Source organism: Ochotona curzoniae, unplaced genomic scaffold, assembly GCF_017591425.1.
Source record: "Ochotona curzoniae isolate NIBS_2020 unplaced genomic scaffold, NIBS_Ocur_1.0 contig_4792, whole genome shotgun sequence".
NCBI classification, from domain to species: Eukaryota; Metazoa; Chordata; class Mammalia; order Lagomorpha; family Ochotonidae; genus Ochotona; species Ochotona curzoniae.
The window spans coordinates 11,425,324-11,558,633 of record NW_024466389.1 but is presented as its reverse complement, the minus strand read 5'-3'; the positions used below and the strand labels follow the sequence as shown (position 1 = coordinate 11,558,633).

At 50.6% G+C, this 133,310-nt stretch overlaps 7 protein-coding genes and 1 pseudogene across 7 annotated transcripts; 6 read left to right on the top strand and 2 right to left on the bottom strand.

The window, feature by feature from the left end:
• Window positions 1-8,508: 8,508 nt before the first annotated feature.
• LOC121161551 (aflatoxin B1 aldehyde reductase member 4-like) lies at window positions 8,509-14,860 on the top strand. The gene is made up of 7 exons (XM_040988000.1): window positions 8,509-8,799; window positions 10,522-10,709; window positions 10,894-10,998; window positions 11,586-11,682; window positions 11,878-11,977; window positions 12,435-12,564; window positions 14,473-14,860. The coding sequence occupies exons 1-7, from the start codon at window positions 8,583-8,585 to the stop codon at window positions 14,632-14,634; spliced, it is 999 nt and encodes a 332-aa protein (XP_040843934.1). The 5' UTR covers window positions 8,509-8,582; the 3' UTR covers window positions 14,635-14,860.
• An 11,520-nt stretch (window positions 14,861-26,380) lies between these two features.
• Window positions 26,381-31,600, top strand: LOC121161549 (aflatoxin B1 aldehyde reductase member 2-like). The gene is made up of 7 exons (XM_040987998.1): window positions 26,381-26,667; window positions 27,126-27,313; window positions 27,464-27,568; window positions 28,163-28,259; window positions 28,389-28,488; window positions 28,931-29,060; window positions 31,312-31,600. The coding sequence occupies exons 1-7, from the start codon at window positions 26,451-26,453 to the stop codon at window positions 31,471-31,473; spliced, it is 999 nt and encodes a 332-aa protein (XP_040843932.1). The 5' UTR covers window positions 26,381-26,450; the 3' UTR covers window positions 31,474-31,600.
• Window positions 31,601-48,698: 17,098 nt separating this feature from the next.
• LOC121161555 (aflatoxin B1 aldehyde reductase member 2-like) lies at window positions 48,699-54,519 on the top strand. Its single transcript, XM_040988003.1, has 7 exons — window positions 48,699-49,000; window positions 50,078-50,265; window positions 50,451-50,555; window positions 51,169-51,265; window positions 51,487-51,586; window positions 51,738-51,867; window positions 54,129-54,519. The coding sequence occupies exons 1-7, from the start codon at window positions 48,784-48,786 to the stop codon at window positions 54,288-54,290; spliced, it is 999 nt and encodes a 332-aa protein (XP_040843937.1). The 5' UTR covers window positions 48,699-48,783; the 3' UTR covers window positions 54,291-54,519.
• A 4,026-nt stretch (window positions 54,520-58,545) lies between these two features.
• Window positions 58,546-65,017, top strand: LOC121161554 (aflatoxin B1 aldehyde reductase member 3-like). Its single transcript, XM_040988002.1, has 7 exons — window positions 58,546-58,762; window positions 60,749-60,936; window positions 61,109-61,213; window positions 61,811-61,907; window positions 62,119-62,218; window positions 62,663-62,792; window positions 64,627-65,017. Exons 1-7 carry the CDS (start codon window positions 58,546-58,548, stop codon window positions 64,786-64,788), a joined length of 999 nt encoding a protein of 332 aa, XP_040843936.1. The 3' UTR covers window positions 64,789-65,017.
• Window positions 65,018-69,469: 4,452 nt separating this feature from the next.
• On the top strand, window positions 69,470-75,832 carry LOC121161320 (aflatoxin B1 aldehyde reductase member 3-like). Its single transcript, XM_040987622.1, has 7 exons — window positions 69,470-69,686; window positions 71,618-71,805; window positions 71,987-72,091; window positions 73,508-73,604; window positions 73,825-73,924; window positions 74,382-74,511; window positions 75,671-75,832. The coding sequence occupies exons 1-7, from the start codon at window positions 69,470-69,472 to the stop codon at window positions 75,830-75,832; spliced, it is 999 nt and encodes a 332-aa protein (XP_040843556.1).
• Window positions 75,833-83,154: 7,322 nt separating this feature from the next.
• On the bottom strand, window positions 83,155-89,145 carry LOC121161548 (aflatoxin B1 aldehyde reductase member 3-like). The gene is made up of 7 exons (XM_040987997.1): window positions 88,826-89,145; window positions 86,980-87,167; window positions 86,691-86,795; window positions 85,982-86,078; window positions 85,680-85,779; window positions 85,092-85,221; window positions 83,155-83,542 (listed from the first exon to the last, which is right to left on the bottom strand). The coding sequence occupies exons 1-7, from the start codon at window positions 89,040-89,042 to the stop codon at window positions 83,381-83,383; spliced, it is 999 nt and encodes a 332-aa protein (XP_040843931.1). The 5' UTR covers window positions 89,043-89,145; the 3' UTR covers window positions 83,155-83,380.
• A 15,827-nt stretch (window positions 89,146-104,972) lies between these two features.
• Window positions 104,973-110,606, bottom strand: LOC121161547 (aflatoxin B1 aldehyde reductase member 3-like). The gene is made up of 7 exons (XM_040987996.1): window positions 110,280-110,606; window positions 108,429-108,616; window positions 108,140-108,244; window positions 107,471-107,567; window positions 107,155-107,254; window positions 106,613-106,742; window positions 104,973-105,373 (listed from the first exon to the last, which is right to left on the bottom strand). Exons 1-7 carry the CDS (start codon window positions 110,494-110,496, stop codon window positions 105,212-105,214), a joined length of 999 nt encoding a protein of 332 aa, XP_040843930.1. The 5' UTR covers window positions 110,497-110,606; the 3' UTR covers window positions 104,973-105,211.
• Window positions 110,607-120,933: 10,327 nt separating this feature from the next.
• On the top strand, window positions 120,934-123,727 carry LOC121161319 (annotated as a pseudogene).
• The last annotated feature ends 9,583 nt before the right edge of the window (window positions 123,728-133,310 follow it).

Here is a 133,310-nt window from a genome sequence, read left to right as displayed (position 1 = left end):
GAAGCCGTTTCTGCACAGTCCGCCAGGGCCATGGCAGTGAGTCAGCCCTGTATGAGGCTCCTTCCCAGTGTGGCTGCTAAAGGAGCACCCAGTCTCCCGGTGAAGGTTACCCTGTGTCCCCTGCGAGGACTGGGTTCCATTCCCTGCTCTGGGCCCTGACTTCAGCCTCCTGCTGGTGGAGACCCCGGGAAGCTCTGAGATGGTTGAAGCAGTTGACTCCTGCCTCCCACATAGGATGTCTTTATTGTTTTTTGTGCTTTGACGTGACACAGTTCCACAGGCTCAGATATTTTCCCTTCCACATTTCCCCTTCCTTCACTTCCTTGATGTCTTAATGCGTCCCCCCAATCCTGGCTCTCACACTGTCCAGCCTTGGCTGTTGTGCGGTGTGAAGCAGCAAATGGGAGCCCTCTTTGCCTCTTTCTTACCTTCCGTCTCCTGACTTCTCATGTAATAATAATAAAAGCAAACTTGGGTAGGGGGCAACATGGTGACATGGTAGGCTAAGCCTCTACCTGCACGTCGGCATTCCACGTGTGCGGTGGTCCGTGTGCCGGCTGATAAACTTCCAATCCAGCTCCATGCTTATAACTTGGGAATGCTCCATAGGCTGGGGCAAGTTCTCTGGCCCCTGCACCACGTGGAAGCTTCTGGTTTCAGATCTGTTCAGCTGCTGCCGATGTGGCCATTTGGGAATGGACATTGAACGGAAACTCTCTCTGTAATGGGCCTGTCAGATGAAAATGCATAAATCTCCTTTTTATTAAAAAAAAAAAGAGCACATTTTGGAAAAGTGGTTAAAAGATACATTCTTGTAGCCTCAGGATGGAAGGTCACCATGCTTCCCATTGTTATACCTTTAAAGCTGATTAAAAAGCAGTTAAAGAAATAAAAACAATTTTGAGGAGCCACCATTGAGGCTCAGCGCGCTGAACCAAGGACTGCAATAACAGCTTCCCCCACGATCGGCAGTTCGAGTCTTGGCTGCTCCACTTCTGATCAGCGGCCTGGAAAACCAGCAGGAGATGGTCCACAGCACGTGCCAGAGTGTCCACACAGGAGACCGGATGCAGTGACGGGTTCTGCCTGTGGCCTGGTTTAGTCCTGGCTGTAACTGGTTGGTGTGGTGCAAAACAGTATGTGAAAAATTGCTCTCAATTTTTGTCTCTGTAACTTTGCCTTTCAAATTAAAAAAAAAAAATTTTTTTAAAGATTTATTTATTTTTAATGCAAAGTCAGATATACAGAAAGGAGAGACAGAAAGGAAGATCACTCCCTAAGCGACTGCAATGGCTGAAGCTGAGCCAATCTGAAGCCAGGAGCCAGGAGCTTCTTCCGGGTCTCCCACATGGGTGCAGTGTCCCAAGGCTTTGGCCTGTATTTGACTGCTTTCTCAGGCCACAAGCAGGGAGCTGGATAGGGAAGTAGGGCTGCTGGGATTAGAACCGGAATCTATATGAGATCCTGGTGCGTTCAAGGCCAGGGTTTTAGCCATGAGGCCACTGCGCTGGACCCCAAATTTTAAAAATGTAAATTTTTACTTATGAAGACAATAAACAAATTTTCATGGCAAAAAGGACATGACGTGATACCAAAAACAAACAAACAAACAAAATCTAAATTTTTACACAGGCTTAGAATTCCACACATATCAGGAATCTACAAATGTTCATGGACAATGAATATTATGAAATATAAAGCGTTTTAGAATCTCGTGACCCTAATAACCTCAGCTTCTGCTTCCTGTGTCCATGACCTCTGTGATTCCCCCTCATGTGTCATCAAGGCTCACGAGGGCACACTGAGGGCTGTGTTTGGAGGTGGCCATTGTGGAGCCATTTAAAAAAATATAATTATTTTTATTTTTGTTGGTTTTTTACATAATTGATTAGGGTGCAAAGGCCTACAGGAATGTGGGTGAGACCATTATTTCCATGCTTTTTCTCCCCCGTGTATCTGGGGGAAGGGGAAGATAAGGGGAGAAGCCACACCCAGCTTCCCAACTGCCTCATCATGGGGGCTTTTGAACAAGCCTGGAACGTGAGTTTTCCTTAAGAGTGACAACCACTATTTCTAGGTCCCTGGTGGTTCAAGGTGCCTGGCCCGTCTGTCACCCCCTTTGTTCTCCATCCTGACCCTCTCTGCCTTCTTCTTCTTTTTTTTTTTTTTAATTGGAAAGGCAGATATACAGAGAGGAGGAGAGACACAGAGGAAAATCTTCTGTCCAATGATTCACTCCCCAAATGGCCGAAATGGCTGGAGCTGAGCCAATCCGAAGCCAGGAGCCAGGAGTGTCTTGGGCCGTCCTTGACTGCTTTCCCAGGCCACAAGCAGGGAGCTGTATTGGATGTGGGGCCACCGGGATTAGAAGCGGTTAGCTATACGGGATCCTGGCGCATCAAGGGGAGGACCTTAACCACTACGCTATCGTGCCGGGCCCACCTCTCTGCCATCTGTTGCCCAAGTGTGGTCTCTGCAGATTATCTGGGTCCCAGCCTGCTCCTCTGGACTCCTGCCTTGTGCCTTTACAGTGTGGAGTGCTGAGGCTGGCCCTGCACTGTCAGGTCCTATATTCAATAAAACGCCCTGCCCTGGCTGTGGATGGGCACGGGTTAACCCATCAATGTGTCTGCTCTGCTACTTGGCACTTGTTCCCTACCTGCCCACGGGTGCCCAGAGTGGGGCTGAGTGGAGGCCTGGGTCTTCAAGGGCAGTAGTCATTGCTAGGCTTTCTCAGTCCTGGTCCTTGAGTTCAGCCCAGTTCTTCTCTCGGATTCCTCGATCACCTGGGGACTCGCTGTCTGCAGGAGCTCCCCAAACCTCCACTTTCCACAGACTCAGGTCACTGGAGTCTCTGAATTTTGGACAATGAATATGCAAGTGGAAATGAACCTTGTGCTTTCATCAGGAGCTTCTTCCGGCTTTTGTAGATCAAGTAATGAGAGGATGACACATTCAACCACCAGGATAGAATAGGAAAAAAATATTTACCAACCACATATCAGCCAAGCAGCATATGTCTAGGTTATGGAAAGGGCTCTTATCACTTGACAAAACAGACACACACCTGAACAATGGACTGGGCAGAGGACAGGAACAGACCTTTCTCCAACAAGATATACGAATGGCAAAGAGCACAGGAAATCACTCCACAGCACTGCTCAGAGGGGAATCGCTAAATCACAGTGACTCAGCAGATAAGAGCCAATCAAACCACACATCCTAGGATGGCTGGGAAGGGGAAAGTATTAGAAAACTTGTAACCTTCACTGCCTGCTGCTTGAAAGGAAACTGGAAGAGCCACATGGAGAGCAGGCTGGCAGCCCCCAAGAGAGCCAACACTGAGGCATGGGCCCAGCCAGGCACTGCATGTGTGTGCTACGGTCAGAGAAATGAAGCCTGTGTCCTCATCAAAGCTTGTCCATGGATCTTCAGAGCAGTGACACTCATGATAGCTAGAAAGTGGGAACAGGAGAATCAAGATGGCAGAATAGAGTAAGTAAACATTTAAATAGATGGAGAAATATTAGCCAGTGAGAACCAGAGAGGGCACATTCCAGAAAATAGGAGAGGACAGAACAATAGCAGAGGGGCACCTGGAGACTGACAGACACAGGGAAGCAATCAACACAGTGGTGTGTTGTTGCAGTGACTGATACCCCAGCGGAATTCAGTGAGTGGCAATCTGAATTGCACCAGCAGCCGGAACTCCAGCAGCAACCTAGGGGGAAAGGGGCTTTCACCGAGAGCTCAGGAGATGAACCCAGACAAAGAACTGTCTGTCCTGATGGTGTGTCTGATTTGACCAGGAGCAGAGACAGAGCAACAGGTCCCAGCTGGGCAGTGTGGGAACAGGGTAGATTTCATAGCCCAGTCCTCCTCCCAGAGCTGTATTGGGCGCCATTTTGTGTAAGGAGGCAAAGGCTATGGACAGTACTATGCATGCACTGAGCTGGGAGTGAACTCATTTCTGACTCAGTGAACTGCAACAACACGGCATCCTACAGGTTCCACCCAAGACAGGCCCTGATAGGTAACCCTCAGACCTGATGGCCAACAGCAGATCAAGAACTCTGGTAGTGGCACATCAGGCCCAACTGTGTACCGTGTGGTAAAGAATTTAAGACTGCAGGGACAACAGTGAATTGTGCATGCTCTGAGCTCAGCAAAAACTCACAGGAAAATACATTGCACTGGTCCCACTGGTCAAAATAGGTCCGTGTGTCCCTCAGACCTAACGGCCAACAGGTTCTGGCAAGACCACCACCAACCAAAACCTAGCCATGCAGGACACCTGGTGTCGCCCTAATCCTGGGATCTACTCCAACCCGAAGTGGGAGGAAAGTACAGACAGTGGTGCAGCCTCAGCACAGGATCACAGGAGGTGGAAAGTAGTGAGCCAGGAGCTGGGGCTACAGAGTCCATAGTGGAAATCTAACACAAGGACCCAGACCTGGAACTCACTGGAGGGAACAGCACAAGTGACTGCAGACAAAGAGCTGGATACCAACCAAAAGATGTAAAATGGAACTGTAGACCTATGATTTGCTTTGTGGCTTTTCATTTAGGGGGATGTATAGTAACTGTGTAATGGAAACTATCATACCTAAAGGCTGGACTCTCTGCCATTGTCCATGCCACAATGATGGACATAGGACTGTGTATGGGGAAGTGTACTATGGTAATGATATAGGGGAATTCAGTGATGTGGAAGGGAATAGGAGAGGGGATAAGGGAAATCCCAGGAGCCTATATAGAACTGTATCATAAAATGGTAATAATAAAAAGAAATTTAAAAAATACGAAAATAAAAAAAAAAAGAAAATAGAAACAGCCTCCAGTGTCAACCAAGTCAGCAATGGATAAACCACATGGAGCACAGAGTCACACGCGATGACACTCTGCAGCCACAGGAGGATGCAGGATGGGACATCTGCAGGGTGCAGGGGCCTCAAGGAACCCCAAATGTGTGAGGCAAGTCTTTCAGACTGTAGGATTCCATTTCTATGAATTGTCTGCAAAGTAAGCCCATGGCACACAGATGGTCAGTTAATGATTGACTGGACAGGACGGGAGATTGACTGCTACAGAGTACAGGGTTCCTTTAGGGATGATAAGGATGCTCTCCAGTTGACTGCAGTGGTTGCACAACTCTGCACACCCTAAAGCCCTTTGACTTACATCAAACCAGCAAATGGGGGCTGGTGTTGTACAAGAGCAGGTTGAAAGCTGCTGCCTACAATGCCGACATCCCATTGGGCCGCCAGTCTGTCTCCTGGCTGTTCCACCTTTGATGTAGCTCCTTGCTAATGGCATGGGAAGGTAGAGGCTCCCCCAGGTGCTGGAATCCCAGCTGAGGAGGACCTGGGAGAAGCTCTTGTCTTCTGGCTTTGAGTTGGTGTAGTGCTGGTTATTGCCACCATCTGGGGAGTGACCCAGTATATGCAAGGTCTCTCTCTGTCTCTCTTTTCTATAGCTGAATGTCTTTCTTTTCTTATATATATTTTTATTGCAGTGTCAGATATACAGGAGAGACAGAGAGAAAGATCCTCTGTCCGAAGATTCACTCACCAATTGACTGCAACAGCCAGTGCTGCACCAAATTAAAGCCAGGAGCCAGGAGCCTCCTCCAGGTCTCCCACACAGGTGCAGGGTCCCAAAGGTTTGGGCTGTCCTTGACTGCTTTCCATGGCCACAAGCAGGGCCCTGGATGGGAAGTAGAGCTGCTGGGATGAGAACCGGCGCCCTTATGGGATCCTGGCACGTTCAAGGTGAGGACTTCAGCCGCGCGGCCACTTCGCTGGGTCCTGAATGTTTCTTTTAAAAGTATTTACTAATTTTTATTGCAAAGACAGAGGGAAAGTCTTCAGTCCACTGATTCACACCCCTAGTAATCACAGACTTCGTGGCTGAACTGATCCAAAGCCAGGAGCCAGGAGCCTCTTCCAGGTCTCCCGTGAGGGTGCAGCGTCCCAAGGTTTGGGGCCATCCTCTCTACCAGGCCACAAGCAGGAATCTCTATATCTGAGGAACAGTCATGACATGAACTGGTGTCCATATGGACCCCAGTGCTTGTAAGGTTGGGATTTCGACATTGAGGCATCCCACCAGCCTCCTGTGCACCCTCTCAAAGTGGCTTCATCACCTCCTGGCTAGTCTCGCAGGGAGACTGGAAACCCAGAGGAGGTGGGTTGGCATTCACAGCCAGAGGCGGCTGCTGGGAGAAGCACCTTGGACACCTGCAAAGGAACTCCCCTTATCCCAGCAGAGACCTGTCCCTGTCCATGGCTCATTTGGTAATGATGACTGACAACATGGAAGCAGACCCAGGGTTCTACTTGCTGCAGCTGAGCAGTGCTAACAACACAGGAGTCACTTCTGTGTAGGTGGGGTCTTCTCCAACAGCAGCCTGAGTCCCAGAGTAGCCTCACACGAGTAGTTGGGGTCCCCATCTGCGTTAGGCACTGGCCATCTTCTGGAATTGAGTTTCCAGGGGTCCAGAGTATGATGCAGATATGACCAATCCAGGCGAGGTGGTTGGCACTTAGATATCGTGTGTATTTATATTCCCCTACCCTTTGAACTTGGCCATCCTGTTACAGATAGTGCGTGCCCTTTGAGCTCCTTTGCCAGAGATGTTGCTCCATTGAAGGTTGCGTTGTAAGTCTCCGATCCCATATTCCCATTGTATAACATTCCTTCTGAATCAAAATCACATTTCTACTATGCCCAGAAATGAACAATTGAGAGGTGGGCTTTTACTTACTCATTCATTAAATATTCTCTTAATGATTGTAGAGAGACAGGGAGGGAGAGAGCAAGAACAAGAGAGAGTGACATGAAGAGAGAGGGAGCTCCCACCTGCTAGTTCACTCTTCAAATCACTCCAATGACCAGGGCTGGCTCAGGACCGTCGCCACACCTGGGTCATCACGGAGGTGTCCAGCATGTGCGGCAGGAGCTGCTGGGCCGTTACTGCTGCCTCTCCAGGTGTGCGCTGGGCAGGAGCAGACAGTGACCCGCGCCTAGAACCCAGACTTCTCCCTAGGAAGGCAGACATCAGCCACCAGACTAAGCACTTTCTCCTGTCACCTCTGGAGTGTGTGGTTTTCAAGGAATTCTTCCACTTTGCCTTGCTTACAAAATTTGTTCATGAGCCTGAATTATGGCACAGTGGGTGACCTGTTGCACAGGTTCAAGTCCTGGAGGCTCCACTTTCCCACCCAGCTCTGTGTTTCTGTGTCTGGGGAAAGCAGCAGAACATGGAAAGTCCTTGGGTCCCTGCCACTGCGTGGGAGGCCGAGATGGAGTTCCTGGCTCCTGGTTGTGTTTGATGTCACTAGGGACTTGACCCAGCAGCTGAAAGATGCCTCTCTTTCCATCTCTAACTCTGTCTTTCAAATACATGTTATTGAAAGAAATACAATTTTCTTGCCGTGGAGGACAGTGTGGCACATGTGGAGAAGTTACAGCTTGCAATGCCTGAATCTCCTGTGTGAGTAACAGGCTTTGGATCACAGTGCGCTTTCATGATGCGGCTCCCTGGTAACGCATCAGGGAAAGTAGCAGAAGATGGCCCAAGGGTTTCAGTGCTTGCCACCCACGTGGCAGAACAACCTGGAGCTCCTGGCCTCTGGCTTGGCCTGCCTAAGCCCTGTGGGTTGAGGCCATTTGCAGAGAGCACCAGCAGATGGGAGCTCTGTGTCCCTGTGGCTCAAGCAAACCAAGGAGTGGGTGCTCAAGAACAGAAGAAAGGTGTTGTCCCTTGGGTGGGCAACACGAGTCTATCACTTCTTCCTTGGAGCAGTGAGGCTGTCCCTGCAACGGGACAGAGAACTCAGCCTGCATTTCAGGGTCTCGTGGTGATGTGAGCACAACACACTCAGGGTCACCCTGTCCTGCATGGGCTCAGGTAGGATGTAGGGGGTTGGGTGAGGGCAACAGGGACCTGGCAGAGTTCAAGCAGAAGTGGAGGAGGTGTGGCGCTGTGGCAGGAAGGACTGACCTTGGGCTGACTGCCAACCCCAACACCCAGCTCAGTCCTGCAACGTATGGGCCACAACATTCCAGTCATCTGTGGAAGCCACAGCCACGGAGCCAATTCGGACGGTATCGGTGCCCTGGCGGGTCCACGCATGGCTGCTCCTCCGCCTTTTGCAACACCTCCCCCTCAGCAGAGCCTAGCCTGGCTTAGGACCGCCCCCCGACATGGCTGCTCGCCACCATGCCAGGCCTGTGTCTCTTGGCCCCTCTGCTCTCCAGCACCCTCCCGCCCCTCCCTATGTCCCTTCGCCTACAAGGTCCCGTCTGCCATCTCCTTTGCTCATCAAGTCTTCAGCCCTCAGTGTCCCTGGGCACACTCTATTTCCCGACCACGCCCACGTCCCCAAACACAGCTAATCGCCTGGGTCCACACCCCTTCCCAAGGTCCACTATCAAGTTACTCTGCTCCGCCCCTGGCAACCGCCTACTAAAGTCTGTCGGGGATCTTTAAAAGCAGCGGTGATCCCACTTTGGGTGCTGGGCACAAAGACTAACAGGCACACTGGTTTTCTAAAACCTCCATCGCTGCCACCGCCACCATGTCCTGTCCGATGCCACAACGCCGGGCCATTACCACGGTGCTGGGTGCCATGGAGTTTGGACACCGCATGGACCAAGCCTCTAGTGCTGCTTCGATGCGCGCCTTCCTGGATCACGGTTACAACGAGATAGACACCGCCTTCATCTATTCCGACGGCCAGTCGGAGACCATCCTGGGCGGCCTTGGACTCGGGCTAGGACGCAGCGACTGCAAAGGTAACTGTGGTCCCTGAAGTCCCCTGTGCCATGCACTGCTGATTCCGCCCCACAGGACAGGCCCAGCCCTGCACCTACCACTACCTGCACTGGCCACTCCAGGCCCATGCTGCAGCTCTGGGAGTCCCGAGCCCCCAGGGAAGCAGTGTCCTGGACACCTGGATGTGCCTTGTCCTGCCTGCCTGCCTGCTTGTATTTACCCCTCTGGAATGGATTCCTAGAACCCACCCCTCTGGTTTAGCCTGACAAAGCATAGCTGAACTCTGAGTATGAAAATGTAGGACCCGGGAAATGGGCTGCCCCTTGCTCCAGGCACAGCAGGTTGTGCTAAAGGCCAGACCTGCTGGACCCTTCACACCTGGTAGTGTTGGCACAGCTCCAGATCAGGTACATAGTACAGATCTGAATCCTCTCTGGCTTAGACTGCCACCTAAACAGGCTTTGTCTTTGCTCATGGTACCTTATTGGTTTGGCAGTCCCATGGATGCTTGAGAGTCGTGGTGGCCCAGCACAGCATGGAAGATGGGGAGCAGCATCTGGTGCCTCTCATGCCAGCATCTGTTTGAGGCCATGTAGGGATGCAAGTTCATCCTCCAGCTCAGCACTGGGCATGCCCAGCAGGGAGCCTTTCCAGGGAGGCAGGAAAAAGGCTGCTCAGAGAGGAAGCACTGTCCTCCAAGGGGGCAGAAGGTGGCTGCCGGAGTGCGAGGAAAGAGGGGTTGCATGCAGGACTGGGGTGTGCCACAGCTCAAGAATGATATTTGTGGGTGACTTACAGGATTGAGGGTGAAGACTTGGGACCCCACCAGGAGGATGCGAGGACGTGGGAGTGGCTAGAGTACAGGAGGTAGATGACATAGAGGGCTCAAAAGTGAAAAAGCCACTTGGTGACCATAAGCCCTGGGAGTGGCTTTAGCCCGGAATGGCAGGTACAGTGAGAACTCAGCAGTGTCAGCAATGGCAGTGTTGTGTGTTGGCACCTTAACCTCCTTCCCTGGAGAGGCATGGCTGGGTAGAGTCTTACCCCTGATCCCACTGCTCTGAGGCACCTGCATCTCAGGGGACCCTCCCTCTACACACCCTGCCTGCCTCCCAGGACAACTCACATCTGGTCCCTATTGTTGATGCTGGTTCTATTCCTGAATGCTGGTGTTCTGATCAAATCCTTCTGCTCCCTCCTTGAGGCTGGGTCACTGGGTCACAGTCGTCTTGGTTAGATCCAGAGAGGGTGGAGGATGATGGAGGAATGGAAATGTCCCCAGTGAGTGTCACCAAACCTCATCTCTTCTAAGATGGATGGTCTCCAATGCCCAGTGTTCCTGCCTCTGGCATCTGCCTGGAGAAGCAGGCTTCCTCTACCTCCCAGGCAGCAGCCTTTGCCTTCCCTGTGGACTCTGGGAGTCAGACCCCAAGGAAGCTCCTGAGGCCCCGTGTGGCCTTGTCCCCTGTGCCCTGGGTTCCCCAAGCATCTTGTGCCCTGTCCTGCTTCCTAAACTCTCAGCAGGTGCTCATACCTCAGCACCTCGTGACAGGTGCAGCCAGTTCCCCAGCCATGGTGCTGGTGGGAGGAATGAGGCTCAGAGAGGCCTGGGAACATTATATAGGTCCCAGAGCTGTGAGGGCAGAGCTGGGATGGGAAGTCAGTTGTGTCTCCGCACTGTTGCACTGGACCCAGAGCAGTGTGTGATGGTTTACCTGACCTCCATGTCTGTTGCCTCCTAGTGAAAATTGCCACCAAGGCCAACCCAATTGGTGAGCAGACACTGAAGCCTGAGAGTGTGCGGCATCAGCTGGAGACTTCACTGAAGCGGCTGCAGTGTCCGCGGGTGGACATCTTCTACCTGCACTTGCCAGACCGCAGCAACCCCATAGAAGAGACGCTGCGTGCCTGCCATGAGCTACACAAGGAGGTGAGGGCAGCCCCCAGGGACAGACTGTTCCCCCCTTCAATCTGACAGTAGTGGGCAAGACTATCAGGGCAGCCCCTGAGTGGGACTCTGTGCACATCTACCCACCCCATAACCGCCCCCCCCCCATGCTTCTCTTGCTGACATCCTGTTCTACACTAGTGCTGAGCACAGCCTCTCCCCACAGGGCAAGTTTGTGGAGCTGGGCCTTTCCAACTATGCTGCCTGGGAGGTGGCTGAGATCTGCATGCTCTGCAAGAAGAACGGCTGGATCCAGCCCACTGTGTACCAGGTGAGGGTCAGCGCTCCACAGCTCTGCTTAACTAGGGTCTCCATCCCCACAGAGGGCTCCTAGCACTCTGAACCATCTTAGACCCTCTGAGTGGCTACTGGCTGAGATCTGGCAGACATCCCAGCTCCTCAGCCTGACCCAGGCAGCTCCTCCCTCTGTGCTGGCTGTGCACTGGCTCCTCCCTCCTGGCTGGCTTTGCTGTCAGCCTGGGACAGTGCTGAGTCCCTGGCTCGTGGCTGTTACCCAGGAAGCCTTTCCCTGTGGTTCCCAGGAGCCCCAGTACACAGGCCCTCCCACATCTCCTCCTCCTCTAGTCAGCCACAATGTGTTCTCCTTGGGGTGCATGCTGGGCACTGGGCACAGCTCTCTGTGGCACACAGATGCCCTTTGTCCTCAATGATAATGAATTTTTACACCTTGCTGTAAACCTCAAGAAGCGTGCTGTGGGAAGAGTGACTTGTCCTCCTGGCCCATTTGAGGTCAAGGTCAAAACCAGCCCAAGGACTGACCATCACTGTGGCATGGTTTGGTATTCCTTAGTTAGTAGTACTTGGAGATGTCCTTGCAGCTGGCATTTATCCCCACAGGGAATGTACAGCGCCATCACCCGGCAGGCAGAGAAGGAGCTGTTCCCCTGTCTCAGGCACTTTGGATTGAGGTTCTATGCTTACAGCCCTTTGGCTGGTACGTGGTGGCCTGGGCACAGGTCCCCTGGGTGAGAGGGCAGGCCTGACCCCATATCTGCCTATACTACCCAAGGGATGCCCATCAGGGTCTGGGAAGGAGTGGGGCTGCTCTCTCCCTTGCTTCTGGGATCCTCCCACCTGACAGCCTCTGGGGGAGTCCTGGACCTGAGCTGTCATGGCGGCCTTCCTGTAGGTGGACTGCTGACTGGCAAGTACCAGTATGAGGACAAAGATGAAAAGAAGCCCAAGAGCCGCTACTTTGGGGATCGATGGTCCGAATTCCTCAGGAACATGTGAGTTTTCCTTGTCTGGTGGTGGGATATGTCTACTTGCTTGTTGAGTGTGGGTTCCTTCCTGCCTGTATCAACCGTAATACCCACAGTTTTGGTTCTTCTGCTTTCTTGGGGCTCCCGTAAGAAATGGGCATCCCAGGATCACGTGGTCTTCCAGGTCCTAGCTCTGTCCTGAGCAGTCACCTAGCGGGCAGGAAGGAGAATTGTGGCTAGGGATGCAAGAACCCTGGCTCTGTCCTGTCTCAGCTCATTTGGCTGCACTCAGTCACAGGAGGGCGGATGTGTGACTCTCAGGACCAAAGATGTCATCGGGGCCTCTGGAGAGGGAGCCAGCAGCCTGGGGTGGGCCTTTCATTCAGCAGGTGTGGAGTGGGTCAGCTGCCTTGATGGCTATTTGCTTTACCATCTGGTATCTTCCCATGGGTGTGACCCTGTGCCTCTTTTCCTCTCTGCCCAGCTACTGGAAGGAGGAACACTTCAAGGGCATCACCCTGGTGCAGAAGGCCCTGCAGGCTGCGTATGGCTCCAGCGCCCCCAGCTTGACCGCGGCTGCCATTCGCTGGGTATACCACCACTCCCAGCTGAAGGTAACCCCATGGTCCCGGTCATGTGGCTTCTGCTGTTTTAGGGGAATTTATCTACAATTCTCATGAAACTTTTTCTTTTAGATCTATTTTCATGGGTCTGTTCTAACTTAAGTGCTAAATAGGGACTCAAAAACATGAACTTGATCTTTACTTAGTCATTATAACTTGCTATACCAGCAATACTAACGAGGAATGGCAAGTGCATTATGGAGGTTGCAATGCAAACGCATCAGTCTCTCTGCTGTGCTGGGCGCTGGGCCTCTGTCTCTGAGTCACTCCCCAGAGTGACTCCTTCCCAGTGTGGCTGGTAAAGGAGCACTCAGTCTGCAGTTAAGGCATCCATGTGTCCCGTGTAAGGACTGGGTTCCATTCCTGGATCAGGGCCCCGATTCCAGCCTCCTGCTGGTGGAGACCCCGGGAGGCTCTGACATGTTTGAAGCAGTTGACCCCTGCCACCCACACGGGAATCTTTTTTATGCCTCTCCCAAATCTTGGCTTCCACACTTGCCCAGCTCTGGCTGTTACGGGCAGTGAAACAGCAAATGCGAGCCCTCTCTCTTCCTGACTTGTCTTGTCTGTCTCCTGGTCTTTCAAGTTAACAATCCTAAAAGCAAATGTCGGGGTCCTAAGGATGAGGTAGCATAGTTAGGTAAGACTCTGCCTGCATTGTTGGTATCACATAAGGGCCCTTGTTTGTTTGGCTCAGGTTCTGGCCACTCCACTTCCAACCCGCTCCCTCCTTATAACCTGGGGAAATTGGAGAGGATGGGGCAAGACTTGGGCCCCTGCCCCTGTGTACGAGACTGGGAGAAACTCAAGGCTCCCACCTTGGGATGAGCTATGACCATTGAACCCATTTGGAGGTGAACCAGCAGATGGAAAATCTTACAGTCTCTGCTCCATTCTCTGTAAATCTGCCCTTCAAAAAAAAAAATCTTTTTTTTTTTTAAAGGAGCACACTGTTGAAGAACAGAGTTAAAAAATACCTTTATTTGGTTTCCAGAGATCCATTTGAATGGAAGATCTTAATGAGTTTCAGTTGCTAGGCCTTTCAAGTTGATTGAAAATAGTATGGAAAGATGAAAAAAGATTTTGAGGAGTCATCATAGGGGTTCAGGGGGCTGAGCCAAGGACTGTAATTAGAGCCTCCCCATGATCAGCAGTCTTGAGTCTTGGCTGCTCCACTTCTGAGCGTGCTCCCTGCTGATCCTCCTGGGAAATGGACAACAGATGATCCAGTACATGTGCCCATGTACCCACATGGAGACCCAGCTGTAGTGGCAGGCTCTGCCTCTGTCCTGGGTGAGCCAGTCAGTGTCTGCCTGTGGGTCAGTGTCTGCCTGTGGGCTAATGAACCAGCAGGTGGAAATGTTCTCTCTCTCTGACTCTCTGCGACTCTCTCTTTCAAATAAATAATAAATCTTTAGAAAAGATTTGAATTCCATACATACCAGAGGTCTATATGCAGTTCATGGACAATGTATATTATGAAATATGTTGAAAGCATTTCCAAATCTCATCACCCTAACAACCTCAGCTTCTGCTTCCTGTGTCCATGACCTCTGTGATTCCCCCTCATGTGTCATCAAGGCTCACTAGAGCACGCTGAGGGCTGTGTGTGATCTCTCACTCCCTTGACCACACTGAGAGTGGAGGACACGCAGGCTCAGAGAGGGTAACTAGCTAAGCCATGTTTGCTCAGCAGCTGGGTGGCAGGACCGGGCTCTGGATGAAGGTCTGTGTGGGTGAGCAGGTGGCCCCAGAGACAAGGACACAGGCAGGGAGTGACAAAGCCAGAACTGTCCAGGCCCCTTGAGTCCTCTCTGGCCCAGGGACCCAGAGCTGGGCAGGCAGCAGGGCTGGGAAATGAGTGTGGCTGCATGAGCTGACGTGTGCTGTTCCCTGCAGGGAGCCCACGGGGACGCAGTCATCCTGGGCATAACCAGCCTGCAGCAGCTGGAGACGAACCTGGCAGCCGTGAAGGAGGGACCCCTGAAGTCGGAAGTTGTGGAGGCCTTTGAGCAAGCCTGGAACCTGGCAGTGCCCAAAGCTGCCAACTACTACTTCTAGGCCCTGGGTGACTCAGGCTGCCCTGGCCCTTGTACCACCCCCTTTGTCTCTCCCCTGATTCACTCTGCCTTGCTAACCAAGTATAGTGTCTACAGACTGTCTGGTCCCTCCCTCCCCTTCTAGATTCCTGCCTTGTGCTTTACAGTGTGGGATGCTGAGGTTGGCTCTGCAATGGCAGGTTCTGTGTTCAATAAAACTGCCCTGCCCTGGCTGCAGCCGGGCTCAGGTGAACCCACCAATATGGCTCCTCTATTCCCTGCCTGCCCTGCAGTGCCCCAAGGGGGCACTGTGCAGAGTGTTGGGTCTTCAAGGGCAGACTTCAGGGGAGAGGGTCCCACCAGTGTGTCTCTCAGAGCGGGTCACGGATCCTGCCTGTACTCACGGGTGACCAAGGGCCCTCTGTCTCCCTCAGACTGAGGAAATGGGTGCCTGCTGCTGCAGGACGGTCTCTCTCAGGACACCCTTCAGGGCTTGGCAAGGGGACACTTGCCACATGTGCTGCCATGAGCGTCAACAGCAAGAACGGGTCCCAGAGCCAAAATGACACTGAAAAAAACAAGTGGGGGCCCAGCGCGATGGCGCAGTGGTAAAGGTCCTCGCCTTGCACACCCGGGATCCCATATGGGCACTGGTTCTAATCCTGGCAGCCCCGCTTCCCATCCAGCTCCCTGCCTGTGGCCTGGGAAAACAGTGGAGGATGGCCCAAGGCTTTGGGACCCTGCGCCCGCGTGGCAGACCAGGAAGAGGCTCCTGGTTTCGGATTGGCTCAGCTCCAGCCATTGTGGCTGCCTGGGGAGTGAATCATTGGACGGAAGATCTTCCTCTCTGTCTCTCCTCTCTGTATATCTGCCTTTCCAATAAAAATAAAATAAATCTTTCAAAAAAAAAAAAAAACCAAGCTGGAGGACTCATCTTTCCTGACTTGAGACTGACTGCAGAGCTACAGCAGGAGACAGTGTGGAATGCCTGCAGGATAGACACGAGTCAGAGAACTAGAGCTGTGAGTTCTGAAATGCCCGTGCCCGGGGACTGTGAGTGGGTTTGAGAGAAGTGGGGAGGGAATCGTCCTCAGCCTGGGGTTCTGGGAGACCAGTGTCCTCAGGCAGATGTCTGAGCTTGCACACCTGGCTCACGCGATCCCCCCTGATCAACTGCACATGGAAGAACCCCAAGTGTCAAGGCTATTTCCTAAAACTCTTAGGGGGAAACCCAGAAGTAAATCTTCACAACTTTGAGCTAGGCAGGGATTTCTTTTTTTTTTTAAAGATTTATTTTTTATTATTTTCTCATTGGAAAGGCGGATATACAGAGAGGAGAGACAGAGAGGAAGACCTTCCATCCAATGATTCACTCCCCAAGTGAGCGCAACGGTCGATGCTATGCCGATCCGAAGCCAGGAGCCTCTTCCAGGTCTGCCACGCGGGTGCAGGGTCCCAAAGCCTTGGGCTGTCCTCTGCTGCTTTCCTGGGCCACAGGCAGGGAGCTGGAAGGGAAGCAGGGCTGCTGGGATTAGAACCGGCGCCCATGTGGGATCCCGGGCGTGAAGGTGAGGACCTTAACCACTTGCGCCACCGCGCCGGGCCCTAGGCAGGGATTTCTTAGGTAAGTCACAAGATGTCAAGGAAAATAAACTAATGAATTGGACAATAAGCAGACAGTTAATCCCCAAATTTTATACTAACAATTAAGGGATTGAGGGTAGTGATATATGGATGAAAATTTGAAGCTTGAATTGGACTGGACTTCCTCCGTTGGCATCAGCGTCCTGTACAGGTGCCAGTTTGTGTCATGAGTGCTCCACTTCTGATTCAGCTCCCTGCTATGGCCTAGAAAAGCAGCAAAGCATGGGTCAAGTTCTTGGGACCCTGCACCCATGTGGAAGGTGCAGAAGAAGCTCCTGGCCCCTGGCTTCGTGTTGATTCAGCTTGGATTGTTGCGGCCATTTGGAGCATGAACCACTGGATGGAAGAGATCTTTGAGTGTGTGTGTGTTTCTCTTTTTTCTACCATGTCTTTTAAATAAAAACAAATGTATCAGTTTTTAATTGCAGTTTGACTCAATTGTGATATTGGGATGGCAGAGCTACTGTGAGTGTGTCCTCACACTGGAACAGTTCCCCATGAGGCAGTTTTCTTGGAGGCTTAGATACGTATGCAGAGTTCAGCCCAACTCTTCTCTCTGCTCCCTGGGTTGCCAAAGGACCCTCAGTTGGCAGGTGTTCGCCCATACTCCACTCTCCATGCACATGACATCATCAAGGTTACTTGACTTTGGACAACCATGTGTAAACCGTAAGTGGAAATGAGCCTTGTCCTTTCATCAGAAGCTTCTCTCGACTTGTGTAGGTCAAGTAAAGAGAGATTGACACATACAACCATAAGGTAACAATGGGAAAAAATATTTGCCAACCTCATATCAGCCAAGGAGCATATGTCCAGTATATGGCAAGAGCTCTTATCATTTAATGATCATAGACACAACTGAACAATGGACTGGGCAGAGGACAGGAATAGACCTTTCCCCAAGAAAATATGCATACAGCAAGGAACACATGGAAAGCTTTCCATAGCGTAGATCAGAGAAGAATTGCAAAATCACAGTGATTCAGCAGATGAAAGCTGATCAAACCACACATCCTAGGATGGCTGGGGAGGGGAAAGTATTGGAAAACTTGTAACCTTCACTGCCTGCTGCTTGAAAGGAAACTGGAAGAGCCACATGGAGAGCAGGCTGGCAGCCCCCAGAGAGCCAACACTGAGACATAGGCCCAGCCAGGCATGCATGTGTGTACTACGGTCAGAGAAATGAAGCCTGTGTCCTCATCAAAGTTTGTCCATGGATCTTCAGAGCAGCATCACACAAGATAACTAGAAAGTGGAAACAGCCTCCAGTGTCAACCAAGTGAGCATAGAGTCACACGTGATGACACTCTGCAGCCACAGGAGGATGCAGGATGGGACATCTGCAGGGTGCAGGGGCCTCAAGGAACCCCAAATGGAGAGGCAAGTCTTTCAGATTGTAGGAGTCCATTTCTTAGAATTGCCTGCATGGCAAGCCCATGGCACACAGATGGTCAATTAATGATTAACTGGAGAGGACGGGAGATTGACTGCTACAGAGTACAGGGTTCCTTTAGGGATGATAAGGATGCTCTCCAGTTGACTGCAGTGGTTGCACAACTCTGCACCCCCTAAAGCCCTTTGACTTACATCAAACCAGCAAATGGGGGCTGGTGTTGTAGAAGAGCAGGTCGAAAGCTGCTGCCTACAATGCCGACATCCCATTGGGCTGCCAGTCTTTCTCCTGGCTGTTCCACCTTTGATGTAGCTCCTTGCTAATGGCATGGGAAGGTAGAGGCTCCCCCAGGTGCTGGAATCCCAGCTGAGCAGGACCTGGGAGAGGCTCTTGTCTTCTGGCTTTGAGTTGGTGTAGTGCTGGTTGTTGCCACCATCTGGGGAGTGAACCAGTATATGCAAGGTCCCTCTCTCTGTGTATCTCCTTTTCTTTATACAAAGCTGAATTTCTTTCTTTTTTTTTTTTTTTAAAGATTTATTTATTTTAATTGGAATGTCAGATTTGTAAAGAGAAGAGAAACACAGTAAGATCTTCCATCTGCTGGTTCACTCTTCAAATAGCTGCAACAGCTGGAGCTAAGCTGATCCAAAGCCAGGAGCCAGGAGCCTCTTTCAGGTTTCCCATGAGGGTGCAGCGTCCCAAGGTTTGGGGCCATCCTCTCTACCAGGCCACAAGCAGGAATCTCTATATCTGAGGAACAGTCATGACATGAACTAGTGCCTGTATGGACCCCAGTGCTTGTAATGTGAGGATTTCGACATTGAGGCATCCCACCAGCCTCCTGTGCACCCTCTCAAAGTGGCTTCACCACCTCCTGGCTAGTCTCGCAGGGAGACTGGGATCCCAGAGGAGGGTTGATGTTCACAGCCAGAGGAGGCTGCTGGGAGAAGCACCTTGGACACCTGCAAAGGAACTCCCCTTATCCCAGCAGAGACCTGTCCCTGTCCATGGCTCATTTGGTAATGATGACTGACAACATGGAAGCAGACCCAGGGTTCTACCTGCTGCAGCTGAGCAGTGCTAACAACACAGGAGTCACTTCTGTGTAGGTGGGGTCTTCTCCAACAGCAGCCTGAGTCCCTGAGTGGCCTCACATGAGTAGTTGGGGTCCTCAATCTACATTAGGCCCCAGGTTCTTCTGGAGTCGTTTCTCCTGGTATCCTGAGTATGACGTGGGTATGACTGATCCAGGCATCATAGCCTGAGACCTTCACTGCAGAATGAGTGGGCAGAGAAACAGTGAAAGGCCCCCCAGGGCTTAAAGAGGGAGGGGACAGACTGTGGAGGGCTTTAAGGTCTGGCCAGGCATGTGTTAGGCCCAGATCATAGTAAAGATGCTACAAAAAGAAAAGGAAACGTGGCTGAGGTTTAATCTAACTCAGTCAAAGGGGTTTGAGGTTTAAACCTTTATATCAACTTTCCGTCCAGGGAAACACATGCCTGTCCTTGGCTGAATTGGCTTGCTGCCCAGCACAAGGTAAGAGTCTTCATTTCCCACCTTCTATTTTTGGGGTGCAGGCATTGTGTTGCTCTAAGTACCAGAGCTGAGTATTTTCAGACGCTAGTCAGATCCAGGCTCATGCTAATCTGGGACATACAAATACAAGCTGTTTTCAGCCAAGAAAGATGTATAAGATGTAGCAATAATGTAAAAAACTTTCCTCTAGAATCAAGATGGCAGAATAGTGTAAGTCAACATTTGAATAGACGGAGAAATATTAGCCAGTGTGAACCAGAAAGGGAACTTTCCAGAAAATAGGAGAGGACAGAACAATAGCAGCGGGGTACCTGGAGACTGACAGACACAGGGAAGCAATCAACACAGTGGTGTGTTGTTGCAGTGACTGATACCCCAGCGGAATTCAGTGAGTGGCAATCTGAATTGCACCAGCAGCCGGAACTCCAGCAGCAACCTAGGGGGAAAAGGGCTTTCACTGAGAGCTCAGGGGATGAACCCAGACAAAGAACTGTCTGTTCTGATGGTGTGTCTGATTTGACCAGGAGCAGAGACAGAGCAGCAGGTCCCAGCTGGGCAGTGTGGGAACAGGGTGGATTTCATAGCCCAGTCCTCCTTCTAGAGCTGTATTGGGCGCCATTTTGTTTAAGGTGGCAAAGGCTATGGATAGTACTAAGCATGCACTGAGCTGGGAGTGAACTCATTTCTGACTCAGTGAACTGCAACAACACGGCATCCTACAGGTTCCACCCAAGACAGGCCCTGATAGGTAACCCTCAGACCTGATGGCCAGCAGATCAAGAACTCTGGTAGTGGCACATCAGGCCTCATTGTGTACCGTGTGGTAAAGAATTTAAGACTGCAGAGACAACAGTGAACTGCACATGCTCTGAGCTTAGCAAAAACTCACTGAGCACAGTGCATTGCACTGGTCTCACAGGAAAATAATACCAACTATGACATTACATGTGTCAAAATAGGTCCACGTGGCCCTCAGACCTAACAGCCAACAGGTTCCAGAAAGACCACCACCAACCAAAACCTAGCCATACAGGACACCTGGTGTCTCCCTAATCCTGGGATCTACTCCAACCTGAAGTGTGGGAGACTGAGATGGAGGTCCTTGTTCCTGGCTGTGTTTGATGTCACTAGGGAATGGAAGATCCTTCTGTCTCCATCTCTAACTCTGTCTTTAAAATAACCACCCATTTATACTAACATTGAATTTAAATGACTTAAACTCATCAACCAAACATCATTGATTGGTAGACTGGATTAAAAAACAAAACCCATCTATTTGTTGCCTACAGGAGACACATTTCACCAACAAAGATCAGCAAAAACTGTATCTCATGAATTTTGAATTTCTTTTATTTTCTTCCTGTTGTTGATTTTGTTTTGTGGCCTTTCATTTAAGGAGATGTATAGTAACTGTGTAATGGAGACCACCATATCCAGATGTGAGGATACAAAGCAGTATGCATCTCTACTTCCAGATCAAAGATGCACTCCCAATAAAACTGTTTACTATATCTTGACAATAGGATGCTGGACTCTCTGTCATTGTCCATGCCTGCAATGATGGACATATGACTATGTATGAAGAACTATACTGTAGTAACGATATAGGGGAACTCAGTGAGAGAGGAAGGAATTGGAGAGAGGATAAGGGAAAGGATAAGGATAAGGATAAGGGCCTATGGAGCTGTATCATAAAGTGATACTAATTTAAAAAAAAAAAAAAGAAGCGTTCCTCTGTTATGAGCGAGCAGGTTCAAGCTCCTGTCCCCAGGACTGACTGCTTGTCTGTGTCATCCTGGGTGGTGTGCTCATGTTTGTATGGCTACACTTTATTTATTTGCACTAATAAACTCCTTTTACTATCAGCCTGGTGTAGAATCCTTCACTTTCCGCAGACCGAACGATAATTAGAGTCCTGTGCAGAGCGTAAATAATTTCCTTGTGAATACACAGACCTACCCATCACTTCACATGGGGTGCCGCAAGACACAGTACAAAGTACAAAGGAGGAGTGAAATTCAAAATTCATGAGATACAGTTCCTGCTGGTAAGCATGCGATCCAGACCTGAGGGTATACCAGGCTGGTCAAGGCAACAAAACATACATCTAGTACAAGAGAGAGCCAAACTTCTCATTTAAGGAAATATATAGTGATGGCATAGTAGAGATTACCATATTCAGATGTGAAGATGCAAGGCAATATGAGTCCCTACTTCCAAATCAAAGATGCACTCCCAAAGACACTGTTGGACATATCTAGGCAATGGGATGTTGGGTTGTCTGACATTATAACAGCAATATCAGGGCACACTCAAATAACTGGCTGATGGAATTATGACTCCTTATGAAGGACTATAATACTATTGTACCAATATGGGAAAAATCAATCGGGGGGGGGGGGTGGCTGGGAATTTGGTGGGGGAATCCCAGACCTTATGGAATTGTACCATAAATTTCAAAATTAAAACAAAATTATAGAGAGCGAGCCACAGTGTGGGAAGGCCAGCCAGGTTAGGCTGTAGCAACAGTTGGCAAGTGTTGGGACTTGATACAAGTCTTGTCAGGCAGGATGCAATACCCCTAGGCAGGTGTAAGTTCCGGGGCTGAGAATAGGCCTGGCAGAGAAATTGTAGACACTCTCCTGCTGGGCCACAGCTCGTGATGAGGAACATGAGAGCTGAGGCCAGAGGCGGGCCAAGCTGGGTAAGGGAGCAGCACCCACTGGCATATGTGTGGGCTGGGATTAAGGCAGGTCAATATGAGCTAAACTGTATTGAGTGTACACAGCTGCCAGTTGGGATGCGGGATGGACTGGGCTGTGGCACATGCTGGCATATACAAAAACCAGGCCTAGGGGTGGCTTGTTGAGGGTTATTGTGGGTTACCTTTACCAGCTGTTGGCACCCTCTGGGGTCCATGAAGAGTGGGTCTGTAGAGGGCTGTATTGGGCTAGGCCACAGCATCCATCAGTGCATATGAGAACTGGGGCTGGGGACAGAATTGGGAAGGCAGCTACATCCACCAGTATGTGTACTAGCTGGTGCAGGTGACAGACCAAACCTGACCCTGCATTGGCTGGTACATAAAAGAGTTGGCTGGTACATACTTACTCTTTTATGTACCAGCCAATTGCATTCACCCCAGATGAGGTTTCTAGGGGGATTCCCTAAATAAATGACTAGATTCAAAACCCGGCCACAGGTAAAATCAAAACAGATGTCATCAAACCTTGGAGTGTATCGGGCTTGGCCTACTCAGTAGCTGATGGCCGTGCAATGAATGACATGCCCAGAGCACATGGGCACACGGTGGTCAGTCAGTCCATCTAGGTCAGCAGAGGACATGGAGTGCCTTGTCAGATGGTGGCAAGTAGAACAGGTTGGACCACTGTCCTGGCCCAGCTCTGCAATATGTTCCTGGGCTTGTGGCTGCACTAAGGGACTTGGTCAGCCCACAGACCTTGGAAAGATTTTCTCAACCTTGGAACAATGAAGTCCAGAACATCCCAGAACTATCAAAGTCACTCAAGTAACATTCTTCCCGACATCAGGGTTTCTAAATTGTCACCAATTGGCCACCCGCATCCCCAGGTGCTGATGTAGTTTGACAGTAACCAGTGCCCCGCTCCCCAAGCCCTCCCCAAGCCCTCCCCTTCACCCTCTGTGGACACAGGAGAAAAGAAACGAATGTTTGTCCCACCCACCTTCCTTCTCCTCGCCCTAATCAGAAACCCACATGGCCATGCATCAATCTCAACCGTGTAAATAATATTAAAAATAAAATAAAATGAATATTTGGTTGAAACAGATCCCTTAATATCATGATGCAATACAGAACTAATCTAATCACTGTTATAAGGTAATTAAAATGTGGTAAAATAAGCACCTGTTTAAACCATAACTCCGTTGAGAGTCAGCTGCTTATAAACAGTCAGAGCTTAAGGACACACTTTGTGCGTTTCATTGCTCAGTCGTAAAAATCAGAAAGGAGAAAAACCCACAAATACGAGTTAGCACATGATATCACCTTGTAACCTGGAATGATTTAACAGTCAGGAAAGAGCATACGGGGAGCTTTGGTAGAGATTACCTAATTAAACAGAAAGTGTTTAAAATAAGAGGTTTTTTGTTTTTTTTTTTAAAGAACAATTCTGAAATTTAAGATCAAGACTATTTTGATGTTTATTAGCATATTAATCTACATGTTTCAAATTCCTCTTTGATGTAACAGATGATCAGACTTCAACCTTAGGTTAGTTTAACTTTGTAATTCATATTCGATTAGAAGAAAATCCTAAAACAATATTTTAAAATTATAATTGATTTTTTGTCACGTACACATTTTCTCTAGGGTCCTTTGCAACATAAACCTTTAGCTACTTTCAAGCAGTCTTGAATTGTGGTGCCTACGTGGTCAGCTGATGACAGCGGTTGTTGCCCAATGCAGGTAGTCTTCTCTAAGAACTTAACGCACTAGGAGTATACACTCCATGCAATTATTGACCTTTTCCCAGGTTTTACTTAGCAATTATACCCAGATGAACTAAGACACTGAGCTATCAATGAATACTACACGACTGTCTGAATTGTTCATATGGTCAAATTGAATTTCCATGGTTTTAAATCACTAATATGGGCAGATATAACACCTGACCAGCCAGCACAGGCACTACTGCATGGTACCAACTTTGAAAATATCCTTATCCCCTTAAAAAAGTTTAAAGTCTATCCTCTAAGACCCACGTAAGCATGTGAACCCATCGCCCTCTGGGTTAACATGATTCTGTGACACAATCTGTACTGGTTCGTACTAGTATAACATAAAAGTTACGAATTTTAAAATTTATTCCCTTTTTTTATAGAACAACTCTAGGTGGAAAAAAGTGACATAAGCGTTATATCAATTTGACTTCATTTTTAAAAAGATTTATTATTATTATTTTTTTTATTGTGAGGGCAGATATACACAGAGAAGGAGAGACAGAGAAAGATCTTCCATCTGCTGGTTCACTGCCCAAGTGGCTGCAACTGCCAGAGCTGAGCTGATCTGAAACCAGGAGCCAGGAGCTTCTACCGGGTCTGCCATGTGAGTATAGGGTTCCAAGACCTTGGACCATCCTGTACTACTTTCCCAGGCCCCAAGCAGGGAACTGGATGGGAAGTGGAGCACCCAGGACACGAACTGGCACCCATCTGGGATCCTGGCAGATGCAAGGTGAGGATTTAGCCACCAGACTATTGTGCCGGGTCCTCATTTTATAGCCATACATGTAAGTGCATTTTGCTCGATCCAAATAAACTCAAAGGGCCATTGTTCCGCCAAGTTGAGCTGATCCTTTGAGACTTCAGGGATCTGACTAAAAGTCCCCAAACCAAATCAATCAATTTGCAACTTTGAAGAATCATCAGACATTCAAACTGCTTGGCTAGAATAAAATAAAATAATCAATGAAAGCTGTGGGGCAGATCTGATCAGATTGAAGATAACCATTAAAAATCGACAGAAAACCTGAACTCCAGTAGGACTCAATCCTGCCAAACCATCAAGACCAACAGCAGTAGCAGCAGCAGAAAAATGCACAAAGCCTCCTGAGTCACAGGGGAGCTCTCGCTGCCTCGGTCAGCTACGGTAGCACAGCAGAACCTCGATTCAACCGTGAGAGCATCACTTACGACGGTAGCAGCCGCGGTAAAACGCAGAGGCCGGGAGTCGTACACCATCCTACAGTGAGGGGATCAAGGGGAAAGTGAGCGTGACCCGCAGAGGATGAAGAAAACACCCACCAGGCTAAAAGGGTTTTTAAAAAATCAACAAATCTTGGAGTGTATGAGTCACACCCCTATAAACTTGTTTCATTATTCATGAAAAAAATCTTTTTTAATCACCTTGTACATTTAACAAAATTCCTTCTTTTCTAAAGATGGAGAGAGAGAGAGAGATGGAGAGGTTCCCATCCACTGTTTTACTTTCCAAATTGCCACAATGGCCGACATGGACCAGGTCAAAGCCAGGAGGCCAGGGCTCCATCAGAGGGCCCACGTGGGGTGGGTGTGGGGTCCAGCCCCTGGTCCATCTTCCTCAGCTATCCTAGACTCCTCAGCATTGAAGGCAGAGCGGTGTTCTTTCGGGATCCTGACTTGCAGGCTGGGGCTTCACTCACCGTGCCACAATGCTGGTCCCTAAGTAGTGCACTGTGCCTCACATGGGGACCACTCCCGTTGTTTGCAAGGACACCAGGACGGAGTGGGCAGGTGCTGAGTGACAGCAAACCTGCAAGAGGCCTTTAAGTGGGGCTCTTCTGACAGGTCCCAGGAACAAGCAACGCATCCTGAAGAGGAATGTACATTGACTCATAGCCTCCAACTACAGCTGGAAGTTCTAGAAAAGATTCCATACCAAGTTATCGGAGAGACATCGCATTTCCAAAGGAGCCTCCTGCAGCAACGTGCTTTGCAAAGTGGCCCAAGCACTACTGCTATAGAAGGATTACAGCTGTCTGGCTGCCAATGTTGGCACTTAGACACTGTGGGTATTTACATTCCGCTAGACCTTGAACTTGACCAGCCTGATACCGATAGTGCACGCCCTTTGAGCCCTTTTATCAACGAGCTGTTGCTCCATTTAAGATTGAGTTACAAGACTCCCACCCCCTTTCCCCATTCTTCCAGATTCCTTCAGAATCACAATCAGATAATCATAATGTTGCCAAAAATGAACTTTTGTGAGTGTACATATGCTTATTTGTTTATTAATGGTTTAGTTCATGGTTGTATAGGAAGAGAGACAGGGAGGGTGGTGAAAGAGAAGGAAAGAGAGAGAGACTAAGACACAGAGAGAGATTCCAGCTATAAATTCACTTTCCAAATTACGGCTTCAATGAGCAGGGTTTGGTCAGGGTCAGGGTCAAAATCTGGATGCCAACAGAGGTGCTCAACATGGGCAGCCTGAGCTCAGCCATGGAACGCTGCCGAAACCTGGGACATCCATGCAAGTGCAGAGTAATTCACAAGGTATCCCCTCGCAGCTGCTCCTCGCACCCCACATCTCCAGTCACCCCCTACCGCCCCGCCGCTCGCCACGCCCCTGTCCCTGACCTCTCAATTCACCGCTCCGCCCCACCCCTCGGCCCGGAACCGCCGGCTTCCTGTGAGGCACGGCCGCGTCTTTGCTTAAAAGCTCACGGAAGCTTTCACTTTGGGTCCTGTCTGAAAGGCTGTAATACGCACCTTCGTTGGTGAGTCCACGATCGCTGCCTCCGCCACCATGTCCTGTCCCATGCCACAACGCCGGGCCGTCACCACGGTGCTGGGCGCCATGGAGTTTGGGGGCCGCATGGACCAAGCCGCGAGTGCTGCGTCCATGCGCACCTTCTTGGATCTGGGCCACAATGAGATCGACACAGCCTTCTACTACACTGACGGCCAGTCAGAGACCATCCTGGGTGGCCTGGGACTCGGGCTGGGCCGCAGCGACTGCAAAGGTATAGAGGTTCCCTTATGCCCCTTATACATTGCACTGCTGATGGTGATCCGTAGCATGGGGACACAGCCAGGCACCTGCAGCTCTAGGAACCCCAAGGCCAAAGGAAAACATCACCAAGAATGTTTGGACCTTGCCTTGTCTTGCCTCCCTTCCTCCATTTTCCCCTCCAGAAAGATTGCCCACGACCCATCCCTCTGGTCTAGTTGGCAATTCCCCAGTTTAGCCCAGCTCTGGGCACTGAACACAAAAGACCCTGGCACAATGGGCCTCTCACTCCAGCACTCCAGACTTGCTGAACCCTGCCTTCCTGTCACTGGCACAGGTTGGCAAAGCTCCAGGTCCCAGAGCTGCGAGGCAGAGCTGGGATGGGCAGTCCACTGTGTCTCTTCAGTGTTCCACTGGACACAATGCAGTGTGTGACCAGTTGGCCTGAACTCCATGTCTGTTGCCTCCTAGTGAAAATTGCCACCAAGGCCAACCCATTGGACGGGAAGACACTGAAGCCTGAAAGTGTGCGGAACCAGCTGGAGACTTCACTGAAGCGGCTGCAGTGTCCACGGGTGGACATCTTCTACCTGCACTTGCCTGACCGCAGCACCCCCATAGAGGAGACGCTGCGTGCCTGCAATGAGCTGCACAAGGAGGTGAGGGCGGCCCAGGCCTCAGGACTCTGCTCCTTGTCATCTTGATACCAAGGGGTAAAAGGGCAAGTAGGACAGTTCCCGTGAGGACTGGGGCTCACCTCACCTGACTTCTTGTTCTACACTGGTGCTGAGCACAGCCTCTCCCCACAGGGCAAGTTCGTGGAGCTGGGAATCTCCAACTATGCTGCCTGGGAGGTGGCTGAGATCTGCACCCTGTGCAAGAAGAACGGCTGGATCCAGCCCACTGTGTACCAGGTGAGGGCCAGCGCTCCACAGCTCTGCTTAACTAGGGTCTCCATCCCCACAGAGGGCTCCTAGCACTCTGAACCATCTTAGACCCTCTGGGTGGCTACTGGCTGAGATCTGGCAGACATCCCAGCTCCTCAGCCTGACCCAGGCAGCTCCTCCCTCTGTGCTGGCTGTGCACTGGCTCCTCCCTCCTGGCTGGCTTTACTGTCAGCCTGGGACAGAGCTGAGTCCCTGGGAGAAGTGTTTAGGGCTCCCCCAAGTGGCAGTTCCCCAGGAAGCCTTTCCCTGTGGTTCCCAGGAGCCCCAGTGCACAGGCCCTCCCTCACTTCCACCTCCTCCAGTAAGATGTGTCCCACCGGGGGTGTGGGTTGTGCACTGGGCACAGCTCCCTGGGGCACACTGATGGTCTCTTTCCTTGATGATCCTGTTTCTTGCACCTTGCTCTAAATTCCAACATGGGAGGGTCTTTTTCTCTGCTTCCCATTTCTTCTGGGAGTCTTAGTGTGACACCCAGCCCAGGCATCACTGTGGCATGTTTGGGGTACGCTTCAGTAAATAGTGGCTTAGAGTCTTCCCTGCAGCTGTCATCTGTCCCCACAGGGTGTGTATAACGCCATAGCCCGGATGGTGGAGAAGGAGCTGTTCCCCTGTCTCAGGCACTTTGGATTGAGGTTCTATGCTTACAGCCCTTTGGCCGGTAGGTGGTGCCCTGGGTTCCCTGGACAGTAGGGTCTGGAAAGGGGTGGGACCCTCTCTCTTGGGGGTCTCCTCATCTGAGGGATTCTGGGAGGTTCCTGAGCAGGGCTCTGATGGCATCTTTCTGCAGGGGGGATGCTGACTGGCAAATACAAATATGAGGACAAGGATGAAAAAAAGCCCGAGGGCCGCTTCTTTGGGAATAAATGGTCTGAATTCAACAGAAACATGTGAGTTATGCGGTCTCTAGCTGGCGAGAGAGATGTCTACTTGCTTGTGGAGGACGATCCACTTCTTGTGAATGCCTTCCATAACGCCTGCAGTGGGTTCCTTCTGCTTTTCTTGGGGCTCCTGTAAGATATGGGCATCCCAGGACCACGCGACTTTCCAGGTCCTAGCTCTGCCCTGAGCAGTCACCTGCAGGACTGGAAGGCTACGGAGGCCTAGGCTCTGCCTTGTCTCACTCCCTTGGCTGCACTTAATCACATGAGGGTGGGTGTGGGACTCCCAGGACCAGAGATGTCATCGGGGCCTCCGGGGAGAGTCAGCAGCCTGGGGAGGCTCCTCCATGCAGCAGGTGTGGAGTGGGTTGGCTGCCTGGTCAGCCCTTTGGCCTTTGCCTCAGGTGTCCCCCATGGGTGTGACCCTGAGTCACTTTTCCCTTCTGCCCAGCTACTGGAAGGAGGAACACTTCAAGGGCATCGCCCTGGTGCAGAAGGCCCTGCAGGCTGCGTATGGCTCCAGTGCCCCCAGCATGACTTCGGCTGCCATCCGCTGGATGTACCACCACTCCCAGCTGAAGGTAACCCCGCCTGGCATGCGGCTTCCACTGCTTGATGGAGCCAGAGAGTTTGTCTTCTCTTTTCATGAAGCTTCTTTTCCTGTTTCTCGTATTCTTGGTTCTCATATAAGTACTGAGATCTGGAATAAGGTCTCACCAGCATGAGTTTGTTCATGACTTAGGCCTTATGCACCTGCTATCCCAGTGATGCTGATGAGGAACGGCAAGTGCATATGGCTGTTATGGGGGTCGCAATGCTAGCACAGCCATAACCACACACCCTTCCATCTCTCTCCTGTGCTGGGAGCTGAGTCTCCGTCTCTGTCCCCGTCCCCGGTCTCCCTGGTGAAGCCGTTTCTGCACAGTCCGCCAGGGCCATGGCAGTGAGTCAGCCCTGTATGAGGCTCCTTCCCAGTGTGGCTGCTAAAGGAGCACCCAGTCTCCCGGTGAAGGTTACCCTGTGTCCTCTGCGAGGACTGGGTTCCATTCCCTGCTCTGGGCCCTGACTTCAGCCTCCTGCTGGTGGAGACCCCGGGAGGCTCTGAGATGGTTAAGCAGTTGACTCCTGTCACTCACATGGGAATTTCATTTATGCGTCCCCCCAATCCTAGCTCCCAGGACTGGCTGTTATGGCTATTATGGGCTATGAAACAGCCCATATGATCTGTCTCTCTCTAGCCTTCTCTGACTCCTGGTCTCTCAAGTAACACTCATAAAAGCAAATGTTTGGGTCTGTATGTGGTGGTATGCCAGGCTAAGACTCTGCTTGCAGCATTGGCATCCCGTATGAGCACTGGTTTCTGTTCTGGCTATCCTTCTTTGAATCAGAGAGACAGATTAAAAAGAGACAGAAGGCTCTTCCGTCTGCTGGTTCACTGTTCAAGTGGCAGCAATGCCCAGAGCTCAGTCCATCTAAAGTTAGGAGGCAGAAGCTTCTTCCAGGTCTCCCATGCGGGCTCAGGGTCCCAAGGTTTTGGGCGTCCTCAACTGCTTTCCCAGGCCCCAGGAAGGGAGCTAGATGGGAAGTGGAGCAGCCAGGACATGAACTGGCACTCATATGTGATTCCAGCCTCTGCAAGGCAAGGATTTCACCACTGTGTCTTCCTGCTGGGCCCAGCTACTCTACTTCCAATCCAGCTTCCTCCTTATAAGCTAGGAGAGCATCAGAGGCTGGGCCTATTCCTTGGGCCTCTGTACCATGTCCTACTCTGAGGAAGCTCCTGGCTTCAGATCAGCTCAATTCCAGCTCTTGTGGGTGTTTGGGAGTTGCTAGTGGATAAAAAAATATGAGTCTCTTTCCATTTCTTTTTGTGAATCTGCCCACTAATTAAGAGAACCAAATCTAAAAAACTCTCATATTTTAAGGAAACAGAATTAAACAACACATTTATTTGGTTCCCAGAGATCCTTTTGGATGGAAGGTCTCAATGCATTTCACTTACTATGCCTTTCAAATTGATGAAAAGCAATTAAATAATATTTACAATTTTTTGAGGAGGCTCAGTGGATTGAGCCAAGGACTGTGATAATGACGTCCCCTATCATTGGCAGACTGAATGTTGGCTGCTCCGCTTCTGATCAGGATTTCTGCTAATGCTCTTGGGCAATTGGCAGAAGATGGTCCAGCAACATGTTCCCCAGGGCCCACACGGGAGACCCGGATACAGTGACAGGTGCCTGGCGTCAGCCTGGCCTTCCCTGACCATAGCAGCTGCCTGTGCGGTAATTAGCCAGAAGATGGAAGGCACTCTATGGCGCTCTGTAATTCTGCCTTTCAAATAAATAGATACATCTATAGAAAAGATTTTAATTCCACATATACCAGGGGTCTACAAAAAGCTCAAAGACAATGTGTATTATGAAATAAGTTGAAAGCATTTTCAAATCTCATCACCCTAACAACCTCAGCTTCTGCTTCCTGTGTCCATGACCTCTGTGATTCCCCCTCATGTGTCATCAAGGCTCACTAGGGCACGCTGAGGGCTGTGTGTGATCTCTCACTCCCTTGACCACACTGAGAGTGGAGGACACGCAGGCTCAGGGAGGGTAACTAGCTAAGCCACGTTTGCTCAGCAGCTGGGTGGCAGGACCGGGCTCTGGACAAAGGTCTGTGTGGGTGAGCAGGTGGTCCCAGGGACAAGGACACAGGCAGGGAGTGACAAAGGCAGAGCTGCCCTGGGGTCCTCTCTGGCCCAGGGACCCAGAGCTAGGTGGGAAGCAGGGCTGGGAAATGAGTGTGGCTTTGTGAGCTGACGTGTGCTATTCCCTGCAGGGCACCCACGGGGACGCAGTCATCCTGGGCATGTCCAGCCTGCAGCAGCTGGAGACGAACTTGGCAGCCGTGAAGGAGGGGCCCTTGAAGTCGGAAGTTGTGGAGGCCTTTGACCAAGCCTGGAAACTTGCTGTCCCTAAAGCTGCCAACTACTACTTCTAGGCCCTGGGTGACTCAGGCTGCCCTGGTCTACGTGTTTGTTCTCTCTCCTAACCCCTCTGCAGTCTGCTGACCGGATGTGGTCTCTGTAGGTTGTCTAGTCTCACTGTTTCTGGGCCATGCTAAGAGCCTGAACCTGAAAATCTAACCTGGTCACTCTCGTGAAGAGCACTGACCAGTAGCTTCCGGCCAGTGTGACTCACTGCAGGCAGTGGCGATGGCTCCAGTATTTAGGTTCCTGCCACTTAAAGGGGAGACCTGGATTGAATTCCAGCTAATTTCTGACTCATTTCGTTTCACTTTCTTGGGCATTTGTGGCATAACTCATAGATGGGAGCTTTCTGCTTGCTGCTACTCACTCCAACCTCTACAATCAATAAACATTAAAAAAAAAAAAAATAGAAAACTCAATTCATCTCAGCCAGATTCTCATGACCTGTTAGCTCTAGTGGTGGTCACTGTCAGCAACAGGATATTCAAGTTCAACGTTGAATGGAACAGAAATACCACAGAAGACAAGTGCCAAAGTCTCCGGCTTGGTATGGGTAGAGAACCGTTGTTCTTTGCAGTAGGAGGCTGGGAAACCAGTCCAGGTTTCTCAGGTGAATGTTGGGGGTCCAGTTACTTCAGTGAGCACCTGTTACCACTCAGGTAGAAGAGGGAAGGTAGAATCTGGAGTCAAGCCAGGAGTTGAGCCCAGTCCCTGGGGGATGGGATGTAGGCCCCCCAGGAGAACTGTGAACAGCCTAGCACCTGTCCCTTCTGGTCTAGACCATCACTGACACAGTCCAGGGGAATTGGAATGGACTCTGTGAGAGGGTGACAAGGGGGCATGGTATTCCTGGCCATGAGAGGTCTTTGGAATCTCCTCTTTTTCCTACACAGATGTGAAAAGCAGACAGTAGACACTGCCCTGGCCCTGAACACCCAGGGTGGCACCATGCAGCATGGACAGGGGAGAGGAGCACCTGGCTAGAACACGACGCCTCACAGCAATGGAGGTGAGGGGGTGCAGATTGCCTGGGCAATGGGTTCTGTGAACATATTGGAATAGGAGACACTGAGGGGATTTTGACAGGTGCTAAATTCTTATAGGAACTTCCACAGACCAGGCCACTACACTCTCAGATAAGCAAGGGAGCTGAGACAGGATGGTTCAGGAAGGGAAACTGTAGGGCATGTCTGAGTCAGGAGAGGTACCCACCCATGTGGGAGATCTGCGCTGGGCTAGGTAGCATTGTCCCCTAGCACATGGGACAGCTGGCCCTGGGGGCGGGGAGGCATGTCTGGCAGGGCCAAGTTGCAGTATGCACCTGGCAGTGTTGGGGCAAGAGTTAGTTGCCACATTAGGCTGTGCAATAATACCCACCAGAATGTGAAAGATCCAGATCCTAGAGGGGATTTGTGGGCTGCTCTTTGGGGGACTGCAGCACCTGCTGGTTTGCAAAGGCCTTGATAGCTGAGGTTGGTGAAGGTTTCAGCCAGGCACGACCACAGAACTCACTAACACTCACAGAAACCAGAGCTAGCAGCAGGCTGGGCTGGGCCGGGCTGCAGCATCCTCAGGCACACATGAGAACTGGGCCTGATGATGGGCCAGACTCTGCCATGCCAAGGCTAATACTTGGGGAAGACCATACCAGGCTGGACCACAGTGCCTACCAGCACATGTGAGATCTAGGACTGGGAGCAGGTCTGAAATGGGAACTTGGAGAACTCTGTTGTTAGGCTGCAGTTCCTCCTGGTGAGCACAAGAGTCAAAGCTGGAGGCGGGCCCGGCCAGAGAAAGCTATAGCACATGTGTGTACAGGTCTGGGGGCGACAACACTCATGGGTTTGCACAAGAGCCAGACAGGATGTGGGACAGGTCAGGTCTGCCCGCAGCACCTGACAGCATGTGCAAAAACCATTACTGTGGGGAGTTAGTGTGGGTCACACTGACTAGACTGCAGCCCACCAAGATGTGTATTGGCTGCTGCAAGTGACAGACCCAACCTGACCCTGCACTAGCCAGCACACACAAGACTCAAGTCTGAGGTCACCCCAGGCGAGTTTTCTTGACAGACTCCCCAGCTAGACTGCTTGACTCAAGTCCTCCGTTAGGAAAATCACATGACATGTGATTTGACCTTGGAGTGCACGTATCAGGACTGGACCTCCAACATGTCAAGGCCTATCAAATAGAGAATGTACCCAGCTATATGCGAAAGACCCGACAGCCAGTTCATCTAAGCCAACAAGGACATTGAGGACCTCATCAAAATCTAAAGTGGACAGGTTAAACAATTTTCTTGGCCAGCCTTTGCAGCAAATGTCTAAGTCTGTGAATATGCCGAAGGAGACCTGGTCACACAGTAGACCCTAATGCAGCGAAGATTTTCTCAACCCGGATGCAACGAAGCTGACACCGTCTCAGAACTATCAAGACCACTCAAGCAGTATCTTCAGAACATTCTTGCCGACATCGGGGTCTCTAAGGTGACAACAATCACCGTTTCCATCCCTAGGCACTGACCTAGTTAGACAGCAAGGAGTGGTCTCCTCTTTCTGCTTCCTCCCACAGACACAGGAGGAAGAAGAATTAAAAAAAAGAGAGAGGAACATTTATCTCACCCACCTTCCCTTCTGTATCTGGACCCTCCCATTCCTAATCGAGGGCCACATTGGCAAGTATCTCCCTCAACTATATAAACAATATTCAACATAAGATGAAACATGTCTTAAAAGCAGACAATAACGGCCTGTACCTCAAGTGGCAGCTGTTCCAAGCTGGACTTCCATGTCCACAGAGCGAGTATGGCTGCCTGCTGCTGAACTCCACAGTATATGGTGATATGCCAGTCCATGCCGATAGCAATCAAGGAGCCTGACAATGCCACACTCACCCCCTCCACTGAGGACCACGTTTCTGCTCTGGTGCCTGTGCCCCTGTTGCCATTGGTGACCTGGCCTTGGGGCTTGGGTGGGTGGCCTGAGTGTCTCCATGGAACTTCCAGAGGCAACTCTATGCAGGAACTGGGGCTCGTTGCTGAGCAACATAGTGCAGCCTTTGCACCTTCTCAAAATTCATTCTTTCTCCCTCCCATCCTTCCTTCCTATATATAAACGATAGTCTTAAAATATATACATATATTTAAAATAAAAGAACATTCATCAATGAGCATGCACGATATTGCAAAAGCACAGGATCTTGTTGCAAGAATACTAAAGATCTGTGTGGTTGTTACAAATTTGCTCCCAGCACCTGATGGAGCCTGACCCTCTGGCCTTCCTGTTGCTGCTGAAAGATATTCAGAACGTGACTCTGCAACACTGGGCATGTCAACCAGCACCTTCCCCAGGGGCAGCAGGCCAGAGTGCAGCTGAGCCAGTGGATCGGCCCAAGCCCCACCCTCCAGCCTTCAGTGCCACTCCTGCCCCGCTCATGAGTTCCTGCTCTGCTTTGTCCCAGGCAGAATCCTGTGGAAATCAGATTACATCACCTATGCTGTGCAGGGGCCTTTAGGAGGGCCTGGGTCACGGATGCTGCTCCTCAGGGAGTGAGGGGCGGGACTCCTGCAACAGAGTCAGTGACCATGAGAACAGGTTGATTCAGTGTGGGATGGTCCCCATGGGAGGTCTGGTGCACACTGGCCTCCTGCCCTTTCCCCTCCCACATGGCTTGGAGCAGTACAAGGTTTCTGATGGAAGCTGAGCAGGTGTTGGTGCTGTGTGTTTGAACTGCTCAGCCTCTAGGATGTGAGACAGAATAAACTTCATTTCTTTATAAATCACCGGACTTGGGTGTCACGTTACAGTAACAGAAAATCCCAATTAAGTTCCTATATCAAAGTGACACAAGTGAACAAAAGCATTTTTGTGTGATTCAAGGCTGCAGGTTTAAGGTCATATTTCTTTGTGAGAGCTAGAACTGGGTACAGACAGGTTGGGCAGCAGGCCCTGGGCACATGGGCCTCTCCAGGCCAGGCTGTGACACTGACAGGTTTACCAGAGTCAGGGCTAGGTGCATGCCAGCAGGGGTGCTGAAGAGCCAGCACTCCAGGACTCCCTGGCTCAGACCACTGCACCTGCTACAGGAGCGGGGTACACTAATCACTTGTAATGTCAGAAAACAGCCTGTGCTTCCAGTTCATGTTAGCCTCAAACACATCAGGATCACACATCAGGCAGCAGAGAGGTGGGTATGTGGTCTGGCCTCAGTCCACACGGCACATCATGGGCCCACCTCAGTTACTGACCCCTGTGCCAAGGTGAAGAACATGGTCAGGTGACATGAAAGGTAAGCCAGCCTGCTCCTCTGAACCCTCCAAAGACCTCAGACACCAACAGCGTCTCAGAGCACTGAGCATGAAGTGGGGACAAAGCCATTGGCACCGAGCAGAAGTGCTTTGTCATTTCAGAGACCTGAGACAGAGACATGTCAGAAACATTTCTGAAACCAGGATGGACAAATCATATGTCCCTAATCAGCAGGAAGTAACTGCAGAGGATGTGATGGGTCTGTACCCTGAGGCAGCCCTCAAGATCAAGGATCAGAAATCTTTGAGGAGTGAATGCAGGGGCAGCTATGCAGCTAGCTTGGGATCACAAGCTGGGTAGCCACACCTCCCTAGTCTATGGAAATCCCACCTGCCTGTCTATCAATCAGGTGACCCCTACCCAAGGTGCACCTCCCTGACTGGGCACCTGGACTGGTATGGAAGCAAACCACAGTCCTTCTCGGGCTCCTGTGTGCTCTGGCAGCCTGGCGAGGCTCTCTGTCTCTTTCTGTGGACACAGGACAGAGGGCAGTCACATTTCTTTCCCATCATGTGCTTCCCTGCCCACTTCTTTCCTGAACATGCCCCACCTAAGTCTAAGATATTCTCACTTTTTTCCCAAAGAATTATTTGAAATACAGAATTACAGAGAAAAGGAGAGACAGAGAGGGAAAGGCCTTCCATCTGCTGGTTCACTCTCTGTATGAACGCAATGGCTTGAGCTGGTCATACCTGAAGCCAGGAGCCAGGAGCCAGGGACTTCCTCACAGTCGGCCACATGGATGAGGGCTTAAGCAATGAGCCATCCTCTGCTGCTTTCCTAGGACATAAATGGAAAGCTGGTTTGGAAGTAGAGCTGCCAGGACTCAAACCAGTGTCAATATGGAATGCCAGTGCTGCACTCTCCACCCTACTCTGGCACCTGCCGGCATAAGTGTGGGTTATATGGTGGGGTTGATAGGGTTGAGTTAGGCTGCAGCACCCATTGGTGCGTATGAAAGCTGAGTGGGGTGTAGGACACACTGGACCATTCACCGCACACATCATCACGTGCAGGAACCAGGGCTGGGGCAGGGCTGGTGGGAGTTGTTTGGGGTCACTTTGACCAGGCTGCAGTTGCTGCTGGTGCACATGAGGGCTGAACATGCAGTGGGCAGGGTTGTGCTGGGCTGCAGCACCCATTGGTTTGTGTGAGATGGGTCTGGAGTCAGACCTGACCAGCAAATACAAACACCAGTGTGTGTGTGGGTTGATGTGAGTGAGATTGAACTAAACTTCATACTGGCTAGTGCACAAAGGAATCAGGTCTGGGGTCACCCCAATTAAATTTTCCTGGAGTACCTTCACCACTGAACTGCTGGGCTCAGAGCACCAACTACAGGAAAAATTGCAAGATCTGTGGTCTGACTGTGAATTTTATGTGTCAGAACTGGTTCTCCCTGTTGCTGAAGATGGTGCAGTGGACACCTGATGCACCTGGGGGTGTGACAGTTCATTGGGCAGTTCATTGCAGAGAACATCTAGTATTATAGTACAGAATGGAGAGCAGAACAAACTGGACAACTCTCCCAGCCAAACAATGACAGCAAGTATCTTAACAAGTGGAGACTCTGAGCTAGACTGTGTCAACCAATGAAACTTGGAAGGATCTTATCATCCTTGGAGCAACAAAATCAACAGCATTTCAGAACTATGGAAACCACTTGAGCAGTAGCCTTGGAACACACTCCATATCGGGGACCATGGGATGGCATTGGGTGGCCTTCCCCATTCCCATGGAGATGTGCTGGGTGTGACTTCTCCCCTTCTCTTCCCTCTTTCCCCAGATACAGGAAAAAAAACATTAAAGAATAGATTCATCCACTTTCCCCTGTTCCTTCGCCTTTCCCACTCTTGTCAGTGGTCAACACAGGCATTCATCTTTTCCGGCTATGTAAACATTAAAAGTAAAATAAAATAAAATGCTCTTGAATTGACTGTGGAGGTTGCACAACTCTGCACACCCTAAAGCCTTTTGACTTATAGACATGAAATCGGCAAAGGGGGGCTGGTGTTGTGGCAGAGCAAGTCAAAAGCTGCCACCTACAATCCCATTGCCCTGCCAGTCTGTCTCCTGGCTCTACCATTGCTGACGTAGCTCGTTGCTAACGGCATGGGAAAGCAAAAGACTCCCCTGGTTGCTGGAATCCCAGCTGAGGAAGACCTGGAAGAAGCTCTTGATTTCTGGCTTTGACCTGGTCCAGTGCTGGCCACTTCTACCATATGGGGAGTGGGCCAGCAGATGCAAGATATCTTGATGTGTGTCTCTCTATATATAACTGACTGTCAAATCAATCAATTAGCCAATCAATCAGTAGAGTCTTATCAGAAATAAGATGAAAGAAAAATGTAAGGATTGGTTAGTAACACCTCCTGCAGAGAGAGCTTGAAGATGAGAGTGAGAAATGGCAGAAATCTGGGCACGTAATTCCTGAATGCTAAGGCTAGTAGGTGTGTCATTCCGTACACTGTGGAAATGAGTTTTAACAGCACTCCAAGAGACATTTGAGTCAGTATAAGGGAGAGGAGTGACACAAATCCATCTGCAAGCACTATGGCAAGTGGTACCAAATCTGGTTTTTAAATGTCAAGTTTCATTGCCAATATAAATATCTGCTTCTTCTAATGCACCAGTCTTGACCTCTAAATCTATCAACACTTTCCTATGAACATATTGCACCAGCTGTAAGAGGTTCAATAAGGGTAACAAATGCAGTGAGGCGCAAATATAAACCACAAATCATGGACAAAGTTGTTGAAAACAATTCCAAAGCATAAAGATCAGCATCATGCCATGGTTCAGTTAAATTTACAGGTAACATTACATATGAGAACCTTCTCAAGACACCAAAAGTACCAGGCACCAGGGAACAATTAAGACAATTAGTGACAACACACTTTGTACAAGTTATTGTGTATACAGAGCCATCTCAGGAAAGTCAGAGGGAGCTTAAGTCTCCATCTTGTAAGGGAGGAATGTTACTTATCAGCAGTCCTTTTGGAAGTAGCTTGAGTCCTGTGCTGGGATGTCTTCCGTGGTAGATGTTAGTTAGCAGATGTACATGTGATGTGTCCTCATGACAGATGTTGATCTTCTGCGCAGACTTGGCCTTTAAAACATTTCCGGGTGGAAGTGTCTGTTGACCTCAGCAAGGGTAGCACTGAGGCTAGTGAAACTCTTTCTGTTGTTTTGGCCAGGGGAAGGCAAGAAGGAGAGATAGCACCAGGGTTCCTCCCAATACCTAGTACACTATTCTTCCTCTGGGCCTCTGGGTAAGCAGGCTGTAGAGGCAGTCTTTGGGATGTCAGGTTTATAAGTTAGCCATACCTATATAAACTTTGGAGATCTAACTGTATATTCTGAGAGGCCTTTTGGAGTTTTTAGAGAGGGAGTAAAAGTGAAGGGAAAGTTAAAAATAATTATATAGATCACTCTCAGTAACAATATCAGGTGAAAACTGTTAAATAACAACTTATAGAAAATATTTGCCCAAAGGTCTGGTGTTTGCTGTAAATTGAAAATAAAGGTACAAGCTTAAATAGTATATTGATAAGGGCAGTGAGACTGTACCATGAGTAACTTGGTTACTAAGTGGACTTGAGCACAAGCATATGGATGACTTAAAACATTTTCAGTGATAGTCTGAGATTTACATTATGTGAGCCAAAAAACAATATTAGCTTAGGACAGCACAATAAAGTAGTTTCAGTAATGATCTAAGATCTTTAGACATTTTGAAATTATAAATTGATTAGAATAACCCGTTGTTTGTAGTAAAATAAGTTATTCAGATGGTTTACAAATATAGACAGAGGAGAATACAAAAGGGATTATGAGAAAGATTTTGCCAGCATGGCTTAGGAAACATACATCAGAGAAGTACATCTGTTCTTTAAATAGTTTTTCTGTTAAAAAAAACTTTAAGAGTCAGTTAAAAGTATAGCATTTCCCAACTAGCAAACACAAACAGTAATGTATAATAACCATTAAAAAATTTTTTTTGCAATAATTCTAGCTGGGAAAGAATGGCATAAAACTAAGATCTATCATGTGCCCATTTCTCATCTGATCTCAAGGAACACTGAAGACAAACAATGGAACACACACACACACTCCCCCCCACCACCCTTTTTAAGCTATAGAGGACTGTAAAAGTAAAATTTAAAACAATTTTAACAAAAAGGCATACAGCAAGACAGACATAGGTGGCCACCACACTCGTTCAATTTTTTTTCTTTTTAAAGATTTATTTATTTATTGGAAAGGCAGATATACAGAGAGGAGGCGAGCAGAGAGGAAGATCTTCCATCTGATGATTCACTCCCCAAGTGACCGCAACGGCCGATGCTATGCCGATCCAAAGCCAGGATCCAGTAACTTCCTCCACGTCTCCCACGAGGGTGCAGGGTCCCAAGGCTTTGGGCTGTCCTTGACTGCTTTCCCAGGCCACAAGGAGGGAGCTGGATGGGAAGTGGAGCTGCTGGGATTAGAACTGGCGCCCATATGGGATCCTGGCGGGTTCAAGGTAAGGACTTAAGCCGCTAGGCCACGCCCCCACACTCATTCAATTTTAAATAGCTAATGAGTCATGACTTCTCATATGGACTCTGACTCAAGAAGTTGTGTTGTGTCCAGCCCTCTTGAGTCCCAGATGAGTACTCAAAACAAGCACATTTGGTATTTGTATATAGGCAGAGGTCAGTGCAAATCCTGTGAGCCAGGAAGCCAGGACTGGCAGCTGGGGCCGTGTAAATCATCACGGTGGCCTCCCCAGGCTACCAAGCCAGGCTCCAGAACACAGGATGGCTACTACCCTCTGACTGAGGCCTCCAAAATGCTGCAGAGTGCAAGAGAAATCACGTTAGATACATTTAGAATTTATTAAGGCGCCTTTATAAACCAAGCTTGGTGATAGCAGTACCCATTAAAATTAGTAAGTGAAAAGTCAACAATGATAACTCAGTCTGAATTGAAACTCTGAGAGACAAAAATTGGTCATTATTGAAGACCCTGATTTTAGTTATCTTAGCAATATAAATTAACCCAAGAGGTATGCAGTCAATAGCCTAGACATATTTACAAAACTGTAAACATTTATCCCTTTCTGGCTTTTTGTTGTTAAGCATTTCCTGTCCTGGAGCTTTTGGAAATACAGAAATTTGAATTAGACTTCTGTAACAAAATTTTTTATAGCAGTAATATATTGATATGACAGAATTATGTTCCACTTAGCATCTGACAGTATCTTTAACACAATCCAAATACCTACTCAGTTGTATCTACTAAATAAAACTTTTGAATTTTTAAAATGCATATCAAGGATGTCAAGATTTATAAAATCTAGTTGAAACAGAATCTATTTATATAACACAATATATGAGATGTAATTATTGGCATTAAGTGATCACTTTAAATACCTATAAAATAAGTACATAACTTTTATCAATCTTAAGCAATGTGAACATACTGGAAGGCAGAAAACACAAAGATTGCTTCACCATAGAATCTTATCATATTCTGAGACACTTCAACCAAGTCAGGTCTGGAGTTCACTGGAGCTAACTAGAAAGATTTAATCATTAATTAGATAAAAAACAATTAACAGGAGATGTTGTAATAATATGTGCTTTTAAAATTTTGTTGTTGTAACAGAGGATCAGATTTTAATTCCATAAATCAATGATGAATATTTTAGAAAATGCTGCAAACAGTATTCTTAAAGACTATGCATCTAAATATAAAGACTAGCAGATAAAAGCACAAGGGTGTATCCCATACCTGGAAAAAACTTAGCAGTGAGTTAGATGTTACTTTTATACCAGTTTACATTTGGTGCAAATGTCACTCTTTTAAAGGAATGCCTTAAACAATACCTTACGAGTTATATTCATAAAATTCAAGAATTCAAAGATAAAAATTTAATAGAGTTAAAAGAGATGTTAATTTTGTACGAACATTTGTTTATAAAGTAAACGATGCTAGATATAAAAGGTCCCGGGGAAACTGCACTTGTTGGCTGAGTATCCTAACAGAGAGGAGGGGGAGGAGGTGAGGGAGAGATCTGCCTGTTGGAGAGAAGAGAGTTTAACCCTGAAGTTGCTGGGCAGGACGAGGAACTTCTGTAGAAGATGCTTGCTGCTGCTAAATGGCAGGCGGGTGGAAATGTAAATTGGACAAGGATGTCTAATTAGCGATCCAAGTCAGCAAGTCCATGACCTGAGGAAAAATGAAAGCATTCTCCTCCCCCAAAAAGTTAAGAGGAAATTGGGTCCTTTCCATTGGCCAGTAAGGACATTTTGAAAATCTATGATTAGAGAAGCTATTCTGTTAGAAGGCCTACTCTGTAAAGACTAAACAAGCAGGTTGGGGCACAAGAGTTAAAGAACGAATCTTTTGAAACATAACCGAATGACTTTTAATAAAATGTAAAAGGGGGTTTTTAGCTAAGTCATGAAATTGTACTCACAAGGGTTAAGAGTGCTTGCTATTTGCCATGTCTCACCCTCAAATATTAAATAAGTAAACTGTTTAGAGCTACAAGGAATACTTATTTTATTTACATCTTTACCAAAAAGCTCCTTACTCCTATAATGTCCCTTTATGATTAAGGTAGAAATCAAAGCACAATTAGGAGTAATAACCTTTCTATGCATGGAAGGAAGATGCAGCCACTCTAAAGACCCTTGTTGTCACAAACATTCAGTTGGGTATGAACAGTAGGTAGTATAACTAATTGCCAAGGAAGATACCAATTTTTAATTAGCATTTCCATAATCAATATCAGGTTTTAAGTCTATTACTCCTCTATAGGCACAGCTTGGGTAAAATATTGCTGTCTTTTAAACCTCTGATTGTTCAGGGCTCGGGACTGGCCCTGCCAGGAGTTTCTTGACCACAGGTGCTGGCCATCATAATCAATTTTAGATTTACATTTACATACTTTTGCCCAATGTACACCTCTGTGACATTTAGAACTTATCCTAGGGCATTGACCCTTAGCAGTATTAGTGCCACATTTTTGAGCTAAAAGAGATGCTGCTTGGCATTGTTTTTGAAGGTGTCTGGGCTTACCACAATTAAAACAATTAGCATGACATTTAAATCTGTTTTGCTTTAACTCACTGCTTAATGCAGCACTCAACATTTCAGTTTTGTAACTTTCAGAGACAATATCCATACATCACCCTATTACTTGGGGGGCCCACCTCCCGTTTCCCTGCATCTCACCCTGTACAGACTGATCACTCAATTTAGATCCACTTCGAGGCAATAGAACTGTTCCATTCTTGTGGAATTTAGACTGACAAGCCTTTTGCCAATGAAATCCATTCTCACACCGTGGGCAGACAGTGCGAGGAATTATTTAAATTAGGGTTAGGAGTGTCCCTATAAGTTTTTTCCTGTTTGAAATTTTGGGATGAGTTTCTGGCAGGACAGCTGTGGCTGAAATGCCCTACTCTACCACAAGAATAGCAATTGTTTCTTTTTTTATTTCTTTGATTGCTTCTAATGTTCTTTAAAATCTGAGTAGCAGTTTGACCTTGAAGAGCTGCAGCGATAGTTAACCCTTGCATGTAAGATGGAGTTACTTCAGCACAAGCTTGAACATAGTCTGACAAATCTCCTGTCCTTCTCACTGGCTGAATTAAGGTCTGGCAAGTTGGAGTAGCATTTTCAAAAGCTAACTGTTTAACTATGAGATCTGTAGCTGTATTGTTAATTACTGTCCGGCTCACCGCTTCCGTGAACCGAGCTACGAACTCTGCAAAAGGCTCTTCTGGCTTCTGTTTAACATTTACAAAACCTGAAGACTTTTGATCTGGAGAAGGCAGGCGTTTCCATGCTCCTAGTGCCAGGGAGGAGATAAGCTCTACTGTCTCCTTAGGCAGAGCAAGTTGTTCTGAAATGCCAAGATGAGTGCCCTGTCCTAAAAGCATGTCTAAGGTAAGAGACTTGCCACACGTCACAGATCTCCGAGGCTTTACTTCTGCTTTAGCTAATTCCTCATATTCCATTTTCCACAAAAGGAAGTTTCCTCCTGTGAGGCAAGCCTTGGCAATCTGAAACCAATCATAGGGAGTCATCCACTTTGCTGCTAGTCCCTCCACCATTGCCATAGTGTATGGGGAGTTTGGCCTGTAGTCAGAGACCGCATGCTTTAGTTCTTTAATAAGCTTATAAGGCAACGGTTCCCATTCAGGCTCATCCCATTCATAGACAACAGGAAAACAGAAAAAATCACCTTCCTTATGTGCCTGCTGCATTGCCCCCCTAAAGCCAATCTTTGCTGGATCTGGTCTAGCTGGAAGGGGCTCACAAGGCTTAGCAGAATACCTTGCAGGCTTATCATCAACAGCAGGAGACCTACTATCATGTAACTCAGCCATTTGCCCCTTTTCACAATCTCTAACTCCTGATCTAAATATTTCTGGTTTTAAAAAATCTTCTTTCTCATCTGCTAAACCTTCCAGATCAGTTTTATGAAATTTTACGTTATTTTCAGGATGGACACTTTCCAAAGAGCCATTATAAATGCCTAAGCCTCCCTTACCAGGATTAAGAAGGAGAGTATGTTCTCTTGGCAGGGCTGAAGGTCCAGGATAAGGCTCAGGTCTCACATCTAGTCCTGCAGTTAAACCTTCCAAATGGCATATGCAGAGGATGGCATGCCCACTCGTCCATTAGTCCGATACCACCTTCTCATATCATTCCCTACCTGATTCCATGTGTGTGGGTCTAAAGTGTCCTGCTCAATAAACCATGGGCTAACTTTTTGTACAAATTCTAAAAATTCTAATAATTGCTTCTTGCTACCTTTAATGCCCTTCCTATGTAAGGTATGTTTAATAATATCAACATATAAACTTCGTTCACTAGAATCGCTCTGGCCCATTTTTACAGTACAGAGGGTACACGACTTCTCAATATAAGTTCTGACTATTCACCCCCTCCTAACCTGACCTTCTGTCAGGGGGCCTGCAGCACGCTGGGTGAAGTCCTATCCACGCTGCAAAGAGAAAGAAAGAAAAGACCTAATTTCATCGAGCACTGACGTTGGCCGCCACTTGCCTGTGTCCAGGACCTGCTGGGTTTGGAACTTGCGAAGGGTGTGTGGATGAGGCGCAAAGAGGAAAGAAAGACAGACCACTAGGATTTCATGATCATAATGGACAATGCGGGAAAGCTGTCTGCTTTATTTATACAGGAACAGTCAAACTCTGGCTCAGACCTTTTACGTCATGGTCAAGTGGGTGTTTCTAAAGATAACTCTGCCATTTGTTTTACCTAAAAACATTAGAAGTTCCTGCTACAACTGCAATTTTTATGCTACAACTCAATCTTGTATCACAAAGAAAAGGGGGACCTAAAGAATGAGGAAAGAATGAAACCCTAACTATAGGTCCTTTGATTAGCATAAGGTCAATGGGGACAGCCAAGACAGTAGGACTAATAGAAGGCCTTTTTGCAAGACATCAGTATTGACATTAACCTCCAAGCTGGCATTGAGTGAGAGGCCAACCTCACAGTAGCAAACAACGCCTGGATGGATTAGAGTTCTTCCACAGGGTGGTCCAGTGTCCATGCAAAAGAAGGTGGAGCTGCATTCAGGTGGTTGTAGAGACAGAGACATCCGTAGGGCGGGCCCTGCCAAACAGCGGGAAGTTCCTTGTGGCCCTGCCTACAATGGAACAATACTCTTCACACCTTTGTGTCCCCCACATCTGCTGCATGGACCCCAACAGAGTGGCACAATTGGCTTCAAGCAAAGAGCTGGGTACCAACTGTAATAAGTAAAATTAAATTGTAGACCTATGGTTGACACAGCTTAGAAACCTGCCCCAGGAGAAGACTGTGCTAACTAGAAGTACAATGACCAAGAGCAAAAGAAGAAGACACACAGGCAATATGAATATTACTGAGACTCCACTGCAAAGGAGCAAAGTCTTATGCCAACCTCAGAGTTAACAGAGGAAGACATCGAGAAAAAGAGGTACACAGAATTTAGAAAAGTCATTATAAAGCTTCTGATCAACAATCAGAAGCACATGCAAGAGTTCAAAGAATTTAAGGAATATGGTAAACAGGAAAAAGCAGCAATAAAGTAAATCAAGGCTGATACATCAGAAATTAAGAACACAGTAGAACAAATTAAAAGTACAGTGGAGAGTCTCCAAAATAGAATGAAAGATGCAGAAGAAAGAATTTCAAAATTGGAAGATATTTCCTGTCACCAGGGGGAAGCAAACAAAAAACTGGAAGCAGAACTGGATCAGGCTAAAAAAAAGTATTCAAGAATTGAAAAACACTGTCAAGGGACCAAATACAAGAGTTATTGGAGTCCCAGAAGGTGCAGAAAGAGAAACTGGTTTTACAAATATATTTAATGAAATAATAACGGAAAATTTCCCTCATCTAGAGAAAGAATTAGGAAACAACATCCAGGAGGGGCACAGAACTCCCAACAGACCTGATCAAAAGTGATCTTCACCAAGACACATGATCATCAAGCTCTCTTCAATTGAACATAAGGAAAAGATCCTTAAACGTGCACGTGAAAAAAATCAACTGACATATAAAGGAAGGCCAAATAAACTCACAGCAGACCTCTCACAGGAAACTACAGGCAAGAAGAGAATGGAGTGACACATTCCAGATGCTAAAAGCAAAAAAATTGTCAGTCCAGGATAACATACCCAGTAAAGCTTTCCTTTGTCTTTCAAAGTGAAATAAAATTCTTCCACAGTAAAGAAAAGTTAAAAGAATATGCCACTTCCAAACCTGCCCTACAAATGATACTTAAAGATGTTCTGTTGACAGAGAAAAGGAATAGCGCCACCAAAACCAAAGGCAAAGGGGAAGAACATCCCAGGAAAATAACAACAGAAGACTAAATCAATGAACAACCCATTCCTAAAATGACAGGACCAAATTACCACCAATACATATTAAACCTGAATGTAAACAGCCTAAACTCATCAATCAAATGTCATAGATTAAATGACTGGATTAAAAATCAAAACCCACCTATTTTTTGCCCACAGGAGACACATTACACCAACAAAATCGACGAAACTATATCTCACAGATTTTGATTTTTTGCTTTTTCTTAGTTTCATCTCTTCAAAGCAGCTTCATCTGATTATATTCTTCAGTGACTTAAAGATTCTAACATATCCGGATGTGAAGATACAATGCAGTATGCATCTTTACTTCCAAAGATGGACTGCCAATGAAACTGTTCACTATACCTTGACAATAGAATGCTGGACTCTGCCATTGTCCATGCCCACAATGATGGACATATGACTGTGTATGAATAATTATACTTAAGTAATGATATAGGGGAACTAGTTGGGGGGGAGATTGGGGAGAGGATAAGGGAAATCCCAGGAGCCTCTTTAATTGCATCATTAAATAATAATAATAAAGAATAAAAAGTCTGAGCCAGAGTTTGACTGCATCTGTATAAATAAAGTGGACAGCTTTCTCGTATTGTCCATTATGATCTCAGAATTTTAGTGGTCTGTTTCGTTCCCCTTTGCGCCTCATCCACGTACCCTTCTTGAGTTCCGAATTCAGCTGGAGTTGGACTCTGGCAGCCTTGCTTAAAAAGTTGTTCCTGAGCCTGAGTTATAGCACAGGTTGAAGTTCCAGAGGCTCCACTTCCCACCCAGCTCTGTGTTCCTGTGTCTGGCGAAGCAACAGAATATGGGAAAGTCCTTGGGTCCCTGCCACCTGTGTGGGAGGTCGAGATGGAGTTCCTGGCTCCTGACTGTGTTTGATGTCACTAGGGACTGAAAGATCCTTCTCTCTCCATCTCTAACTCTTTCAAATACATATGTCATTGAAAGAAATACAATCTTTTTTCTTACTGTAGAGAACAGTGTGGCACAGGTGGCTGAGTTACAGCTTGCAATGCCTGAATCTCCTGTGTGAGTAACAGGCTTTGGATCACCGTGCGCTTTCATGATGCAGCTCCCTGGTAACGCATCAGGGAAAGTAGCAGAAGATGGCCCAAGGGTTTCAGTGCTTGCCACCCACGTGGCAGAACAGCCTGGAGTTCCTGGCCTCTGGCTTGGCCTGCCTAAGCCCTGTGGGTTGAGTCCTTTGCAGAGAGCACCTGTGTCCCTGTGACTCAGCCAGGCAAACCAAGGAGTGGGTGCTCAAGAACAGAAGAAAGGTGTTGTCCCTTGGGTGGGCAACACGAGTCTATCACTTCTTCCTTGGAGCAGTGAGGCTGTTCCTGCAGGAACTCAGCCTGAGGCTCAGGGTCACGTGGCAATGTGAGCACAACACACTCAGGGTCACCCTGTCCTGCATGGGCTCAGGGAGGAGGGGCTAAGGGAGAGCAACAGAGTTCAAGCAGAAGTGGAGGAGGTGTGGCGCTGTGGCAGGAAGGACTGACCTTGGGCTGCCTGCCAACCCCAACACCCAGCTCAGTCCTGGACCTACGGCCAAAACCTTCATCATCCGTGGAAGCCACAGCCCCGGAGCCAATTCAGACGGTATTGGCTCTGTGGTGAGTTCACTTACGGCTGCTCCCTCGCCTTTAGCAACCACCCCCTCTCAGCAGCGCCTCGCCTCGCCTCGCCATGGGCTGTCCCTGTTTCCCCGACCTGGCTGCTTGCCATGGCGCCAGGTCCGTGTCTCTTGGCCCCTCTGCTCTCCCTGATCCTCTTGCTCCTCTCTACATCCCTTCTGCCTCCATGGTCCAGTCTCTGCTTCCCTTAATTCGTCCAGTCCCCACCCTGCTGTTGACCACAATTCCATTTCCCAGCCACAGCCATGACCCCAATCTTGCCAGTCACTGGATCCACATCTCCTCCCCCACCCCGCGCGGTATCAACTTGTCCTGCCCCACCCTCGGTACCGCCCCCATCGCTGCCACTTGAAAAAGCTTGTGTCCCTCAGGGATCCTTTATATGGCTCAGTAACTTTCTCTTTGGGTGCCACTTGCAAAGGCTCCTAGTTACACACTCAATTTTCCAGTCCTCTGTCGCTGTTGCTGCCACCATGTCCTGTCCGATGCCACAACGCCGGGCTGTCACCACGGTGCTGGGGGCCATGGAGTTTGGGCACCGCATGGACCAAGCAGCAAGCGTTGCAACGGTGCGTGCCTTCCTGGATCAGGGTTACAACGAGATCGACACGGCTTTCTTGTACAACGACGGCCAGTCGGAGACCATCCTGGGTGGCCTCGGACTCGGGCTGGGCCGCAGCGACTGCAAAGGTAACTGTGGTCCCTGAGCCTTACACAGCTGACCCTGCCCCCCAGGAAGTGGACCTAGCCTGGCACCTGCCACCCAACACCATTCTGGACACCTGGATGGTGCCTTGTCCTGTCTCCCTTTCTCCATTTTCCCCTCCAAAATCGTTGTTTAAGACCCAGTCTTGTGGCCTGGCTTGCAATCCTCCAGGCTAGCCTAGCACTGGGCACTGATCATGCAGGACCCTGGCAAAAGGCTTCCTCTCCTACAGACATGCGGGTGCCCGGGAACCACATGAGTGCTGCAACCTGTCCTCCAATGGACCCTAATCTTCACACTGTGTTATGACTGCACAATACCATCGGATTGGTACATAGTACAAAGATGCTCCTCCACTGTCCAGACCACCCCCTCTGCAGGGAACAAACCCAACTTTGTTCCTTGTGCCCTGTTGGGTTGGCAGTGCCATGAGCACCTAGGAGCCATGGTGGCCATAGCGCAGCATGGAGGGAAGGGTACAGTGTATGCCTCTCATGCCAGCTTCTGTCTGAGTCTACAGGATGCAGTCCCCTCCTCCAACTCAGCACTGAGGATGCCCAGCAGGGATCTCATCCCAGGGAGGACAGTGGAAGGCTGGTCCGAGAGGGAGCACTGTCCTCCCAGGGGTTAGAAGGTGGCCGTGGGAGTGTGAGGGAAGAGCAGCCGCAGGCAGGACCAGGGTGTGCCACCACTCCAAGACTTTGCCTCTAGAAGTGGTGCTGCAGGGAAGAGTGTTTTGTCCCTCTGGTTTCCAGAGATGGCAAGATTGGTGGAGCCATAGTGACTTAGGGGGTCTTGGGTGAAGAACTGGTGACACCCCTCCCCCAGCAGAGTAAGAGGCCGTGGCAGGTAACACAGGGGGCTTGTTGGGGGCTCGGGGGATCATAAGACATGGCAGGGGCTAGACCATCTGGCAGGTTCAGTCAGAGCTCTGAAGGTTCAACAGGCCCTGGAGGAGCCTCGCCACTGATCCCATTACTGTGAAGCACCTGCATCTCAGGGGATCCTCAAAGTCTGGGGGTCCCCTGCCCAGTGCGACCTCCATGTCTGTTGCCTCTTAGTGAAAATTGCCACCAAGGCCAACCCATTGGACGGGAAGACACTGAAGCCTGAGAGTGTGCGGTATCAGCTGGAGACTTCACTGAAGCGGCTGCAGAGTCCACGGGTGGACATCTTCTACCTGCACATGCCTGACCACAACACCCCCATAGAGGAGACGCTGCGTGCCTGCCATGAGCTGCACCAGGAGGTGAGAGTTGGGCAGCCCCGAGGGGCAGACTCTGTTTCCTCATACTGACAGTAGTGGGCGAGTAATCATGGAAATCCTGGAGTGGGACTTGATGCACATCTACCCACCCCAAAACCGACTTCCCCATGTTCCTCTTGCTGGCTCCCTGTCCTATACTGGGTTCTTAGCACAGCCTCTCTCCACAGGGCAAGTTTGTGGAGCTAGGCCTTTCCAACTATGCTGCCTGGGAGGTGGCTGAGATCTGTATGCTCTGCAAGAAGAACGGCTGGATCCAGCCCACCGTGTACCAGGTGAGGGCCAGTGCTCCACAGCTCTGCTTAACCTGGGGCCCTCACGCCAAACAGAGGAACCCTAGCTCTCTGAACCATCTTAGACCCTCTGGGTGGCTACTGGGTGAGACCTGGCAGACATCCCAGCTCCTCAGCCTGACTCAGGCAGCTCCTCCCTCTGTGCTGGCTGTGCACTGGCTCCTCCCTCATCCTGGCTTTACTGTCAGCCTGGGGCAGAGCTGAGTCCCTGGGAGAAGTGTTTAGGGCTCCCCCAGGTGGCTGTTCCCCAGGAAGCCTTTCCCTGTGGTTCCCAGGAGCCCAGTGCACAGGCTCTCCCTCAGCCCCTCACCCCAGGGAGCTAGGATATGTCCCCCTCGGGGTGCATGCTGGGCACTGGGCACAGCTCCCTGGGGCACACTGATGGCCTCTTTCCTTGATATTTCTTTTCTTGCCCCTTGCTTTGCCTCTATAAGTGGTGTTGCAGGGAAGGGTGCTTGTTCCTCTGGTTCATAGTCCTTCGAGGGATCTTAGTGTGACACCTAGCCCATGGGTGCCCATCCCTGTGGCATGGTTGGGGTATTCCTTGGTGAGTAGTACTTAATGATGCCCCTGCAACTGGCATCTGTCTCCACAGGGTGTGTACACCGCCATCACCCGCATGGTGGAGAAGGAGCTATTCCCCTGTCTCAGGCACTTTGGATTGAGGTTCTATGCTTACAGCCCTTTGGCTGGTACGTGGTGGCCTGGGCACAGGTCCCCCGGGTGAGAGGGCAGGCCTGACCCCATCTCTGCCTATGCTACCCAAGGGATGCCCATCAGGGTCTGGGAAGCCAAAGGGTCTGGAAAGGGGTGGGGCTGCTGTCTCCCTTGCTTCTGGGATCCTCCCACCTGATGAGTCTGACAGCCTCTGGGGGTGTCCTGGACCTGAGCTGTCATGGTGGCCTTCCTGCAGGTGGACTGCTGACTGGCAAGTACCAGTATGAGGACAAAGATGAACAAAAGCCCGAGAGCCGCTACTTTGGGAATTCATGGGCCGAATTCTTCAGGAAACGGTGAGTTTTGCTGGCTGTTAAGGAGGGAGCCAGCAACCTGGGGAGGCCCCTCCATGCACAGGTGTGGAGTGGGTCAGCTGCCTGGTTTGCTCTTTGTGGCCCCCATGTCACTCCATGGGTGTCACCTATGCCATCTTTCCCCTCTGCCCAGCTACTGGAAGGAGGAACACTTCAAGGGCATCGCCCTGGTGCAGAAGGCCCTGCAGGCTGCGTATGGCTCCAGCGCGCCCAGCATGACGTCAGCCGCCTTCCGCTGGTTGTACCACCACTCCCAGCTGAAGGTAACCCTGCTGTCCTGGACACAAACTTCTGCTGTTTAATGGGACCAGAGCATTTGTCTTTGCATGAAACAGACCCTAGATTTCATGGGTCTGTTTTTCACATTCTTAGCTCTAATGTATATGTTGAGTTCTGGAATAAGAGTTCACCAACATGAAATTGGCCATGACTTGGGCTTTATGTACCTGCTCTCCCACTGATGCTGATGAGGAAGAGCAGGTATATATGGCTATTACGGGGTTTGCAATGCTAGCACAGCAGTCTCTCTGCTGTGCTGGGCGCTGGGCCTCTGTCTCTGTGTAAGTCCTGTGTGAGGCTCCTTCCCAGTGTGGCTGGTAAAGGAGCACTCAGTCTGCAGTTAAGGCACCCATGAGTCCCATGTAAGGACTGGGTTCCATTCCTGGATTGGGGCCCTGGGTTCCATTCCTGGATTCCAGCCTCCTGCTGATAGAGACCCCGGGATGTTTGAAGCAGTTGACCCCTATCACTCACATCGGGATGTCTTTTATGCATCCCCCTCTAATCCTGGTTCCACACCTGCCCAGCTCTGGCTGTCATGGGCAGTGAAACAGCAAATGCGAGCCTTCTCTGTCCCTCTCTTGCCTTTTCTGTCTCCTGGTCTCTCAAGTAACAAACATAAAAGCAAATGTCGGGGTCCTAAGGATGAGGTAGCATAGTTAGGTAAGACTCTGCCTTCATCGTTGGCATCATATAAGGGCCCTTTGTTTGTATTCTGGCCACTCCACTTCCAACCTGCTCCCTCATTATAACCTGGGAAAATTGGAGAAGATGGACCTAGTCCTTGGGCTCCTGTACCCATGTAGGAGATCCATGAGAAACTCAAACTTCTGCCTTTGGAATAGCTATAACCATCAAACCCTTTGAAAGTGAATCAGTGGATGGAAGGTCTCTTAATCTCTCCTGTTCTCTCTGTAATTCTGCCCTTCAAATACATTGTTTTAAAATAAAAGAACACCTATTTGAAGAACAGAGATAAAAAAAAAACACTTTTACTTTTCTCCTAAGAGTCCTTTCAGAATGGACAATATCAATATGTTTATGTTGGTATGACTTTCAGTTGGCTAAACGTAGTGAAAGAAATATGAAAGAAGATTGTGAGGCTGCATGATGGTGGCTCAGTGCGCTGAGCCAAGACTGCAATAACAGCCTCCACCATGGTTGGCAGTTTGAGTCTTGGCTGCTCCACTTTTTTTTTTTAATCTGTAGAGACTTTATTTAATTCACACAAATATGCCTGTCAGCTTGTTCCATATTGAGTTCGCATGAGAGTCACTGAAGTTCAGATGCACTGCCTGCTCTGCCTGTGGTTAATCAGTCACCAGGTACACCAGGCCTGAGTCACAGGTCTTTAGAGACCATTTACAGAATACTTTGTACATCAGTTTCACAATCAGGATTACACATCAGAATTGCTTGGGTAATGTTTAAAAGTGCTAATGTTCTGGTTGAACATAGACCAACGGAAAACCTGTGCCTGGGAGTGGGAACGAGCATGTGAAACAATGCAGGCTTAGTTAAGCAGACTGACTGCCCCACTTCTGAGCATGCTCCCTGCTGATGCTCCTGGAAAATGGACAACAGATGGTCCAGCACATGTGCACATCACCCACATGGAGACCCGGCTGCAGTGCCAAGCTCTGCCTCTGTCCTGGGTGAGCCCTGTCAGTGTCTGCCTGTGGGCTAATGAACCAGCAGGTGGAAACTCTCTAACTCTATGGCGCTCTCTAACTCTGACTTTCAAATGAATAAATACAGCTTTAGATAAAACCTGAGTTCCACACATGCCAAGAGTCCACAAGCAGTTCATGGACAATGTGTATTATGAAATATGTTGAAAGCGTTTTCAAATCTCATCACCCTAACAACCTCAGCTTCTGCTTCCTGTGTCCATGACCTCCTTGATTCCCCCTCATGTGTCATCAAGGCTCACTAGGGCATGCTGAGGGCTGTGTGTGATCTCTCACTCCCCTGACCACACTGAGAGTGGAGGACACGCAGGCTCAGAGAGGGTAACTAGCTAAGCCACGTTTGCTCAGCTGCTGTGTGGCAGGACCGGGCTCTGGATGAAGGTCTGTGTGGGTTAGCAGGTGGTCCCAGGGACAAGGACACCGGCAGGGAGTGACAAAGCCAGAGCTGCCCAGGCCACTGGGGTCCTCTCTGGCCCAGGGACCCAGAGCTAGGTGGGAAGCAGGGCTGGGAAACGAGTGTGGCTTTGTGAGCTGACGTGTGCTATTCCCTGCAGGGCACCCATGGGGATGCGGTCATCCTGGGCATGTCCAGCCTGCAGCAGCTGGAGACGAACCTGGCAGCCGTGAAGGAGGGGCCACTGAAGTCAGAAGTCGTGGAGGCCTTTGAGCAAGCCTGGAACCTGGCTGTCCCCAAAGCTATCAACTACTACTTCTAGGCCCTGAGTGAATCAGGCTGCCCTGGCCCTTGTACCGTCCACTTTGCTCTATCTCCTAATCCCCTCTGTCTTCCACTGACCATGTGGTCTCTGAGGACTTTCTGCTCCCTGCCTGCTCCTCCCCTGCCTTATACCTTTACTGTGTGGAAGCTGAGGCCGAGCCCCACACAACACACCTTGTACAATAAAGCTGCCCTGCCCTGGCTGCAGCTGGGCTTGGGTGAACCCACCAATGTGTCTGCTCTGCTGCTTGCAGCTTGTTCCCTGCCTGCCCTGCTTGCTGAGAGCAGGGCTGAGCAAAGCCTGAGTCTTCAAGGGTGGATGTCAGGGATCGTCCAGCAAGGGTGTCTCTCAGAGTGGTTCCTGGATATTGCCTGTACTCTTGGGGGACAAGGGGTTCTGTTTCTCTCAGACTGAGGAAAGGGGTGTCCTCTGCTGTAGGATGCTCTCCCTTGGGACCCCCCTTCAGGCCTTGGCATGGGGACACTTGCAACTGGTGCATCAACAGCAAGAATGGGGTCCCAGAGCCAAAATCACACTGAGAAAAACAAGTGGGAGGACTCATCTTTCCTTATTTGAGACCGACTGCAGAGCTACAGCAGGAGACAGTGTGGGATGCCTGCAGGATAGACACGAGTCAGAGAACTAGAGCTGTGAGTTCTGAAATGCCCGTGCCCGGGGACTGCGAGTGGGTTTGAGAGAAGTGGGGAGGGAGTCGTCCTCAGCCTGGGGTTCTGGGATGACCAGTGTCCTCAGGCAAATGTGTCCTCAGCTTGCACACCTGGCTCATAGGATCCCCCCAGATCAACTGCACATGGAAGAACCCCAAGTGTCAAGGCTACATCTTAAACATCTTAGGGGAAAACCCAGGAGTAAATCTTCACAACTTTGAGCTAGGCAGGGATTTCTGAGGTAAGTCACAAGACGTCAAGGAATGTAAACTAATAAACTGGACAATAAGCAGAGAGTTAAACCTAAAGTTTTATTAACAATTAAGGGAATGAGGGTAGTGATGTATGGATGAAAACTGAAGGCTTGTTGCAAGCATTGTGGCATGTGGTCGTAATGGGGTGCGAGCAAGATCACAGCAGACATGTCTAAGGTTTATAAAGGAGTCTTCATTAACCAAGCTTGGTGATAATAGAGCACACCTGAAATAGCAAATCACAAGTCCATATGGCAATCCAGCCAATCAAAATGTAACCAAACATAACCCAACCAAACGTAATCCAACCAAGGAAACCACAAGAGGAACAAATGGTCATTACTCTTAAGACCCTCCGTTAAGCTGAAGACCTGTGTCCCAGCTTCCCCAGCAATATAAGCTATCTTAAGACACATGCAATGAATAACCTGAGCACCCTTACAAAGCTGCGGACATTCACCTTTCCCTGGCTTTTCTGCCCACATTACACTACTGTTCGGCCTCACCTCTCCTGAAACTCGTGACAGCACACAAGCCAGAAATAACACTGCTAAATCCATCGTCCCATCTAAGCAGAACGCAGGGCCAATGCTCAGGGGATTACAGGTCCTGGGTCAGCCAAGAGGGGAGGTGCTAGATCAACGGAAGCACGTGACCAGAAAGAGAGCAAGCCCCTGATTCACGGGCCTTTTAAAGGGCCTTATGAAGCAAGTGGTTAAACAACAATGCAATACCATCCCCTCTCAGCTGATAGGTGAGTCACAGGTGCCTATGAACAAATACCTAGGTGGTAGGGAGGAGTGGCTGAGGATAGAATTTCTTTTCCATTGCTGTTAGGACCCACCTTCAGGATAGTGGGTAAGGGACAAAACCACATTTCATTTGCCCACTGTCAATGGGTGTTGACTATCACTGGCTGCACCCTATAATAGAACTGGACCACAACCCATGGCATCAACATCCTGTACGGGTGCCAGTTTGTGTCCTGGGTGTTCCACTTCTGATTCAGCTCCCTGCTAAGGCCTGGGAAAGCAATAAAAGTTGGATCAAGTCCTTGGGATTCTGCACCCTCATGGGAGACCCAGAAGAAGCTCTTGGCTCCTGGCATCATTTTAGATTAGCTTTGATGATTGTGGCCATTTGGAGCACGAAGCAGTGGATGGAAGAGCTCTACTCTGTCTCTTCTTTCTGTTACTCTTTAAATAAAAATAAAGGTATATATATATATATATATATTTAAATTGGAGGTTGATTCAATTATGATATTGGAGTGGCAGTTCTAGTGAGAATGTGTCCTCTCACCAGGTCAGGGCCCCACAAGGCAGTTCTCTAAGAGGCATGGGTATATAGATATATATTTATGCAGAGTTCAGGCCAGCTCTTCTCTCTGCTTCCTAAACCTCCATGGGCACCTCAGTCTTGCAAGTGCGCCCCCACCTCCCACCCTTCATGGACACAAAGACATCAAGACTATTGAATTTGGACAACTACCTGCAAAACCATGAACAGAATGACCCTTCTCCCTTGATCAGTAGCTTGCACCTCCAGCTTTTGTAGATTAAGTAATCAGAGGCTGACACATTCAGCTATCAGGCTACCATGGGAAAACAAATATTTTGCCAACCACATATCAGCCAAGGAGCCTATGTCTAGGATACAACAAGGGCTCTTATCACTTGATACAACATGGACACAACTCAACATGGACTGTACCTGGGCAGAAGACAGGGATAGACCTGTCTCCAAGAATATACAATTGGTAGGCTGGCATGGCGGCCCCGAGGCTAAACTGTCTTGCACATGCTGGAATCCCGTATGGATGCCGGTTCGTGTCTGGCTGTTCCACTTCCCATCAGCTGTCTGCTTGTAGTCTGGGAAAGCAGTAGAGTGTGGTCCAAAGCCTTGGGACCCTGTACCCTGGTGAGATACCAGCAAACAGAAGAATTTTCTCTATCTCCTACTCTCTGTAGATCTGCCTTTCCGATTAAAAAAAAGACTATACCAATGGAAAAAGTGCAGGAAAAACTCCCCATTGCATTGCTGAGAGAGGAATTGCAAAATCACAGTGACTCAGCAGGAAAACTTCAATCAAGCCACACCCCCTATCAAGGCTGGGGAGGGAAAGTGTTGATGGGGGTTGGAGAACTATAACCTTCACCTGCTGCTTCTGGGAAAGGGAACTGGAAGAGCCACATGGAGAGCAGGCTGGCAGCCCCCAAGAGAGCCAACACTGAAGCATGCGCCCAGCCAGGCACTGCATGTGTGTACTGTGGTCAAGAGAAATGAAGCCTGTGTCCTCATCAAAGCTTGTCCATGGATCTTCAGAGCAGCATCACTCGTGACAGCGAGAAAGTGGGAACAGCCCCCAGTGTCCATCAAGTAAGCAATGGATAAACCACATGAAGCACACAGGTGCAACACAACACTCTCCAGCCACAAGAAGGATGAGGATCATGGCCCTGGGCACCGCCAGTCCTGTGAGAGCCCAGGAAAGAGTCCTGGCTCCTGGCCTTGGTTGATGCCTTTTGGGGAGTGAACCACCACATGGAATCTCTCTCTTTCTCCCCCGTGAATATGTGACTATATTTCTCTGTCATTCAGACAGGCAAACAGATGAGAATAAAAGTTTAGAAACAGAAGAAAGGCATTATGCCTTGTGTGTTCAACACAGCGCTCGCACTTCTTTCCTAGAACAGGTGAAGTTATCCCTGCACCAGGATGAGCTTCACAGCCCCTGAGGAGTCTGAAACTTGGGGACAAACAGCATTGTGGCCACACTGTATGGGCTCTGGGGGACAACAGGACCTGGGAGAGTTCAGGCAGAAATGGTAGGAGGTGGGGCTGTGGGGTAGGGAAGTCTGACTTCACATTGGCTGTCATCTATGACTGTGACACCCAGCTCAGCCTTGGGACCCTAGCCAGTGCCTGAATCATCAATGCAAAGCCACAACCAAGGCAGAGAGAAACTGAATCAGATGGGCCCTGTGGCAGGTCCAGGTGTGGTTTCTCCCCTGTCTCTGTTGCCACCACCTGAGTCTGGCCCCTCTGCTTGTATGCCTCTGTCCCCCACCCTCACTGCTCCACACCCCTGTCCTTAGCCTTACTTCCCTGTCCTGCTCCAACCTCTGTGACCTTTGGCTCATATGGTCCAGTCCCACCCAAGGCCACACCTCTGCCTGGCAACACCCCAGACTACCAGACTACTACCTGATTGGCTAGTCACGCCTGCAAAATTCTTAGAAAGAGCACAAGGGCTCTCAATTTACATCCAGCCTGCAAAGAGTCTAATCCACACACTCATTGTCTGAGTCCTCTGTTGCTTCTGCCACCATGTCCTGTCCAATGCCACAGCGCCGGGCCGTCAACACAGTTCTGGGTGCCATGGAGTTTGGGCGACGCATGGACCAAGCCGCGAGCGCAGCTTCATTGCGCACCTTCCTGGATCAGGGCTACAACGAGATCGACACGGCCTTCTACTATGCAGAAGGCCAGTCGGAGACCATCCTGGGCGGCCTGGGACTCGGGCTGGGCCGCAGCGACTGCAAAGGTATAGAGGTTCCCTGATTCCTCTTTGCGCATTTCACTGCTGACGGTGATCCGAAGCATGGGGGTACAACCAGGCAGCTGCAGCTCTAGGAACCCCAAGGCCAAAGGGAAGCAGCTTCTTGTGGGTCTGGATTGAGCCTTCTCTTGTCTCCCTTTTCCTCTCCAGAAAAGTTGCCCAGATCCACTTAACTGGTCGAATATGCAAACTTGTACCCTGGCCCATCCCTGGTACTGATCCTGCAGGATCCTCGCACAGGGCTGCCTCTCGTCAAGATAGCACAGGTTGCCTTGAACACCAGGCCTTGGGCCCTTCACACCTACCTGGGGTTGGCACAGCTCCAAACAGACTTGGAACACGGTAGAGATCTGCTTCCTCCATTAACCAGGCCTCCCGCTCTGCTGCTCCTGCCTTTGCTCCCAGTGCCCTGCTGGGTTGGCAGCGCCATGAAGACCCAGGAGCCATGGTGGCCCCTGCAAAGCACGGAGGGAGGGGTACAGTATGTGATGCCTCTCCCGCCAGCATCTGTCTGAGGTTACAGGATGCAACCCCCTCTTCCAGCTCAACACTGAGCATGCCCAGCAGGGAGCCTGTCCCTGGGAGGCATGGAGAAGGCTGCTCAGAGACGGGAGTACTGTTCTTCAAGGGGTTAAAAGTGGCCGTGGGTGTGCTAGGGAAGAGCTGCTGCAGGCAGAGCTGGGGTGTGCCATGGCTCGAGACTGGCATGGCTCGGGGAGCTGCAGGTCATGTAAGAAACACATGGAAGGGGCCCAACAATGTAGCCTAGTAACTGGATTCCTCACCTGTCACATGCCAGGTATCCATATGAAAGCAGGATCTAATCCCAGCAGCCACACTTCCCATCCAGTTCCCTGCTTGTGGCCTCAGAAAGCAGTCAAGGATGGCCCAAAGCCTTGGCACGCTGAACCCATGGGGGAGACCCAGAGTAGGACCTGGGCGATTGGCTTTAGATCCGTGCAACTTAGGCCGTGCAACCACTAGTGGAGTGAATGATCAGATGAAAGATCTCCCTCTGTCTCTCCTGCTCTCTCTATATCTGACTTTCCAATAAAAAATAACAAGTGAATATTTGAAAAAAACATAAATAAGAAGAAGGACGTGGTAGGGTGGAAATGCCCTTGGCTATGATAAGCCCTGGGAGTGGCTTTAGCCCGGAATGGCAGGTGCAGTGAGAACTCATCAGTGTCAGCAATGTCAATGTTGTGTGTTGGCACCTTAACCTCCTTCCCTGGAGAGGCATGGCCGGGTGGAGTCTTACCCCTGATCCCACTGCTCTGAGGCACCTGCATCTCAAGGAATCCCCTCTACATACCCTGGCTGCTGGGCTCCCAGGACAACTCACATCTGGTTCTTATTGTTGCTGCTGATTCTTTTCCTGAAGTTGCTAGTGTCCTAATCAAATCCTTCTGCCCTCTCCTTGAGGCTGGGTCACTGGGCCACAGTCGTCTTGGTTAGATCCAGAGAGGGTGGAGGATGATGGAGGAATGGAAATGTCCCCAGTGAGTGTCACCAAACCTCATCTCTTCCAGGTCAGAGGTCCCCAAACCAAGTGCTCCTGCCCCTGTCCTCTGCCTGGACCCCAGCTCTGAAGCAGGCTTCCTCCACATCCCAGGCAGCAGCCTCTGCCTTCTCTGTGGACTCTCAGAGTCAGACTCCAAGGAAATCTTGAACTCATGTATGGCCTTGTCCATCTGTGCTCTGGGATCCCCAAGCACCTTGTACCCTGCCCTGCTTCCCAAACTCTCAGCAGGTGCTCATCCTGCAGCACCTCGTGACAGGTGCAGCCTGTTCCTCAGCCATGGTGCAGGTGGGAGAAATGAGGCTCAGAGAGGCCTGGGAACTTCTCCAGGACCTAGAGCTGTGAGGGCAGAGCTGGGAAGGGCAGTCAGCTGTGTCTCTCCACTGTTGCACTGGACACAGGGCAGTGTGTGACAAATTAGTCTGACCCTCATGTCTGATGTCTCCTAGTGAAAATTGCCACCAAGGCCCTCCCATATGATGGACAGACACTGAAGCCTGAAAGTGTGCGCTACCAGCTGGAGACTTCACTGAAGCGGCTGCAGAGTCCACGGGTGGACATCTTCTACCTGCACATGCCAGACCGCAACACCCCCATAGAAGAGACGCTGCGTGCCTGCAATGAACTGCACCAAGAGGTGAGAGTTGGGCAGACTTTGTTTCCTCATTCTGACAGTAGTGGGTGAGTATATTAGGGCAGTCCCTGAGTTGGACTTGGTACACATCTACCTACCCCAAAACCTCTTCCCCCATGCTTCTTTTGGTGGCTTCCTGTTCTACACTAGTGCTGAGCACTGCCTCTCTCCACAGGGCAAGTTTGTGGAGCTAGGCCTTTCCAACTATGCTGCCTGGGAGGTGGCTGAGATCTGCACCCTGTGCAAGAAGAATGGCTGGATCCAGCCCACTGTGTACCAGGTGAGGGCCAGTGCTCCACAGCTCTGCTTAACCTGGGGTCCTATCCCCAGAAAGGAACCCTAGCATTCTGTGCTGTTTCAGACCCTTGGGTGGCTACTGGGTGAGACCTGGCAGACATCCCAGCTCCTCAGCCTGACCCAGGCAGCTCCTCCCTCTGTGCTGGCTGTGCACTGGCTCCTCCCTCATCCTGGCTTTACTGTCAGCCTGGGGCAGAGCTGAGTCCCTGGGAGAAGTGTTTAGGGCTCCCCCAGGTGGCTGTTGCCCAGGAAGCCTTTCCCTGTGGTTCCCAGGAGCCCCAGTGCACAGGCCCTCCCTCATCCCCTCTTCCCCCTGTAAGATGTGTCCTACTAGGTGTGTGGGTTAGGCATGGACACAGCTCCCTGGGGCACAGTGATGGCTTCTTTCCTTGATGATCCTGTTTTTTCACCTTGCTCTAAGCCCCTGGAGCGGAAGGGTCTTTTCCCTCTGGTTCATAGTCCTTCTGGGAGTCTTAGTGTGACACCCAGCCCTGGGGTGCCCATCACTGTGGCATGGTTGGGGTACTTCTCAGTATATAGTACTTGGAGATACCCATGCTGTGGGCATCTGTCCCCACAGGGCACATATAGCGCCATAGCCCGGATGGGAGAGAAGGAGCTGTTCCCCTGTCTCAGGCACTTTGGATTGAGGTTCTATGCCTATAGTCCATTGGCCGGTAGGTGGTGCCCTGGGCATAGGTCCACCAGGTGAGAGGGCAGGCCTGGTCCCTTCTCTGCAGCTACCAGTGCCTGAGGGATTCTGATCCAGAGTGTGGGAAGGATGGGTCTCCTCCCTTTCACGCCCCCTGGGGTCTCTCCACTTGAGAGGTCTAGTAGCATCTTGTAAGGTCCTGGGCCTGGGTTATCAGTTTGGTACCCTTCCTGCAGGTGGGCTGCTGACTGGCAAGTTCAAGTTTGAGGACAAGGATGAAAAAAAGTCAGAGGGTCGCTACTTTAATGGTCCATGGGCTGAATTCCTCAAGAACATGTGAGTTCTGCTGTCTGGCAGAGGGGATGTCTGTTGCTTTCTGAGGGCAGGTCCTTCCTGCCTGTACCAACTCAACACCTGCATGGGGTTTCTGTCTTCCTGGGGCTCCTGTGAAGTATGACATCCCAGTTCCGTGTGGCCTTTCAGGTCCTAGATCTGCCCTTAGCAGTCACCTCCTGGTGGGAAGAACTGAGCCTCAAGGTGCAGAAGGCCTGGGCTCTGCCCTGTCTCAGCTCCCTTCGCTGCACTCAGTCACATGAGGGCAGGTGCATAACTCTCAGGACCAGAGATGTCATTAGGTCCTCTGGGGAGGGAGCCAGCAGCCTGGGGAGGTTCCTCCATGCAGCAAGTGTGGATTGGTTCAGCTGCCTTGTTGGCTGTTTGGCTTGCCCTCCGGTATCATCCCATGGGTGTGACCCTGTGCCACTTTTCCCCTCTGCCCAGCTACTGGAAGGAGGAACACTTCAAGGGCATCGCCCTGGTGCAGAAGGCCCTGCAGGCTGCGTGTGGATCCAACGCCCCCAGCTTGACCTCAGCTGCCATTCGCTGGATATACCACCACTCCCAGCTGAAGGTAACCCTGTGGTCCTGACATGCGGCTTCTGACTAAATTGGGGGGGGCCAGATTCTGTCTTCTCCGGAAGCTTCTTTTGTCACATGCTTGTGCTGAGTTCTGAAATACGGGCTCACAAACATAAAGTTGACCGTGACTGTGTCTTTATGCACCTGCTGTTCCATGATGCTGATGTGGAATGGCAAGTGCACATGGCTATTAGGGGGATTGCAATGCTAGCACCATAGTAGCTGGAATCATATCAGTCTCTCCTGTCCTGGGAGCTGGTCTCTGTCTCTGAGTCAGCCCTGTGCGAGTTTCCTCTTGTCTTTGCTCAGGGAGTACACATTCCCCGTGCTCTGAGCCCTAACTCCAGCTTTCTGGAAGCTGGTGAAGGTTGAAGTAGTTGACCCCTGCCACCTGCATCAGAGTGTCTTTTATGTGGCTCCCCATCCTCGTGCCATACTGGCCCAGCCTGACTGTTGTGGGCCTCTGGGCTGTGGAGCACCAAATGGGAGCCCTCTCTGTCTCTCTTTTCTTCTCTGTCTCCTGGTCTCTCAACAATCATATCAGGAAATGATGGGATCCTGATGATGTGGTGATACAGTGGGCTAAGACACTGCCTGCAACATTGGCATCCCATATGGATACTGGTTTGTGTACTGCCTACTCCACGTCCAACTAACCTCCTATTTATAACCTGGTGAATCTTGAGAGGATGGGCCAAATTATTAGGCTCCTGCATTTGTGTAGGAGACTTGGGAGAAACTCAAGGCTTCCGGCTTTGGATCGACATTGATGATTATAACACATTTAAGTGAACCAGCCATGGAAAATCCCACTGCTTCTCCCCTCTTTGTAAGTCTGCCTTTCAAATACAAATATGTCATTTTATGGAAAAAAACGAAGCACTCTGGAAGAACAGAGTTTAAAAACACATTTATGTCAATCATCACCATTTCTTTGGATAAAAGATCTCAATGAGTTTCAGTTGCTATGCGTTTCAAATAGCTTGAAAGTAGCACAGAATTATAAACAAACATTTTGAGGAGCCATCATTGGGGCTCAGTGGGCTGAGCCAAGGACTGTAATTAGAGCCTCCCCCATGATCAGCAGTCTGAGTCTTGGCTGCTCCACTTCTGAGCATGCTCCCTGCTGATCCTCCTGGGAAATGGACAGAAGATGGTCCAGTACATGTGCCCACACACCCACATGAAGACCCAGCTGTAGTGGCAGGCTCTGCCTCTGTCCTGGGTGAGCCATCAGTGTCTGCCTGTGGGCTAATGAACCAGCAGGTAGAAACTCTCTAACTCTATAGCGCTCTCTAAGTGTGACTTTCAAATGAATAAATATATCTTTAGATAAAATCTGAGTTCCACACATGCCAAGAGTCCACAAGCAGTTCATGGACAATGTGTATTATGAAATATGTTGAAAGCATTTCCAAATCTTATGACCCTAACAACCTCAGCTTCTGCTTCCTGTGTCCATGACCTCTGTGATTCCTCCTCATGTGTCATCAAGGCTCACTAGGGCACGCTGAGGGCTGTGTGTGATCTCTCACTCCCTTGACCACACTGAGAGTGGAGGACACGCAGGCTCAGAGAGGGTCACTAGCTAAGCCACGTTTGCTCAGCTGCTGGGTGGCAGGACCGGGCTCTGGATGAAGGTCTGTGTGGGTTAGCAGGTGGCCCCAGAGACAAGGACACAGGCAGGGAGTGAAAAAGCCAGAGCTGCCCAGGTCCCTTGAATCCTCTCTGGCCCAGGGACCCAGAGCTGGGCGGGCTCAGGTATGGGAAATGAGTGTGGCTGCAGTCCCTGTGCTGCATGAGCTGACGTGTGCTGTTCCCTGCAGGGCACCCATGGGGACGCAGTCATCCTGGGCATGTCCAGCCTGCAGCAGCTGGAGATGAACCTGGCAGCTGTGAAGGAGGGACCCCTGAAGTCAGAAGTCGTGGAGGCCTTTGACCAAGCCTGGAACCTGGCTGTCCCCAAAGCTGCCAACTACTACCGCTAGGCCACAGATGACACATGTATAGTAGCTTATGTGTCAACCCCTTTGTTCTTTCCCAGAACCCCTCTATCTTCCATTAACCAGTGTGGTCTCTAAAGACTTTCTGCTCCCTGCCTGCTCCTCCCCTGCCTAGTGCCTTTACAGTGTGGGAGGCTGAGGCCGAGCCCCACACAGCACATCCTGTGGAATAAAGCTGCCCTGCCCTGGCTGCAGCTGGGCTCGGGTGAACCCACCAATGTGTCTGCTCTGCTGCTTGCAACATGTTCCCTGCCTGCTCTGGGCTTCTGAGAGGGGGCACTGTGCAGTATTGGGTCTTCAAGGGCAGATGTCAGGGATTGTCCAGCAAGGGTGTCTCTCAGAGTGGTTCCTAGATATTGCCTGTACTCTTTGGGGGACAAGGGACCCTCTGTCTCCCTCAGACTGAGGAAAGGGGCGCGCCTTGCTGCAGGGCTCTCTCCTTCAGGACCCCCCTTCAGGGCTTGGGTAGGTGACACTTGCCACATGTGCTGCCATGAGTGTCAACAGCAAGAACGGGTCCCAGAGCCAAAATCACACTGAGAAAAACAAGTGGGAGGACTCATCTTTCCTGATTTGAGACTGACTGCAGAGCTACAGCAGGAGACAGTGTGGAATGCCTGTAGGATAGACACGAGTCAGAGAACTAGAGCTGTGAGTTCTAAAATGCCCGTGCCCGGGGACTGCGAGTGGGTTTGAGAGAAGTGGGGAGGGAATCGTCCTCAGCCTGGGGTTCTGGGATGACCAGTGTCCTCAGGCAGATGTCTGAGCTTGCACACCTGGCTCACACCATCCCCCCAGATCAACTGCACATGGAAGAACCCCAAGTGTCAAGGCTATTTCCTAAAACTCTTAGGGGAAAACCCAGGAGTGAATCTTCACAACTTTGAGCTAGGCAAGGATTTCTTAGGTAAGTCACAAGATGTCAAGGAATGTAAACCAATGAACTGGACAATAAGCAGACAGTTAGACCTAAAGTTATATTAACAATTAAGGGATTGAGGGTAGTGATGTATGGATAATAATTAGAGGCCTGGAGCTTGTGCTGTGGCATGGTGGACTGGATTTCCACCCATGATACCACATTCCACATGGGTGCCTGTTTGTATGCTGGGTGCCCCATTTCAGATCAGCTCTCTGCTATGGCCTGGGAAAGCAGTAAAGAATGAGTCAAGTCCTTGGGATCCTGCACCCACATGGAGGATGCAGAAAAAGCTCCTCACTTCATATTGGTTTAGCTCTGATCTTTCATGCTAAATTGAGATGGAACCAATGGATGGAAGAGTTCTTTCTATGTCTCTTGCTTCTATTTTTAATTGGGGTTTGATTCAATTGTGATACTGGTGTGGCAGATCTAGTGGGAACATGTCCTCTGTTTTGGTGAGTCCTCATGGGGCAGTTAGTTCTCTTAGAGGCTTGGATATATACACAGAGTTACGCCCAGCTAATCCCTTTGCTTCCTGGGCTGACAAGGGACCCTCGTTCTCCGCTCTCCATGGACAAGTGGTATTTGAGCTTCCTGACAATGGACAACCAACTTGTGAAAGCATGAGCTGAGATGAATTTTCCCCAACCATGATTAGCTTCTCCCAGTTGATGTAGGGCAAGCAATGCAAAGTTGACATGTACAACCATCAGGGCATGATGGGAGAAAATATTTGCCAACAACATCATCAGCCAAGGAGCATATGTCTAGGTTATGGTAGGGGCTCTTGTCACTTGATAAAATGTGCACACACCTGAGCAATGGACTGGGCAGAGTCCATTGGGCAGAGAAAGGAATAGACCTTTCTCCAAGAAGATACACAGATGACAAAGAGTACAGGAAATCACTCCACAGCACTGTTCAGAGGGCAATGGCTAAATCACAGTGACTCAGCAGGAAAACTGCAATGAAACCACAATTCTTAGGATGAAGAGGAAACAGTGGTTGAGGATTGGAGAACTGTAACCCTTACAGTCTGCTAATTGAAAGGGAATTGGAAGAGCCATCTGGAAAACAGGCTGGCAGCCCCCCAGATCCAACACTGAGGCATGGACCCAGCCAGGCATGCATATGTGTACTACGGTCAAGAGAAATGAAGCCTGTGTCCTCATCAAAGTTTGTCCATGAATCTTCACAATAGCATCACTCATGAGAGCTAGAAGTGGGAACAGCCCCCTTATCAACCAAGTAAGTGAGCAATGGTTTAAATCATGTGGAGCACAGAGTCACACATGATGACACTAGGCAGCCACATGAGGATGGACAGGTCGTATGTCCCTGATCAGCAGGAAGTAACTGCAGAGGATGTGATGGGTCTGTGCCCTGAGGCAGCCCTCAAGATCAAGATCAAGATCAGAAATCTCTGAGGAGTGAATGCGGGGGCAGCTATGCAGCTAGCTTGGGATCACAAGCTGGGTAGCCACACCTCCCTAGTCTATGGAAATCCCACCTGCCTGTCTATCAATCAGGTGACCCCTACCCGAGGTGCACCTCCCTGACTGGGCACCTGGACTGGTATGGTGGCAAACCACTGTCCTTCTCGGGCTCCTGTGTGCTCTGGCAACCTGGTGAGGCTCTTTGTCTCTTTCTGTGGACACAGGACAGAGGGCAGTCACATTTCTTTCCCATCTTGTGCTTCCCTGCCCACTCCATCCCTGAATATGGTTCACCTAAGTGTATGGCCTCCTCATGCTTTAAAAGGCTTTGTTTTTTTAAAGAATTATTTAAAATTCAGAATTACAGCGAGAAGGAGAGATACAGAGAGAGAAGTCTTCCATCTGGTTGACTCCTCATATTTATATAATGGCTGGAGCTGAGCTGGTCCAAAGTCAGGAGCCAGGGACTTCTTCACAGTCGGCCACATGGATGAGGGCTTAAGCAGTGAGCCATCCTCTACTGCTTTCCTAGAATGTAAATGGGAAACTGGACTGGAAACAGAGCTGTGGGGACTCAAACCAGTGTCAACAATGAGTGCAAGAATGGGGGTCCAGAGAACCTGGTGGTCTTCCAAGCCATAACTCTGTCCTGAGCAGTTACATGCCAGGCAGGAAAGGGAAAGGGACTGGGAGCTCAGGAGCACTTGGCCTCATCCCACCCTGACTCAGCTCCTTTGCTGCCCTTGGTTAGATGAGGCCAGGTGCATGACTCTCAGGACCAGAGATGTCATCGGGGCCTCTGGGGAGGGAGCCAGCAGCCTGGGGAGGCCCGCCGTGCAGCAGGTGTGGAGTGGGTCAGCTGTTCAGATGTGCCCTCAACTGTCTCCACACGCATGTGACCATTGGCCACCATTCCCACCCACTCATTTACTGGAAGGAGAAACACTTGAAGGGTATCAGCCTAATGCGGAAGGCCCTGCAGGCTGCATATGTTCCAGTGCGGCCACCCTGACCTCGGCTGCTATCTGGTGAATGTACCAGCACTGCCAGCTTGAGTTGTGATATTGGAGTGGCAGACTTAGTGAGAACGTGTCCTCTCAGCAGGTCAGGGCCCCACAAGGCAGTTCTCTAAGAGGTACATATATGTGTATATATGCACACACACACATACATACACACACATATACACATGTATATAAATACAGAGTTCAGCCCAGTTCTTCTCCTCACTGCTTCCTGGGTCTCCAAGGGCACCTCAGTCTTGCAAGTGCGCCCCCACTTCACACCCTCCATGGACACAAGGGCATCAAGACTACTAAATTTGGACAACTACCTGCAAAACCATGAACAAAATGACCTTTTCCCTTGATCAGTAGCTTCCCGCTTTTGTAGATTAAGTAATCAGAGGCTGACACATTCAGCTATCAGGCTACCATGGGAAAACAAATTTTGCCAACCACATATCAGCCAAGGAGTCTATGTCTAGGATACAACAAGGGCTCTTATCACTTGATACAACATGGACACAACTGAACATGGACTGTACGTGGGCAGAAGACAGGGATAGACCTGTCTCCAAGAATATACAATTGGTAGGCTGGCATGGCGGCCTCGAGGCTAAACTGTCTTGCACATGCTGGAATCCCGTATGGATGCCGGTTCGTGTCTGGCTGTTCCACTTCCCATCAGCTGTCTGCTTGTGGTCTGGGAAAGCAGTAGAGTGTGGTCCAAAGCCTTGGGACCCTGCACCCGGGTGAGATACCAGCAAACAGAAGAATTTTCTGTATCTCCTACTCTCTGCAGATCTGCCTTTCCAATTAAAAAAAAAAAAAAAAAGACTATACCAATGGAAAAAGTGCAGGAAAAACTCCCCATTGCATTGTTGAGAGAGGAATTGCAAAATCACAGTGACTCAGCAGGAAAACTTCAATCCAGCCACACCTGCTAGAAACAGATGGGCCCTGTGGCAGGTCCAGGTGTGGGTTCTCCCCTGTTTCTGTTGCCATCACCTGAGTCTGGCCCCTCTTCTTGTATGCCTCTGCCCCCACCCTCACTGCCCCACACTCATGGCACAGCCTTACTTTCCTGTCCTGCCCCAATCTCTGTGACCTTTGGCTCATATGGTCCAGTCCCACCCAAGGCCACACCTCTGCCTTGCAACACCCCAGACTACCAGACTACCAGACCTGATTGGTTAGTCACACCGGCAAAACTCATGAAAGTGTATAAGGGCTCTCACTTTAGGTCCAGCCTGCAAAGACTCTAATCCACACACTCATTGTCTGAGTCCTCTGTTGCTTCTGCCACCATGTCCTGTCCAATGCCACAGCGCCGGGCCGTCAACACAATCCTCGGTGCCTTGGAGTTTGGGCGACGCATGGACCAAGAGGCAAGTGTCGCAACAATGCGCACCTTCCTGGATCAGGGCTACAACGAGATCGACACGGCCTTCATCTATGGCGACGGCCAGTCGGAGACCTTCTTGGGCGGCCTGGGGCTCGGGCTGGGCCGCAGCGACTGCAAAGGTATAGGAGTTCCCAGATTCCTCTTTGCGCATTTCACTGCTGACGGTGATCCGTAGCATGGGGACACAGCCCGGTAGCTGCAGCTCTAGGAACCCTGAGCCCACAGGGAAGCATCTCCCTAAATGTCAGCTTTGTGGTTTTCTTGCCTCACTTCTTCCATTTTTCTCTCCAGAAAGATTGCCCAGGATCCAAGTAGGTGGCCCGACATGTAACTTATACCTTATCCCATTCTGAATCCTGACATGCATGATTCTGTCACAGGGCTGCCCCTCCTTCAGGCTCCGCAGGCCTGCTGAACCCTGCACACCCCACTGGAGAAGGCACACCCCCCAACAGACTTGGGACATAGTACAGATCTGCTTCGTCTCTGAACCAGGGTGCCCTCCCTGCAGGACTCGACTTTGCTCCCAATGGACTGCTTAGTTAGCAGTGCCATGAGCAACCAGGTGCCATGGTGGTACCTGCTCAGCATGAATGGGTTGGAGCACTGTGTGATGCCTCTCATGCCAGCATCTGTCTGAGGCTACAGGATACAAACTCCTCCTCCAGGTCAACACTGAGCATGCCCAGCAGGAAGCCTGTAACATGGAGGCATGAGGGTGGCTGATCAGAGAGGGAGCACTGCCCTCCCAGATGTGGTGATGTGGCTGTGGCAGTGCAAGGGAAGAGTAGCTGCAGGCAGGGCTGGAATGTGCCCTAGCTTGAGACTCATGGTTGGGGGAGCTGCAGGTCATACAACAAGTACTCAGAGGGGACTGGCCCGATAGCCTAGCAGCTGAGGTCCTTGCCTTACACGCAGAGAACCCATATGGCTGCTGGTTGTAATTCCAGCAGCCATGCTTCCATTCAGCTCCCTCCTTGTGGCATTGGAAAGCAGTTCAGGATGAACCGAAGCCTTGTCACGCTGAACCCATGTGGGAAAACCAGAAGAGCACCTGGACTCCTGGCTTCACATTGGCATAGCTCCATTTGTTGCAGCAGCTTGGGAAGTGAACGATCAGATGGAAGATGTCCCTCTGTCTCTCCTGTTCACTCTATATCTGAATTTTTGATTACAAACAATCTATTAAAAAACTAAAAGGAAGGACATGGTAGGGTGGAAATGCCTTCAGGGATCATAGATGCTGGGAGTGGCTTTAGCCTGGAATGGCAGGTGCAGTGAGAACTCAGCAGTGTCAGCAACGTCAGTGTTGTGTGTTGGCACCTTAGCCTCCTTCCCTGGGGAGGCATGGCCGGGTGGAGCCTTACCCCTGATCCCACTGCTCTGAGACACATGCATCTCAGGGGACTCTCCTTCTACACATGCTGGTCCCTATTGTTGCTGCTGATTGTCCTGATTAAATTGCTGGTGTCCTGATGAAATTCTTCTGTTCCCTCCTTGAGGCTGGGTCACTGGGCCACAGTCGTCTTGGTTAGATCCAGAAAGGGTGGAAGATGATGGAGGAATGGAGATGTCCCCAGTGAGTGTCACCAAACCTCCTCTCTTCCAGGTCAGAGGTTCCCATGCCCTATGCTCCTGCCCCTGGCATCTGCCTGGCACACTGGCTTTGGAGTGAGCTTCCTCCATTTGGCAGGCAGCAGCCTCTGCCTTCCCTGTGGACTCTGGGAGTCAGACTCCAAGGTAGCACATAAGGTCCTGTGTGGCCTTGTCCCCCTGTGCCCTGGGCTCCCTTATTAACTTGTGCCCTGCCCTCCTTCCTAAGCTCTCAGCAGGAGCTCATCCCTCAGCACCTCGTGACAGGTGCAGCCTGTTCCTCAGCCATGGTAGAGTTGGAAAGACTGAGGTTCAGAGAGACCCAGGAAACTTCTCCAGAGCCCAGAGCTGTGAGGGCAGTGCTGGGAAGGGCAGTCAGCTGTGTCTCTGCACTGTTGCATGCACCCAGGACAGTGTGTGACAATTTACTCTGACCCTCATGTCTGTTGTCTCCTAGTGAAAATTGCCACCAAGGCCCTCCCATATAATGGGCAGACACTCAAGCCTGACAGTGTGCGGTATCAGCTGGAGACTTCACTGAAGCGGCTGCAGAGTCCACGGGTGGACATCTTCTACCTGCACATGCCTGATCATGACACCCCCATAGAAGAGACGCTGCGTGCCTGCAATGAGCTGCACCAGGAGGTGAGAGTTGGCCACATTGGCCCTCTCTCACCTCAGAGGTGTCCTCTGCCTTCTCTCATTCTAATACCAGCCGGGGACTGTATCATGATAGTGTGGTGCAGGCTAGGGCACACTGTACCACCTTTAGTCCCACCAGGCTTCTCTTGCTCACTGGATTGTAAACACAGCCTCTCCCCCACAGGGCAAGTTTGTGGAGCTGGGCCTTTCCAACTATGCTGCCTGGGAGGTGGCTGAGATCTGCACCCTGTGCAAGAAGAATGGCTGGATCCAGCCCACTGTATACCAGGTGAGGGCCAGTGCTCCACAGCTCTGCTTAACCTGGGGCCCTCATGCCAAACAGAGGAACCCTAGCTCTCTGAACCCTCTTAGACCCTCTGGGTGGCTACTGGGTGAGGTCTGGCAGACATCCCAGCTCCTCAGCCTGACCCAGGCAGCTCCTCCCTCTGTGCTGGCTGTGCACTGGCTCCTCCCTCCTGCCTGTCTTTGCCTGTCAGCCTGGGGCAGAGCTGAGTCCCTGGGAGAAGTGTTTAGGGCTCCCCCAGGTGGCTGTTCCCCAGGAAGCCTTTCCCTGTGGTTCCAAGGAACCCAGTGCTCAAGCTCTCCAACACCTACCTAGCTCCTATTCAGCTATTTCCCCTTGGGGTGCAGGCTTGGCATGGGCACTGGGCAGAGCTCTGGAAAACACCAATGGCCACTTCCTAATGACATGTTTAGTTTTGTTTTTAAGTTTATTTATTTTTTATATTTCAAAAAGAGACTTATAGAGAGGCGGGGATAGGAGGGGGAGGAGACTATAGGAGACTTGGAAATTTCAAGAGTGGAGCAGAGTAGAGAGGGGAGGAAATGTAATAGAAGATAGGAGAGGAGAGGGGGAGAGAAGAGAGGAGAGGTAAGGTTACTGCTTTCCCCTGTTCATTCCTCAACTGGCCACGATGCCTGGAGCTGGGCCAATCTCAAGCTGAGAACCCGGAGCTTCCTCCAGGTCTCCCACTAGTGCATTGCCCCAAGGACGTGGCCATACTCTTCCCCAAGCCAACCTGCTTTCCTCTGTCATAGGCACAGAGCCAGATGGAAGTGGACTTGTTGGGAATAGCACCAGCACCCTTATGGGATGTCAGCCCTTCAGGTGCAAAATAAGACTGCTGAGCTTCCACATTCATCCTGACCATCCTTTACTTTTCTTTCTTTTCTAAGATTTGTTATTTTATTGGAAAGTCAGGTTTAGAGACAGAAGGAGAGACAGAGAGAAAGAGCTTCCATCCACTGGTTCACTCCCTAAGTGGCCACAAGCAATGGAGCTGAGTCGATCTGAAGTCAGGAGCCAAGAGAGGCTTGTTCCTGGTCTCCCACGTGGGTGCAGGGTCCTAAGGCTTTGGGCCATTCTGTTCTGCTTTCCCAGATCATAACAGGGGCCTTGGAGGGAAATGGAGCAGCCGGAGTAGAAACTGGTGCTTATGTGGGATCCCAGTGCTTGCAAGGCAAGGACTTGAGCCACTAGGCTACCACGTTGAGATAAACTTGTCTTCTTGCACATGGCTCTAAACTCTTTGAGGAGACAGACCTTGTCCCTTAGGCTCCCAGTCCTTCTGGGGATCTCATTGTGACTCCCAGGCCAGGGATGTGTTTCTCAGTGTAACACACGAGTTTTCCTTGGACAAGCCGGCTTTACCTTCCATTTTATAGCTGGTGTCTGTCCCCATAGGGCATGTACAATGCTGTCACCCGGATGGTGGAGAAGGAGCTGTTCCCCTGTCTCAGGCACTTTGGATTGAGGTTCTATGCCTTCAACCCTTTGGCTGGTACGTGGAGGCCTGGGCACAGGTTCCCCTGGGCAGGAGGGCAGCCCTGGTGTGGTCTCTGCTTCTGCTGCCTCAGCGATGCCCAGCATCGAACTGGGAGGCTGGAGGGACTGCAAAGGGGTGGAATTCTGGTCTTGCTCCTTCCTTGGTCTCCGCGTCTCAGTGGTCTAGCATGCTTTGGTTGGAGTCAGAGTAGGGACTGCTGGTGGATTTCTTGCAGGGGGGCTGCTGACCGGCAGGTACAAGTACGAGAACAAGAATGAAAAGATGCCTGTGAGCCGTTACTTTGGGGATCAGATTTCAACAATGTACATGAATCGGTGAGCTGCGATGTCTGTGACTGGATGGTGGGGTGTGTCTATGAACCGGGGTTCCCTTCCTGCTGTTTGCACCTGCCTCTGTGGATCGCTGTAGCAACTGCAATGCCTTCAGTGGTTCCTGTGAGGAATGGGCATCCCAGGACCATGTGGCCTTCCAAGTTCTTGCTCGGTCCTGAGCAGTCAGTGCTGGGCAGGAAGAGAACTGGACTAGAGGCTCAGGAGGCCTGGGCTCTGCCCTGTCTCAGTTCCCTTAGCTGCACTCGGTCACATGAGGGCAGGTGCCTGTCTTTCAGGACCAGAGCTGTCACTGGGGTGTGTGGGGAGGGCGCCAGCAGCCTGGGGAGGCTCCTCCATGCAGCAGGTGTGGAGTGGATTGGTTGCCTGGTTGGGTCTTTGGATGCTGCTTTAAGTGTCAGCCTCATGTGTGTCTCTCTGTTCCTGTTCCTCACCCGCCCAGCTACTGGAAACAGGAATTCTTTGAAGGCATCGACCTGGTGCAGAAGGCCCTGCAGGCTGCGTATGGCTCCAACGCCCCCAGCATGACCTCAGCCACCCTGCGCTGGATGTACCACCACTCCCAACTGAAGGTAGCTCTGTTGTCCCACGTGTGCAGCTTCTGCTCTGAATTAGGGGCCAGGGTTAGTCTTCTCTTTTAATGATTATTTTGGACCCAAGTCTCATGCAGGTCTCTCATGAGGATGGCTGGGTGGCAAGTACTTGGGTGCAAGCTTACCTTGTGGGTTCCTGGGGAGGAGATGCAACGGAAAAGAAATGGCAGGGACAGTGCTCTCTTAGGAAACTGATCAAGTTTCCTTGCAATGTTCCAGTTTCTATACATTCGGTAAAGCAACGCTCAGCTCAGTTCAAACATGGGTTACAATGACCAGGTTTGATGTACACCTCGTGTCCCATGTGAGCAAGCAGGGAGTTCCAGAAGAGCTAACAAGGCACCTGGATCAAAGTGCCATTGAGGTGAGATATTGATAAGCAGCACGACTTTGATTTAGGATGATTATCTAACCAGAGCACACATGGTTGCGATATATCAGGGCAGCACACGGCACATCCAAGGACTGACTGGGGGCAAGAGTGCACTCCAGGGGAAGGACCCGCATTCCAGGAGCCGCCTCTCAGCAGAGTCCCACAGGCCTCTGCCATCCCAGCTGTATTGTTGCATTTGATTGCACACTTGGGTCATCTGCTGCTGTATTCCAGGCCATTACTGGAAAGCTGATCAGAAGAGGAGCAGCCTGGATACAAGCCAGTACTAACATGGGAGTTGGCATTGCAGGCAGTGGGTTAACTTGCTGCACCAAGAGGCTGGTCCCAGATTCAGAATCTAAGCACACTAACAAGTTTATCTTCTAATTTCATTTTTTCATGAATTCTTTGCAGCATCCTCACACATGAATGAACTCGGTAATTGCAAGCAGAGTGCTTTACATGGTTCTCTTTACTCCCTTGACCACACTGAGAGTGGAGGACACGCAGGCTCAGAGAGGGTCACCAGCTAAGCCATGTTTGCTCGGCTGCGTGGTAGGACTGAGCTCTCGATGATGGATTGTGGGGGTGAGCAGGTGGTCCTTGGGACAAGGACACAGGCAGGGAGTGACAAAGCCAGAGCTGCCCAGGCCCCTTGGGTCCTCTCTGGCCCAGGGACTCAGAGCTGCACAGGCAGCAGGGCTGGACGCTGAGTGAGACTTCAGCCCCTGTGACACATAAGCTGACATGTGCTGTTCCCTGCAGGGCACCCATAAGGACGGGGTCATCCTGGGTGCATCTAGCCTGCAGCAGCTGGAGACGAACCTGGCAGCCGTGAAGGAGGGACCCCTGAAGTCAGAAGTCGTGGAGGCCTTTGACCAAGCCTGGAACCTGGTTGCCCATGAATGTCCCAACTACTTCCACTAGGTTCTGTGTGGTACATGTGTGCCACGCTGTGCTTCACCCCATGACCCACTTCTCCCTCTGCTATGCACCGGGTAACACAAGTGCCCTGGCCTATGTTTCACCCGCTTTGTTCTGTTCTCTGGCCTCCTCTGCTTGTGCTGGCCGGACATGGTCTCTACTGACTGTCTGGTCCCTGCTTGCTCCTCCAGACTCCTGTCTAATGCCTTCGAAGTGTGGAATGTTGAGGCTCATCCCGACACCAGCTGGTCTTGTGGAATAAAGCTGCCCTGCCCTGGCTGAAGCTAGGCTTGTCTGAACCTGCCAATGTGTCTGCTATGTTACTGGGCTGCTGGGAGTGGGGCTGAGCTGAGTGCTGGCTTTTCAGGGGTACATACAGGGGCAGTGTCACCTGGGTCAGGGAGGGTGTCACCGGGGACTTCTAAGTCCTGGTCCCAGATCTTTCCTGTACTTCCTGGTTGCCAAGAGGCTCTCAGTCTCCCTCAGAGTGAGGACGGAGCTGCCTGCCTGCTGTAGGGTGGCTCTCACCAGGGCTTTGCAATGGGACATGGGGGCAGGTCCTGTCGTGAGCATCACCAGCCACAACAAGGTGAGGCACCTAGGAGGGCTGTGGACTTTATGACTGTCCCCATCTCAGTGGTAGTGTCATCTCATCCTAGCTGAAGATTCTGTCCCACCTGAAGACTCCACCTTGGCCCCAGCTTCCTGCTCTTGGGGGTGCAGCACAGGCAGCCAGGCTTCTGCTGCCTTGCACCAGTCGCATGACGCTGCAGAGCAGAGTCCTGGGCCTGGGATTGCTGTTGACCCATCTCCTGTGCAGCCAGTCTCTGCAGGCCTGCTGGGGCTGGGACTTCACAGGCAGGTGGAGTGCAGGCAGTGGGCTCTGCTTGCACTTGGCGCCATCTTTGATTTATTTATTTTATTTCTTACATTGCTTATCTAGTTGAAAGGGATGCACATCCCTGTGGACCTTCAATTTGTGTGGAGGAGAGTGGAGATATGGAGGAAGGTGAGTGGGACAGATGTTTCAATTCTTTTTTTTTTTTTTTTCCTCATCTGTTTGCAAGGGTGAAAGGGGCGATGGCCACTCTGCTGTCAAATTACATCAGCACCCAGGGATGAGGAAAAGGTCATTTGATGACACGTTAGAGATTGTCATGTAAGCAAGAATGTTCTGCTGGTGCTACCTGGGTGGCTTTGATATCATCAATTTCATTGCACCAGGGTTAGGAACATCTTTCCAAGGTCTATTGGCCAACCAAGTCCACTTTAGTGCATCCTCTGATGCAGACACTTGCTGTAAAGCTTGGCCAGGAGAGTTGTCCATCCTTTTTCTGTTCATCCTCTGATGAGGCACTCAACATCCTTTGCTGGCTACATGAGCTGGCTGTCATGTCCCCCGTGTGCATCTGGGCGTGCTGTCCACTGCCCAGTCCTACTGTGTGAACTCTAAGGTTGGATGACATGCATTTTGATTTTCCCTGTGACCAGGGTTTCAATTCAACAAGCTAGCTGGGGAGTCCCCCAAGAAATCTTGCCTGGAGTGATGCCAGTCCTGACTTTTACATGTGATAGCCACTGCAGGGTCAGCTTCTGTCCATCACCTATACCAGCCAATGCACATACCTGGTCAGTTCTGTCTCGGCCAGTATCTAACACAAACCAAAAGGTACTGCAACCCAGCCCAGCCCCAGCCAGCACCAGGCCTGGTTCTTACATGTTCCAGTGGGTGTTGTAACATTTCAGGGTAGTCAGGGTGATCCTCATTAAACGCCACCAGGCCCACATTAGCCCCAGGAGTGGAACAGCTAGAACATGAACTAGCACACATTTGGGATGCCAGCGCATGCAAGGCAAGGATTTAGCCACTGAGCCATCGCTCCAGAGCCCCCCAGGTTTTGCAAGTTTTGGAATGTGTTGCTATTGCATCTGGCTCCCGTGGATACCAATGAGTGCTGCGGCTTAATTCAGCCTGACCTGCCCCGAGACCTGGCCCACGCATGTTCCAATTGGTGCTGCCTTGTCCAGCCATGTCCGGCCATGCCCACTCCCAGCCCTGGCTCTCATGCTCAACCTAGCAAGGTTTAGTTCACAGTTCCTCCACAAGGCCAACCCCCAGTGCTAGATCTTGTGCTTTCCAGGAGATTCTACAGTCCAGCCTGACATGCCTCACATCCAGTCCCAATACTTGCCTTTAGGTGCTGCAGCCTAGTTCAGCTGACCTGCCCTCAGTGCCAACTCTCCTGCTTAACAGTGGAAGCAACAGCCTAGCAGAGGAGTCCCTAAAGCTCCCGACCAGACCCACTCTCAGCTCAGGTACTGTGAGCTGGTCTCACATGGCCTATAGTAGGCATTTACTGGCAGATGTAACAACCTAGCCCAGGTTGGGCAACCCCTAGCCTTGACACTCATGTGAACTGGAAGGTGTTGAGGCGCAACCTGCCCTGGCCAGCACCCCATTCTGGCTCTCACTCATGCCAATATTGCTGTGTACTGGCCCAGCCCAGTCTGCCCTCAGTCCTGACCCTATGTATGCTGATGGGTTCTGCAACCCAGCCTGGCCTGGGCTGTTCTCAGCTTTGGCTCTTATGCTCACCAGTGGGAGCTGTGGCCTATCAGGGGTGTTCTCCAAGTTTCTCTACTATGTTCACTTCCAGCCCCAGATTTCATGTGTGCTGGTGTGTGCTGGTCGGTGCTGTGGCCCAGCCTAACATGGCCTGAGTCCAGTCCTGGCATTCACCACTGGGTGTTATGGACTAGCCTAGCCCAGCCCAGCCTTGCCTTGCCCAACCCCAGACCTGGCTCTCATGTGATATGTTCCATGCTGCAGCCTAGTCTGCCGATCCAACACAAATTCTAGCTCTCATGGGCACAAGCAGGCACTGGGGCCTACTCCAGCCTACCTGTCCCTAATCCAGCCTAGGGGATGCAGCAGCCTAGCCCAGCCTGGCCCACCTCCAGTCCTCATGTGAAGTGGCACATATTGCAGTCAGTCCCATATGGCATGGTCTTCACCCTCTCATGGCTCTTGCTTGTGTCAGTGTGTGCTGTGAACTGGCACAGCCCAGACTACCCCCAGACCTGGCCCACACATAATATTCTGATGGGTGTTACAACACACCCTGACCTGGCCTGCCCCCAGCTTTGGCTCTCCCCACTCAGCAGTGGGACTGCAGCATAGCATGGGTGTTTCCCAAAGTTCCCACACTAGGTCTACTCCCAGCCCCGGATCTTGTACATGCCATTTGGTGCCCAAGGCTTATGTGTATGTGTGTGAGTGTGTGTGTGTGTGTGAGGCTATACTACCCACATGTGCAGGTGCCTTGGCCTGACACAGGCATGCATTCTGGTTTCCCTCTTCTACATTACTCTTAGATCCCTTGCACACCTGTGAGTGCAGTGGCCTGTTGCGGTGGAACCCCAACAGTCACTCCTTCCCTGTCAGTTCTCAGTGGTCCCCACTCCAGCACATCCCCAGAACGCCTTCCCTAGGGAATCTGCAGTCTCCATGCCTAGGGATAGCATTAGCTTCTCCAGCCTGGCATCCACCACTTTTCCTGCATATTTTTAGAAAGATAGAATAGGCAATTATACTGGCACACAGAGGAAACACATCTAGAGTGTCTGTCAGCTATTGAATGTTTTTCTCCCAGGAGTGTAACTCTTGCTTAGTACAAGGCAACCTTGGCAGTAGCTTAGAGCTGAGGGAGCCATCTCTCGAAATGATGGTGCAGGGCCTCACTTGGGAATCCAGCTCCAACCAGGAATTGAAGTCTGTCTGAGCTCAAAGGACTACCATGGGGTTGGTCGAGGGAAACATGCTACAGGCTAAATGTCTCGCTTATTCGGGCTGCTTTTGGCATAGCAGATGAAGCTGCTGCCTGTGTCCCCAGCATTCCGTATGGGCTCCAGTGCAAGCCCTGGCTGCTCCACTTCTGATTCAGTTCCCTGCTAATGTGCCTGGGAAAGAAGCAGAAGACAGCTCAAGTGTTTGAGCCCTTTCACATTTGCATGAGACCCAGAAGAAGCTTCAGACTCCTTGCTGTGGACTGACTTACTTCCAGCCATTTGGGGGTTGATCCAGCAGGACGAAAGACCTGTCTCTCTCTCTTTAACTCTGCCTTTTAAATAAGTAAACAAATCTTTTTTTCAATTTTTCCTCTTTATGGAAATATGTTGCTCTGGTCTGTCTGTAACAGACAGAGGTGTCCCGAGGGCAGTGGTGTACCACAGCTGCTGGCCAGCAAGGCTCCACGGTTGAGTGGCTGAACATGATGAAGTTGCCCCTAAATCTGAAGTTAACAGTTAATGATTGGGGCTGGTTCAAGGCAGAGCAGGTTGTCACCACCTTTAAACTCAGCATCCACCCTTGAAGACGGGATGTGTTCTACCTCTGATTCTAGTCCAACTCTCTGCTAATACGCCGGGAAACCAGCACAAGATGGCTTAGGTTGGTGGGTCCCTGGAACCCACATGGGAGACCCAGATGGATTTTGCCTCCTTGCCTCGACCTGGCCCATGGTTGACCACTGTAGTCATTGTAGCAAGGAAGCAGCCCAGAACTATTCTCTCTGTGTCACTACCTCTTAACGTAACTCTGCCTTTCAAGTGAACAAAATACACACTAAAAAACTAAAAGCAGCTAATGGATTGAAGCAAATGGATGCTGGGTTAATGATGGAGGGTTGACTCAGTTGTGACACTGGGGAAGCGGGTCTTGTCTCACACTGAGGTGTGTCATTGTGTTCCTTGAAAGGGTTGATGACATATGTAGAGTTCAGCCCAGCTCCTCTCACTCCATTAACTGCTAATGACAGACTATGCAGCTGAAACATCTGCTTAGGGTCCCATTGATCTAATTTTATTGCTTACTTGGGCTTCTGCTGTGTTATCTAAGAAACCACCATCCAGGGCCCAGAGTGGTAGCCTAGTACTAGTCCTAGTCCTCACCTTGCACTCACCAGGATCCCATATGGGCACCTGTTTGTATCCCAGCTGCTCCACTTCCCATCCAGCTCTCTGCTTGTGACCTGGGAAAGCAGAACAGGATGACCCAAAGCCTTGGGATCTTGCACTTGTTTGGGAGACCCTCAAGATGCTCCTGGCTTCAGATTGGCTCAGCTCTGACATTGCAGCCACTTGGGGAATGAACCAGAAAATGGAAGATTTCTCTCTGTGTCTTTCCTTCTCTCTGTACTGTCTTTCCAACAAAAATAAAATCTTTTAAAAAGGAAATAACTACCTAGCCCAAGGTCATGAAGATTTATTCCTGTTTTCTGCTAATGGTTTTTAGCCTTTACACTTGGGTTTAATTCACCTGTACTTAACCTGGGAGAATGGTGTGAGCAACAGATCCAACCTCGGACATTAGCCTGAGGACATCTGGTCATCCCAGGAGCCGTTGATGAGAAGGATTCTTTCCCCTCCCTGTATGGACTTGACACGTCCCCAAAACCCACTTGCAGTACATGGGCACGGGCACTTCAGAACTCACAGCTCTAGTTCTCTGACTCGTGTCGATCCTCAGGCATTCCATACTGTCTCTACTGCTGTAGTTTACTAGTAAGTCTCAAAATAGGAAAAATGAGTGTAGTCTTCCCAGTTGGTTTATTCAGTATCATTTTGGCTATTCCAAAATGTCTCTGCAGTTTCTGAGTGAGTTTTAGGACCAGCCAGTTGCGTAATTTTTGTGACAGAAAAGTAGGTCTGGATTTGGGTAAGGGTTACATTGATCTGTGAATGAAGCTAGGAGACTTCATCCTATGCAGCCACTCAACTGTGGAGCGATCACTGGGCAGCAGCCGTGGTACCCCTTGCAGCATGGCCCAAGGCATGGACCCTGGACTGACATTGGGTGACCGTTCCTCATCCCTGGAGATGAGGCGGTTGGGAAGCTGGGTTCAGCTTCTCCCTTTCTTGAACCTTTCTCCCAGATACTGGAAGAAGAAATGGAATATTTAGAAACCATTGCCTCATCTGCTTCCCCTAATCCTTACCCTCCCATGCTGGTCATTGGTCCACATGGGTATGCATCCTTCTCAACTATGTAAACATCATCAAAATAAAAAAATTTTAAAGGAGTCATGCATTTATTTGAAAGAAAAATTTAAGGATAGCAATGGATAGAAAGAGATAGGAGTAGATCTTTAAAGAATTAGTTATTTTTATTGGAAAGGCAGATACACAGAGAGAAGGAGATACAGAAAGAAAGATCTTCTACCCACTGGTTCATTCCAAAAGTGGCCGCAACGTTTGGAGCTGAACCAATCTGAAGCCAGGAGTCAGGAGCTTCTTCTGGGTCTCCCACGTGGGTTAAGGTTCGCAAGGCTTTGAGCTATCCTTGACTGCTTTCCCAACTTCACAAGCTGGAGGCTGGATGGGAAGTGGATCCAATGGAGGCTGTATGGGATCCTGGAACTTGCAAGACAAGAATGGATTTAGCCACCAAGCCATCATGCTGAGCTTGAGAGAGATCTTCCATTCAAAGATTAATTCTCCTAATGGCCGCATGGTCGGAGCTAGGCTGCTCTGAAGTCAGGATCTTCTGAGTCTCCCACATGGGTTCAGGAGCCCAAGCATGTGGCTACTCTTCCCTGATTGCCCAACCTTGAGCAGGGAGCTGGATCATAAGGAAAGAATCTGGGACATAAATCAGCAGCCATATGGGTTGATGGCACCCTGGCGAGGGCATTCATCTACTGAGCCACAGCTCTGGAACTTCAAACAGTGTTTTAATAGGTTGGAGATGAATTTCCAGGTGCTCACCTGCATCACGTGTGGGCAGCAGTCTCTCAACATGTCTATTAAACCCTACCCCAACCCAGGACTGCAGAGAATGGCTACAGTGATGGGTCAACAGCAACCTCAGGTCCAGGACTCTGCTGGACAGCCTTGTAGGACCAGCTGAGGGCAGTGTGGACCTGACTGCCTGTGCTCCACCGCCAAGAGCAGGAGGTCATGGCAATGGCAGAGTAAAGCCACCAGTGAGATGGGGACAGGAAGAAGGGGCTGACCTCCTGATGGTACTTTCACCTGCTGGTGCTGGTGCTCATGGCATGACCTGCTCCAAAGGTCCCACTGCTGAGTGCTGGGAGGAGGGTCAGAGAGAGAGCTGACCCATTGTAAGGGGGAGGCCCCTTCTCACTGTGAGGAGGCTGAGTGCCTCTCAGCTGCTGGGAGTTCAGGCAGGAACTGGGATGAGGACTGGGGAGACCCCGGTGATACCCTCCCTGACATCTGCCCTTGAAGACCCAGGCTCTTAGCCCTGCTCTCAGCAGCCCAGGTCAGGCAGGGAACAAGTTGCAAGCAGCAGAGCAGACACATTGGTGGGTTCACCCGAGCCCAGCTGCAGCCAGGGCAGGGCAGCTTTATTCCACAGGACCTACTGTGTGGGGCTCAGCCTCAGCCTCCCACACGGCAAAGGCACAAGGCAGGGCAGTCTACAGGAGCAGGCAGGGACCCAGAGAGTCTGCAGAGACCACAGCCAGTCAGTGAAAGCCAGAGGGGTTTGGGGTGTGACACAAAGGCCGGGACACATGTGCCACCCAGAACTTAGCGGAAGTAGTTGGGACATTTGTGAGCAACCAGGTTCCAGGCTTGGTCAAAGGCTTCCACAACTTCCGACTTCAGTGGTCCCTCCTTCACGGCTGCCAGGTTCGTCTCCAGCTGCTGCAGGCTGGACATGCCCAGGATGACTGCATCCCCATGGGTGCCCTGCAGGGAACAGCACACGTCAGCTCACGCAGCAGCACTCAGTGCCCAGCCCTGCTGCTTGTGCAGCTCTGGGTCCCTGGACCAGACAGGACTCAAGGGGCCTGGGCAGCTGTGGCTTTGTCACTCCCTGCCTGTGTCCTTGTCCCTGGGACCACCTGCTCACCCACACACAGACCTTCGTCCAGAGCCCGGTCCTGCCACCCAGCAGCTGAGCAAACATGGCTTAGCTGGTGACCCTCTCTGAGCCTGCGTGTCCTCCACTCTCAGTGTGGTCAAGGAGTAAAGAAAAACCATGTAAAGCACTCTGCCTGCAATTGCCGAGCTCATTCATATGTGAGGCTGCTGCAAGGAATTCATGAAAAATAAAACTGGAAATAAAGTCCTTAGCATGCTCAAATTTTGAATCTAGGGATCATCTTTGTGGTGTAGCAAGTTGACCCACTGCCTGCAATGCCAACTCCCATCTTGGCACTGGCTTGTATCCAGGCTGCTCCTCTTCTGATCAGCTCTCTAGCAACAGCCTGGAATACAGCAGCACATGTCCCAAATGTTTGCTACTCAGCCATCCTCAGGAGAGACCTGCAGGAAGCTCCCGGTACCTGGTGTAGGACTGCCAAGACCTGGCACTGCAGGCTTTTAGGGGGTGAACCAGCAGATGGAAGATTCCCTCTCTCTCTCTCTTTTCTGTTATTCTGCCTCTCAGACTAACAAGTAAGTCTTTTAAAAAGTTTTCTTTTTTTTTTAATCCGAGCACCTTTAAGATAGTACATATTATTGATAAAGTTCTGGTAGACTTGTCATATACATGGATTGCAAAACTTTTCTGCATCTAACACACTTTCCTTGTGATTCCAAATTTTCACATTCATTTTTCTAGTTCTTATTAGTTGAGGAACTAAGAGAGAGACAACTGCAGATGGAGAGGGCTCCCATCCTTAGTTTCATTCCTAAAGGACCATGACAGTCCATGCAGGGTCAGAGCTTGAGCCAGGAGGCAGCAACACAGGGCAGGTCTCCCATGTGGGGGCAGGGATCCAGTGCCCGCAGCCCTCAACCCTGCCTCCCAGGCTCTGCACTGCCCTAAACAGGTTCTCTGAGCTGGGCAGTGTAACAGTAAACCTGAGTGCTCATTTCAGCACCTACACTGGGAGGAGCCTCGCTGGTGGCCTGAGCAGGTATCCAAGCCGACGGTGGTGAAAGGTTCATGAGGAAGGCTGGTGACACTGGGAGAGAGAGTCCCAGCTCCCAGCAAGGAGGGAGAATTCGGGGGTTGGTGGTTACAGTTGTGTTATCATTGCAACCCACATGACATCCATGTGTACTTGCATTTCCTCATCTATACTGGGATAGCAGGTGCCTAAGTCCCCAAGTTATGGCCAACTTCATGTTCATGAACCCTTACTCGAGAACTCAACAATTATATGAGAACAAAAATATCAGAAACAGACACACAAGATTTGGGTGCCAAAAAAGTTTGTAAGAAGAAAAAACAAAATCTGGGCCCTAAAAATACAGAGCAGAAATTACACACATGGGACAGGAGAGCTACCTTCAGTTGGGAGTGGTGGTACATCCAGCGCAGGGTGGCTGAGGTCAAGCTGGGGGCGTTGGAGCCATATGCAGCCTGCAGGGCCTTCTGCACCAGGTCGATGCCCTGGAAATGTTCCTCTGTCCAGTAACTGGGTGGGTGAGGAACAGGAACAGAGAGACACACATGAGGCTGACACTTAAAGCAGCATCCAAAGACCCAACCAAGCATCCAATCCTCTCCACACCTGCTGCATGGAGGAGCCTCCCCAGGCTGCAGGCTCCGTCCCCTCCCCACACACCCCAGTGACAGCTCTGGTCCTGAGAGACAGGCACCTGTCCTCAAGTGACTGAGTGCAGCTGAGGGAGCTGGGACAGGGCAGAGCGCAGGCCTCCTGAGCCTCTAGTCCTGCTCTCTTCCTGCCTGGCAGGTGACTGCTCAGGACTGAGCAAGAACTTGGAAGGCCACGTGGTCCTGGGATGCCCATTCCTCACAGGAACCACTGAAGGCATTGCAGTTGCTACAGCGATCCACAGAGGCAGGTGCAAGCAGGAAGGGAACCCCGGTTCATAGACATGCCCCACCATCCAGTCAGATATCACAGCTCACCGATCCTTGTACATCTGAGCCCATTTATTCCCAAAGAAGCGACACGCAGGCTTGGTATCATTCTTCTCCTCGTACTTGTACCTGCCGGTCAGCAGCCCCCCTGCAAGAGCCCCACCATCAGAATCCTGGCATAGGACCCCTCAGGTTGGGAGACCCCAGGAGGGACGAAGGGAGCAGCCCCACTCCTTTGCAGTCCCTCCATCTTCCCAGTTCGATGCTGGGCATCACTCAGGCAGCAGAAGCAGAGACAACCTCAGGGCTCCCATTCTGCCCAGTGGACCTGTGTCCAGGCCTCCACGTACCAGCCAAAGGGTTGAAGGCATAGAACCTCAATCCAAAGTGCCTGAGACAGGGGAACAGCTCCTTCTCCACCATGCGGGTGACAGCATTGTACATGCCCTGCGGGGACAGACACCAGCTACAAGGAAGTCCTTAAGTAATATTCTCTGAAGAATATACCATCTGTGTCACAGTGCTGGGCACTCATCAGGCGGGGTGTCACAATGAGATCCCCAGGAGGACAGAGTCAGAGGGATAATGCCCTTAACCTCCAAATATTCAGCACTAAGTGAAAACAAAAGAAATAAAAAATGTCATTGAAAAAGAGGCCATCTGTGTGCCCCAAGGAGCTCTGCCCATGCCCAGCATGCAGCCCAAGGGGGACACATCCTGGCTCACTGGTGAAGGAGGAGGTAAAGGAGGGCATGTGCACTGGGGCTCCTGGGAACCACAGGGAAAGGCTTCCTGGGGAACAGCCACCTGGGGGAGCCCTGAGCTCTTCTCCCAGGGACTCAGCACTGTCCCAGGCTGACAGTAAACCCAGGATGAGGGAGGAGCCAGTGCACACCCAGCACAGAGGGAGCAGCTGCCCGGGTCAGGGTGAAGAACTGAATGCCTCCTAGACCTCACCCAGTAGCCACTCAGAGGGTCTAAGATGGTGCAGAGCAGTAGGGACACTCTGTGAGACACGAGGTCCCCAGGATAGCAGAGCCGTGGAGCGCTGGTCCTCACCTGGTACACAGTGGGCTGGATCCAGCCGTTCTTCTTGCACAGGGTGCAGATCTCAGCAACCTCCCAGGAGGAGTAGTTGGACACACCCAGCTCTACGAACTTGCCCTGTGGGGAGAGGCTGTGCTCAGCACTAGTGTAGGACAGGAAGCCAGCAGGGGTGTTTGTGGAGTAATGGGGTGGTGCAATGTGCCCCAGCCACTTGTCACTGCTGTGATAGTCACTGTTGGCATCAGAATGACAGCAGGCAGAGGATACTTCTGAGGTGAATGAAGGGCAATGTTGCCCTCACCTCCTTGTGCAGCTCATGGCAGGCACGCAGTGTCTCCTCTATGGGGGTGTTGTGGTCAGGCACGTGCAAATAGAAGAGGTCCACACGAGGACTCTGCAGCCGCTTCAGTGACGTCTCCAGCTGGTTCCGCACACTCTCAGGCTTTAGTGTCAGCCCGTCAAATGGGAGGGCCTTGGTGGCAATTTTCACTAGGAGGCAACAGACATGGAGGTCAGGGTAAATTGTTACATATTGCTCTGGGTCCAGTGCAACAGTGCAGAGACACAGCTGACTGCCCTTCCCAGCTCTGCCCTCACAGCTCTGGGACCTGGAGAAGTTCCCAGGCCCCTCTGAGCCTCATTTCTCCCACCTGCATCACGGGTGGGAACCGGCTGCACCTGTCACGAGGTGCTGAGAAATGAGCATCTGCTTAGAGTTTAGGAAGCAGGACAGGGCACAAGGTGCTTGGGGAGCCCAGGGCACAGGGGACAAGGACACATGGGACCTCAAGAGCTTCCTTGGAGTCTGACTCCCAGAGCCACAGGGAAGGCAGAGGCTGCTGCCACCTGGCAAGTGGAGGAAGCTCGCTCCTCCAGGCAGATGCCAGGGGCAGGAGCACTGGGCAATGGGGACCATCTATCTTGGAAGAGATGAGGTTTGGTGACACTCTCTGGGGACATTTCCATTCCTCCATCATCCTCCACTCTTTCTGTATCTAACCAAGACGACTGTGGCCCAGTGACCCAGCCTCAAGGAGGGAGCAGAAGGATTTGATCAGGACACCAGCAACTTCAGGAAAAGAATCAGCAGCAACAATAGGGACCAGATGTGAGTTGTCCTGGGAGGCAGGCAGGGTGTGTAGAGGGAGGGTCCCCTGAGATGCAGGTGCCTCAGAGCAGTGGGATCAGGGGTAAGACTCCACCGGGCCATGCCTCCCCAGGGAAGGAGGCTAAGGTGCCAACACACAACACTGACGTTGCTGACACTGCTGAGTTCTCACTGCACCTGCCAGTCCAGGCTAAAGCCACTCCAGGATGTATGATCCCTGAGGACATTTCCACCTACCATGTTCCTCCTGCATGACCTATGGCTCTTCCAGCCATGCCAGTCTTGAGCCATAGCACACCCAGCCCTGCCTGCAGCTGCTCCTCCCTTGCACTCCTGCGGCCACATTAACTTCCTCGCAGGACAGTGCTCCCTCTATGACCAGCCTTCCTCTGTCCTCCAAGGGATGGGATCCTTGCTGGGCAAGCTCTGTGCTGACTATAGGAGGGGTTTGTATCCTGTAACCCAAGGCAGAAACTGGCATGAGAGGCACCCTATGCTGCTCCCCATCTTCCATGCCGTGCAGCGTCCATGGCTCCTGGGTGCTCATGGCACTGCCAACTCCACAGGGCACTGTAAGCAAAGTTGAGTCCTGCTGAGGGGACGGCCTGGGCCCGGGAGGAAGTAGAACTGTACTTTGTTCCAAGTGTGTTGGGAGCTGTGCCAACCTCAGCCAGGGTGTGAAGGTTGGGATGCAGTAAGCCAGGGGTTAGGGCACCTGCTGTGTTAGAGGAGGCTGCCACTGTGCCAGGGTCTGGGTGTTTAGTGCCCAGAGCTGGCTTGGCTGGAGGATTGCAGGCTAGACCAGAGAGGTGGGTCCTGGGCAACCAATCCGGAGGGGAAAAAAAAAAAAGAAAGGGAGGGAAGACAAGGCACCATCCAGGTGCCCAGGGCAATGCTTCCCTGCGGGCTCTGGGCTCCCAGAGCTGCCCTGTCAGCTAAGAAATGTCAGTGCAGGAAGTGGCAGGTGCAGGGCTGGGCTGGGTCCTGTGGTTCAGGGTCAGCTGTGCATGGAGCAGGCTACTTCAGGGGTCACAGTTACCTTTGCAGTCGCTGCGGCCCAGCCCGAGTCCCAGGCCACCCAGGATGGTCTCCGACTGGCCTTCTGCGTAGTAGAAGGCCGTGTCGATCTCGTTGTAGCCCTGATCCAGGAAGGCGCGCGCTGTTGCGACGCTTGCTGCTTGGTCCATGCGGCGCCCAAATTCCATGGCGCCCAGGATCGTGGAGACGGCCCGGCGTTGTGGCATCGGACAGGACATGGTGGCGGCGACAGCGGTAGTGACCGAGGACTCCGAAAAAGAGGGTTAGGATGGCAACTTTTGCAGGCAGGACCCAAAGTGAAAGCAACTGGTCCCTTTTAAGGCTCGTTGGGGGAGATAGGGGGCGGGAGGGCGCATAGCAGGAAGTCATGCATTGGTGGAGGATGGCGATGTGGGCGGGGACGGAGGCGGGTCGGTGCTGGTGAATGGATGGAGACAGGGGCGTGGCGGAGTAGTGGAGCCTGCTGAAGGGGGTTCAGGCAGGACACAGGGAGCTGTGGGCGAGACCTAGGGGCGTGGCTTGGAGACAAGGACTTTGAGAATGCACTGCAAAAGGGGAGGTGAGGGAACCAGGGCAGAGAGAGCAGCAGTGTAGGACCGAAGTGGGTGCTGGGAGAGGCCACGTTGACCTCAAAAAGTTCTGATACTGTCTTCACTTCTCTGTGTTGGGCTCTCCATCGATGACCCGGGTTTTGGCCGCGGTCGCAGGAAAATGAGCTGGGTGTCCCGGGCCCATCTGCTTTCACTTCTGCCTGCCTGAACTGCACCAGGTCCTGCTTCCCTCCTGGAGGGCATCTGAGCACAGTGTGGTCACTATGAGGCTCAGGCTGTGACTCCTGTCCCCGTGGAGGACAGCCTCACCTGTCGCGAGAAAGAAGTGTGAAGCTAGTGTTCTATACCCAAGAAACAACACCTTTCTTCTGTTCTTAAGCATGTATTCCTTTGTTTACATGGCTGAGCCACAGACAAATATGACCACAAAGAGAGACAGAGAGATCCCTTGTGCTGCTTCACTCCCCAGATGGCATCAACCAAGGCCAGGAGCCAGGACTCCTGCCTGGGCTCCCACAGGGGTGGCAGCCTTCTTCCTCTTGTGGCTGGGGAGTGTTGTGTTACAAGTGTGTTTTCCCCACATGCTTTATCCATTGCTCAGTTGATTAACACTGGGCTGTTTCCATGCACACACACACATATACACACACAAATATATGATATATAATGCATGCATATATTTACTTTTTTTGCATAAGTGAATGGATTGCAGACCCATGCACATCTCCGGGTGTGATGAGAAGTGGTTTGATGGGAAGAGGTGGATGGGGGAGAAGGTGGGAGAGGGAAGAGACTCCACCCTCTCTCCTGTGACAGGGGCAGGAAGGACAGGAGATGTTGTGCTGCTCCTTGCTGCCAGAGCCCATCAGTGCCCAGGGACAGAGATGGACCCCTGGGGTTTTTTCTGGGAGCCTCATGGGGGCAAATGTTCTGAGGGTTCACTCGATTGTTCTGAGATGGTATTGGCTTCATTGCACCAAGTTTGAGATACCACTTCCCATATGTGCCAGCTGTCCGTGATTTGTTGTGTCCACAGCTTTGATGCTTGGTGGAGAATTTGGCAGATAGTGTTGTGCAGCCTGGTCTTCTGTCCATCTTCCAGTGAGCCAAGCAAGGTTCTCTGTTGGATCAGAGAGGCTGGCTGTTGTTGTCTCTATTTATATGCTCTCATGTGCACCATGGGGTCCTGTAACTCAGCCTCACCCTGCCTGTCCCCCAGACCCAGCAAGGGCTGCGGTTTGGTCAGGTAACCCTCAAGAACCCTAACCAGACCAATGCCCAGATCCAACCCTATATGCTGCTGTGGCCCAGCCCAACTCTCACCCTCACACCTGGTTCTTTCTTGTACTGGTGGGTACTACAGCCTAGGTGGGGAGCTCCCTGAGGATCCCTTCTAGGTCTGTCCCCAGACCCAGCTCTTGTGTGCACATATGGCTACTGGGACCTGACTTGCCCTACTTCCAGAACTGACTCTTTTGTGCACCAGCGAGTGTTATGGCTTTGCTTGGCCTGCTCCCACAACCAACTCTTGTACCAACAGGTGCTATAGCCTAGTTGGGAAGATCCCTAGCAAGCCTGCCCCCAGACTCAGCTCTCACATTCTCCAGTGGATGCTGCTGTCATGTGTTCTAGTGAGCGCTATGCCTGGCTCTGCTCCCAGCTCTAGTTCTCACACAAACTGGCAGGTGCTGCAGACCCCAGATCTGACACTCATTGGTGGGTACTGTGGCTTAGTGGGGACAACCCCTAAGATCTCCTACCAGACCTGTTCCCAAACATGGCTCTCACAAACACTGGTGAGTGCTGTGACCTAGCCTGGCCCAGTCCTCCCCTAGCCCCAGCTCCTATGTCAGTGGATGTTTAGACCCTGACCAGGGAGACCCTCTGCAATCTTCTGTTTTGATTCACCCCATCTCAGCAACCTTGATTACCTGTGGGTACAGTATCCTGGGTCATGGAGACCAGAAGAAATCATTTCTTGTATGTCAAAGGAACTGTCAGTGGCCACTATTCTGACCCATACCCTGATTCCCAGACTCCCCTCACACATATGCTTATGGCGACAGCAATGGCACAGATCTTTAAAAATAGAGAGAGAGAATAGGTAAGTAGGATGGCATACTGGCACAGTTAACAGAGTTGGCTTTAGTCAGGCCCAAAATGCCCACCAGCTACTGCCTGCTTTTCTCCCAGCAAAATTGCACCCTAGGCCACTGTCTTCAGTTTGGCTGTTTCCACTTTCTAGCTATCATGAGTGACGCTGCTCTGAAGATCCATGGACAAACTCTGACGAGGGCACAGGTTCATTTCTCTTGACAATACACATGAGCAATGGCCTGGCATGCCTCTATGTTGAAGCTCTGCGGGGCTGCCAGCCTGCTTTCCATGTGGCTCTTCCATTTCCTTTTCAAGCAACATTGGGAGGTAAAGTTTGTTTATTTATTCTTACAGTAATTTTAAAAAAATATATTTTGACAATCTTTACATAGTTAATTAGGGTAAAAGAAAAAAAGGGTCAAGGGCTACAGGAAAGTGTGTAAGAGTATTATTTTTTCCCAATTGTTTCCTTCATGTTTAAAGGGGGTATTAAGGGAGAAGGCCCACCCAATTTCCCACCCTCCCCAGGTCCCCCATGTAGGGTATGCTCTGAGGTTCTTGCTCAATTGGTTTTGATAGTTCACCAGTTATGAATCGCTGCCAATCTTGCCACTCCAAGCATGATGAGGTCCTTGAGGATTCCACTGATTGACACAGTCCATCATAGAGTCTCTGTTTGCCCCATATTTCGCTGCCAAGATATAGCTGGGATGGTTGGTTGACCTGTTCTGTCTTCTCTTTTCTTGGTTACGGTTCTGAGTCCAGCATTTCGATTGGGGAAATCTCTAATGAAACTTTTAATCAGGTCTGTGCCCTGCCAGAGGAGTTGCCCAGGCTCCTCCATCAGAACCTCTCCCAATGCCAGGTTTCACGCTTACCAGTGGGTCCATGAGCCAGCCCTACTCAGTCCACCTCCAGTCATAGCAGGAACAGTGGCTTTTCCTGACTGGCCTTCAACCCAATCTGGTCCTTGCTGTTGTACATTTCAGCCCAGCCATGGTTTGTCCATACCCATATATGGCTCATACATGGCTCAGTAGGGGTTTGAGGCCTTGCCTAGTCCATCACACATCTACCCTGGTCCTCCAGGACACCAGAGGGTGTTTGGGTCTGGCCCGGTTCAGTGCATCCAATCCCAGTCCACACTTGTGCCAAGGGAGACTACGACCATTTCCAGATCAGAACGCAACCCCCGTTCCAGGTCGCACACCCCTTGCTGGGAACCTCATCCCAGCTAGGGTTGTCCCCTTAGCTCCCCAACCGGGCATGTTCCCAGCCATAGATCACATGCATGCCAGTGGTTGCTCTGACTCAGCTTGGCACAGCCCCTCACCTGTCCTGACCTCTGCCTTAGACACTGTGGCTTAGCGTTCCTGGCTCATGCAGATAAGTAGGTGCAAGAGCCTAGCTCGGCATGACCTGTGCTCCGTCCTGGTCTCTAGTTTTGCTTGTGGGCTAAGATTTGCTCAGTCATGCCTGCTCTACCCTGTTCCATTACCAATTGACACATTTGCCAGCTGTTGGAGCTACTTTGCCCAGCTTGTCCAACCCCCAGGTCTGGACCACATGTTCACCAGTGGGAGCTATGACTAGCCAGGGGAGTTTCCCAAGTGCCTCCACTTGATCCATTCCCAGACCCAATTCTCATACATACTATTGGGTTTAGGCCAGTGCCCAGCGCAGTCTAGCCTTCCATTTGGCCTTGTATGAGCTGGTGAATGTTGCAGCCCGGCCACCCCACACCCTATTCAGGATGCACATTCGGGTGCTGCTGCCCTGACCAGTCCAGACTATTGGGGGTTCCTTTACCTGTAATTGATGGCAGGCTCCTTGGTCACACCTAGCTTAGTCCATCACCACCCCAACTCTTGAGATAACAAGTGGGACTAGAATTTTCGCAGGATGTGGCCCACACATCCCTCACAGAATCTATCCCCCGGTTATGGTTCTTGAGTGCTAGTTAATGTAATGGCTTGCTTAATGTGACCCTTCTCCTGATCCATCATATCAGGTAACATAATATAATTCTGCAGAACAAGGGGAGGTAAAGTTTTACAGTTCCCAACCCTCATCAACACTTTCCCTTCCTCCGCCAGCCTATGTGTGGTTTGATTGACTTTTACCTGCTGAGTCACTGTGATTTTGCAATTACCGTATGTGCACTGCCATGGAGAGCTTTGCATGTGATCTTTGCCATTTGAAGATCTTCCTGGAGACAGTTAGATTCCTGTCCTCTGACCAGTCCATTGTCCAGTTGTGTGTACATTTTATCCAGTGATAAGAGCCACTACCATAACCTAGACATATGCTCCTTGGCTGATATGTGTTGGCCAATATCTTTTGCCATTTTACCCAAATGGTTGCATATATCAGCCTTTCCTTATTTCATCTCCAAAAGCCAAGCAAAGCAGTAAAGTTCCTTTCTGCTCATGGTATTGTAGGTTCATTGTCCAAAGTCAAGTAGCCCTGAAGATGTCGTGTCCAGGAGGGTGGAAGGTGGGAGAACATTTGCAGACTGAAGGTTTCCTGGTCATCCAGGGAACAGAAAAGAACTGGGCTAAACTCTGTGTATATGTATAGCTTAGAGAACTGCCTCACAAGGAGCTGAATCAGAAGTGGAGCATCCAGGATACAAACTGTCTTCCATAAAAGTTACCAATATCACAGGTGGAGGTCCAGCCCACCATGCCACAGCACTAGTTCCAAGCCTCCAATTATCATCCCTACATCACTACCATCAATCCATTAACTGTTAATAAAACTTTAGGTCTAACTGCCTGCTTATTGTCCAATTCATTAGTTTACTTTCCTTGACATCACATGACTTACCTCAGAAATCCCTGCCTAGCTCAAAGTTGTGAAGATTTACTCCTGGGTTTTCCCCTAAGAGTTTTAGGATGTGGCTTTGACACTTGGGGTTCTTCCATGTGCAGTTGATCTGAAGGGATGGCGTGAGCTAGGTGTGCAAGCTCAGACATCTGCCTGAGGACACTGGTCATCCCAGAACCCCAGGCTGAGGACGATTCCCTCCCCACTTCTCTCAAACCCACTCGCAGTCCCCGGGCACGGGCATTTCAGAACTCACAGTTCTAGTTCTCTGACTCGTGTCTATCCTACAGGCATTCCACACTGCCTCTGTTACTGTAGCTCCTTAGTAAGGAAGTAGGATATAAGGTTATTGAGGTCACAAGATTTTGAAATGTACACTTAGATGTTTTACAATGCACATTGTCCATGAACTGATTAAAGACTCCTGGTAGGCACAGAATTTAAAACTTTTGTAGATTTATTCATGTACTTATATGAAAGGCAGAGCTACAGAGACTTCGAGTGAGAACTTCCATGTGCTGGTTCATTACCCCGCTGGAGAGGAACAGCCAGGGATTAGCCAGGCCAAATTAGGCAGCCTCCATCTGGGTTCTGGGGTACTTGTAGTTGGACTATTAGGAGTCAAAGCTGGGAACTGAACCCAGTCCTCGCACAGGGTACATGAGCATCTTAATCGTGAGGCTGGGTGCACCTTTAGCAACCACACTGGGTAGAAACCTCGCACAGGGCTGACCCATTGCCATGTCCAAGGCAGACTGTGCAGAAATGGTCACACCAGGGAGACTGGGCACAATGACGGAGACCGAGGCCCAGCTCCCAGCACACGACAGAGATGGATGTGTTTGTGGTTATCGCTGTGCCAGCATTGTGACCCCCACAACAGCCATATATGTTTGCCATTCCTCATCAGCATCACTGGGATAGCAGGTGCATAAGGCCAAAGTCACAGTCAACTTCATGTTGGTGAGCCCTTATTCCAGAACTCAGCACACACATTAGTGCAAAGAGCACCAGAAACAGATCCATGAGAACTAGGTTAAAAAAAAGTTTCATGAGAAGAAAAAAACCAAAATCCAAACATCCCCTTGAGCCTCCCATAATGAAACAGAAGGAGCTGTGTGCCCTGGACCGTGGAGTAACTTCAGCTGGGAGTGGTGATACCAGATAGCAGCCAAGGTCAGGCTGGCCGCACTGGACCATAGGCAGCCTGCAGGGCCTCCCGCACTAGGCTGATGCCCTTCAAGTGTTTCTCCTTCCAGTAACTGGGTGGATGGGAATGGTGGCCAATGGTCACATGCATGTGGAGACAGTTGAGCGCACATCTGAACAGCTGACCCACTCCACACCTGCTGCACGGCGGGCCTCCCCAGGCCGCTGGCTCCCTCCCCAGAGGCCCCATGACATCTCTGGTCCTGAGAGTCATGCACTTGGCCTCATCTAACCAAGGGCAGCAAAGGAGCTGAGTCAGGGTGGGATGAGGCCCAGTGCTCCTGAGCTCCCAGTCCCTTTCCTGCCTGGCATGTAACTGCTCAGGACAGAGTTATGGCTTGGAAGACCACAAGGTCCTCTGGACTCCCATTCTTGCACTCATTGTTGGCACTGGTTTGAGTCCCCACAGCTCTGTTTCCAGCTCAGCTTCCCATTTACATTCTAGGAAAGCAGCAGAGGATGGCTCATTGCTTAAGCCCTCATCCATGTGGCCGACTGTGAAGAAGTCCCTGGCTCCTGGCTTCTGTCTTCAGGTATGACTAGCTCAAGCCATTGCGTTCATACAGAGAGTGAACCAGCAGATGGAAGGCTTTTTCCTCTCTGTATCTATCCTTCTCTCAGAATTCTGCATTTTAAATAATTCTTTTAAAAACAAAGTCTTTCAAAACATGAGGAGGCCATACACTTAGGTGAACCATATGCAGGGATGGAGTGGCCAGGGAAGCACATGATGGCAAAGAAATGTGACTGCCCTCTGTCCTGTGTCCACAGAAACAGACAGAGAGCCTTGCCAGGTTGCCAGAGCACACAGGAGCCCAAGAAGGACAGTGGTTTGCCTCCATACCAGTCCAGGTGCCCAGTCAGGGAGGTGCACCTCGGGGAGGGGTCACCTGATTGATAGACAGGCAGGTGGGATTTCCATAGACTAGGGAGGTGTGGCTACCCAGCTTGTGATCCCAAGCTAGCTGCATAGCTGCCCCTGCATTCACTCCTCAGAGATTTCTGATCCTTGATCTTGAGGGCTGCCTCAGGGCACAGACCCATCACATCCTCTGCAGTTACTTCCTGCTGATCAGGGACATACGACTTGTCCATCCTGGCTTCAGAAATGTTTCTGTCATGTCTCTGTCTCAGGTCTCTGAAAAGACAAAGCACTTCTGCTCGGTGCCAATGGCTTTGTCCCCACATCATGCTCAGTGCTCTGAGACGCTTTTGGCGTCTGAGGTCTTTGGAGGGTTCAGAGGAGCAGGCTGGCTTAACTTTCATGTGCACCTGACCATGTTCTTCACCTTGGCACAGGGGTCAGTAACTGAGGTGGGCCCATGATGTGCCGTGTGGGCTGAGGCCAGACCACATACCCACCTCTCTGCTGCCTGATGTGTGATCCTGATGTGTTTGAGGCTAACATGAACTGGAAGCACAGGCTGTTTCCTGACGTTACAGGTGATTAGTGTACCCTGCTTCTGTAGCAGGTGCAGTGGTCTGAGCCAGGGAGTCCTGGAGTGCTGGTTCTTCAGCCTCCCTGCTGGCATGCACCTGCCTTCATGTGACTGAGCGCAGGCAAAGGAGCTGAGACAGAGCAGAGCTGAGACCCTCTGAGCCTCTAGCCCATGTTCTCTTCTCTGGTTGCCAGGTGAGTGCTCAGGACTGAAGAGGCAGAACCTGCAAGGCCACATGGCCTTGGGAAGGCCATTCTTCATAGCAGATTCAAAAAAAGAAGGAGGAGGAGGAAGGAGCGCACTGGCCACACTGCAGGTGTTGAGGTGGTATTCGCAGTGATTGCCTTGCCCTCTACAAGCAACTAAACATCTCACCCACAGGGAAACGAACAACTCAAACATCACTAAACAATTCAGACTATTTCTTCACAAAGAAGTGAGCCCAGGCTTTATTTCATCTTGTCCTCATGCTTGTATTTGCCAGGCGCAATCCACCTGTACAAAAATGCCATCAGACCACCTGCCCTAGACCTTCCCTTAGGCTGACATACCCCCTCAGGCAGGGAGACTCCACAAAAAAAAGAGGCAGCAGCCCCACCTCTTTCCAGGCTCTCTGGCCCAGGAAACCCACCCAAGCGGTTGTAGGCATAGGACCTCAATCCAAAGTGCCTGAGACAGGGGAACAACTCCTTCTCTCCCATCCTGGTGATGGCGCTGTACATGTGCTGTGGGTACGGGCACCAGCTGCATGGGTATCTCCAAAAGTCCTGTTCAGTGAGGAATACCCCAACCATGCCACAGGGATGGGCACCCCAGGGCTAGGTGTTACACCAAGACCCACAGAAGGACTGGGAACCAGAGGGAAAAGACCCTCCCACTCCAGGTGTTTAGAGCAAGGTGCAAGGAGCAGGAGAGTCAGAGGGCAAGGCCCTTCATCTCCAAGGATTTTGCACTAAGTAAAAAAAAAAGAAAGAAAAAGTAAATGTCATTGAAAAAAGAGGCCATCTGTGTGCCCCAGTGAGCTCTGCCCAGCATGCACCCCAGGGGGGCACATCCTGGTTCATGGGGGAGGAGGAGCTGAGGGAGAGCCTATGCACTTGGGTTCCTGGGAACCACAGGGAAAGGCTTCCTGGGGAACAGCCACCTGGGGTAGCCCTAAACACTTCTCCCAGGGACTCAGCACTATACCAGGCTGATAGGCAAAGCCAGCCAGGAGGGAGGAGCCAGTGCACAGCCAGCACAGAGGGAGGAGCTGCCTGGGTCAGGCTGAGGAGCTGGGATGTCAGCCAGACCTCACCCAGCAGCCACTCAGAGGGTCTAAGAGGGCTAGGGTTCCTCTGTGGGGATAGGGCCCCAGGTTAAGCAGAGCTGTGGAGCGCTGGCCCTCACCTGGTACACAGTGGGCTGGATCCAGCCATTCTTCTTGCACAGGGTGCAGATCTCAGCCACCTCCCGGGAGGAGTAGTTGGACACACCCAGCTCCACAAACTTGCCCTGTGGGGAGAGGCTGTGCTCAGCACCACTGTAGAACAAGAAGTCAGGTAAGGTGAGCCCCAGTCCTCATGGGAACTGTCCTACTTGCCCTTCTACCCCTTGGTATCAATATGACAAGGAGCAGAGTCCTGAGGCCTGGGCCGCCCTCACTTCTTGGTGCAGCTCATTGTAGGCATGCAGCGTCTCCTCTATGGGGGTGCTGAGGTCAGGCAAGTGCAGGTAGAAGTTGTCCACCCATGGACGCTGCAGCTGCTAGAGCATCTCCACTTGGGTCCGCACACTCTCAGGCTTCAGTGTCCTTCTATCCAGGGGATGTGCCTTGGTGACAATCTTCACTAGGAGGCAACAGACATAGAGTTCAGGCCAACTGATCATACACTGCACTGTGTCCAGTAGAACTCTGAAGACTCACAATAGACTGCCCATTGCAGCTTGGCACTCAGCTCTGGGACCTGGGGCTGTACCAACTGCTTAGGGTTCCATTGATCTAATTTTTATTTGTTTACTTGTTCTTCTATTGTCTTATCTAAGAAACCATCACCTGGTTCAGGTATGGGGCTTAGGTGAAAAAGAGCCCTCAGCAGCATGACGCCTGGGGGTACCTGAGCCAGGTCGGATCCAATGCTTGGGACTATGGCCATGGCCACCGCTGCCATGCAGTGAATGAGTCCATGGCTTTGGGCAGCCAGCACACCAAGTGGCACCAGGCTCTGCCAGCTGGCTGCCCAGCGGAGATCTCTAGGGCTTGGGGGGTATGTAATTGCTTGCTAGACGCATTCATGGATAAGGCCAACGTGCCTGTAGGTGAGGAATGAATCCTGTGTGACTCCCAACGACAGGGTCACTGAACTTGAGACCTGGTGATAGGAGGGGAGAGTCCATAAGGTCTGTTTTGGTCAGACTGATTCACCAGCCCATGTGAAAGCTGTAAGATGGGCTGTTAGAGCAGAACAATACTAATTGCCGCATGCCAGCCCACATAAAAGCTATGACTGGGCGCCTGTCTGGCAGTGTTAGATCCCAGTACCTGACTAAGTATCAGAACAGGGGATGGGTACATTAGGTAGGATCATGACACTAACTACATGCAAGAGAACCAGGTCTGGTGGTAAATTCAGCGGAGGATAAGAGGGCCCAACCATATGAAAGCACAAGTTCTGCTGGTTAAAAATGGGGTGGTGATAGGCTGAGCTAAGAGTGGCCATGGAACTACCTAACATTCATGAGTGCTGTGGCTGGAAACAGGCTGCGCAGGTCCAGGCTGCAGCACCTGCACATGCATCCTATAAAAGGATGTGAGGCAGGCTGGGCTGCACATCCTCCAGCTCATACAAAGGCCAAGACAGAGTGACAGGCTTTGCCAGGCAAGGGTCTAGCACCTGCTGGAGCATGTGAGAACTGGGTCAGCGAGTGGGACAAGTGAGGGAATCTGGGAAAATCCCCTACTGGGATCACAGTTCCCGCTGGTAAGCATGTGTTCCACACCTGGGTGTTGGGCAGCCTGAACAGGGAAACTCCAGCTGATGGCTTATGTGTGGTTTGGTTTTGGAGGGGGGCGACCAGGCAGGGCCAAAACAACCTTACCTCACCAGCAAGAGCAGAAACCAGGCTGAAGTACAGATCAAGCTCAGCTAGGTTGTCATACCTACCAGTTTGCATGAGCCTGGGATGAGATCAGACGGAGCAGGGCCAGGTTCCAGCACCTGCAAGCTGTGATGGGACTTGGGGTAGGCTGGGTCAGGTAAGGCCACAGCATCTAAGGCAAAGGTCATGACAGGTGAGGGGCAATGCCAAACTGGGTCAGAGCCACCACTGCCGTGTGCAAGATTTATAGCTGGTAACAGACCTGGTTGGGGAATTTAGGGGATGCCCTGGCTGGGTTGTGGTTCCCATTGGTAAGCATGGGGCTGGAATGGGAGCAGCGCACTGGTCTGGACATGGCTGCAGGGTACCATAGCACAAGTGTGGACTGCAGCTGAATACGCTGGACTGGGCTAGACCCCAGCATTCACTGGTGTTCGTGAGTACCAGGATATGTGTAGGATGGGCTAAGCTAGGTTTTTGCCCGAGCTGAGCCTGGTATGAGTTGTGTCTGCGTGTGGACCAGGCTAGACTGGGCTGCAACAACCAACACAATAACAATCAGAATGGATTGAAGGCCAGTCAGGCCTGTTTCTGCTAGGTTAGAAGGTGGACTGAGTAGAGCTGACCCAGGGATCTACCTATGTACTTGAGATCTGGATTTGAGAAAGGTTCTGGTGGAGGAGCCTGGGAAACTGCTCTGTCAGGACACAGTTCATGCAGGTGAGCACTAGAACCACGATAAGGGAACAACCCAGTGCAGATCAGGGAAACAGTACCCACCAGCACACATATGGCACAGGTTCGGGGTGAACCAGGCAGGGCCAGTTCACATCACCCACTAGTGTATCCAAGCACCAGATTGGAGTGTGGGTCAGGCATGGTTGGGGTGCAACGCACACCAGTACACGTGAGGGCATGGACTGGGTGCCGGCTGGGCAGGGATAGGCTGTAGTACCCAACAACCTTAGCTGGAATTGTGGATGGGCTGGGCAGGGTCAGGCTACAGCACCCACTGGCAAAAGCTGAGGTGAGGTAAATGTCATGCCAAAGCAGGCCACGATGCCCAATCACAACCAAGACCAGGGGTTGAGGGTGTAAACCTGGTAGGAGGATGTGCAGGGCTCCCCTGCTGGATCACCACTCCCATTGGAGAACGTGAGTTGGGATGGGGGCAGACCAGACCCAGCAGAGCTACAACACCTGTTGGCCTCATGTGAGCTAGACCAGGGAAAAGACAGGATAGGTTGACTGTTCCTACTGCTGCAAGTATAAGTCAAGTATAAGTCAGAGTGGGTGTTGGTTGGTAGGCTCTGCTGCAGCATCAGCTGGCAGATGCTAGCACGGGGGATGGGGAGGGTGCACTGATTCTGTCATGCCAAACTTCAGAAATACCTGGAGAGAGCATGATCTGAGAGTGGTAGTGGGACAAGCTAGGGAAACAGTGGGCTCGTCCCTCCTGGGTTGGCACTCCATCCAGTGAGCATGAGAACCAGGACTGGGTCAGCCATAGCTAGACAGAGAATGGCACCTGTCAGCAGGTATGTGGGCTGGCTAGTGGAGCTGGTTGGGTTGAACTAGGCTTCAAAGCCCATTGACATGTATGTGAACTGAATGGGATGTGGGACAGATTGGACCAGTCTACTGTACATTCTGGCAAGCACGGGAAACAGGGCAGGGGTTGGGCCTGATGGGGGTTATTGTGGGTCGCCCCAACTCGGCTGCAGTTCCCACTGGTTTACATGAACAAGTGTGTGGTGGGCCTGATTGGGATGGACTCCAACACCCATTGGTTTGTGTAGAAGACAGGGCTGGAGGCAGAACTGACCCAACAATGGCAACTACCAGCATAAGCTGGTAGGGATGATAGACTGTGCTGGACCTTGTACTGGCAAGCAGAACCCAAGTGTCTGGTCTGGGATCATGTCACATGGAGTTTCTTCCGGGAATCCCCCTAGTTAAACTGGTGGACTCAGAACCCCAGCCATGAAGAGAATTGCAGATTCCATGGTCTGACCATGGAGTGCATGTGTCACAGCTGAGCCACCTTAATGGCTCAGACAGAGAAATAGACAGCGTATCCAGGTGCACATGGAGAATATGGCAGTACATTGGACCTTGTAGAGGACACCTGGTACCACAACAGAGGACAGAACAAATTGATCATCTACCCCAGACACATGTTGGCAGTGAAAATCTGGGCAAGTGGAGACACTAAGGTGGACTATGTCAGCCAGTGGATGCTGGAGAGATTTCATTGTGCTTGGAATGATGAGATTGGCAGCAATTCACAACAGTTGGACTATCAAACCACTTGAGCAGTACCCTTGGAGCATGCCTCACATCGGGGACCCTGGGATGGTGGGAGGGTGGGTGTGGCTTCTCCCTTTGTCCCTCCCCTTCCCCCAGATACAGCAAGGATAAAAGAGAATGTGGGAACAATGGTCTTACTCGCTTTCCTGTAGCCTTTGACCCTTTGAGCCATAATCAACAATGTAAAGATTATCAAAATTTAAGAATGAAAATACCCAATATTAATCTAACAAAAAAATGGAACAGATCAGAGACAGACTGGCAGTGCAATGGGATGGTGGCATTGTAGGCAGCAGCTTCCGACCTGCTCTAACACAACAGCAGCCCCCATTTGCCGATTTAAAGTCTATCAGAAAAGGGTTTTAGGGTGTGCAGAGCTGTGCAGCCACCACCATCCATTTGAGAGCATCCTTATCACCCCTGAGAGAACCCTGCACTGGGTAACAGCCAGGCTCTGTTTCCTGCACAGCCCTTGCCTGTCTGCTCAACCATTAATTGACCATCTGTGTGCCATGGGCTTGCTTTGCAGACAATTCATAGAAATGGAATCCTACAGTCTGAAAGACTCGACTCATCCACTTGGGGTTCCTTGAGTCTCCTGCACACTGCAGATGTCCCATCCTGCATCCTCCTGTGGCTGCAGAGTGTCATCATGTGTGACTCTGTGCTCCACGTGGCTTATCTATTGCTCACTTGGTTGACACTGGGGGCTGTTCCCACTTTCTAGTTATCATGAGTGATGCTGCTCTGAAGATCCATGGACAAGCTTTGGTGAGGACACAGGCTTCATTTCTCTGACCGAAGTACATGCTTTGCCTGGCTGGGTCCATGATTGAATGTGGAATTTGGGGGGCTGCCAGCCTGCTTTCCATGTGACTCTTCCAGTTCCCTTTCAATTAGCAGATGGTAAGGGTTACAGTTCTACAATCCTCAACCACTGTTTCCTCTCCACAGTCATCCTAAGAATTGTGGTTTGCTTGGAGTTTTCCTGCTGAGTCACTGTGATTTAGTGATTTCCCTCTGAGCAGTGCTGTGGAGTGATTTCCTGTACTCTTTGTCATTTGTGTATGTTCTTGGAGAAAGGGCTATTCCTGTCCTCTGCCCAGTCCTTTGTTCAGTTGTGTGCACATTTTATCAAGTGACAAGAGCCCCTACCATAACCTAGACATATGCTCCTTGGCTGATGATGTTGTTGGCAAATATTTTCTCCCATCCTGTCCTGATGGTTGTACATGTCAACTTTTCATTGCTTGCCCTACATCAACTGGGAGAAACTAATCATGGTTGGGAAAATTCATCTCGGCTCATGTTTTCACAAGTTGGTTGTCCAAAGTCAAGAAGCTCAAATACCACTTGTCCATGGAGAGTGAACGAGGGTCCCTTGTCAGCCCAGGAAGCAAAGGGATTAGCTGGGCGTAACTCTGTGTATATATCCAAGCCTCTAAGAGAACTAACTGCCCCATGGGGACTCACCAAAAGAGAGGGCATGTTCCCACTAGATCTGCCACACCAGTATCACAATTGAATGAACCCCCAATTAAAAATAGAAACAAGAGACATAGAAAGAACTCTTCCATCCATTGGTTCAATCTCCCTTTAGCTTCAAAGCCCAGAGCTAAACTGATATGAAGCCAGGAGCTTTTTCTGCATTTTCCACATGGATGCGTGATGCTAAGGACTTGATCCATCCTTTACTGCTGCTTTCCCAGGCCATAGCAGGGGGCTGATTCAGACGTGGAGCACCGAGGGTACAAACAGGCACCCATATCAGATACTAGGGCCACGGGTGGAGGTCCAGCCCACCATGTAACAGCGCAGGTTCCAAGCGGCCAATTATCATCGCTACAACACTACCCTCAATCACTTAACTGTTAATATAACTTTAGGTCTAACTCTTTGCTTATTGTCCAGTTTATTAGTTTACTTTCCTTGACATCACGTGACTTACCTCAGAAATCCCTGCCTAGCTCAAAGTTGTGAAGATTTACTCCTGGGTTTTCCCCTAAGAGTTTTAGGAAATAGCCTTGACACTTGGGGTTCTTCCATGTGCAGTTGATCTGGGGTATTGGTGTGAGCCAGGTGTGCAAGCTCAGACATCTGCCTGAGGACACTGGTCATCCCAGAACCCCAGGCTGAGGACGATTCCCTCCCCACTTCTCTCAAACCCACTCGCAGTCCCCGGGCACGGGCATTTCAGAACTCACAGCTCTAGTTCTCTGACTCGTGTCTATTCTGCAGGCATTCCACACTGTCTCCTGCTGTAGCTCTGCAGTCAGTCTCAAGTCAGGAAAGATGAGTCCTCCCACTTGTTTTTCTCAGTGTGATTTTGGCTCTGGGACCCATTCTTGCTGTTGATGCTCATGGTAGCACCAGTTGCAAGTGTCACCTACCCAAGCCCTGAAGGGGGTCCCAGGGGAGAGCGTCCTGCTGCAGGGCGTCCCTTTTCTCACTCAGGGAGATGGAGAGCCCCTTGGCCAAAGAACACAGCCAGGATTGGGGACCTGGTCTAAGAGAGATTCTAGTGGTACCTTTCCCCAAAATCTGCCCTTGAAGACCCAGGCTTTGCTCAGCCCCGCTCTCAGCAGCAGCCCAGGACAGGAGGAAACAAGCTGCAAGCAGCAGAGCAGACACATTGGTGGGCTCACCCGAGCCTAGCCTGCAGCTAGGGCAGGGCAGCTTTATTCCACAGGACGTGCTGTGTGGGGCTCGGCCTCAGCCTCCCAAGTGAAGACACAAGGCAGGGGAGGAAAAGGCAGGGACCAGAAGTCTTCAGAGACCACAGCCAGTCAGCGGAAGACAGGGGGGGTCAGGGGAGAGAACAAGGGGTTGACACGTGGACCTTTAACACCCAGTGCAGCCTTTAACACTCAGGGCCTAGAAGTAGTAGTTGGCAGCTTTAGGGACAGCAAGTTTCCAGGCTTCTTCAAAGGCCTCCACGACTTCTGACTTCAGGGGCCCCTCCTTCACGGCCGCCAGGTTCGTCTCCAGCTGCTGCAGGCTGGACATGCCCAGGATGACCGCGTCCCCGTGGGTGCCCTGCAGGGAACAGCACACATCAGTTCACACAGCACAGGGGCTGCAGTCACACTCAGTGCCCAGCCCTGCTTCCCACCCAGCTCTTGGTTCCTGGGCCAGAGAGGACCCCAGGGGCCTGGGCAGCTCTGGCTTTGTCACTCCTTGTCCCTGAAGCCACCTGCTCACCCACACAGACCTACATCCAGAGCCCAATCCTGCCACCCAGCAGCTGAGCAAACGTGGCTTAGCTAGTTACCCTCTCTGAGCCTGCGTGTCCTCCACTCTCAGTGTGGTCAAGGGAGTGAGAGATCACACACAGCCCTCAGCGTGCCCTAGTGAGCCTTGATGACACATGAGGGGGAATCACAGAGGTCATGGACACAGGAAGCAGAAGCTGAGGTTGTTAGGGTGATGAGATTTGGAAACGCTTTCAACATATTTCATAATACACATTGTCCATGAACTGCTTGTGGACTCTTGGCATGTGTGGAACTCAGATTTTATCTAAAGATGTATTTATTCATTTGAAAGTCAGAGTTAGCGCCATAGAGACAGAGAGCATTTTCACCTGCTGGTTCATTAGCCCACAGGCAGACACTGATGGCTCACCGAACACAGAGGTAGAGCCTGCCACTGCCTCCCGGTCTCCATGTGGGTGCAGGCGCACATGAACTGGACCATCTTCAATTCCCCAGAAGCGTCAGCAGGGAGCATGCTCAGAAGTCGAGCAGCCAAGACTCAGACTGCTGATCATGGGAGAGGCTCTAATTACAGTCCTTGGCTCAGCCCCCTGAGCCCCAATGATGGCTCCTCAAAATCTTTGTTCATATTTCTATACTATTTTCAATCAACTTGAAAGGCACAGCAACTGAAACTCAATCAGACCTTCCATCAAAAAGGGATCTCTGAGAATCGAATAAATGTAATTTTAACTATGTTCTTCTTTGAGCAGAAGACAGGAAGAACCTCGCACAGGGCTGACTCAGAGACAGAGACCAGCTCCCAGGACAGGAGAGACTGATATGATTCCAGCTACTATGATGCTAGCATTGCAATAGCCCTAATAGCCATGTGCACTTGCCATTCCACATCAGCATCATGGAACAGCAGGTGCATAAAGACACAGTCACAGTCAACTTTATGTTTGTGAACCTGTCTCCAGAACTCAGCACAAGCATGTGACAAAAGAAGCTTCTGGAGAAGACAAAATCTGACCCCCTCAATTTAGTCAGAAGCCACTTGTCAGGACCGTGGGGTTACCTTCAGCTGGGAGTGGTGGTATATCCAGCGAATGGCAGCTGAGGTCAAGCTGGGGGCGCTGGATCCATACGCAGCCTGCAGGGCCTTCTGCACCAGGGCGATGCCCTTGAAGTGTTCCTCCTTCCAGTAGCTGGACAAAGGGGAAAAGTGGCACAGGGTCACAGTATATCAGCAGCTGACCCACTACACACATGCTGCATGGAGGGCCCTCCCCAGGCTGCTGGCTCCCTCCCCAGGGGATCCGATGACATCTCTGGTCCTGAGAGCCATGTACCTGCCCTCATGTGACTGAGTGCAGCGAAGGGAGCTGAGACAGGGCAGAGCCCAGGCCTCCTGAGCACCTTGAGGCTCAGTTCTTCCCACCAGGAGGTGACTGCTCAGGACAGATCTAGGACCTGAAAGGCCACATGGAACTGGGATGTCATACTTCACAGGAGCCCCAGGAGGACAGAAACCCCATGCAGGTGTTGAGTTGGTACAGGCAGGAAGGACCTGCCCCCAGAAAGCAACAGACATCCCCTCTGCCAGACAGCAGAACTCACATGTTCTTGAGGACTTCGGCCCAAGGATCTGTAAAGTAGCGACCCTCAGTCTTTTTTTCATCCTTGTCCTCAAACTTGAACTTGCCAGTCAGCAGCCCACCTGCAAGAAGGCCACCATAACATCCCTGGCCAGAGACCTTACAAGGTGCTACTAGATCTCTCAAGTTGGGAGACCCCAGGAGGGTGGAAGTCCCACTTTTCGCAGAGCACTGGCTTCCCACATCCAGGTTGAGCATCCCTTGGGCACTGGTAGTGGCAGAGAAGGGACCAGGCCTGCCCTCTCACCCAGGGGACCTATGCCCAGGGCATCACATACCGGCCAAAGGGCTGTAGGCATAGAACCTCAATCCAAAGTGCCTGAGACAGGGGAACAGCTCCTTCTCTCCCATCCGGGCTATGGCGCTATATGTGCCCTGTGGGGACAGATGCCAGCTGCATGGGTATCTCCAAGTACTAGTCAATGAGGATTACCCCATCCATGCCACAGTGATGAGTATCCTTGGGCCGGGTGTTCCACTAATTCCCAAGAAGGACTGGGAACCAGAGGGAAAAGACCCTCCCACTCCAGGTGTTTAGAGCAAGGTGCAAGAAGCAGGATCTTCAAGGAAAGAGGCCGTCAGTGTGCCCAGGGAGCTGTGCCCAGTGCCCAGCATGCAATCCCAGAGGGACACATCCTGGTTCATGGGGGAGGAGGTGAAGGAGAGCCTGTGCACTGGGCTCCTGGGAACCACAGGGAAAGGCTTCCTGGGGAACTGCCACCTGGGGGAGCCCTAAACACTTCTCCCAGGGACTCAGCTCTGCCCCAGGCTGACAGGCAAAGCCAGGCAGGAGGGAGGGGCCAGTGCACAGCCAGCACAGAGGAAGGAGCTGCCTGAGTCAGGCTGAAGAGCTGGGATAATTCCCAGTCCTCACCCACTAGCGAACCAAAAGCTCTGAAACAGCACAGGGCCCATTTTAAGCAGAACTGTGGAGTGCTTGCCCTCACCTGGTACACGGTGGGCTGGATCCAGCCATTCTTCTTGCACAGGGTGCAGATCTCAGCTACCTCCCAGGAGGAGTAGTTGGACACACCCAGCTCCACGAACTTGCCCTGTGGGGAGAAGCTGTGCTAAGAACCCAGTATAGGACAGGAAGCCAGCAAGAGCAGCATGAGGGGAGCGGTTATGGTGTGCGTAGATGTGCAGTAAGTCCCACTCAGGGACTGCCCTGATATACTCGCTACTGTCAGGATGAAGAGGGCCATGCTCTGTCCCTCGGGGCTATGCTGCCCTCACCTCCTTGTGCAGCTCATGGCAGGCACGCAGCGTCTCTTCTATGGGGGTGTTGTGGTCAGGCATGTGCAGGTAGAAGATGTCCACCCGTGGACACTGCAGCCGCTTCAGTGAAGTTTCCAGCTGATACCGCACACTCTCAGGCTTCAGTGTCTGCCCATTATATGGCAGCGCCTTGGTGGCAATTTTCACTAGGAGGTAACAGACATGGAGGTCAGAGTAAACCATCATACACTGTCCTAAACCCATGCAACAGTGGAGAGACACAGCTGACTGCTCATCCCAGCTCTGCCCTGACAGCTCTGGCACCTGGAGAAGGTTCCCAGGCCTCTCTGAACCTCATTCCTCCCACCTGCACCATGGCTGGGGAACAGGCTGCACCTGTCACAAGGTGCTGAGTGATGAGCACCTGCTGAGAGTTTAGGAAGCAGGGCAGGGTACAAGGTGCTCTGGGAGCCTGGGCCACAGGGGGACAAGGCCATATGAGAGCTTAGGAACTTCCTTGGAGTCTGAATCCCAAAGACCACAGGGAAGGCAGAGGCTGCTGCCAGGGGAGTGCAGGAAGTTCGCTCCTCCAGGCAGATGCCAGGGGCAGGAGCACTGGGCATGGGGACCTCTGACCTGGAAGAGATGAGGTTTGGTGACACTCACTGGGGACATTTCCCATCCTCCATCATCCTCCACCCTTTCTGGATCTAACCAAGACGACTGTGACTCAGTGACCCAGCCTCAAGGAGGGAGCAGAAGGATTTGATCAGGACACCAGCAACTTCAGGAAAAGAATCAGCATCAACAATAGGGGCCAGATGTGAGTTGTCCTGGGAGGCAGGCAGGGTGTGTAGAGGGAGGGTCCCCTGAGATGCAGGTGCCTTAGAGCAGTGGGATCAGGGCTAAGACTCCACCTGGCCATGCCTCCTCAGGGAAGGAGGTTAAGGTCCCAACACACAATACTGACATTGCTGACACTGCTGAGTTCTCACTGCACCTGCCATTCCGGGCTAAAGCCACTCCCAGGGCTTATCATAACCAAATGGGGCGTTTCCACTTGCCCTTGCCCTTACGAGTCCCCTGTGTCACTTGCCACCTGGAACACAGCTCCCCCCACATATCCTCTCATCCTGCTGGGCCATTGATATTACCAGTCCTTCACCCATGAACCCTAAGTCTCACATGGTCTCCCCGGCCATGCCAGTCTCAAGCCGTCACCACCTTCTACCCCCTGGGAGGACAGTGCTCCCTCTCTGACCAGCCTTCTTCATCCCTCCTGGGATGGGATCCCTGCTGGGCATGCTCAGTGCTGAGCTGGAGGAGGGGGTTGCATCCTGTATCCTGAGACAGAAGCTGGCATGAGAGACACCCAAAACTGGTCCCTCCCTTCGTGCTGTAAATGGGCCACCATGGCTGCTAGGTGCTCATGCCACTGCCAACTGTACAGGGCACCTGGAGCAAAGCCATGGTCTGTAGAGAGGGCAGCCTGGGGGAGGAGGAAGCAGATCTGTACTATGTTGCAGGTCTGTTAGGAGCTGTGCCAACGCTTACCAGCTGTGAAGGGCCCAGCAGTCCTGGCCATTAGGGCAACCTACAGTGTCTGGAGTAAGGGGAAGCCCTGTGCCAGGACCCTGCATGATCAGTATCCGGAGCTGGCTTGGGGATTGCAAGCTAGACTAGAGCGATGAATCCTGGGCAACCTTTCCGGAGAGGAAGAAAAGGGAAGAGAAGCAGTAGGTACCATCTCAGAGCTGCAGATGGTTCTGGAGTGGTCTGTGCAGACAGTGGCAGGTGCAGGGCTGGGTTGGATCCTGCGGGGCAGAATCAGCAGTGCATGGAGCAAGAGACTTCAGGGGCCACAGTTACCTTTGCAGTCGCTGCGGCCCAGCCCGAGTCCCAAGCCGCCCAGGATGGTCTCCGACTGGCCATCAGCATAGTAGAAAGCCGTGTCGATCTCATTGTAGCCCTGATCCAGGAAGGCGCGCATGGACGCGGCACTAGAGGCTTGGTCCATGCGGCGCCCAAACTCCATGGCGCCCAGCACCGTGTTCACGGCCCGGCGTTGTGGCATCGGACAGGACATGGTGGCGGCGGCAGCGACCGAGGACTCAGAAAAGGAGTGAGCGAATTAGAGGCTTCGCAGAAGCAACCCAAAGTGAAAGCCGCTGCGTCCTTTTAAGGATCCCACAGGACGCCTGAGGTCCGGCCCTCAACATGGGGGCGGTACCGGGGGCGGAGCAGGACTAGTTGATACCGGGCCTGGGCGGGGAAAGGGTGTGGAGCTGGCGATTGGCGGAGCTTGAGGACTTGGGCGTGATGAGGAAATGGAGTTGTGGCCAGGGATACTACATCATGAGCCAAGGGAAGCAGAGACAGGACCATGTAGGCAGAAGGGCGTTAGGGAGGGTCTGAAGGGTTCTAGAAAGCGGAGGGGCGAAGAGACATGGGCCGGGCACCGTGGCTATCAGCCAGATCGGGGGACAGGGATGATCCATGGCGAGAGGAGGAAGGGAATGCTGAGGGGGTGTTGCGAAAGGTGGGGAAGCAGCCACCCTTGCACCCACCACAGCGCCAATGTCGTTTGAATTGGCTCCGCGGCCGCGGCTTCCACGGATGACCCATGTTTAGGCCATACGTTCCAGGACTGAGCTGGGTGTCTCTGTCAGTATCAACCCATGGTCAGTCTTTCTTGCCACAACTCCCCACCTCTTCCACTTCTGCTTGAACTCTGCCAGACCCTGTTGCCCTCAAAACACCCATCCACCCTGAGTCCATGCAGGACAGGGTGACCTTGAATGTGTCATGTTTACATCACTCAGCCTCAGCTGAGTTCCTATTGCAGGGACGGCCTCACTGCTCCAAGGAAGAAGTGAGAACCTCGTGTTGCCCACCCAAGGGACAACACCTTTCTTCTGTTCTTGAACACCCACTCCTTGGTTTGCCTGGCTGAGCCACAGGGACACAGAGCTCCCATCTGCTGGTGCTCTCTGCAAAGGGCCTCAACCCACAGGGCTTAGGCAGGCCAAGCCAGAGGCCAGGAGCTCCAGGTTGTTCTGCCACGTGGGTGGCAAGCACTGAAACCCTTGGGCCATCTTCTGCTACTTTCCCTGATGCATTACCAGGGAGCTGCATCATGAAAGCGCGCGGTGATCCAAAGCCTGTTACTCACACAGGAGATTCAGGCATTGCAAGCTGTAACTCAGCCACCTGTGCCACACTGTTCTCCACAGTAAGAAAACGATTGTATTTCTTTCAATGACATATGACATATGTATTTGAAAAACAGAGTCAGGCCCGGTGAGGTGGCGCAAGTGGTTAAAGGTCCTCGCCTTGCACGCCCGGGATCCCATATCGGCGCCGGTTCTAATCCCGGCAGCCCCGCTTCCCTTCCAGCTCCCTGCCTGTGGCCCGGGGAAGCAGTCGAGGACGGCCCAAAGCTTTGGGAACCTGCACCCGCGTGGGAGACCCAGAAGAGGCTCCTGGCTTCGGATTGGCATAGTATCGGCCCTTTGCGCTCACTTGGGGAGTGAATCATCGGACGGAAGATCTTCCTCTCTGTCTCTCCTCTCTGTATATCCGCCTTTCCAATAAAAAAAAATAATAAAAACAAATCTTTAAATAAAGAAAAACAGAGTCAGAGATGGACACAGAAGTGTCAGCTACTGAGTCAAGTCCCTAGTGACATCAAACACAGCCAGGAGCCAGGAACTCGATCTCGGTCTCCCACAGGGGTGGCAGGGACCCAAGGACTTTCCACGTTCTGTTGCTTTCCCAGACATAGGAACACAGAGCTGGGTGGGAAGTGGAGCCTCCGGGACTTGAACCCGTGCAACAGGTTACCCACAGTGCCATAATTCAGGCTCATGAACAAATTTTGTAAGTAAGGCAAAGTGGAAGAATTCTTTGAAAACCACACACTCCAGAGGCGACAGGAGAAAGTGCTTAGTCTGGTGGCTGATGTCTGCCTTCCTAGGGAGAAGTCTGGGTTCTAGGCGCGGGTCACTGTCTGCTCCTGCCCAGCACACACCTGGAGAGGCAGCAGTAACGGCCCAGCAGCTCCTGCCGCACATGCTGGACACCTCCGTGATGACCCAGGTGTGGCGATGGTCCTGAGCCAGCCCTGGTCATTGGAGTGATTTGAAGAGTGAACTAGCAGGTGGGAGCTCTCTCTCTCTTCATGTCACTCTCTCTTGTTCTTGCTTGCTCTCCCTTCCTCCCTGTCTCTCTACAATCATTAAGGAAACATTGAATGAATGAGTAAGTAAAAGCCCAGCTCACAATTGTTCATTTTTTGTACACGGTTGAAATGTGATTTTGATTCAGAAGGAAACTTAAAGAATGGGAATACGGGGTGGGAGACTTACAACGCAATCTTCAATGGAGCAACATCTCACTGGCAAAGGAGCTCAAAGGGCGTGCACTGTCAGTATCAGTGTGGTCAAGTCAAAGCCCAGGGCAATGTAAATGCCTACAGTGTCTAAGTGCCAACATCTGCACCCAGAAATGTCGTGACTCCAGACACCTGCAATCCATTTTAGCAGTAGGTCTTGGTTACTGCAGTTTGGGCATCTTTGCATGGCACGTTGCTTTAGGAGTCTCCTTTTGAATTGCAATGTTTCTCTCTGATAATTTGGTATGGAACATTCAACAAAAATTATGCAGAACACCAACACTTCAAACTGGTTGGAAGGGATGTTGTAGAACCCCCAAACTAGGTCTGCACTCCTGAAACAGAGAAAACCAACTCTGACATCAGGGAGGTGGAAGTAGTCATTTATTCCAAGTGCAGAGCAAGGAGCTGGGCAGCTATTGCCTGATTCCCATGCTCTCCATGGAGTTACAGGTGAATGTTCCTATATAGCAATATTAGGGTTGAGGGGCCCAGTGAGATGGCCTAGTGGCTAAATCCTCACCTTGTATGCACCAGGATCCCATATGGGGGCCGGTTTATGTCCCAGCTACTCCACTTCCCACCCCTGACTCTGATCTGGGAGAGCAATGGAGAATGGCCCAAAGCCTTGGAACCCTGCACCCACGTGTGAGACCAGGAAGAAGCCCCTGGCTCCTGGCTTTGGATCACCTCCGTTCTAGCTGTTGGGCCATTTAGGGAGTGAAATCAGCAGAAGAAAATCTTTGTCTCTCCTTCTCTCTGTAGATCTACCTTTTCAATTGGAAAAAAAAAAAAAAGTCTGGCCTGAAAAGTGCACAATCAGCTCCTGTCCAAGTTCTTGGTTGGTCTCTAGCACACAGGACCTTCCTTTAATTGATTAGTGTTGCTTTTATCTTGAAGGAATTTATGATGGCCACGTGGGCTCCGGTTGGTCTGGGGTTACGTGAATGTAACAGCTATGTTCAACCCAGTCCTGGAATTCCCCTACGCAAGTCACTCCAGGGCAGTACTAACCATTGACGTTCTTATCCATTCCAGGAACAAATGACTCCCTGAGTCCAGCGATTTGAAGCCTGTCGGTCACCTGGATCACTGCCTGAAGTCAGTGAATTCTGTTTTGATGAAGGTAAGCAAGGACAGCTGGTGCTAAGGTAGACAGGAGGCTGGGTCATACTTCTACGTAATGGGGACTCAGTTCCAAATGTCCAGCTGTGCATGTGCTGTCCTCAAGCCTGAGAAGGCCAGGCCTTGTCCTTTGCTACTGAAGGCTACAAGCCAATGGAGTTGTTCTGACAGAACTCGTGGCACATGCTTGGGACCTGCCTTGGGCCCTGCCTAACAGCTTCGTGTGGGCTCAGGCTCGCTTCTCACTCTACACCTGCCCTCTATTGTCCTGTGTCCTTGGAGGCAATGAGAGAGTTTCCCCTAAGAGTCAGCATCGTGAGGTGGAAACCAGAGTGAGAGCCCAGGTGTTTTACCTGGTGTGGCAGCCTAGTGGCTAAAGTCCTTGCCTGTCACATGCCAATATTCCGTATGGGCGTCGATTCACTTCCTGTAGGCTCTGCTTCCCTTCCAGCTCCCTGCTTGTGGCCTGGGAAAGCAGCTGAGGATGGTCCAACACCATGGGATCCTGCACCCATGTGGGAGACCCTGAAGAGGCACCTGGCACAGCTCTATCCTTGCAGCCACTTGCGGAGTGAATTGTTGGACAGAAGATCTTCCTCTCGGTCTCTCCTCCTCTCTGTGTATGTGGCATTCTAATACATTGAATAATAAATCTTTAGAAGTAACAAGAGTCCAGGTGTCATGTAGGAGGGAGAGGGACAGTAGAGGAGGCAGGATCAGGCCAGCACAGGGAAAGGGATAATGCTGAACATCAGGGGAGAGGGCACTGCAGCAAGCTAGGACATCCCTCAGGTTGCAATAGCCCCACAGCTGACTGCTGTTATTTGAAGATGATATTATTTGCAAAAATAGCTCATGCACCTGCTCACTAACCTAAGCTGGGGACAAAGCACCATCAGGCCCAGCCGCTTCTGAGTGATCCAGGCTGATGCAATGCCCCCAGTGTCCTCCTTTGTTACTCTAAAGGTTCCCTGCTTTCCTTAAGAGGTCACAGAGCCTGTGCAGGGAGGTTTCCGTAACAATTGGCAAATACTGCTTGGGGTGGGTTAAGCCTCAGCCTGTAAGTCAGGATCTCATAAAAACACCAGTTTGTGCAACAGCTGCTCCACGTCCAGAGCCCTTCATGAGCCTAGGACAGCAGAGGGATGGACCGTGAGGAGATGGACAGCAGAGGGATGGATCACTCACCCCACGTGGGCCCTCTGTTGGGGTTCTGGACTCCTGGTTAGGCCTGACCTACCCTGACCATTGCAGCAATCTGGAACATGTATCCATGAATAAAAGATATTTCCATCTCTCTCTCTCCATGTTTAGAAAAGAATGATTTTTTTTTTAAAGTACTGCTTATAATTGTGGATTGTGAGGAGCTGCATTGACACATACTATTTTTTATTTTAATAAATTAATTAATTTTTTATTTTGAATTTTATATATCAGAATGAGTTATAGGTACAGAAGTCAATGTCCTATTTGCTAACTAACTCCACACAGGCCCACACTCGGCAGGGCTGACCAGACCATGACCCAGGCAGGGACTCAGTCCTGGTGCCACTTGACTGGCAGGAAGCCAGCTATGTAAACTCACTCAAGCTCATGCCACTGTTTTCTCCACAGAATTGATTTGAGAGCATTCTAATATTTTATTTATTTATTTATTTATTTATTTATTTATTTATTTATTTATTTATTTATTTATTTATTTTACTGGGAAGTTACATTTACAGAGAGAAGGAGAGACAGAAAGAAAGATCTACCATCTGCCGGTTCACTCCCCAAGTGGCTCCAATGCCTGGAGCTGAGCCGATTCGAAGCCAAGGGTCAGGAGTTTCTTCTGGGTCTCCCACACAGGTGCAGGGTCCCAAAGCCTGTTGTCCTGGCCACAAGCAGATGGGAAGTAGAACAGCCAGGACAAAAACCGCCACCCATACAGGATCCTGGCACATGAAAGCAAAGAATTCTGCCACTAGGCCACCACGCCGGGCCCAGTTGGGAAGCATTCTTATCATCCGTATAGAAACTCTGTACTCAGCAGCAATCACTATGTGGATCCTTAGAGACCCACCGCATCCTGGTTAACCATTCATCTGCCATCTGTGGTCGTGGGCTTGCTTTGCAGACAATTCAGACATGGAATCTTCTAGTATGAATGACTCATTGCACTACATTAGGATATAATTATAAAATATATAAATACATGAATAACTCCTGCGAAAATGAGGCTGTGTTGTAATAATTTGCTAGTTTGTGCTGAGTAGATCTCTTCTGCGGGTGAGGATTGATTTTTTACATACATTATCCCATAGGGTGTTTGGCTCATTTATCAGCTTTTGATCAAGCTCCATCCTAATGCACATGGGAGCACAGTGGATGAAGATCCAAGGGCTTGGGTCCCCATCACCCATTCATGCATCCTGCCATCCACCTCCCTCCACGGACACCAGATCACGCGGCTGTCTTCCCTTGGACTGTGGACCTGCAAAACCCAGAGCTGAGATGAACTTTCTCCCTTCATTAGCTTCTCCCAGTTAACTCAGGGCAAGTAATGAAGAGCTGATAAGTGCAACCATCAGGGAAGGTTGGGAGAAAATATTTGCAAATCACCTATCATCTAAGGAAAATATGTCTAGGTTATGGCATGGGCTCTTGTCACTGGATAAACATAGACACACCTGAGCAATGTACTGGGCAGAGGACAGGAATAGACTTTTCTCCAAGAAGATACACAGATGACAAAGAGCACAGGAAATCACTCCACAGCACTGCTCAGAGGGGAATCACTAAAACATAGTGACTCAGCAGATAAGAGCCAATGAAACCACAACTCTTAGGTTGACTGTGAAAGGGAAGGATTTGCAAAACGTATAACCTTCACTGTGTGGTGCTTGAAAGAGAACTGGAAGAGCCATCTGGAAAGCAGGCTGGCAGCCCCTCAGAAGTTCACATAGAGACATGGGCACTTCCAGGCACTGAATGTCTATACCACGGTCAGAGAAATGAAGACTGTGTCCTCACCAAAGCTTGTCCATGGATCTTCAGAGCAGCATCACTCATGACAGCGAGAAAGTGGGAACAGCCCCCAGTGTCAACCAAGAGAGCAATTGATAAGCCACGTGGAGCACAGAGTCACACATGATGACACTCTGCAGCCACAGGAGGATGCAGGATGGGACATCTGCAGCGTGCAGGGGACTCAAGGAACCCAAGTGTTTGAGGCAAGTCTTTCAGACTGTAGGATTCCATTTTCATAGTCTGCAAAGCAAGCCAATGGCACACAGATGGTCAGTTAATGGTTGAGTAGACAGGCAAGGGCTGTGCAGGAAACAGCCTGACTGTTACCCAGTGCAGGGTTCTCTCAGGGGTGATAAGGATGCTCTCAAATGGATGGTGGTGGCTCCACAGCTCTGCACACGCTGAAGCCCTTTTCTGATAGACTTTAAATCGGCAAATGGGGCTGCTGTTGTGTTAGAGCAGGTTGGAAGCTGCTGCCTACAATGCCAACATCCCATTGCATTGCCAGTCTGTCTCTGATCTGTTCCACTTTTTGTTAGATTAATATTGGGTATTTTCATTCTTAAATTTTGATAATCTTTACATAGTTGATTGTACCTGAAAGTGTCAAAGGCTGCAGGAAAGTGTGTAGGACCATTGTTCCCACATTCTCTTTTATCCTTGCTGCATCTGTGGGAAGGGGAGGGACAAAGGGAGAAGTCACACCCACCCTTCCACCATCCCAGTGTCCCCGATGTGACGCATACTCCAAGGGTACTGCTTAAGTGGTTTGATAGTTCAACTGTTGTGAATTGCTGCCAATCTCATCATTCCAAGTACAATGAAATCGCTCCAGCATCCACTGGCTGACATAGTCCACCTTAGTGTCTCCACTTGCCCAGATTTTCACTGCCAACATGTGTCTGGGGTAGATGATCAATTTGTTCTGTCCTCTGTTGTGGTACCAGGTGTCCTCTACAAGGTCCAATGTATTGCCATATTCTCCATGTGTGCCTGGATACGCTGTCTATTTCTCTGTCTGAGCCATTAAGGAGGCTCAGCTGTGACACATGCACTCCATGGTCAGACCATGGAATCTGCAATTCTCTTCATGGCTGGGGTTCTGAGTTCACCAGTTTAACTAGGGGGATTCCCGGAAGAAACTCCATGTGACATGATCCCAGACCAGACACTTGGGTTCTGCTTGCCAGTACAAGGTCCAGCACAGTCCATCATCCCTACCAGCTTATGCTGGTAGTTGCCATTGTTGGGTCAGTTCTGCCTCCAGCCCTGTCTTCTACACAAACCAATGGGTGTTGGAGCCCATTCCAATCTGGTTCCACCACACCCTTGTCCATGTAAACCAGTGGGAACTGCAGCCGAGTTGGGGCGACCCACAATAACCCCCATCAGGCCCGCCCTCTGCCCTGTTTCCCATGCTTGCCAGTATGTACAGCAGACTGGTCCAGTCTGTCCCACATCCCATTCAGTTCACATACATGTCAATGGGCTTTGAAGCCTAGTTCAACCCAACCAGCTCCACTAGCCAGCCCACATACCTGCTAACAGGTGCCTTTCTCTGTTTAGCCATGGCTGACCCAGTCCTGGTTCTCATGCTCACTGGATGGAGTGCCAACCCAGGAGGGACGAGCCCACTGTTTCCCTAACTCGTCCCACTACCACTCTCAGATCATGCTCTCTCCAGGTATTTCTGCAGTTTGGCTTGACAGAATCAGTGCACACTCCCGCCCCCCGTGCTATCATCTGCCAGCTGATGCTGCAGCAGAGCCTACGAATCGATGCTCACTCTGACTTATACTTGACTTATACTTGCACCAGTAGCAACAGTCAACCTATCCTGTCTTTTCCCTGGTCTAGCTCACATGAGGCCAACAGGTGTTGTAGCTCTGCCGGGTCTGGTCTGCCCCATCCCAACTCACGTTCTCCAATGGGAGTGGTGGTCCAGCAGGGGAGCCCTGCACATCCCACTACCAGCTTTGTGTGCTCAACCCTTCCCCATGTCTTTCATGTGTTGGTTGGGTGCAGTGGCCCAGTCTGGCATGACAGCTGCCTCACCTCAGCTTTTGCCAGTGGGTGCTGTAGCCTGACCCTGCCCAGCCCACCCACAATTCCAGCTAAGGTTGTTGGGTGCTACAGCCTAGCATAGCCCAGCTGGCATGCAGTCCAAACCCTCACGTGTACTGGTGACCCAACCAAGCCTGAGTCACACTCCAATCTGGTGCTTGGATACACTAGTGAGAGATGTGAACTGGCCCTGCCTGGTTCACCCCAACCTGTGCCATATGTGTGCTGGTGGGTACCGTTCCCTGATCTGCACTGGGCGGTGGTTCTAGTGCTCACCTGCATGAACTGTGTCCTGACAGAGCAGTTTCTCAGGATCTCCATCAGATCCTCCCCCAATGCCAAAGCTTATACACCTTTGTGGGTCAGTTCATGAGCTCTACTCAATCCACTTCCTGACCTAGCAGGAACAATTGCCTTTCCAGTCTGGCCTTCAACCAATTCTGATTATTATTGTTGGGTGATGCAGCCCAGTCTAGCCTGGTCCACACGCAGACACAGCTTACACCTGACTCAGCAGTTCACACTTGTTCTATGGTACCCTGCAGCCATGTCCAGACCAGAGTGCTGCTCCCATTCCAGCCCCATGCTTACCAATGGGAACCACAACCCAGCCAGGGTATCCCCTAAATTCCTCAACCAGATCTGTTACCAGCTATAAATCTTGCACACAGCAGTGGTGGCTCTGACCCAGCTTGGCATTGCCCCTCACCTGTCATGACCTTTGCCTTAGATGCTGTGGCCTTACCTGACCCAGCCTACCCCAAGTCCCATCACAGCTTGCAGGTGCTGGAACCTGGCCCTGCTCCGTCTGCTCCCATCCCAGGCTCATGCAAACTGGTAGGTATGACAACCTAGCTGAGCTTGATCTGTACTTCAGCCTGGTTTCTGCTCTTGCTGGTGAGGTAAGGTTGTTTTGGCCCTGCCTGGTCGCCCCCCTCCAAAACCAAACCACACATAAGCCATCAGCTGGGGTTTCCCTGTTCAGGCTGCCCAACACCCAGGTGTGGAACACATGCTTACCAGTGGGAACTGTGATCCCAGTAGGGGATTTTCCCAGATTCCCTCACTTGCCCCACCCGCTGACCCAGTTCTCACATGCTCCAGCAGGTGCTAGACCCTTGCCTGGCAAAGCCTGCCACTGTGTCTTGGCCTTTGCATTAGCTGGAAGATGTAGCATTCTGGCCTTATCCATGGATGTCCCAGGGAGCAATTTCATATCCCAAAAGCCCTAGAGGTTACTGCTGGGCAGCCAGCAGGCAGAGCCTGGTGCCACTTGGCATGCCGACTGCCCAAAACCAAGGATTTGCTCACAGTGTGGCACTGGTGGCCAGGGCCAGAGTCCCAAGCATTAGGTCCAACCCGGCTGACATACCCCCAACAGCCACCACACTACTGAGGGCTCCTTTTATTCAAGTCCTGAAGCCAAACACCCACTAGACTCCTCCTGCTGTAAGATGGAGGTGGCAGGACAGAACCAAGGACCTAATCAAGTTTCTGAAATTCTCTCATGGTGTACTTACCATGAGGGTAGAAATCTCTCGGGACTTTGAAAGCCCAGGACTCACTCACCCCGTGGCAGCACTGCCATGGCTGGAGTCCCTAGCATTGCGTGTCACCTGGCTCAGGTACCCCCACAGCTGTCACAGTGCTGAGGGCTCCTTGCAACCAAGCCCCGTGGCCAAATCAGATGATGGTTTCATAGATAAGTAATCAGAAGCCCAAGTAAACAAATAAAAATTAGATCAGTGGGACCCCTAAGCGGTTGGTACAGCTCCAGGTTCCTGAGATGAGCAATCAGCTGTGTGTCTTCAGTGTTCCACTGGACACAATGCAGTGTGTGACCAATTGGCCTGACCTCCATGTCTGTTGCCTCTTAGTGAAAATTGCCACCAAGTGTCTATGGTCATACTACCCTGAACGCGCCTGATCTCAAAAATTGCCACCAAGGCACATCCCCTGGATGGACGGACACCGAAGCATAAGAGTGTGAGGACTCAGCTGGAGACATTGCTGAAGCAGGTGCAGTGTCCTCGGGTGGACACCTTCTACCTGCACTTGCCTGACCGCAGCACCTCCATAGAAGAGACTCTGTGTGCCTGTGCTGATTGCACGAGGAGGGTAGAGTGGCCCAGCCCTTAGAGGCCAACTCGGCTTCACATCATCCTGATAATATTGGGCAGCAGGGACAGTAAGACAGTCCCCAAGCCAGTTGAGGCTCACCCTATCTGACTTCCTGTCCTACATTAGTGCTGAGCAAGGCTCTCCCCACAGGGCAAGTTTGTGGAGCTGGGCATCTCCAGCCTGGCAGGTGGCTGAGATCTGCACCCTGTGCAAGAAGAATGGCTGGATCCAGCCCACCGTGTACCAGGTGAGGGTCAGCGCTCCATGGCTGTGCTTAACCTGGGTCCTGATATGAGGGCCCCTAGTGCTCTGTGCTGTTTCAGACCCTCTGAGTGGCTGCTGGGTGAGTACTGGGAGACATCTCAGCTCCTCAGCCTCACCCAGGCAGCTCCTCCCTCTGTGCTGGCTGTGCACTGGCTCCTCCCTCATCCTGGCTTTACTGTCAGCCTGGGATAGTGTTGAGTCCCTGGGAGAAGTGTTTAGGGCTCCCCAAGGGGGCTGTTCCCCAGGAAGCCTTTCCCTGTGGTTCCCAGGAGCCCCAGTGTACAGGCTCTCCCTCACTTCTTGCTCCCCCAGGGAGCCAGGATGTGTCCCCCTTGGGGTGCAGGCTGGGCATGGAGACAGCTCCCTGGGGCACACTGATGGCCTCTTTCCTTGATGATCCTGCTCCTTGCACCTTGCTCTAAACACGTGGAAGTGCAAGGGTGTTTTTCTCTGGTTCCAAGGCCTTCTGGGGGTCTTGGTGTAACACCTAGCCCTGGGGTGCCCATCCCTGTGGCATGGTTGGAGTATTCCTCAGTGAACAGGGCTTTTGAAGATACCCATGCAGCTGGTGTCCGTACCCACAGCACATGTATAGCGCCAACACCAGGATGGGAGAGAAGGAGTTGTTCCCCTGTCTCAGGCACTTTGGATTGAGGTCCTATGCCTACAACCGCTTGGGTGGGTTTCCTGGGCCAGAGAGCCTGGAAAGAGGTGGGGCTGCTGCCTGTTATTTTTTTTTCCTGGGGTCTCCCTGCCTGAGGGGGTATGTCAGCCTAAGGGAAGGTCTAGGGCAGGTGGTCTGATGGCATTTTCTTTCAAGTGAATTGCTGACTGACAAATACAAACATGAGGACAAGATGAAATAAAGCCTGGGCTCACTTCTTTGTGAAGAAATAGTCTGAATTGCTTAGTGATGTTTGAGTTGTTCGTTTCCCTGTGGGTGAGATGTTTAGTTGCTTGTAGAGGGCAAGGCAATCACTGCGAATACCACCTCAACACCTGCAGTGTGGCCAGTGCGCTGCTTCCTCCTCCTCCTCCTCCTCCTCCTTCTTTTTTTGAATCTGCTATGAAGAATGGCCTTCCCAAGGCCATGTGGCCTTGCAGGTTCTGCCTCTTCAGTCCTGAGCACTCACCTGGCAGCCAGGAAAGAGAACATGGGCTAGAGGCTCAGAGGGTCTCAGCTCTGCCCTGTCTCAGCTCCCTTGGCTGCGCTCAGTCACATAAAGGCAGGTACATGCCAGCAGGGGTGTGGAAGAGCCAGCACTCCAGGGTTCCCTGGCTCAGACCACTGCACCTGCTACAGGAGCAGGGTACACTAATCACCTGTAACGTCAGGAAACAGCCTGTGCTTCCAGTTCATGTTAGCCTCAAACACATCAGGACCACACATCAGGGAGCAGAGAGGTGGGTATGTGGTCTGGCCTCAGCCCACACGGCACATCATGGGCCCACCTCAGTTACTGACCCCTGTGCCAAGGTGAAGAACATGGTCAGGTGCACATGAAAGGTAAGCCAGCCTGCTCCTCTGAACCCTCCAAAGACCTCAGACACCAACAGCGTCTCAGAGCACTGAGCATGAAGTGGGGACAAAGCCATTGGCACCGAGCAGAAGTGCTTTGTCATTTCAGAGACCTGAGACAGAGACATGACAGAAACATTTCTGAAGCCAGGATGGACAAGTCGTATGTCCCTGATCAGCAGGAAGTAACTGCAGAGGATGTGATGGGTCTGTGCCCTGAGGCAGCCCTCAAGATCAAGGATCAGAAATCTCTGAGGAGTGAATGCAGGGGCAGCTATGCAGCTAGCTTGGGATCACAAGCTGGGTAGCCACACCTCCCTAGTCTATGGAAATCCCACCTGCCTGTCTATCAATCAGGTGACCCCTACCCGAGGTGTGCCTCCCTGACTGGGCACCTGGACTGGTATGGAAGCAGACCACTGTCCTTCTCGGGCTCCTGTGTGCTCTGGCAGCCTGGCGAGGCTCTCTGTCTCTTTCTGTGGACACAGGACAGAGGGCAGTCACATTGCTTTCCCATCTTGTGCTTCCCTGCCCACTCCATCCCTGAATATGGTTCACCTAAGTGTATGGCCTCTTCGTGTTTAAAAGACTTTGTTTTTTAAAGAATTATTTAAAATACAGAATTACAGAGAGAAGGAGAGACACAGAGAGGGGAAGGCCTTCCATCTGCTGGTTCACTCTCTGTATGAACGCAATGGCTTGAGCTGGTCATACCTGAAGCCAGGAGCCAGGGACTTCCTCACAGTCGGCCACATGGATGAAGGTTTAAGCAATGAGCCAACCTATGTTGCCTTCCTAGGACATAAGCTGGACTGGAAGTAGAGCTGTGGGGACTCAAATAGCTAACATGGAACGCCACTGCTGCACTCTCCCGCCTACCCTGGCATCTGCTGGCATAAGTGTGGGCTATATGGTGGGGTTGGTTGGGTTGATTTAGGCTGCAGCACCCATTGGTGCATATGAAAGCTGAATGGGGTGCAGGACAGACTGGACCATTCACCACACACACCATCATGGAACCAGTGGTTCCCAGGAGCCCAGTGGGCTTGGTGGGAATTATTTGGAGGCACACTGACTGGGCTGCAGCTCTTGCTGGTGTTCATGAGAGTCAAATATTTTTTAGACAAATTCTGGCTGGGGTGCAGCATCCATTGGTTTGTGTAACAGCCAAGGCTGGAGACAGAACCGACCCAGTAACTGCACCCACCAGTGTGTGTGTGTGTGTGTGTGTGTGTGTGTGTGTGTACGCTCCTGTGGGTGACAGAGTTAGACCCTGTACAGCCTGGCTAGTTTAGTACACAAGGGAGTCAAGACTGGGGTCACCTCAAAGAAGGGTTCTTTGAGGACCTCCTCAACTGAACCACTGTGTTCAGAACTCGAACACCAGGGAAAATTACAGGATCTGACTGCAGAGAGCATGTGTCAGAACCAGGCCTCTTCCATTGCTGAAGATAATGCTATGGATGGCATGTCCAGATGCATATGGGTGACATGACAACTAGTCCACAGAGGCTTGCAGAGGACATCTAGTACCACGGGGAGCAGAACAAACTGGACAGCTTTCCCTGTTAAGCATTGACAGCAAGTATCGGGGCGAGTGGAGACTCTAAGGTGGACTTTGTCAGCCAGCGGACCTTGGAAGGATTTCCTCATTCTTGGAACAACAAAATCAACAACATTTCAGAATTATTGAAGCCACTTGAGCAGTATCCTCGGAGCACGCTCCACATCGGGAACATTTGGAGGTTATTCCCCATCCCTGGGTACTGATATGGTTAGGATGCTGATGTAGTTTCTCTCCTTCTCTCCCTGCTACCCCCAGTCAGGGAAGGAAAAAAAATGGGATATAGTGGTTTCATCCACTTTCCCCCACTCCTCATTCTTTCACACCCTAATTAGTGGTCCACATGGGCATGCATCCTTCTCAACCGTGTAAACATCATCAAAAAGAAATGAAAATACAAAATAACATAAAGGAGATCATATCGCAAATATTTGTTTAAAAACAGTTAGGAAACACTATTACTTTATTGTGCTCTGATTCTTGTACTGTGAATTTGCTGATTTACAGTGTGTAAGTCAAAGGGCTTCAGCGTGTGCAGAGCTGGGCAACCACCACCATTGATTTGAGAGCATCCTATCACCCCTAAGGGAGCCCTGCACTCACTGGCACTCGGTCGCCATGCGCTCCACGGCCCCTCCCTGCTCTAGTCAACCATTGACTGAACGTCTGTGGCCCGCAGCTTGCCTTGCAGACAGTTCACAGAAATGGAATCCTGCAGTCTGAAGGGCCCGCCTCATCCACTTGGGTTCTTCTAGGTTCTTCCACGCTGCAGATGTCCCAGCCTGCATTGCTCCCTGGCCGTGGAGTATTGCCCTGGATGAATCTATACTCCATGTGGTTTATCCACTCCTCAGCTGGCTCACACTGGAGCAGTTAGAGGAGACCCAACGTTGTGTTTTCCTAGGACTTAGCATCTTTTCTTGAACCGGAAGAGGACTCATTTAAATACAAAACCAACAGCATTTTAAATAAAAGTACCATAAACACACAAACATGCTCGGGGTGATTGGTCAGTTTTTAAAAATCTTGCTTGATCTTTATTAATAGTTTTATGAAAAATCTGCTCTTTCTTTCAGAGTTTCAAAATTTTTGGTTACTCCATTGATATTTTGTCACAAATTTTTATTTATACATAATTTTGACTATTTTATTGTATTTTTCAAGGATTGTAGATGACAAAGGCTATAAAACACCATGATCTAAATTCAATAACACTTTAATAATTAACAGGGACATTTAATTATTTTTTTACTGCATACAGCATTTTTTAAAGCATAGATGAATTTTGTGAACTATTTTTTTTTTAAGCTTTTGGACCTATGATTTAAAAGACACATTTAAAAACCTTTTAATTCAGGCCTGGTGCTGTAGCCTAGTAGCTAAATCTTCATGTTGTATGGATGCCAGTTCATATCCTGGTTGGTCCACCCCCCATCCAGCTTCCTGCTTGTAGCCTGGGAAAACAGTAGAGGATGGTCCAAGGCCATGGGATCCTGTACCCACATGGGAGACCCAAAGAAGCTCCTGGCTCCTGGCTTCAGCTCAGATCAGTTCTGATGTTTGTAGTCACTTGGGGAGTGAATGAGTGGATGGAAGATCTTTCTCTGCGTATATCGGCTTTTCCAATAAAAATTTAAAAAAAAAATTTAAATTTTAAAAATAAATGAAAAGCTTTTAAGTTTCCAGGTCTTCTTTCATGTTATTTTAAAAGGTTTTTTTTTTTTTTTTTTTTTAGTTTATGTGAAAGGAAAAATTGCAGAGAAAGAGACAGACTGAGAGAGAAAGAATCTTCATCAGTTGGCTCGTTGCATAGCTGGCACCAATGGCCAGGACTGGGCCAGCCCAGAGCCAGGAGCCAGGAGTTTCGTTCAGCTCTCCTGGCTGAGCGCAGGGACCAAGTACTTTGCCTGCTGTTTTTTTCCAGGCACATTAGCGGAGAGCTGGATCAGAAATGGAACAGGTGGAACAAGAACCAGAACCCATAAGGATGCCGGTGTTGCCACAACATTGACCCTCCTAAAATTAATCTTAGCTCTGTTAATACTTAGTTTGTTCAAGAACACAGTGTTGGGATTAATCAAAGAGACAACGCGACGATCTTAACGGAGAACTGATTTTATCAATCTACACTGTAGCCATCATCCATACGTTCAGGGTGATGCACTTTGTTTAAGAATACAGAGCCTTTTGTATCCCAAAAGAACTCGGGTGTCATACAAAGCTTTCATTAATCCTTATCTTATGTGAAAGTAGCAGTTCTTAGAATAGTTTTTCTTATGTTAGCAAAACTAAAAAAGTAAAGGAGAAGACATTAACACAGAGTTTTGGTCTGTTATCTGTGACTCAAGGAGGGCATGAAGAAAAGCTAGTGCCGAGGCAGGGACACGCTCTTCTGGTTGTTTGTCACCAGAGGGAGGCACAAAGGCGAGGTAGCACTGAACTCAGTCTGTCGCTGGGTGTTGCAAGGTTAGTCACAAACCCAGTGTTCCAGGCTTGTGAATAGCTCCCTTGCCCTCCAACGCACTCGGCTGCTTCAACACAGAACTTCACAAGAATGTGAGCGGCCGTTTTGCCAAAGCATGAAATCTTGGGGTCCCCAGCTCTGCTGTCCTAACCAGCTGCCTGCCTACCACACAGGCAAAGTACTTCCGCTTCCTCTGAGAAACATTGAACTCAGTCACCTTTGCCCGGGTTATACTCAGTAACTATACCTCGACAACTTACGGAAGCTTATCAGAGAAGGGTAATTATTGTTTAAAAAGTGCTTTGATGTCAAAGAAAATCGTTCTTACTCAGAATTACACAAACAATTCCGATGAAGATATAATATTCAGCCTTGGGCAGTGCGTTAAGTAAAAAGAATTAGAATTAGCGTGAGGGTTTTTTTTTTTTTTTCATCTTCCTAAATGCTTAAGTGGTTTTGATCATTCTGAGGTGTTGATTTCATTCTTCTAAGGTTAAGGAACTCCTTCCAAAGTTCACTGACTAACATAGTCTCTTAGAGTCTCCGCTTGCTTGCACGCTTGTGGTCAAAGCTTAGCAGGGAGAGTTCTGTACTCCGTCCTCTACTGTGGTGCTAGATATTCTCTCCAGCCCACACCCATGCCAGCAGGTGCCACCGCCTGTCCAACTAGTTCATTCCCAGTCCTGGTGGGAGCTGCAGCCCATCAGAAAGGTGCCCACCATTCCTCTACTAGGCTGACTCCCAACCCTGGTTCTTGCACTTTGCAGGTGGTTCTTCACACCAATATGCCAGTCTGAAGCCCTACCCTCCCCCACTCCACTAGTCTGCACGTAACCCAAAAACATGTGTTTGTTTCTAGGCCTGCTCAGCTCCAGCCACTGGTGTGAGTTCCCCAAACAACAGAAGCAGCCTTCTTTAACATTCTTTAATCTAAATTATCACTGGATACTTTTATTTAACATACACATATGCATATGTGCACATGCTTCCAATTTCATCGTTTGCTTTGTTAGCAGCTGAGTATGCATGTCAGCATCTTGTACACCACATACAGCTGATTCCTTTAACAACATTCTTTCGTATTTGATGATGTTTACATGGTTAATCAGAATGGGAAAGGTTGAGGATTAGGGGAAAATGAGACATTGCTTCCAAATTTTCTTTTTCTTCTTCCTGTGATTGGAAGAAATGCGGAGGGAGATAGGGAAGGAAGCCACACTCAGCCTTCCAACTGCCTCAGTACCCAGGGATGGGGAATGGCCACCCATGTCAGTCCAGGGTCCCTGACATGGGCATGCTCTGGGGGCTCTACTCAGGTGCTCTCTAGTGCTCTGAAATGCTGTTGACCCCCCTGCTTCAAGGATGAGGAAATCCTTCTAAGGCCCATTGGTTGACATAGTCCACCTTAGAGTCTCCATTTGCCAGATACTTGCTGTCAACACTTGGCTGTGGTCATTGGCCATTTGTTCTGCTCTCCTTCCTGTGCATTGGAACCAGATGTCCTCTGCAGACTCCGATGGACTGCCATATCCTCCAAGCTCATCTAGGTATGCTGTCCACTGTTCCATCTAAGCCACTAAGGAGATCCAGTTCTGACACATACACTCCATGGTCAGACAACAACAGATCCTGCAATTCTCTCCATGGTTGGAGTTCTGAGTGCAGCAGTTCAATTGGGGGGATCCCCAAAGAAACCTCATCTGAGGTGATTGCAGACCTGACTCTTGTGAGAGGCTGCCAGTACGGGGTCTAACTCAGCTCATCATCTATATCAGGCCATGCACACACTGATAGTTGCAGTTGCTGGGTCAATTCTGTCTCCAACCCCATCTCTTACATAAAACAATGGATGCTGTGGTCCAGGACATCCATTTCCCACCACACACTCGGCCCTCACGTACACCAGCAGGAGCTGCAGCCTAGTCAGAGTGACCCCTAATAAGCTTCACCAGGCCCACCCCTAACCCTGGTGCCTATGTTGTTAGTATGTGCAGCAGACTGGTCCAGTCTGACCAACATCGAATTCAGCTCTCATACATGTCAATGGGCATTGAAGATTAGAACAATCCAACCGACCCCACTGTCCAGCCCACACTCACGCCAGCGGATACCATCACCTATCTATGCCAGGCCCAGCCCTAGTCCTGAGTCTCATGCTGACCAGTGGGAGATGTAACCCATTAGAGAGGTACTCACAGTTTCCCTACTGGGCTCACTCTCTACCCTAGATCTTGCACTCTATTGGCAGTTAACGCAGTCTAGCTTGGCAGGATTTGCCCCTCCGTTCCAGCACTTGCCAGATGATGATTGGCAAAGCCAGACCAGCCTGCCATCACTTCAGCTCATGCCTGTAGTAGAGTGGATAAAGTTGATTAGCCCAGTCTGGCTCTCCCCTTAACCCAGGTAACATGCAGGCCAACAAGGGTTGTGGCCCTGCCCAGCCTGGCCTGCCTCTAGTCCCAGCTCTCACGCCCACCAATGGCAGTGGTGTCCCATAGGGGAGTTCCCCGTAGTCCCCCAAAAGGGCTTACATCCTGCTCCCCACCACCACCACCACCCGGCTCTTGCGTGTGCTGGTTGGTGCTGCGACCCAGTCTGGCATGATCCATCTCATCTCGACATATGCCTGCCGTTGCTGTAACCTAACAGAGCTTGGTCTGCTCCCGGTGCCAGCTCATGCTGGCTGGTGCTGCCACCCAACCCTGCCCAGCCTGCTTCCAGTCCCAGCCTTAATGTGAACTGGCTGGTGCCATGGCCAAACCCAGCCCATCTTACACATCATCCTGATTCTCAGCTCTGTGGGTAGGTGCCATGAACCGGCCTAGTATGGCCTGCTCCCTGACAGAGTCACATGAATGCTGGCAGGTAGTGTAACCTGGCATGGTCTGGGCTGCTCTTTGCCTTGGTTCTTACACTCAGCTTCAGGGACTGCATCTTGACAAAGGAGTTCCCCAAGCTTCTCTGTCACGTCTCCCTGTTACAATCTCATGCACACCAGTCCTTGTCCCAGACTGATGTAGTCCACTTCCTGTGTTGGCAGGAACTGTGGCCCTTCCCAACCACCCCACACCCATTCCAGTTCTTACCATTGGGTGTTATAGCCCAGCCAACACAAATCCTTGCCCCTTTCCCCTGATCAATCCACAGTCTGTACCCGGGAGTACTTGGGTTCCCGGACCAGCCTTCCCAAGTTCAATCTTACAGTGGGGTGATGTTCTGGCTTGGAGCTCTGTCCACCCACTAGGGTCCCAAGCTCCTGGCACATGTGATGCCCAGGACCCTACCCCTCTACACATTCAAGACCCAGGCCAAATCAAAATTCCCTAAGCCTAGTGCACTAGCACTCCAGGCCAGCATACTAACCTAGGTCTCTCCTCTCCTCTCCATCCAGCCTGCTTAGGGTCAAGGACATGGAAAAATCCCCAGGCTTGCTTCACCCGCCTGGGTGTGAGCCCCCAGGTCCCTGCATGTGCTTGCCTGCTACATCCCCAGGTCTGTGCATGCCTACACCCTTACATCCCCACAGGCCCACTGTCCTCTGCACGGGAACAGAAGGAGGAGGACCACGCAGGTGCAGAAGGCTTTAACCATATTCTTTCACATAGATTGCTGTTGTACCTGACTCTGTTTACAAGTTCCATCTCTTCTCACCTCTCTCATAGTCTGTGCTCTCACTGAACATGTATCAAACCCGTAACAGCAGGCAAACACCTTCCTGGATAATAGGGTAAAAGAACAGTGACGGTTCTGGTGTGATGTCTTGGTGGCTAAATCCTCACCTTGCATGTACTGGGATCCCCTGTGGATGCCGGTTCATATCCCAGCAGCTCCACTTCCCTTCCATCCCCCTGCTTGTGGCCTGGTATAGCAGTGGAGGATGGCCCAAAGTCTTGAGACACTACACCCATGTGAGAGACTTGGAGGAGGCTCCTAGCTCCTGGCTTCGGGTCTGCTCAGCTCTGGCCATTGCAGCCATTTGGAGAGTGAACCAGAAGACAGATCTTTCTGTCTCTCCTTCTCTCTGGAAATCTACCTGTCCAATAAAGATAAAATTACTCTTAAAAAAAAAGAAGAAGAAGAAAGAAAACCAGACAGTTTTCATATTCAGAAAGTGTTCTGAGCACATTTAGTGAATTGTTACAATATGGTGTGGTTGTTCGTTTTGGGGTGTATTATTTGTGACTATACTGCACCACTCACAACCCAATGTAATTATAAACCCCAAAAATACTGCCAAGATTAGTGGTTTGTGATTTTCTGCCACTAAAAAGTGTCCAGTTATTGTTTGTATCCTATTGATACAAGCAGTGAAAAGATAATGTAATAAGCTTATACTGCTGTTCCCCTATTATATTAGAATCAGTAAATTCTTCACTCAGCCTCATAAATATAAATTAGAAATAATCCCACCAGCAAATATTTAATTTGGCATCTCGTATAAAGCAGGCTCTAGGTGCTATCATCAGATTATTATTATTACTTGAAGATTTATTTTTTTATTGGAAAGTCAGATATACAGAGAGGAAAGACAGAGAGGTAGATCCTCCATCCACTGATTCACTCCCCAAGCGGATGTGATGGCCAGAGCTGAGTCTATCTGAGCCAATCTGAAGCCAGGAGCCAGGAGCCTCTTCCATGTCTCTCAGCAGGTGCAGGGTCCCAAGGCCCTGGGCCGTCCTCAAGTGCTTTCCCAGCCATAAGCAGGGAGCTGGATGGGAAGCAGAGCTGCTGGAATTAGAACAGTTGTCCATATGGACTTTAGCTGCTAGGCCACTGTGCTGGACCCAGTCATTAGATTATTTTGAGTAGGAAGAGAGCTGCTATCCCAACTGAGGACAGAATGAGAAAATATTTGCCAATTTATACTGTGTAGTGATTTTTATTCACCATTTGTATGGCACATGTTCTGTGTATGTTAAAAAATAACTTTTATATTATCAAAAAAAGTCTTCAATTTATTTTTTCTTTCCTTGTTTGTGGTGTCTTATCTAAGAAATCCCTGTATAGTCCAAAGTTACAAACGCTTATGCCAGTGTTTCCTCCACAGAATCAATCCGAGACCGTTCTTATCACCCCCGTCAAAATTCTGTAATCAGTGCAATCCAGCCCCTCCCTTACCTTATCCTATCTGTTGATGCAGTTTCTAATTACATTCTAATGTGTTGAAATGAGTTCTTTGTACTGTAGGGTTCCTTTCTATGAACTGTCTGCAAGGCAGGCCTGCGGGCCACAGACGTTCAGTCAATGGTTGACTAGAGCAGGGAGGGGCCGTGGAGCGCATGGCTACCGAGTGCCAGTGAGTGCAGGGCTCCCTTAGGGGTGATAAGGATGCTCTCAAATGGATGATGGTGGTTGCCCAGCTCTGCACACGCTGAAGCCCTTTGACTTACACACTGTAAATCAGCAAATTCACAGTAAATGCATCATAACACAATAAAGCAATATTTATTTCTTATTTGTCGTATAGCAAATCGTTGTTATATGACCTTCTTTATGTTATTTTTTATTTCATTTTTTAAAAGGTTTATTTTCTATGAACATTATGGTGTTCTAAGAGTTCTGTGCTGACATCAAAGGATTCAGGGCAGAAATCCTGCCCAAGACCCTGGAAGTGACTGCGTTGGGACAAGGTTTGGGGAGAAGAGGAGTTCTCTACTGTGAAGCTCATGCAGCTGAGGCCCAGGCTGAAGGCTACCCATGGCCTGAGGCTCCCAACAACCAAAGCACACTCAAATGTGTGCTCTTCAGAGAACTGGCCGTCCTTTACAAAACCGTGTGACACATCCACACCTGAGAAAGGTTTGAGAAGCTGGGAAGGCTGTGCCATGGCTGCTCAGAAGCAAGCCACAGTCCCCATGGAGTTGCCTCTGGAAGTTCTGTGGAGACACGGCATTGCCCAACCTCCATGTCCACACCAGGAAAGGCAACAGGTCCACAGACAGGAGAGCAGGAATGCGCCATGTGCTCTCAGATGAGGGTGACACGTCAGTCTGCCCGCACTGCACACAGCTGGTTGTTGCTGGCAGGGAATGGCACGTGACTGCAGAGCATGGAGCCCTTCGCAGCAGGCAGCCATGCTCACTCTGTGGGCACAGAAGTAAGTCCAGGATGAAACAGTTGCCACTCCAGGCACATGCTGTGTCAGTTGGCATGCTGCTTCTGTCTGCTTCTCATCTCTGTTCAGGAAAAAGATGAGACTGCAGAGGGCCTCCTGCGGCCAGGGTATCATGGCCACCATCTTCCTCTCCCTGGGTCATTTGCAATTCCCCCAGATTGTTCCATGGATGGTCTAGACAGAGCTAGAAGCAGAAGGGGCAGGTGCTTGGCAAAGCGGTAAGAGGCCTCCCTGGGATGCCTACAGCCCATGTCCCGGGGAC

Bases quoted from the DNA above. Each gene is read 5' to 3' on its own strand.
- LOC121161551 (XM_040988000.1), top strand. From the start codon at position 8,583: ATGTCCTGTCCGATGCCACAACGCCGGGCCATTACCACGGTGCTGGGT. The intron at 10,999-11,585 runs GTGAGGGTCAGC...TTATCCCCACAG, and splicing joins TCCAGCCCACTGTGTACCAG to GGAATGTACAGCGCCATCAC. The intron at 11,978-12,434 runs GTGAGTTTTCCT...CTCTCTGCCCAG, and splicing joins TCCGAATTCCTCAGGAACAT to CTACTGGAAGGAGGAACACT.
- LOC121161549 (XM_040987998.1), top strand. From the start codon at position 26,451: ATGTCCTGTCCCATGCCACAACGCCGGGCCGTCACCACGGTGCTGGGC. The intron at 26,668-27,125 runs GTATAGAGGTTC...GTTGCCTCCTAG, and splicing joins GGGCCGCAGCGACTGCAAAG to TGAAAATTGCCACCAAGGCC. The intron at 29,061-31,311 runs GTAACCCCGCCT...TATTCCCTGCAG, and splicing joins ACCACCACTCCCAGCTGAAG to GGCACCCACGGGGACGCAGT.
- LOC121161555 (XM_040988003.1), top strand. From the start codon at position 48,784: ATGTCCTGTCCGATGCCACAACGCCGGGCTGTCACCACGGTGCTGGGG. The intron at 50,266-50,450 runs GTGAGAGTTGGG...CTCTCTCCACAG, and splicing joins GCCATGAGCTGCACCAGGAG to GGCAAGTTTGTGGAGCTAGG. The intron at 51,587-51,737 runs GTGAGTTTTGCT...CCCTCTGCCCAG, and splicing joins GCCGAATTCTTCAGGAAACG to CTACTGGAAGGAGGAACACT.
- LOC121161554 (XM_040988002.1), top strand. From the start codon at position 58,546: ATGTCCTGTCCAATGCCACAGCGCCGGGCCGTCAACACAGTTCTGGGT. The intron at 58,763-60,748 runs GTATAGAGGTTC...GATGTCTCCTAG, and splicing joins GGGCCGCAGCGACTGCAAAG to TGAAAATTGCCACCAAGGCC. The intron at 61,214-61,810 runs GTGAGGGCCAGT...CTGTCCCCACAG, and splicing joins TCCAGCCCACTGTGTACCAG to GGCACATATAGCGCCATAGC.
- LOC121161320 (XM_040987622.1), top strand. From the start codon at position 69,470: ATGTCCTGTCCAATGCCACAGCGCCGGGCCGTCAACACAATCCTCGGT. The intron at 73,925-74,381 runs GTGAGCTGCGAT...TCACCCGCCCAG, and splicing joins TCAACAATGTACATGAATCG to CTACTGGAAACAGGAATTCT. The intron at 74,512-75,670 runs GTAGCTCTGTTG...TGTTCCCTGCAG, and splicing joins ACCACCACTCCCAACTGAAG to GGCACCCATAAGGACGGGGT.
- LOC121161548 (XM_040987997.1), bottom strand. From the start codon at position 89,042: ATGTCCTGTCCGATGCCACAACGCCGGGCCGTCTCCACGATCCTGGGC. The intron at 86,079-86,690 runs GTGAGGACCAGC...CTGTCCCCGCAG, and splicing joins TCCAGCCCACTGTGTACCAG to GGCATGTACAATGCTGTCAC. The intron at 85,780-85,981 runs GTACGTGGAGGC...GGGCTCTTGCAG, and splicing joins TGCCTTCAACCCTTTGGCTG to GGGGGCTGCTGACCGGCAGG.
- LOC121161547 (XM_040987996.1), bottom strand. From the start codon at position 110,496: ATGTCCTGTCCGATGCCACAACGCCGGGCCGTGAACACGGTGCTGGGC. The intron at 107,568-108,139 runs GTGAGGGCAAGC...CTGTCCCCACAG, and splicing joins TCCAGCCCACCGTGTACCAG to GGCACATATAGCGCCATAGC. The intron at 107,255-107,470 runs GTATGTGATGCC...GCCTTCTTGCAG, and splicing joins TGCCTACAGCCCTTTGGCCG to GTGGGCTGCTGACTGGCAAG.